This window comes from Amblyomma maculatum, chromosome 1 (assembly GCF_055883805.1).
Source record: "Amblyomma maculatum isolate TAMU_Amacu chromosome 1, ASM5588380v1, whole genome shotgun sequence".
Taxonomy (NCBI): domain Eukaryota; kingdom Metazoa; phylum Arthropoda; class Arachnida; order Ixodida; family Ixodidae; genus Amblyomma; species Amblyomma maculatum.
This window is the reverse complement of record NC_139344.1, coordinates 411725851-411870029: the sequence shown is the minus strand read 5'-3', so window position 1 is coordinate 411870029 and position 144179 is coordinate 411725851. Positions and strand designations below refer to the sequence as shown.

At 46.0% G+C, this 144179-nt stretch overlaps 1 protein-coding gene and 1 long non-coding RNA gene across 5 annotated transcripts; both read right to left on the bottom strand.

Annotated features, from left to right (window-relative positions):
• Positions 1 to 44124: 44124 nt before the first annotated feature.
• LOC146208944 (uncharacterized) lies at positions 44125 to 138755 on the bottom strand. 2 transcript variants are annotated; one of them, XM_084596634.1, is made up of 5 exons: positions 138609 to 138755; positions 133278 to 133429; positions 57490 to 57554; positions 45929 to 46018; positions 44125 to 44380 (listed from the first exon to the last, which is right to left on the bottom strand). In XM_084596634.1, exons 1-5 carry the CDS (start codon positions 138708 to 138710, stop codon positions 44184 to 44186), a joined length of 606 nt encoding a protein of 201 aa, XP_084452760.1. In that variant the 5' UTR covers positions 138711 to 138755; the 3' UTR covers positions 44125 to 44183. The 2 variants fall into 2 exon arrangements, with proteins under 2 accessions (XP_084452760.1, XP_084452763.1); XM_084596637.1 differs by lacking the exons at positions 44125 to 44380; positions 45929 to 46018; positions 57490 to 57554 and adding exons at positions 115165 to 115554; positions 117091 to 117180; positions 126938 to 127002.
• LOC146208945 (uncharacterized) lies at positions 79610 to 85500 on the bottom strand. 3 transcript variants are annotated; one of them, XR_014705691.1, is made up of 4 exons: positions 85397 to 85493; positions 84453 to 84572; positions 81633 to 81684; positions 79610 to 79867 (listed from the first exon to the last, which is right to left on the bottom strand). It is a non-coding gene; the product is annotated as an uncharacterized LOC146208945 (long non-coding RNA). The 3 variants fall into 3 exon arrangements; XR_014705692.1 differs by lacking the exon at positions 84453 to 84572 and having other exon boundaries at positions 85397 to 85500; XR_014705693.1 differs by lacking the exons at positions 84453 to 84572; positions 85397 to 85493 and adding an exon at positions 83722 to 83855.
• Positions 138756 to 144179: the final 5424 nt, after the last annotated feature.

Below are 144179 nucleotides of genomic sequence, written 5' to 3'. Positions count from 1 at the left end.
CTCCAAAAAACACGAACGCGCAAACACAATTCAGTACAAACGCTAATGGGCAACCGAATGAAGTGTAAGAACTAAAAGAAATCATTCAGACACTCAGAGTGGAAAGTACTGTACTTAGAAACTTAACCACTTTATAGAAGAGCTCAAGGCCCCGAGGAACAGGGCAGACCGACACCAACGTGCGAGCAGATGAAACTTAGCCAGCCACCATAGGGTGACGAGAATTCGCAACTGCCCTGGCAGCCATGAACAACTCACTAGCGAATCTTAGTAAACGCATTTCTAACATCCAAACACAGGCGCTTAGAGATATAAAACGCCTTAAAATTCACGAGTATGAAATCTAGAGGGAAGTTAGCCGACAGTTAGCCGAGCATCGGCAGTTAGCCGAGCATGGCGAGGAACCGTAAGAGCTCGGCCAAGTTAGAAATCTTTGAATTCTTGAATTATGGCTGTACAACTGCCGCAGGATCCTCAAAAAGCGGGGTTTTCTTAAACAACACATCACAAATTGCGCAGTACCACCAGACATAATCGCCTTACAGGAAACCGGCTCCTCACCCACTCTTCCGGGCTACTCAGCATATGAGGAGCAGGCGGATAGCAAGGTCGCCACGCAGGGTGCCAAACTTTCACCGCAATCAGACACGATATCGATGGAACGGACATTGACCACGTTCGTATCGAAGTCATTACCCAAAAGAGAAGCCAAGAAAGCAGCTTCCTGCTTAACGTGTAAAGCCCGCCCAGCCAAAAGAAAGCTAGCTTCAGCACCTCCTGGGCAAGGCAAAACAAGCAGCAGGCAAGAGGGGTCTTCTCAGTCAGGGGGACTTTAATGCCTGGCATAAAATAAATTTAGACAAGCAAGGATCTATCCAGAGAAGCTGATCGTAGAAGGCGCAGCCTAATCGCAGATCATACCCAGCTAACGCGATTGCGAAATAGCATCAATCACGATTCGTGCCCGTACTTAGTGTTCATCAAAGGCATAAGGCAGGCGAGATAGAAAAATGACGGGGAGACGCTAGGCAATGACCGCTGCATATTGCGCATCCAGATAGAAGCCCTCCCGATCAGGAAACAATATAGCCAGGCTAGACTCACACACTAGAAAGCCTATAGAAACACTATGGAGGAGTCCGAAGATATTGAGATCACGGACATTAAGGACTGGGTCGCGGGTATCAATTCGGACTGGGAAAAAGTGACTAGAACGGCCGCTCTCACCAACAACACGCCCAACGTGGATAAACATCTCTTACACCTCTGGGAGGCTAGACGGGGGTTGCAAGGAAACGGAAAAGGAAGGAGGACCATAGAACGCTTAAGCATAATATTGTCACTTAGTGGTGACGAGGTCGACGACACAAATGAAGGATCGATGATTGCACTAAAGAAACTCTTTATTTGGGCTGACTTGCGCCCGCAAAAGAACTAAGCAACTCGGCGGCGGCGATAGAAACAAACGTGCTCGTCGATCGTCGAACAAAGAATGCCCGTCACACTCGGCAACGCTCAATTTAAAGACTGCACAGAACAATCTAGATAACGTCGCAAACAGCTACCAGTACGGGCTGGAACATTGTCGAAAGACACCCAAGTGGCCGGAACCTTCGAGACAGATCTCTGTGCATCTTGCGCTACAACAAAACTGATAAAGGTGTGACTCGCGACATCGAGCATTAACAAACAAATATTACGAAACTGATACGCGGTCCAGAATCAGAGTGATAAGCCTGTATGCCGGCGGCTGTTAAAAAACAACAAATACTGTTTTGAAGGTTTCGCGGCATTACTCCCCCCTTAAAAAAACATCGCCTCGATGTGAACAGAGAAACTTAAACATAAACACTGCAAAGTTTAAACACCACAGATTCTTTAACGCGCGTAATATGGCTTCAGTCGCACAACATGTACAATTTCTGGGCGTGCGCGTCGCCGTTGTGATGCTGACGTTCCGTCGGGAATGACTTCATAGTCCAGTGGTCCGACGCGGCGAAGGATTTTGTATGGTCCAAAGTATCGACGCAACAACTTTTCACTTAATCCGCGGCGGCGAATTGGTGTCCAAACCCACACTTGGTCTCCTGTATTGTACTCTGCGTGGCGTCGTCGTAAATTGTATCGTCGGCTGTCGGTGCGCTGTTGGTCTTTAATACGCAGCCGTGCGAGTCGTCGAGCTTCCTCTACACGCTGCAGGTAGGCGGCGACGTCAAGGTTGTCCTCGTTGGTTACGTGCGGCAGCATTGCGTCGAGTGTCGTCGTGGGCTCCCTGCCGTACACAAGCTTAAACGGGATAGCTCTAGTCGTCTCCTGGACTGCCGTGTTATACGCGAAGATCACGTACGGCAAGATGGCGTCCCAGGTCTTGTTTTCAGCGTCGACGTACATAGCGATCATGTCCGCGATCGTTTTGTTCAGGCGCTCCGTAAGGCCATTGGTATGGGGATGGTACGCAGTTGTTCGTCGATGGCTTGTGTGACTGTATTCCAGGATGGTTTGCGTCAACTCTGCCGTAAACGCCGTTCCCCTGTCCGTGATGAGCACTTCTGGGGCGCCGTGTCGCAAGAGAATTTGTTCGACAAAAAATTTGGCGACTTCTGCCGCGGTACCATTTGGTAGTGCTCTTGCTTCGGCGTAACGGGTAAGGTAGTCAGTGGCCACGATGATCCACTTGTTACCCATAGACGAAGATGGAAAGGGGCCGAGGAGATCCATCCCAATTCGTTGAAAGGGTAGGATTGGGGGCGGAATCGGGTTTAGTAGTCCCGCTGGTCTGATCGGCGGCGTCTTGCGTCGTTGGCACTCACGACACGTCTTCACGTAGTGGGAAACTTCGGCAGGCATTCGCGGCCAGTAATACTTCTCCTGGATTCGACGCAACGTGTGCGCAAATCCGAGATGGCCTGCTGTGGGCTCATCGTGCAACGCCTGCAGAATTTCTTGCCGAAGGGTTTTAGGCACTACGAGAAGCTGCACGGTCTTGTTGGGTGCAAAGTTCTTCTTCACGAGGAGGCCATTGCTTAACGTGAAGGATGACAAATGTCGCCTGAACACACCAGGAGGGGAAGCGGTCTTTCCTTCCAAGTAATCGGCTAGCGCTTTCAGCTCAGGGTCTGATCGCTGTTGTTCTGCGAAACTGCTGGCGCTTACCGGTCCCAAAAAGGCGTCATCGTCATCGTCCTTCGGGGGAGAATCGACGGGAGCGCGGGATAAGCAGTCTGCGTCGGAATGCTTCGTGCCCGACTTATAGACTACAGTCATGTCAAATTCTTGAAGTCGTAGGCTCCATCTGGCAAGGCGGCCGGAAGCATCTTTCAAATTAGCCAGCCAGCAGAGCGCGTGATGGTCGCTTACCACCTTGAATGGTCGGCCGTACAGGTATGGACGAAACTTACAAGTAGCCCAGATGATCACAAGGCACTCCTTCTCGGTCGTCGAGTAATTGACTTCGGCTTTTGTGAGAGACCTGCTAGCGTAGGCGATTACTTTTTCCTGTCCGGCAGTCTTCTGGCCGAGAATGGCTCCTAGGCCTACACTGCTCGCGTAGGTGTGAATTTCGGTCTCGGCGTTTTCATCAAAGTGGCCAAGTACAGGAGGGCATTGCAGGCGGCGCTTAAGTTCGTCGAAGGCTTCTCCTTGCGGCGCTTCCCATTTAAAAGGTACGTCAGCCTTTGTAAGCTGCGTCAACGGTTCGGCGATCCGCGAAAAGTTTCTGACAAATCGTCGATAATAAGCGCACAGCCCAAAGGAATCGGCGCACAGCTTTCTTGTCGGCAGGCGGTGGGAATTGTGCGATTACAGCTGTTTTCTCCGGGTCTGGGCGAATACCGTCCTTGCTAACGATGTGACCTAGGAATTGGAGTTCTTCGTAGGCGAAGTGACACTTCTCTGCTTTTAGCGTTAGCCCCGATGACTTGATGGCTTCCAGCACTGTCTGTAGTCGTTTTAGGTGGTCTTCAAAGTTTGACGAGAAGACAACAACGTCGTCCAAATATACCAAACAAATTTGCCATTTCAAGCCTGCCAGGACTGTGTCCACTACTCGTTGAAACATGGCTGGTGCGGAGCAGAGGCCAAATGACATCACCTTAAATTCATAAAGGCCGTCCGGTGTGATGAATGCGGTCTTCTGGCGATCTCTTCCGTCGACCTCAATTTGCCAATATCCGCTCTATAGGTCCATCGATGAGAGGTACCTTGCATTGCAGAGCCGGTCGAGAGTGTCGTCGATGCGGGGAAGCGGGTAGACATCCTTCTTTGTTATGATATTCAAGCGGCGGTAAGCAACGCAGAAGCGAAGTGTGCTGTCTTTCTTCATGACCAAAACGACTGGTGCCGCCCAGGGGCTGTTCGATGGCTGGATTACGTCATCACGCAGCATTTCCTTAACTTGATCGCGAATTGCCTGGCGTTCCCGCGGCGATACACGATAAGGGCTTTGGCGCAGAGGTCGGGCGTGTTCGTCGTTATTATGCGATGCTTGGCCAGTGGTGTTTGTCGTACCTTCGATGACGATGAGAAGCACTCCCCGTAGCTTCGAAGCAGACTGAGAATCTGGTCTTTCCTGTCGTGGGTCAATGCCGGGTTGATGTCAAATGTGGGCTGACGGAATAAGTCCGGTGCGTCTTCCAGCGTTTGGTCGTGGAGGGAGAATACATCTTTGAAGTCCGCTAATTCGTCGAGAAAGGCGATCGTCGTGCCCTTGTTGAGATGCCGGTATTCTTCGGTGAAGTTTGTTACCAGAACCTGAGCTTGACCTCTCCGGAATTTCATGATGCCTCTTGCGATGCCGACACCTCGTTCTAAGAGCAATTGGATATTTCCCTCGACGATGCCTTCAGCGGTTTCGATGTTGGCGCTACCTACGCAGACTGCGATACTTGATCGGGACAGGATGTTCAATTCTTCGTCGAGGACGTTTAGAGGGATGTGTTGCATCGACGTCGTCGTAGCAGGAATGGCTTTGTCTGCAGAGAGCTTGATGAGCTTGGATCGCAGGTCGATGATAGCCCTATGTTCATTTAGGAAGTCCATGCCTAAAATCACGTCGCGGGAGCACTGCTGCAAGACCACAAAGCTGGTGGGGTAAGTACGCCCATTTACGGTTATTCGTGCAGTGCATCGTCCCGATGGAGTAATCAGGTTGCCACCTGCTGTGCGAATCAGCGGGCCATCCCAAGCGGTGGTAACTTTTCTTAGCTGAGAGGCTAACGGTCCACTAATGACTGAATAATCAGCTCCGGTGTCTACTAGGGCAGTGACTCTGCGACCGTCGACATCAACTTCAAGGTCACTTGTTCGCGTCCTCGCATTGCAAGTGGGCCTTAGTGTCCGATCTCGGCTCCGTCGTTTCTTCAGGTCATGGCCGGGGCATACCGCTGTTACTTCGCTGGGCGGCGGTGTCTGCTTGCACTTTGGTCGTGTTGTCGTCGATGACGTCGTGTGGAGCGGCGGTGAAACGGCTGCGTCGTCGTTAGTGGTCGTCGGCGGCGGAGGATCTTCGTCTTTTCGCCGCTGAGCAACCTCACCTCCAAAGGTTGCTGCCTTTAGTTTCCCCTACGGGGGCTTGGGGACCTTCCGCGCACACTACCATCTTAGTTACGTCCTGGCGACGCAAAGCGGGCCCTGTACGGCGATGGAGACCTGAATCGACGGCTTGGTGGCGCAATCTCACCGCTACGCAGATAGTTGTCGATTTCTTGCGGTCGTTCACCTGGGCGTGGTCGTGGAGCGTCGACTGTAAATCCGCGGAGACCAATTCGTCGGTACGGGCAGTGCCGCAGAATGTGGCTTGCCTCACCGCAGTGGAAGCATAATGGCCGGTTGTTCGCTGTCCTCCGTGCGTCGTACTTCCTGGGGCTTGTTGGTCGTTGGTAGGCTTGGCGGGCGGGAGCCAAGGGGCGGTTTTCAGGAACAGGCCGGTAGCGGCGAGGGCTCGGAAAGTCATCACGTCGGGGCGAAGGGCGACGTAATGCACCAGCGTAGTTCATCGCTGTTGCCTCTTGTGCTGGAACAGTCGCAGCCGTCGCTTCAGGAACGCCCAGCGCCTGCTGGACTTCTTCACGGGCGACGTCCGCGAGCATCGCCACCTGGGGTTGTTGCGATGATGGCTGCATTCAGCGGAGCTCCTCTCGCACGATCTCCCGGATTAGGTCACGAAGGTTCTCTTCACTTGCAGATGCGCTGGGGTAGTGGCTTGAGTAGTTTGGCTGAAGTGGCCGCTCGTAGTGGCGCATCCGGGTGTACAACGTCTTCTCGATGGCAGACGCTTCCGTTTCAAATTCCGCCACTCTTTTTGGCGGATTTCGGACAAGATTTCCAAAAAGCGATTCTTTGACGCCTCGCAATAAAAGTTTGACTCTCTCACCTTCAGTCATGTTAGGGTCGGCGCGGCGAAAGAGGCGCTTCATCTCCTCAACGTACGCGAGGACAGACTCGTTTGGTAGTTGAATTCTTGATTGGAGGAGGGCCTGAGCTCTTTCTTTTCGGACAGAACTTGTAAAGGCCATCAAAAACTGTGCTTTGAATGTCTCCCAACCCTTGAAAGAAGTCTCGTGATTTTCAAACCAAATTCGGGCATGTCCTTGAAGAACAAAGTAGACCTGCCTGAGTTTCGCAGCGTCGTTCCAGCCGTTGAAATCTGCCACACGGTCGAAAAGGTCCATCCAATCTCCCGCATCTTCATCCGGTAGTCCATAGAAGCAGGGGGGCTCACGGGGTTGGACGAAAACAACCGCTGCTGTAGGCTGGGCCATTGTCAGCGTCGATGCCTTCCGAGATCGAATGGGGTCAGGCAGCAGACCGTGTTCGGGTTGTATGCCTTGAAGTCGGCGGCTGGCTCGGGTACCTGTAGGCTGGTCTTCCAGGGCGACAGGAACACGGCTTGGGTCTTCACTTGAAGGATCAAAGGCAGCACCTCCACCAGATGTCACGTAGTGGTGACGAGGTCGACGACACAAATTAAGGGTCGATGATTGCACTAAAGAAACTCTTTATTTGGGCTGACTTGCGCCCGCAAAAGAACTAAGCAACTCGGCGGCGGCGATAGAAACAAACGTGCTCGTCGATCGTCGAACAAAGAATGCCCGTCACACTCGGCAACGCTCAATTTAAAGGCTGCACAGAACAATCTAGATAACGTCGCAAGCAGCTACCAGTACGGGCTGGAACATTTTGGAAAGACACCCAAGTGGCCGGAACCTTCGAGACAGATCTCGGTGCATCTTGCGCTACAACAAAACTGATAAAGGTGTGACTCGCGACATCGAGCATTAACAAACAAATATTACGAAACTGATACGCGGTCGAGAATCAGAGTGATAAGCGTGTATGCCGGCGGCTGTTAAAAAACAACAAATACTGTTTTGAAGGTTTCGCGGCAATATCGCCTAGGTCACAAAACAAGCCGAAGAGTACGCGACGGGGCTCTGAAAACGGGACTGGAACCAAAAATGCAACAACCTACATTTGATCCTAGGCTTGGACAAGATGTGGGCCTTGCTAAGGGTTCTCATAGACCCAATTAAGACCAAATGTGAAACCATAAGACGGTCTAAAGGATCGCGCACCAATTCAAACGTACAGACCGGGAACTGCTAGAGAACATCAAGCAGCGATACATCGGCGATGAAACGGACGCCGACTGCAACTCGCCATACACGGGCGAAGCAAATCCAGCTCCCGACAAACCCATTACCATAGAACAAGTCAGACAAGCTGTGCTGTCTGCCACAAAAAAACACCACCCCAGGCAAGGACGGCATTACCAACGCCATGATAAGCAACCTGGACGAGAATTCAATCAACAAATTTGCCGAATTCGTCACCACGCACTGAGAGCAGGGGACAATCCCGAAGGAGTAGTCTCATGCGAAAATATTAATGATTCCAAAATCCGGAAAAACTCGCAGCCCCTGAAAAATCTACGACCCATTTCGTTGACGCCATGTTTGGGAAAGGTATATGAAAGAAGTGTGCTTCAGAGGTAGCACATTCACCTGGAGGAAAAAGACCTCGTGCCGCACACCATGTTCGGATTCCGAAAACACCTCTCAGGACAGGACGTCCTCCAGCAGATCAAGGAGGAGGTTCTTAACACTGTCCCGAAATACGGAACAAACATTTTTCTCGTTTCGAAGAGCACCAGAAGTGGTGGCCGGTCGTTAAACGTTGCTCAGCGCTTTGAAGAAGTGTGTACCAAAGTATGCTGCATCATTGTAAAGGCAGTTTACTTCTACAACTCTCCGAATAATTTATGTTGCGAATGCGGACACTCCCAAAGGCTCATTTAGCGAATCAGGTAGTTTTGTTTACAGTCTGATATGCTGCCGCATGGGGTGAATTAGCTTGCTAATACTGTTGCACAAGTGACATGTCCTAGAAAGAATTATATTTAAAAAGCAGCTCTCAAACGCCATACGACATGTGGACCGAACGAGGGTCGCGCATTCCATGAGACGACAGCGTAGCAGGCGATACCCACCGCGGCCGCCTCCAGCTCCTGAATGACTACTAGAGACGGCGCCAGTGGTGCATGGGCGTCTGCAACTGTTCGTGGTCAGTTTTTCGTGCTGTGAATGCTCCCGTAAGTCGACAGACTTGCAGTACGTGAAGAGAATGCAGTCTATACCGCAGCAGTGTCGGACTATCAGAAAAGCTCCTCGGAATCGTGAATAGACACGTAAGTTGTCAGATCGGCAGTACTTGCAAGGGAATGTAGTCTATACTGCAGCAGTATCGGACTAGGAGAAAAGCTTATCGGAATCGGATACGCAGCGCTACAGTGAAAAGCTATACGTTGACGGCGGTGTGCACCCGGACCCATTTGCCATGCCTGAAACATATTGGGAAGTCCGGACTGACGAAAGCTCTAAGCCACCAGTGGGCAAGGCGAAAGTAGTAGTACATTTAATTATTTCTCCGAGTAGCTTCACTGCAGAGACCGTCCAAGCATAAGCGCCTGGAGGCATAGAATTATTTTGAATCAGGTGGGTGTGCGCAAGGTGATCAACGGGCATATATGCTAGTTAACAATTTTTTTATTTATTTTCGTTTCCCTAGTGGGATCCTCATATATCGTTCTGCGCTTTCGGTGTGGTTTACTCGCCTTTGGTTTCTTTCCGTACGGCGCAGACTATGCATCGCGTGCACGGATGTCGGAATTTAAAGGCTCTCAAGTTGTTTGCTTACGACTTGATCAGCACATAGAAGTATCGCGACGCAACTGCATATGCATACATTTTAATACCGCCTCTTCTTAGCCACGATCGATGTTTTCAGAATGGAATGATGTCGTGCCCGTTAGTTCGCGTTTTATTCCTCTTGATTTACAAAATGAGCGGTGTTTTGACGGCATCATTACACTGCCTTGCGCGGCTCATGCACGTCACCAGCACATAGGATGCTTTTTTTTTCTTACTTCCGCCATGCAACATGATGTTGGGACGTGGTACCAGACGTCCATAAAAAAAGCCACTTTGGCTGCTCGCCTCCTATACGGGGTTCATCTGGAAACGAGCCGCACATATCATTGATAAAGAGGCTTTACTTAGATGTCAGACGCGAAATGTTGTTGCATACATATATTTATGAACTGAAGATAATGCATCATGCTCTTAACAAACGAATGCTTTCGTAGGCGCAAAGTCAGCTTTTTTGCGAACCGTTCTTTATATATATGTTTTTATGGGCTGCTCTACTGCAGTCCATTTCTAACGCAGATTCTATGCAACGAGGGGTTTTTAAAGTAGATTGTGTCCGCGATGACGCAGCATACTTTGTCACACACTTTGCGCTGACCAACGTTTAACGAGAGGCCACCACTTTTGGCGCTCTGCTAAACGTTACAAAAATGTTGCGGTAAGTTGTGTTTACATGTGTTTATAGGGGTCGCCCCCCCGCTCTTACCCCCATACTTTTCGCGGTGTTTTAAAAATACTTAAAGTTGCAAGGAGATATTATACTTTCACGATCGGTTATAGATTATTATGGTTGCTCGGCGCCGACTAACGACATCCAAATTGCCCCTGAAATGAGAAACCTGCTTTGAAATATTTCCGTTCCATGCATTCTGATATGCGCTAACCCTACTTCTTATCCCCATCGGCAGGCTAGTGGTATAATTCGGCACAGCATTTTTCGTCACCCTTACTGATGACAACACTTTTTATCTTGTGTGCAAGCGCTTGGTATGTATACATTTTCAAGATCGAAAGAAAAGTTACCACGGAATCATGCTCTTCCAACAAAGTAGATTTATTATAACAGACACGGAAAAAGAAGTAATGATTCATTCAAATACACAAAACGTAGACAAATGTCTACCCCCTGCGCCGCTTATGAGGATTAGGAAGGGATAAAGTTGCTAGAACGAAGCCTCGTGGTATGGGTTTAGTGGGGTCTAAGCATGATCCTCTGTTGGGTTCGTGCACGTAAGCATAACACCTGCATCCTGGAGGGCATAGCGAAAAATGGCGGCGAGGATGGCACTGCAATGAAAGAACAAATGTAGGTCAAGTTATTATTGCTGAAGTTGTATATTTAAGAAGCTTCTGCTCTACGATATTGTATTAGCCTTTTGATGAAATTGCACTGAAAACACGTTCACCATGCTGGCTGCAATAAGTGAAATGTAAATGGGTATGAACTTATAAAATATGTTTCACATTCATCCGCGTAGTCCCATTTCATCCGGCCGAATTTCAAATCTAGAGGCAAAATACGCAAATCCATAATTTACGATTTAGAAAATACCACACATACCAAATCGAAGAATATATCGTTGCCCATGGCTTCGATCTCACCAAGAACTTCAAACAGGCAGAACAAAATTAGGTGTGATCTCTCGAACTCTTTTATTAAGGTTAACCAAGTACACATTGAAAGCTATTTATATAAATTGTGTTCATTCACAACTAACACTATTCGTACATCTCCATGTGGTGCGGAACAAGCCGGGAAGCTACAAAACGACTTAACGTGTAGCGGAAAATTTCTACCTTTTCTCAGTCTATAGAAGCTGTCAGTGCAACCCACAAAGGTTAGTGCAAAAGTATTGTAAAGTAAACAAGACCAAGTTCGACGAAGTATGGATATAAAGACCCCCCAATTAATTATTGAGCATTCTCAGCATCATCCCGCCCAATAACAAAAGATTGTTTAATAAGGCCAAACTAAAACTTTCTTGCGGCGCAAGATGAAGTGCATCTATTGCAAAGTAGAACCGTCAAAATCTATATCTCAATGCTACGTTTACAGCCATATGCTAGCAACCTCAACTGAAAAGCAGGGCAAAAGTCTGGACTCAGCCATCTGCTCAGTAAAGACTGTTGTATACATCGTATTTTTTTCTATGCATTGTCATAGCTGATCTTGGGAGTGCGGGAAGAATACTGCGAATCAGGGTATTAGACCCGCATCTGGTGCTGACCAACTTTTAAAACTGCCTTCTCCTACGAAGTTTATGCTAAGAACGTCTTGTTTCAAGGACAACGCAGACAGCATAAATATGAAACAGCGGCAGCCACCGCTCAGCTGCCCGCGCAAGTCTAGTTTTTTGCCTCCGTCGCTGGACCTTTACAACAGTGCGAAAGACAGAGCTAATCAGGACACCATGCGCTACTTTACTCTGTTACCTCGCCTTTGTTTCCCCCATCACCAGACAAATACGGTGGTGACTGGAGCATAATTAATAAATCATATAATTCGTGACATCGCAATTAGCCCCAGTCGCCTCTCCCTATCATGGTGCTGCAAACAACTTTAGACACGGAGCAAAACTAAACAGTCTCCTCGATTAGCTAATATTTTTGTCAATCCTTATCTTAGTATACCCCACAATATAACGCGTTTTCCACATAAAAAAACACGAAGCGCAGTTATTTTATTTGACCTCAACGAACAATTTAACTGCACTCACAGTGATATCACTCCCGAACTTTCTAGTCCAGACATAGCAACTACATTAGTGTAGCTATCCTCATAAAGCACCATTTAGCCCAACCCCAGATTCGCTCGCTTGTCTGACACAAACCTCCGTACCAATGATTCTTCCCTACCATCATGGCTATCATTTTTTGTGGCTCCCTCTGAAATGTACATTTTGCCGTTGCGCTTGCGCGCAGGCGATTTCTTGCCGTTGCATAGAAAATATTTCGTTTCATTTGCGTAGTTAAGCTTTTCTTTTGATTCGAAAGTTATTTCGGTAAGTGTGCGAGTAATAAATGTATAGCGTACATATTGCAGGCAAAGCACGTGAGGCGTGAATCCTTCGCCAGCATACATTGATCTGAAATGAATAGAAATACGAACCGTTATCGTGCTGATAGAAAGATGAAATAGCGAATAAATGCAATCAAGACAACAAATACACTGGCGTGTGCACAGCGCAAGCTCGGTAGTATTACAGAAGGAGCGAACAAAACATATTTATCATCCTATCTTCCTCTAAATCCTAAAACTTGGTCTCTAAACGACTGCTTTAATGCGATATTCTAAAGGCCCTGTTCTGCTACAAAATCAGCGTTGATGACGTTGTGGGCGCTGTGAACACGAAATTGTGAGCACATGCTAGTCGACCGGTGATGTGGCCAGGTACTTATTGGTCTGCATCCCGTATGATGGCATGGGATAATATGACGTTGCAAGCACAGCCAAATAAAGTTTCTCCTTTGAGATGGGAGGTTGAGGGGAGAAGACAGATTTCCAAAAATCCTGTGAGGGGTATGAAACTCTGCGCCTAAGCCGCGCCGTCACGGCTACAGAGCTTTTTTAAAGCGGGGATTTACATTTGTCCATCTCGGGCGGTCTTTGAATAAATGACTGATTATCTTACCACTGGATGCTAATCAGTATATACGAAATAATATAGGTGCAAATTGGAGCGTCATTGTTAAGAAAATGCAAACTGAGTGCACGCCACCGAGATACTACAAAACGAGAAAAGCGGGAGCGCTATCAACTCGTGCACATAAAGGCTTAGTTTAAACTTCCCATAGAATAGCTCGAGCCATTGGCGAAAGCTCCTGCAAGGCAGGTCTGAATGCCATAGCAGTTGTAGAGAGTTTAAAACTTTTACATTCAATGGAACATACACAAGGGTCGTTCACAATTACCAGGTTGTACACCCTAAGTAGAGTCTTTCAATGCCCATACTTTTCATGAAACTTCCGCCGAAGTTTGGCTCGCAGCAAACAGCGTCCCCGAAGGACACCTCCGCCGAATGTGGAGCCGCGAGCGGCCAGCCGTGCCGCCTCTGTATGGTGTGTTTTCACTTGAAATTCTTACTTTCCCGCTCAAGCTGCTTTATCTTGTTTCGAATACTTTGTACAATATAAATCTGATGTCTTGTATCCGCTGCACATGCGTAATCGTAATGCAGTTTAGGCTATATGAAGCAGGTGCAGAGGCAGAGCCACATGCAGATGGCTCCTTACCACTGATTGTCTAATTCCTGCCGGGAGGTTTGTCATTTGGCACATTGAAAGATTGCCAAAGGGTATGATGTGTTAATTAATCTAAAACATACCATTGACCGCCGAGTAGTGCATGGTAAGGAAAAGACTGTGTTAGCAGACTTAACTCAATGGATTGATATTGCGCGTATTACATGCCCTGCTTTCTCAAGTGGTCATCCGACGTCAACAGAGGTTTCACAGTACATCGCTTCATCTTGCTGCACACTGACGACTAGATGGTGTGAGATGCGGCTGGATGGTTCATTACTAAGCCTCTTAGACAGTAGCACGTCAACATGCAAAAATGCCACATTCATTACCGCTATGCACGGCATTCTTGCTCGCGATACTTGCAGAGCAGAGAACATTTTCCCTTGTTCTTTTTTTAGTCAATTATTGCACATCTTGGGTGCGTAGGTTTATAAGTGTGACAGCATGGCGCTATGATTTGTAAATTTAAAAGGCTACTACACGGTGTCGCTAACGCTACGATCATGATCAGATAACACCGCTTTGAATTTCGGTGCACTTAGATACATATTACAGCTTTGTACCGAGGAGTTTACTATAGCACTATAATTATTTTCTCTAGCTTAGCCACCTCTGTCATCGGCGGTGCACAGGCGCAAAAATAAAAAAGCAAGTTCATGATAGTGAATGAACAACGTATTCACATACTCTCACTCAGTTCGGACGAGAGAACGGCAGCGAATGCATGGTTTTCCAAAGAAACACTCTATTGGGTTGACAACCGCCAGCAAAGAAATTCACACTCAGCGGCGCCGATAGCAAGAAAGTACTTGGCGCTCTGGAAAGCGCGTGTAAACGATGGTAATAATTATGCTTTTCTCAATGGTATGTAGATGTGTCTTCGTCTAATTATCGACGCGCATGCGGTTTAACATCTTAAAGCGACTCAAGCTATATGAGTTGCCGTAGTGCTTTGCTCCGGGAATTTCTACTGCCTAGGCTTCTTTAACTTACACTGACATCGCACACAGCCCACGGCTGCCTTGCTTTTCGCTCCAACAAAAAGCAGCCGCCACTCCCCGCATCCGATAACGCATCGTTGCGGCACAGCAGACAAGTTGAAAAAATGGATAAGAAGAGTGGAGTTGTAAAGTGAGGAGGTAAAGGGAAAGGGAAGGAGGCTAAGCGTGCGGCGGAGATACTGGAGCAAAGAGCAACGCCTAAACAAGCGACGTTGTTGTGGCTTTAGGAAGAAGGAAAAGAAAATGCACAGGCCTGCTACTGGCTCTGTAGTTGAGCCACCTCAGCTGCCTCGTGCGGACACAAAAGAAATAAAAAAAAAGAGGAGGCGAAAGACGACAGCCGTCATTCACCACCAAAGCGGTGGCGGATGCAATGACGGCCTACAACAGATAAAAATTGGGTGGCAGGCTAGTCCCCGCAGCAAGCGGCGGTGACTTACCTATCCCAGCCCCATCAGGGCCAGGACCAGTCACCCTCCGACCTTCAGAGACGTTCTCAGAAAGCGGAGATGCGTGCCCTGGCCTCTCTGCAGGTCGAAGATGATACGAGCTATGACAAATTGAACACAAAGAGAAGAACGCTTTGCAAGCGGTGTCGCCAAGGTGCAGAGCGCAATATAATAAGAATAACAATTGGTATAGCAATAATAATAAATTGCTTTATAGAAAAGGAAAGGCGTAGTATCGGTCATACGCTCTGTTGACACCTGACCGCACTGTAATGGAAGGAAGGAAGTTTGGAGAGAAAGTGGAAAGAAAGAAAGAAAGAAAGAGGAGCCATAATAGAGGGTTAAAACCAACTGCGTTAAAACCACCTGGGGGGTTTTAACGTGCACTGACATCGCATAGCACACGGACGGCTCCCCATTTGGCGCCACGAAACGCAGCCACTGGCAGAGCGTAAAAAGCGGCGCATAGCAGCAGCAAAGCTAGAGAGTAAGAAGGCGAAACGAGCAGCGGAGAAGCCCGGGCAGGGAGAGGAACGGCTTGCCAAACAGTGTTGCCAGACTCTCGAGTATAATAGAGGGTGCATAGCCGCCGAGATGGGGACAGTCAACGGGAACCAACAAAAGACAATCTGCTGTCATTGCTGAGCATAGATGACCACAAAAAGCTCACCCAGAGAAACGCACCTCTCGCTCCGTATATCCTGGCATAACTGAGCTAAGCCACTGCCACTTTTTTCTGAACTCCGGCGATCCCACGGGCATCTAAGTTCAGGAGCTCCGGGTGCGTTGTGTCGCACATTAACAGAATTCCGGTTTTGCAACAATACCCGGAGGGTGGCTTCGACGATCCGACGCTCTACGTAAATGCGAAAAAATCGTTGCTATTAAACGACGTTTTAGCTTCTGTAAATTTATTGGTTTACTCACTCGGCACTGAAGTTGAAGCTCAACAAAAAGAGGATGAGCACCGGGCACTTCATGTGGAATTAACTTTGGAGTTCAGTCGCTAAATGAAACCTTTCGGCTTTTCTTTGACGGTATTTATAACACTCTAAATAAGGTACAGTAAAAAATAGAAACGTCGGTTGATGAGAGCGATTATCCGACACTATTGGCCTGCAGTGTTTATTGCATATGACATTTGCTAATGCTAAGCTTCCCCGGTACAGCTCTGGGGAATTGTAACGAATGACATAAATGTAGCAGATGCCTCAGGCACTGGTTACTCAACACAACATCTATCACGCAGTTTCCCGTTCAAACTACCACAATAAACTGTCAAAATATACTTTCCGACACTCCTCATCCTTGGCAAATCTATGGCTCAGAAATTCGTTCTCTATATGCCTTGATCACTAACTTTTATGCAGTAGTGTTGTCTTGATTGCATCTGGCCGCCAACTAGACCGCTCGCTGATGCTATCTGCAGAATGCGCGCCGGGGCTGGCAACCTTTTAATCAAAGAGTCTGTATGCATGCGCGTAATTTATAATAATATGATCAGCACCTTTGCAGTGATTCGTTTCAAATTCCCAACACATTCCTTTATTAATTTTAAACAGCACCGCAAAAACATCGCAAACAATTGATGGAGCTACGCTAGATGATAGCTCGGTGATAGAGCTTAACGTGAATAAACTTCCTTTGTAACAGCTGGCACAGCGTTTTATCTCAAGGTTGATTCTTGCAACCGCGCCGGAGGGATACGAATAACTGAAGAAAAAATACGACGCAAGGAAGCTGCTTCAGTGTATATCTATAGATAGTATTAAACGATCATGCTAACGCATTGTGGTGAATACTAGAAAATACATAGTAACATCATTATTATCATTGACTGCATTAAAAGTCTTGTAGACCCCCTTAGGAAATAGAGCTCATTGCTGTGGTCAATCGCATCACCTGCCTGCAATAACTGAAAAGCAGAAATATAACCGTTACTTTTGACTACATTATCCAAATTTGGTCACAACAGCAAACGTTACTCGAGCTCCTATTAACTAGTGCGCATTGGTTGTTATGCCGTACAAGTTCCCGTTCGAAGAATTGCAGGTATTGACGTTTCCAATAACTTTCTCACACTTCCTCGCGAATACATTATCAAGGCTCACAAACGAATTATATCAAAGCCCTGAAAAACTGCGCATCGTTTGTTGTTTTTCATCCTTTGCCTCTTTATATTATAATCTGTTATCCTGCAGATGGCCGGAGGGACATATATAACAAAAAGTATGTACGAAGACCAGATAGCTCTACCTTTCTATCAACAACCTCCCCCCCCCCCCCCCCTCTGAGTTTTTAAGCCCTATTCTCGAACGTCTTCATTTTTCTGAGAATCATTTGCAGCTTTGCACACGATAATTAAGCATTTCGTCTTAAATTATACATATATCTAATATTACTAGAGGGCACACGCTCTGTCTGCCACTTGTTTCTGTGCGCAACAATCAGAGAATATAATCTCTTTATTTCTCCTTGAAAATATTAACATAACAAAAAGGGCATCGATCACAGCACAGCCATAAGCCATGGCAAATGCGTAGGGGCTTATCTTCTGGGGAAGCATGCATATTTCAAAATAGAATCTGCCGACATTTTGGGGCGGTTTCCGGAGCGTACAGCTTCACGTGAATATAGCGCGGTAATAACCTCACTTTCGCTCGCCGACACTAACGCCTGGAAGCACTGCGCAATACGGCTCATAACGAACTCATATGTTTAAGCGGCCGCTCCTACGGAAGCGCCATCAGTGAACAACGCCAATAAAAAAAATGCATTACACAGCTACAGAAAGTGTTATCTGGGGCTGAAGCTTCGCAAAACAGATGTCATGAGGAAGAGGCAATCCTGCAGCCAAATCAGGCAGCACTTTTATGATAAAAACTTAATAGCCTTGGATCTCGAGACAGACAGGGGATTCCTAGGCGATGTAAACTTGTTTGCAGTTAAATTTGAAAAATACTGTTTTGGTGAATGTCCCTCGTGACACTGGCTTGCGACGCTTTTGGAATAGAGGCAGAAATCGTTTTGGGGTAGCTAGCCATATGTGGACAGTGAGTCACGCCACTGATATATGTGTTGGTGCATGACCATCAATTTACACGATTGTGCTTAGAGAGCTGACCACAAAAATATTTTAATGATTGGATAATTTTAATAATTGGATTGGAGTGTTTAAAGAAATTTCGCTGGTGAATCCTTTTGACACCATGGCCCTGAAATCCTTCGTTCACACGGAACCAAACATCCGTAGTTACCAGGCTTTGAAGCCATTTCCTACATCCTGAAGTACAGCTCATAGCATTGCTGAGAACATAACACAAAATCAGTATACGAGTGAGAGCTTCTGGTAAAACTCGTAGGAGAGGATTAGTAATTGAAGATTTGACTGTTCGTTTTCTGTCAGATTTTAAAAAGATATTTAGTGCATTACTATTGATGCAGATGCAATTCCCTGTAGATTAAATACTCATACAAATCAAATTGTCTCATCCTGATGAATCGAAATCAAACTGTTTGTTGTTTCGTACGTTGGGAACATTAGCTGAGATTCCTGAATACAAGACGCTACAAGAGTTCAATCAAAATATATGTGCAAAACCCTTGGCACTATATTTAATACACGTGTCCTGAAACCATGAAGTTTCTTTATTATTGGGTAGGTTAAGCAAAACTGTGGCCATAATAACTCGTCACCGGCATACTCTCCCGACAACGATTAAGATATTGCTGTATGATGCCCTTTACAACTCTTATTTTTCTTATTGTGAGCTGGTATGTTGTAGTACCACAGATGAAGAGTTGCACAAACTCACATTAGTAGAAAAAATGCGCCCTACGCAGTATCCAATGCCTCCTATTTAGAACACAGAGCATTTCTTTTTGAAAATCACAACACCTTTAGAGTTCAAAGCTTTTACACCCATTCGCTTATCTTACACGGAAGCTGTTCAGGGTAGATTAGACTTGTTTCTTAACCTTGCCCATTTCGAAGACATCACAATAGCATATTCGAGTTTCGCTCACACAATATGGCAAACATGATCCAGCACATATTGCCAATAGCTTTAAATTACTACAACACACTAAATATTTGCATTACTACGTTAACAAAGAATGGACCTGAGAAGCCTATTTGTATGAATCTTAACGAACATTTTTCTTCAAGCATGGAGCTTTTTCTAAGCTGCCACAATTCGGAGTCAGTGCACGTTAAAGAACCCCAGGTGGTCGAAATTTCCGGAGTCCTCCTCTACGGCGTCTCTCATAGCCTCAGTTGCTTTGGGACGTTAAACCCCACAAACCAACCAACCAACAATTCTTATGTGCACAATGTCCTACTAAACACTATATTGTCCTACCAAACACCTTGTCCCCTTCAACCCTTGGGAAATAAAGGAAAAAATGATTTATTGATTTATTGATTTATTGGTTTGTTTATTGATTGATTGATTGATTGATTGATTGATTGATTGATTGATTGATTGATTGATTGAATATTTATTCATAGATTGAGAAAAATACAAGCACTCGCAGATTATGACTAGCAGCTTACAGGTACCGCTCAAGAGTAAAGTATACAACAGTTGATTATTACCTGTACTCACCTATGGGGCTGAAACGTGGAGGCTAACCAAGAGAATTCTACCTGAGTTGCGGACAACCCAGAGGGCTATGGAACGAAAAATGGTAGGGGTAGCATTAAGAGATATCAAGCGTGCAGAGTGGGTCAGAGAAATAACACTAGTTACTGACATTCTAGTGGAAATAAAGAAGAAATGTGCATGGGCAGGACATGTAGTGCGAAGAGAGGATAACTGATGGTCGCTTAGGGTAACAAACTGGATTCCAAGGGAAGGAAAGCGTAGCAGTGTTCGGCAGAAAGTTAGGTGGGCGGATGAGGTTAAGAAGTTCGCAGGGGTCAAGTGGATGCAGCTAGCACAGAACCGGGTTAATTGGAGAAATATGAGAGAAGCCTTCGCCCTGCAGTGGGCATAGTCAGGCTGATGATGATGATGAAAAAATACGGAGCCATCTCTTTGGTGTTTATGTGATGAGAAAATTATTTTACCAAGCTATATTCTTTGTTGTTAAATTCCAGCTAATTGTTGAAGATATGATGCCATATTTCAGTACTGTCAGTAGAAACATGCGGTTAATTTAGTTGTATTGTCATTGTCAATGTCTCTATACTGCTGCTTAGTAACTCAGAAATTGCAAAGGATTGATAGAAAACTACATATAGCGGTGCTTGCGAAGAAAATGATAAATAAAAAAAATCACATCAAATTAACAGCGTGCAGCAGGGCTGGAGTTTAAACACGAACACAGAGTAAAGCTTGGCGACAATATACACATAACACCATTTTCTCCTCCATACCGGCTCAAATATTTTAAGAGATCGCCCATTCTATTCTTACGGGCCTCAATTTTACGACAAAACCTATTTTTTGGCGTACGTACTGGGTTTAAAAACCACTTTTGCAACCCGACATTTGTATTAGAATATTTTTGCGGGCGAGCTCGTTCATTGCAGATCAAAATGTAAACTGCGCGAAAAAACGGGACATTAGGCGAAGGAATGTTTCCTTAGCCTATTGTCCCGTTTTCTCGCGCAATTTACATTTTGATCTACATTTGTGACGTTGTTTTCCTTTTCTTCTGATTGGCTTTCCTCAAGTTTTCTCTTGGAAGTTTCCCATTTTCTTTTATCTTCGATTAGTTTTTGCCTGCGATAACCTCTGGTTGGGTGCAGGTTTTCTCTCACAATTATTTAATTTTTTTGTCATCTGGAGAGTTTACAATAAAGAGTTTACCATTCTAACGCAACTAGGCAATCAGGGGCGGTAAAAACTTCTTCAAACGCGCTATTGCAAAGCCGATAAATTTATTTCCATAAAAAGCGGCTTCAAGTTCCCACACATTTAGCATAAAGTTCTCCGCCTTCCAGCAGAGTCCAGATGCTCTCCTCCCCACAGGTATATTTGTCAAATTTTAAAACACACGGAATCTCATTTTTATTGAATACACCGAAACCGTTCGTATATGATTTCATGGTCAAACGTGACCTCGGCTGCAGTGTGTTTAGATAGAACTGAAAGGCTATATTTGGACCGCCAGAATCCGACGGATGCCACAAATGCAAAAAATATATTATAAGATATAATGATGCAGTTTAAAGAGCCCGCATTCGTCTCGAATCTGGAGTATTTTGTGCAAATTGTCATAACTGAAATATGTGTTAGAAATGTGCATTTTCTGGTGTTAATTAATCAGTGAGAATGCGTTCGTATGCGTTCATATTCCCAATATGCTGGTCCGTTTTATTTAAAGGGACACTAAAAATAAAAATGAAGTGGGATTGCATCGAAGAATGCCGAATCCTGCTTACAAAAAAAATCCACCCTTACGGAAAACAGAGCTGATACAAGGTAGTAAAGATGAAGAACAGAAATACAGGTATCACCGAAACAGCCGAAACGGCCGAGACTCGCAACTACAAATCACGTGACGCGCAAGGGATCCCGGAGGCTGATAAACGCGAATTGCGTTGTCCGTTAGACCACGGTGGTAGTTTTTGTCTCGAATATAATAACATGCTTTTATTATACGTAAACGATGGCAAAAAAAAGAACACAAACGTTGCAAGGCAAATACAAAAATATACTTGGAGGCGCCACAGCCGCCAACTTCAGTTTCGGTTATGTTCCGGCTTAGGCACTTCGTGCGTGCTTGGATAGTTTGGTTTTGGACCTGCAGCGCCTGAAATACGAGCTCGGAGCAGCAGATGCGCCTGGCTTGTTCACATGTGAGCATTCGGAGGCGCGAGTGAGCGAAATCCGCTGCCGCCGACACGCTCCTTCGTTCACCCATCTGAGCCAAGTGCCGAAGGAAAAACGCCTTATCATTCAATTGTTCACTAAATCATGGCACATCTGACCCGCATACTGTGGCAACAAGAGCTTCAACGTGCTATTAGCAGGCATCCTAAACAAAAGGGGCATACTTGCCCCTCATACCAAGGACAGCGTCGATCTGATTCCAAATGTCGTTGTTGCCCTATTACATACTTGACTATTGCGCTGGTCGCCCGGCGAAAAAAGGGCCTCGGATAAAAAGTAACAACTAAAAAATAACGAAGCACCACAAATACATTAAAAAAAACTAAATTAATTTGCAGAAGAAAAAAAGCGAGAGCCCGATTCGAACTCACTACTGCTTGCTCCGTATCCTTGCGCGCTAAACACTCGGCCACGCCGCTTTTTTTTTTTTTTTCATTTCCGTTAACAATGGTATTTAAAACGGGGCAAAGTCAAAGTCTAATGCCACAAAGCGCTCTAGCAAAAGTGAGGGCTCACAAAGTTTCAAAAACGCTTTATGTTGGCCAGTTCACTCAAAACTTAATTGAGATTTCTCACTTTGGGTATTACAGATGGCGGTCAGGTTGTTGATACTCTCAAGGTAATACTTCCTCGCTGAGCAAGCATCCATGTCCGCGTATCTCACAGCCATTCTCGATTTCTATACATTGTGGAGGCAAAGCAACATGAATAAGTCATATGGTACACCCCTTTGATTATGAACCGGCAGGAACCGTATACGATAGGGTGTAATTGGAAAGTCCTTGTTTAAAGTCCTCTACAAGATATCCTACAGAAAGACTGCATCCCAGCAGTCAAGAAAAATATGGTCTATGGTTTCCGGCATTTGACAAATCAAGCAGTCCACCGACTATAGAACAAAGACACTCTTTTCCTCGACCACGGTTTAACAAGTAATGTACCACTGTGTAACAGGAAGAAAAAACCTTTTTGCTGACCACCATGCAGGAATCGTTTTAACTATTTCTAGGACATCCTTATCTTCCCCTCCACAGTGAAATTATCGATACAACGGTACTGGCATCATTACATCGAGCAGGTGCTTATACAGTTGCTTTTGGGTTACAGCGCTTAGGTATTACATTGAGAATCTCACTTTTAAAATTTAGAGGAAGCACATCCTTATGTAAAAGAGAACAGCACATCAAGCTTGGAATTAAATGGAGAAGCATATATACAAACATTAACACAGCTAGAAGCATTTTGGAAGGTTGTGACACATTTAAAGATTACGTTGCAATGTTGCAACTAGACCTGGAGAAAGCTTTTGAATGGATTAGTCACGTAATTTTATTTTCATACTGAAATATGTAAATGTAGGTTCAGTCATATTCAGTTCAGATAAGTCGTTCAGTGGCGAAAGACTCTTAGTGACCCTGTGGACCATGTCGAGCCACGGTTTCCGGTCTCTCACTATCTTCCTATAACATCACATAACTTCATCTGCAGCGCCTCCAGGATGCCATCTAACAATCCCGTTCGCTCCCTACCCCTTCTCCGGCGACCCTCAACCTTTCCCAACATCAAATCTTTCTCCAGCGACTCCTCTCTTCTCATAGATGACCAAAGTAGCTGAGCTTTAACTTTAGAATTTGACCCTCCAATGAGCAGTCAAGGTTTATGGTCGACAATACTGACTGATTTGATCTTCTGGCATTCCAAGGAAGTCTCACGAGTCTTCGCCAGCACCACAATTCAAACGCGTCAATCCTTAGGCGGTCAGCCTTTTTCAAAGACCAACTCTGGCATCCATACATCACAACTAGAAAGACAATAAATAGCACGAGTTATACGGATCTTGGTGTGCAGACTAATGTCTCTGCTCTTTACTAGGCGGTCAAGGCTAATCATTGCTCTCTTTCAAATAAGCAGGCGTCTCCTAATTTCATGGCTGCAGTCTCCTTCCGATGTAAGCTTGGAGCCCAAGAAGAGAAAATCTGTCACAGCTTCCACTTCTTGCCCATTGATGCTCCAGGACTTGACAGGGCAAGACGCCATGATTTTGTCTTTTTAATGTTCAGTTTAAGCCCAAACTTCTCACTCTCTTCTTGTACGCGCATCAGAAGTCTCTTGAGTTCCACTTCACTTTCTGCTATTAAAGTAGTATCATCCGCATATCTAAGGTTGTTGATGCGTTTTCCAGCAATCTTCACCCCAGCTGAAGACTCGTCCAGACCGCCTTCCTCATGATGCACTCTGCATATAGGTTAAATAGGCAGGGCGACAGTATGCAGCCTTGTCTCACTCCTTTCACAATCGAAAACCAAGCAGTAAGACATGCCCAGTTTTGACTGTGGCCTCTTGCCCTACATACAGGTTGCTGAGGAGGCATATGAGGTGAATTGTAACTCCCATCTCTTGGAGAGCTTGCAACAATCTGCTGTGATCTGCGCAGTCAAACGCTTTAGCAGAATCAATAAAGCAGAAGTAGATGTGTTTCTGGAACTCTCTTGCTTTTCTCATGATCCAGCGAAGGTTGGAAATCTGGTCTCTAGTTCATCTGTCCTTGCGAGACCCAGCTTGCACGTCAGGAAGCTCCCGATCCACATACTGCTCCAGCCTACCTTGGAGGATTTTCAACATCACCTTGCTAGCATACGAAATAAGCGCGATCGTGCGGTAGTTGGAACAAACTTTGGCACTGCCTTTGGTTGGCATGGGGATGTCAACTGACCTCCTCCAATCTTGTGGCCTCTGCAGGGTTGTCCAAATCTTCTGACAAAATGTATGCAGAATGTTAACAGCGTCATGGTTGAGGTTTTGAAGCAACTCAGCTGGAATGCCATCAATTCTGCAAGCTTTGCTCTTAGCAAGGCTGGCTAAGGCCCATTCAACTTCACTCTTCAGGATGCCTGGCTCGAGATCAGTAATCACAACTGTCTTATGTTGAGTTTGCATATCCGGGTCCTTCTTGTACAGTTCTGTGTATTCGTGCCACCTCTTCTTTATCTCTGAGGCTTAAGTGAGGTCCTCGCCTCGTTTGTCCTTTATCACGCCCAGCTTAGCACAGAAGCTGCCTTTGATATCTTTGATTGTCTTATATAGAGCTCTTGTGTTCCTTAATTGGCTGTTGTCCTCAACTGCTTGGCACTTATGTTCAGGAAGGTATTCTTATCTCTTCTTGCTATTTTCTGAAAATCCGCATTGAGAACCTTGTATCTTTCTCTTTCCCCCATAACTTTTGCCATCCTCCTTTCCTCAGCTATTGCAAAGCCTCTTCAGATAACCAGTTTGCTTTCTTGCGTTTCTTTTGCTTTGGAACTACCTTAGTAGCAACTTCTTGTATTATATCACGGACATCAGTCCACATCTCTTCAGGCTCTCTGTCTTCTAGATCTAATTCATGAAATCAATTCCTGTCTTCCACAGCATAATCTGATGGAATTTGATCCAGGTCATACCTGAAAGGCCTTCTAGTTTTCAGCGTTTTCCTCAATCGAAGCCTAAATTTGACAACAAGAAGCTGATGATCGGTGCCACAATCGGCCCCAGGCCTTATCTTTACTGCTTGTATAGCGCTTCTCAATCTCTGCTGGGAAAGAATATAATCGATCTGATTCCTGTACAGACCGCCCGGTGAAGTCCATGGGTACAGGCGCCTCTTGTGCTGTTGAAAATGAGTATTCGCTACGGTCAGGTTGTTTTTTGACAAACCTCTACTAGCCTCTGCCCAGCTTCATTTGGCGCGCCAGGAGTGAACTTGCGTGTAATTCCAGATATTTCTTCACTCCCCACGTTACCATTCCAGTCTCCTATGAGAAAAAGGACGTCTGATGATGGAGTGTGGTTTAAAAGGCATTGCAGATCAGCATAAAATCTCTCAACGTCAGCTTCTTCAGAAGTAGTGGTTGGTGCATAGACTTGGATAACTGTTATGTTGAAAGGGTGGCCTTGGACCCGAGGTGAAATCATTAGGTCGTTTTTGGGGTTGTACCCTAGCACTGCTTGCCCATTATTCTGTTTACTATGATAGCGATCCCATTCCTTCTCTTGGATTCGTGCCCACAATAAAAGATATAATGGTCACCGGAATTAAATTCTCCCATTCCGGTCCACTTGAGCTCGCTGATACCCAATATATTAATGTTCAATCTGTCCATTTCTTGCTTGACGACATCCAGTTTACCTTGCGTCATAGATCTTACATTCGAAGGTGCTATGTGATATATCTCCTTGCAACATCGGACTTTCCGGTCGCTTCCCGACACATCCACAACTGAGCGTCTTTTTGGCTTTAGCCCAGCCGCTTCATTCGTCCTGGAGCTACTAGGAATCGCCCTTTGTTCATCCCCAGTAACATGTGGGACGCCTTCCAACCTGAGGGGCTTATTTTTCGGCGCCACATCATTAATGCAATTTTGACTGGCCATAGGGTTTTCTTGGTAGGAAATACTGGAGTGGGTTGCCTTTACCTTCTCCATTGAATCACATTTTGTCAGAACTCTGCCGTGACCTGTCTATACTAGGTGGCTCTACACAGAAGAGCTCAAGACTTCATCGAGTTTCGCAAGCCCCAAATTGTTTCACTAGCATTATTGTAAATAAGGAAGTCACAGAAAGCTTTCAGATAAGATCGTCCGTAAGACAAGGATGTCCACTTTCTCCTCTGTTATTTGCCAGATATATACATAACCGTTTTTCTTAAAGGTGATTGAAAATGAAAAGGTCCGAGGTTTTAGACTTACGGAAAGCGAAGTAAAGATATTGTCATATGCTGACGACATAGCTGTTCTGTGTCAAGATCAAGACAGCGTTTCAGAAGCAATCGAAGATGATAGTCGATTTCGTAGGCAACACCACAAGCATGCGAAATATTACTGGAATGCTGAACGTGAACGTGTCCAGTCAAAAACAACAAAGTGGGGTGGCCTTGACTTATCAATATTCTTGCGTTAAACTGTATGCAGTTTGTTCATTGTTGCGAAAGTCTGGTATGTTTTGCAAGCATTGTCAATGTCAGGGGTTCGCAGCCAGGCGCAGTGGCACCGGCTTGGCCGCACTACCATGAGCCATCGACAATTTCCGGCAAGAATGGCTAAGATGTGGTTGAGTGGCCCACCAGTTATCACCGGGAGAGCAAATACCATTGCTGAGATGCCACAGTCAAGTTGGCCAATCTTGTTTTCTTCTTAGGTTCTTCAGCACGGGCATGGTTTGAATACCATGAATTAGCCGTAACTAGCTGGGACCGTTTTGAAGAGGAGATTCGCAATTGTTTCGGGGATACCGCGGCTAAACGAAAATGCGCTGAGCAGACCTTTCTCCAGCGAGTGCAAGTGGTTGGGGAAAATTGTACAACATACATTCAAGAGGTCCTGGCACTCTGCAAAGCGGTGGATTCCCACATGCTTGAAGAAGACAGAGTGGAACACCTCTTAAAAGGCATTGAGGAGGAGGTATACAACTTTTACTAACTAAATTTACCTTGAATTCTACGGCGGCCGCTTTCAAGTTATGTCGCACGTTCGAGGCTCTAAATCCCCGATGTCCCGAAAGCACAACCGCAAAGTTCAGCCGTTTCCTAATTTAACCACTCTCGCAAGCTTGGATTCCCATGAGCTATCGAATTTACCGGATATTATTCTCCAAATTGACCGTAATGCTTCATTCACTCACTCCTACTACAGCCCGCCATCTCCTACGCAACGTCCCCAGCGACTATAATTTGCTGATCGCTTCGATCCTGTCTCCCAGGACTGTTATCCTGACTGTGCTCGGGAACCACTAGTTTGCTACCGGTGGGGTATACTCGGCTACATGTCTCGATTCTGCCGCCGCCGGAACCAGGTTCCACGCTACCAGCTTCAATGGTCCAATCGTCGATCGAATCTGAGGCTACAAGTCCGTGACCTGGCCTTTCCTCCCCCTTCTGGCTCATACCGCTACGCTCCACCGCGGGACGACTGTTCAGCGTCTGAGCGGAGCCTTATTTCCCCTGCTCGCCGCTCCCGAAGTTCGTCTTCTCCCCTCCGTCCCTCGCCGCAACAGGGTAACTAGCGTGTGTGGCCGATGGAGGTGCGGTCGCCACGTCATTGATGTTGCATATTCCTCTACATGTCGTTATGCTCAAGAACTGCCTGGAGCTGTTAACGAATTATGTTTGTGTTGTGGCCTTAGTGGATACTGATGCTACAGTGTCCGTGATGAGCTTAAATTTCAAGAGCCGCATCGGCCGTAAAATTATGCTTGGTTGGGATCGAACTGTCATATATCGTGGCGCACGGGGCGAATCGTTGGTTTCCATTGGTATTTGTTAATTAAATGAAGCGATGCTGGCCATGTGTTTAAACTGAGTTTACTGTGGTCCCTCGCTCTACTCACAATATTTTTCTAGGCACTGACGTTTTACAACCGTGTGGCGCAGCTCTCAACTTTAACAGTGGCGGGATATCAATGAGCCCTAGCCTTCCATCGGCCGTCATAAGAATCGCCACGGACTCCGCAAGCATTTTCTGTCTTTGAAGATACTGTCGTTACGGCGACGTCCCTCATCTTCGTCCCAGTAGTGTCCTCGTGAGTGGTTGCCAGTGCCTTCGACGCTCTGGTGGAACCCGCTTCCTTTTCCCGCACCAAAAACATTTGCTGGTGCCCCGCAATGCAGTTCGAGTGAACGAGGGCCATGCCACGCTTTGTGCTGTCAATCATTCCAACGCACCTGTCATATTTTCACGTGGTTTAAAACTCGCCGACTTTGAAGAACGCCCTTCTGTGCCAAGTGCCGCAATCAGTGACTTCGTTGTTCATCCAACTAGACGCCTGATCAGACTGATTCCCGATTCCAGTCCTAATAAACAAATCGCTACCCACCAACGACCACGGGATATTGATGGAAGTTCTTTTGAGACTTGTGAACGTGTTTGTCTTCTCTCGAGATCAGTCACCACCCCTTCCACCATCCTGCGCCCATCACATGATCACCATCTGGTCTGCACGCCCAATTAGAGGGATGCCATACTTTGTCTCACTTTTAGAACGAAGTTAATTCACGACCAGGTCCGCGGTATCCTGCAGGAAGGAATTATTCCAGATTCAGCGAGCCTGTGCGCCGCCCCTGTGATTCTTGTGAAAAAAAAAAGAAAAGATCATGGTGATATTGTTTTGGCTATTGCCGCCTCTGCACTGTTACAAAGAAGGATGTTTGCTCACTCCCGCACGTTGAGGATGCCATTGACTGCCTCCATTCAGCTACCTACGTTTCCTCTGTTGATTTACGGTACGGATACTGACAGATCCCGATGCATTCGAAAGAGAAAGTGAAGACTGCGTTTTCGACTCCAGATGAGTTATATGATGCCTCTAGGCTTATGGTACCCTACCAGCTACCTGGGAAATGTGTATGGACGCCCTTTTGCATTGACAGAAGTGGCAAATTTACATGTGTTATCAAGAACACGTGGTAATTTTCGGGAGGAGCTTCGCCGAGCATGACAACCGTTTAAATGTTGTGCTTACCTGCATGGATAAAGCCGATTTCTTGCTGAACTCTAAGAATCGTTGTGCTTGGGCATAGGTTGAAAAACGGTGTTAGGCCCGACCCACAGAAGACTGATGCTGTCAACTGCATTAAAGACTCCAAGACTTTAAAAGAACTCAGTAGCTTCTTGAGTCTTTGCTCTTACTTTCGGTACTTCATCCCCCGGTTTACTGATATAGCCTACCCGCTCACATACTTCTTGCAGAAAGGTATGGAGCCTTCAGGAGGTGTTTACTGTGTCGTATAAAATGTCCGCCAACACGCCGACGCTGAGTGCCACTAGCGGCGGCCCTTCGCGACTACTCTTGGCGATGACAACAATTTTGTCGTCAAAATTTCTGGATGTTCCTCGTGATCGAACATTTGCGAAAACTCTCTGCATTCGCGATGGTTTGCTTTACTGAAAACATTACTCGTATGTCGGTGCGCGCTTCTTGCTCGTCGTCTCGGCAAGCCTGTACTGCTCTGTTCTACACGCAATGCACGCTGACGTTACAGAGGGCACTTAGGGCTGGTCAGAACCGTTGCCCGCATTAGAGGCGTTTTACTGGCGAAATATACGCCAAACTGCTAAACCGTATGTGACCTGTGATCAGTGCCAGCGGTGCTTCCCACGCACCTTCTCTGCCGGGCCACCTACATCCGGGGGCGGCGCTGACCAGACCATTTGAGAAAATGGGTGTTGACCTCAAAGGCCCTTTCCCCGCTCTTCCAAATGCAATCAATGAGTCAACGTATACATCTCACGCGTTACTGTGAAATTGCCGTCATTCCTTCCGCTGCCGCAGCTGACGTCTCTTTCTTTCTTCTTCACGCTGTCGTCGTCCGTCTTGGGCTTCCTCGTGCAATTATTAGTCACTGTGGCCGCCAGTTTACGACATTACGGCAAATGTTGTGGAAAAGCTTCTGCGATTTTCTTATTGCCAATTCCGTAACTATACACTATAACATCCCCAAACAAACGTCTCGCTGAACGTACAAACTGGACGCTGACAAACATGCTTGCAATGTACGTCGACTCTCATCATAAGAACTGGAATGACGTGCCTCCCTTCATTACATGCGCCTATAAGGCCTCCAGGAATAAAAAAGTTGCTTATTTCCTACTTTTTCGTCTTTATTCCCGTCCGCCCCGAAGTGCTCTTAACACCATTTTACCGACCTCCCTCGACATCAAGCCTTCTGTTTCCAACCCCCTGTACCACGCTGAAGAGGCTCATCGGCTCGTCCGGTTTGGCCTCACAAGACCGCTCTAAGCAGCGCAACGAGCGTCGGCACCAAGATGTCTGCTACCTTCCCGGGGACCTAGTATGGCTCTGCATGCCTTTCCAAAAGCGTAGTTTGTCTCAGAAGCTGTTGTCGCACTACACAGGCCCATTTATTGAGCTCACTTGGATCATTGACTTGAATTACGTGGTGTCTTGCCGATCTTCCCAATGTCGCACCTCTCAGAAACACAAGCTGTGCATGTCGCAAAGATGAAGCTCTGCCACACTCAGGACTCTGACTAACAGCGCAGGGGGCTTTGTCTGGGAAGGAGGAAATATCAGGCAGTGCTGAAGAGAAAAAAAAAAGATTGAGTGAGGAAGAAGCTCGCCGTCGTTCCGTGGATGCGCCAGGTTAAGGCTGAGTTATACCATGTAAATAAACCTTATAATATATATATATATATATATATATATATATATATATATATATATATATATATATATATATATATATATATATATATATATATATATATATATATGCGGACACCAGGTCTGGTTGGTATGGTTCGATGCCACAAACTCATTTTGTGGAATTCACTGGAACAGGTAAGCTCCTCTTCCGCATTCCAGTGCGGTTCCACAGCTAAATGCTCCAATGGTAGCCGAATTTAGCTATCTACGAAAACAAAACGTTATAACAGGGACAGATTAGGAGACCCTCTGTTTTTGAGCGGTCTCGCCCACCGCCCAAAAACAGAGCCAAGGACCAAAGTTCGCAATTGCATCTAAAAGGTCGGCGCCTGAACTTATTTCTTTAGTGAGAAAGATCGCCTTGGTACACCCGGCAGGAGAGGGGGTCAGGTGCGTATCGGAATGTGTGAACGTGCTGAAATAGACTTTAGCTCGGGCTAATCACAAAGCATTTAATAAAGTCGGTAGTTTGCGGCGCTCGCATTGCAGACAAGCGATAATGTATTTTCCCACACTTGAGGCGAGGTCAGGCTAGAAGAAACGACTTTTCACACGGTGGGATGTTTTGTGAAAGCCTAAGTGACGAGATTTTTATTATTGTATAGAACCGCCAGAATATGGGTGCGAAGTACTCGTGGAATCGCTGCAACCGTACAGGTGCCTCCATTGTTAATTCTGAACTGCTTAGGTTTCCTACGCATCTTAGCGATCTTAGCGATAGGCAGGTGAGAGGCACCGGTATGACGGTCGAGTGGACGGCACTATGAATCCGATTGTTGAAGCCACAGAGAAGCATTATTCGGTGATTCTAGAAGGGGAAATGGGAATGGGCATCGACGTCCTGACGTTTACGTCGAGATTTATAGGTGGCATAGAAGATATATACCTGCAGACGCAAGATTCCTCAGCCCAGGTGTTCAGTCAACGTGTTATGGATAAATAACCAACACAAAGTACAGTGATCATTAAGGACCGTGAAATTGCGGCCATAGGGGTAGGGGTGGAATTTCTTAACTGCCCAAATGATGGCAAGTCACTCATGCTCAGGGTTGTGTAGTTGCTTTTCGTGGATGTAAGGATGCGACTGGAAAACGCATTTATTTTTGCCCGAGATGCGCTATCACGCTGCAATAGTAAGGCGCATATACAAAGCCCTCTGGCATCGGTGCGAAGAACGAAGGCATCAGTGTCGTCGAAGGGAGCGAGGACAGGGTCTGAAATTATAGCATATTTAGTGTTTTAAAAGCTTTCTCGCATTTTTTGGACCAATTGAAAACAGTACGGTCGGCAAGAAGGGGGTGCAGTGGTGCTGCAATAGTAGCAAAACGTTGGATGAAACGACAAGAGAATGAGGATAGGCCCAGAAACCTGAGCGTATCTGTAGTAAGCTGAAGACAAGCAAAGTTCAAAACTGCGGCAAGCTTGCCGGATCGGGTCGAATGCCATCGGGGCTGAGGAGGTGGCTGAGGAATTTTTTTTTATTTGATACTGTGAATCCCATCAGGGATTGTAGCAGGAAAGCCTGTGAGCATATTATACTACAGCATAAAAGCATACACAATAATACTTTTTGTAGAGTGTTACATGCAGCTTACAACAATCGAATAACACAGATAATATCACTGATATTAATTACATGATTACGGATGATACAGCGAGGGGATCAGTATTTGAAAATATCAGTATGAAATGAGAATTCGCCTAATGTATGCGTAAGGCTATCACGGGTTAATCTATTCGAGGACGTCGGGATGTACTTTGTAATAGGCAGTTTTAGTTGGTTCTGTATTATATGGTATATGATTTTAAGCCTTGCAAGATAGGCTCTGTTTTCTAAGGTTAGAAGTTCTGCACGTTTAAGTAATTCTGATGTGAGTCTGTAATGGAGTGTTTATTGTATATAAATCTTAGTGCCTTTCTTTGTACTGCCTCCAGTTTTTTAATGAGCTGTTTAGTAAACGGGAACCAAACAGTATTTGCGTAGCTCTAGTACCGGTCTGACAAGTGTTTTATATGCAAGTTGATTGATTTTTTTCTTGGCAAAGTTACATATTTTTGTGTTCACTTGAAGGCCAACGGATTCCAGGCCGCTTAGTACTTGATCAAAGCGGAATAACTGATAAAAACGTCACAGAGAACATGTTGTCCAGATGGCATAAGCATGCTTACCACTTAAACTATCCAACAACCATGCTATTCATGCGTCAGGAGGTAGCGGAACCGTTTAGATATTCTTCAGAGCATGTATATTTATCAAGCGTATTTTTCAAAATTTTCCCGCATGTGCACAAATTTGTTCGCAGCTCTAGAATACGGATGTTACCTTATCCACGTGCGATCGAGAAACTGTGTAATAAGTACAACGTTAGCCCTCCGCCAAAGCAAGCAGATAAGGGGTTTTTGCATTATATACCTCCAGAAACAAATTCTTTGATACCCCGCGAGAGGACGGCACCTCTTATGATACATTACATTCATATACAAAACTATTTTGAGTATAATGAAGGTTCCTTGAGGGGAACAGCGTCCAACTGCTCTGAATCGACCAAAACTTTGATGTATTCATAAAACAGTCTTTGCTTTCCGGACGCAAAGATGTGGCGCATATCTTCCCAGTTTTCAGCACTAAGGCGAGTGACGAATGAATTTCCTGAAAACGTCATTTCAGGGCTCGAAATAGCGGAGCTCCAGGTTATTGCTGGTGCAATGCGATAATAATACCATACACAGAAGAGTAATGCCATTATGTTATTAGAAACCAACAACTGAAGCCTTGTATATTCTCATCCGACAGACAATTCGCGGCCGTTGTTTTTGTGGTGGATCATTTACAGCTGGTAAAAAGCATTAGAAACCACTAGATGAGAAAACATTGCGATACATGTCCTCGTTACCGAGAGTTTAAAAGCATAGAATCAAAGGTTGAAATAAAAAAGATGCGTTTAAATGCTTCGGGCCCTGTATGCTTAGGAACGACACAACCTGTTATTAGCTGTCAATGGACTAACATGCAAAGTCCTCATCAAAAAAATATCGAGCGTAAAAATGTGAAACTTGTCTTTAAAGTAACCAACCCTTTTGTAGCCTAAGATTCATGACTCTTGGCACAAAACGTGGCTTTCCTTATGCCACTGACACTGCGGAGTTCATTGAAATAATAAACAAGTTGTGGTAATCGGAAACGCGGAAACACCATCAAAGGGTCGATATCTCAGAAATAATCAGAAACGCGAAAAAACCCTCAAAGGGTCGATACCTAAGTAATTCCTATCAAGAGCCTGTCAGAAGCGTGACTGGCATACAGCTGCAATTTCTTGGTGAATTTGTAGATAGGTTCGACGCATGGAATTAAATGAAGACGTGTGGCGGATGTTCTAGTTCATTGCCACCAGGCACTCCGGCTTGCATCATATGCATTGATAGCATTAAGCCGGTATTACGTCGAAGGGCTCAATTTCGAATATGTCTTGCTGACTAAATGTCAGACAGACTGTTTCGGGAACATGTTAGCATGCTATCACCGGCTTCCTGGATTCAAGCATAAAATTTCTGCTTCGCAAATATTTGAATTTGAAACCAAAATGTATCTTTAATGTTCACTGGTATTTCCGGACATAAAAAACTCTCGGACTCCAGCACCATAGCATATGCTACAGGCATACTGAAAGACCAATACAAAATCACAATTACCTGGTATCACAACAAAACAAAGCAACAATTCTCCTGCACTCAATTACATGGCTGGTTTCTGCACCCATGCCAACTAGAAGAAACTTCCTCACGAAGCGTGTGCAAGAAACCTTACAACAGTGGGCAGGAAAATTACATTCAATGAGAACTCTCTAATCCAGGAACTCACTGGAGGAGCGCTGAAATTCCGGTTGCCTGTCGTGAATGCTGTTCTGCATGCACAAATTGTGCATGAAAAATTGACAACGGAAGGAAACGCCGCGTAATTCCATACATAACGCCATCAAGGAGAGTTTCGCCTTTGCTTGCTGAAGCACTTCTTAAGCAATTATGAAGACTTGGATGTTTCCTACAACTGACATCACTCGGGCACAATGATTTTCAACATCTTGTCGGCTTCCACTATCACCTGCATGAGAATCTACGCCCGGACGAAGACAGACCTGGTAAAGGCAGCAGTTAAGGGAGAAAATTAGAAATGTTCAAATAAACCGCAACCGAGACATTACTAACGCGACTGATATGAAGGTATCTATAATGTAATATGCTTGATTTTCGTGCCTTTCTTTTCGTTTCAAGAAACGAAACCGAGCTGTCGTGCATTGGCCATATATCGCTTCTTATTGTGTCTAGCAGGTACTCAATTTGGTTGCCTGATGTTTAAAGCCAATGCGTGCCGTATGCACTGCACATGGCAAGACGGCTAAAGCTTTTCGGCACTACAAGTCAAGGTTCGTGACGTCACGGAGGTAGTGCGCAGGCCTGAAATGTAGGAGGCTTTGCCCTTAGCACGTCGGTGACGAGCCAATGGGAAAATTCACTCTTGAATCCAAGCCAACAATGGAAGTAAACCTTCGACACCTTTAATGGAGATGCCCAAGGATCCAGGCATTAAGAACAAGACGTCTACAGGATTTTGCAGTGTTGGCTATAAAGCAAGAAAACCTGCATTTGTGGCTAATGAATACCATTAAAAGCCGGAGCTTCCTCGGATTTCTTAAAGAAATTTCTTCTACGCAACCAGAAGGCCTTGGAATAACAACAATGGGTGTGTAGTCATGCTTAAGATACCTCACGCTCAGTTAACTGCCTTTAACCTCGATAACCCTGCGCAATTTTTGTTTTCGTGTCAGTCATTTGACTTCAGCCTCCTCGGCTTACACCTCCAGATCATCCACTAAATCTTAACGTGTGACTTGCCCTGGCCAGCAGTTTGGTGTCTTCGTTTGCCTTTAACGTTTCGCTTACATCTCTCCTATGTGGTACTCTCGGTGTTCAGCTCTCTTCTACCGCACTGCCTATTCCTTCCTCGCTCAGTACACAGCTTAGCCGATTTATGCCCGAATGCTCCCACCTGCCTTCCGCAATAGTCCGGATGTTTGGTCCACTTCTCGCACAGTGTGCAAACCCTCAGTGTTTTGCGCTACCTAATCCTCATCTTCTCTTCATCCGTAGCCTTTATCTCCACCTTGTCGGCTTTAGACTCGCTTGGGTGACCCCGTCGCCAAGTATCAGCAAACGTAGGTGGACTACCCGCACTCGCAGAAAACAACTCATATTATCGTCCCGCACTGCTTTACAGTACTTCATCTATTGCATGCATGTTCCTTAAGCGCGTCTCTCTCGCTTTACATACGATGATAGTGATGAGGAGTGATAGGAGGACGATAATGTGGTAGCTCCAAGCCTTTATGCAGCGCGACGTGCATTATACGGCGCAGCCCGAAGACAAATATTTATACTGCTCGTGCGCCGTCTGTTGCGGTAGTCGTAGTTTTTGAATTTTCCAATGACCATGGCACGCCGGCTCTTCCACTTTGCTATTTGCGGAACTATTATTTAGGTAATAATTTTATTTGTAATGACGTACCTAATTATTAACTGACAGTCTTAAAAGCTCTCCAAAAGATTAAACGTCGTTAGAAGACACTCAGAGCGCGTAACTGTCTCAAACTGGGTCTGGCACCGAGGTCTACTGGCATAGGGCTGGTTAGTAGAGAGCTCACACGGTTACATAAATAGCGGTGGCGAAGCTATATACTTTCGGATCATATCACGCCTCAGCAAAGAATCTATCTAGCCATTCAGCCTCCGTTATAATTTTTCACGGTAGCTTGAAGCGTAGCATGCAACATATTCAATTTTTGTTTAGAGGCAGTCTATGCATATATTCGAACTAGCATTGCAATTGGAAGAGCAGGAAGAAGGAACTCTTCATCTTCTAGTACACATGTCATATGTATTTCATTTTAATAATTAAGGCGGACTGAACACATTCCATAGAGCGACGGAAAGAACATTGTGAAGGAGCATAAAAATACCAGTTGAAGGAAGAAAATATCTATGCGAAAGGAAAAAAAACAACTAGGAAGAGCAGACTGATGGCCAGGGAGTATGATGAAGTGCTGCTTTAATCAGATGCAGATGATAAAGATTTTTTCGCTTCACTGAGGGATATTGGTTGCCTTTACCAGATACTGCAGACATATTTAGATGCTCTTGGAGTATGCCTTAACAGTTTACCCAGCGCTACAAAAAAAAGAGGACACTGTGGGTGCTTACTCCAACTGTTTAATCAGGTGAAAGCAGCTGACATATGAGCCTAACTAGCCCTTTGCGCACACGTGCAAGGTTCAAGAAAAGGCATCAATCTTATTATTGCAGGTGCCATGGAAATATACGCTCACCCGCATAAATTGAACTTGGGCTCCCCACACTGTCCACCATCTGAAGCTACGCTTTGCCTATTTTGAAGCTGTCTGCAGGAGATGCCATTGTGCCTGCAAAAGAATTTCGCCGCAGCTCCACGTGCACTTTAAATGCAGTGTCGACCCAGTCAGTATACCGGTGGTCTAACTCGCCATGAGCAGGTGGCGCTGAGAAGAGTTCGCAAGGGTGCCGCGTTGACACCTGCGGTGAAATCATCCTTGACCTCGAAGACTGCCCTGCGGATCTGCCCCCTTCAGTGCCGCTCCCGCTGCGGAGGCGACGCTTGATCGTTTTTAACATTTTGGCCTGGACTTTGGGCCGCACAAGGTACACCTTCGATGCCACTCTTGTCATCTTACCCTTCCACTTGATACATGAGTATGGACACATAGGCCTCAACACGGAGAGCTGTTGGCATTTGTAGGTTCCTAGAATCTTATATCTAGATTCCTTATACCGAATGAAATGTTTGCGCAAAAAAAAAGGCTGATAGTCAGTGCCACGTAGTGATTGAAAGATGACTCGTTATTCAGATACTTTCGCGAACTTTACATGAAGCAGTACCGTCCGATAAAGCATGACATGGGTATAATGTCTCTGGGACAAAAAGAATTATTGATTGCTGAAGTGCAGAAAAAACCCACCGCTATTGGTGACTGTGGTTAAGGTGACAGGAAAGTTTTGAGAAAGTTTATTGGAGAGGGTGTGCGTTATCAGGGGGTTAAAAAGAATGGAGGAGGCAGATACGTTGTACGATACGGTGGGATTGAAGGCTCAGGAGCACAAGTGTAGGTTTTAGTTCCCTGAACGGTTTTCAGGTGAGTATTGTAACCTGATAATTCATGCGGCACGATTTTGGAAACCTATATCATTTTCGAGATATTCTTAAAACTACCTCCCCTTTCTCTGCAATTGCAGTAACCATATAACAAGAGCTCTAAATTACTGCTACTACTACTACAGAGTACTTTGATGTTTTCTTGAGGAGAGGATACCGGACGCGGGTTATGCCGGCTTAAGTCGTGGCGCCACTCTATGCGTCCAGGGGAGGGAGAGATGGGATGTGGGTAGTGGCGGTGGGGGGGGGGGGGTAGTTCATATGGCCAACACCAAGTAAACAACTCGTAGAACATCGGCGGTCCGGCGTGGAGGCTCCTGTGCAGCAGGGTAGGTCCAGGCGAAGCCTGGTACTGCGCCTCTGCGATGTACAGCGAAGACTGCTGATGTTGTCAGCAGGACGCCACGATTGTTGAGACAACCGCAGCAGCAGGGGAGGACTGCAATTGACTGCTGCCTAGGCAGCAGCGCGGAGGGTGGCACTGAGAGAACCGTACACGAGCAGGGAGCCCGCGGGAAGCGGTCTCGTCGTAAAATCCAGGCGGCAGCAGGAGCGACAGGTGAGATACATCTGCCGTGACAGAGAGGCGGCGGGTAACGCTGGAGGAGCCGCCGGTAAGGCCGCGCATCGATGACCGCGAGCGCAAGGCCCACGGAAGAGCTGGCGAAGCAGCGGAGAGGACCGCAGGAGCGGCAGGGGACGCGGCTGACTGGCTGTGGCCAATAGGACGGCAGTGGGCCGTCGCAGTAGCCTCGAGCCCGGTCCAAAACTGAGGCGCCCTGCAAACGTGGAGGCGACGAGGGGTGTGCCGCGGGGAAAACCAGGTCACCGGAAGAGCACCGGATCGACGTCTCGAAGGCGGAAGGGGCGTACTGTGGGAGTCCGGAGATCCTGGAGTCTGTTCAATCACTGGGGCGCGTCTCGCAGGCTGCCGCTACGAGGGGCGTGAAGGAAGACACTGGTCCGGGCACCGCAGCGGCAGCAGTGCTGTCTGAAGCCCGCGAGATGGGGCCGATGGCTAGGGGACTGCTCACCAGGAGACTGGAGCAGGAAGGGCTGTGCCCCCCAAGGGGGCGAGCAGGACGCGCGAACACAGGATGGAGGATTCAGGCCGACGACTGCGCGGCAGGAGCGGGAGCGCACGAGCTCGCCGGAGCGAGCGCCGCACACACCCGCTCCCGCCGAGCTCTGAGGCGACTGCGCCCCTTAATTAGGCTGACCTTTTCCTGGTTATAAGTTATTGAAAGGTGCATGAAGAGCACTTATGCACGGTTACGCTATACGGCCTGGAGAAAGAAAGAGCGCTTTAACGAAAAGCAAAAAAGTTTGCCGGCGTTTAGGACTCACTACCATGCTAATCTGCCTAGGAAAGGGCATTGAGGAGAGAAAGGAGGAATAAGAAATGTATTGCAACAATAGAAATAAAAGTAGCGTGAGATAAATAGCGACCATAAAGTTCGTCGTCGAGTAAGGGTAAACAATGAAGAGATGAGATGGCATAGTCGTACAAATGAGCTTTCAAAATTCCCAACGTGAAAACTTCGTGACAGGGACAAACAAACGCACAAAGTTCGCAGCTTAGAAAATGCGTGAAATTATATCTTATTTAGAAGCCCAATTTATTGAAGATATTCAAAGAGAAAGTTCTTTGCTTATCTCTTGTCTTGAGCAGGCTAAGGGACCTAAAATACTGTCCAGTAATAGAGGCTCTGGTGAGAACTTCTCCATGCAATGTTAATAGGAAGCACGCTCGTCAACACACGCAGGGCACTCAAGCAAGACATCTACAGTTTCGATCACGCCACAGTTATCACAATGCGAACTGGTCGTCTGATGAAAACGGTATCGGAGGTGATTTGTAAATGCAGGGTTCAAGCAACGTCGGTGGTAGAGCGTCTTCAGAGAGCGAGGAATTCTGGAAGGGAATCATGATCTTTCATGTGAACTATTCAGAGAAGGAATTGGTAGTGATGTTTTGACATGCTCTGGAGCCGATACGTTTCTTTAAAATCATGTCTTTTAGTCAGCTGGGATGCATCAGATATTGTGAAGAAGGTCTGATTATATCGCTGATATTGGTGTCCTTTACGAGCCGCTTCATCTACTTTCCCATTGGTTAGAATGCCACAGTGTGCTGGGATCCACTGAAATGTTATGCAGTGGCCTGCTGTAATAGCTAAATGATGTAGATAGGTTATGTCAAGAAAAACGGGTCGCTGATTAGTTTTCTTGAGAAGGCTGAAGGTGGCAAAGGTGCTTTAGAGTCACTAACGATAATCCATCGATCGGGGTTTGGTCGTAGGATATAGCAAACAGCATCTTTAACACAATCCGAAACGCGCTTGCTTAATGAGTAACCAATAGAACTGTTTATGTAAACCAAAGCGTCAAATTAATCTTCAAGACAAATGCGCTAGCCGCAGTAGCTAAAAACTTCATTATCCTAATTAAATTATTTATGTTCTTTATTGTAACGACTATTATCTCATATTTTCACCCCGGGCCTAGCTAAACCGTTAAGCAGATAGGTTTCATGTACCTACCCCAAAACGTTTCTTTTAAATTTGCAAATGTTAATGGTTATCTCCCACTATATTTCCAAAGGATACTGGTTTCTAGGGCACGTTTAACTGTAAATTTGGAATAATGAACATGAGTATCTTGTGCGTGGTTTTGTTCCCTGTGGCATACGAGAGTTGTGTCTGTACAGTCAGGGACAAACGGTTGCGGGATATTTGCTCGTGGAAAAATTTTTACTTGTGTTTGACTTTGCAAACATGGTTAATGCTCGGAACTTATGGAAGCGCTGAGGCCCACAAGGACTAGAGAAAAGCACGGACAAACGCTACTTGCAACTGTGTTTATTTGAACCTTCCAGTCAGGTGACCAGTCTGTCTGCGCAGACGCAACATCAACAACTAGCGAAACGTAATAAAAAACAAACACCCGATGCATCTCATAAAGGGTAGATGCCACGTGTGCTTGCTGCTAAATACATAATGGGGTTCGTGTCCGAACAACTAACTTCCTTCGCACATAAACTGCAACTCTTTCTGCAGCAATGTCACTGACGTATCGCTGACGCGCTTTTCACCCAAGCAGTGAATACGCTAGACTTCAAATATTTTTTTTTTTCAAGCAGCAGCCTGAGAACGTTTTACAGTGGAGTCCCAAGTTCGAACCATTGCCTGTTTCCAAGGAACATTCCCACTCCCTGAGGTGATCACTGATGCAGCGGCCGTTCTAGCCAACGTACACTCTCCCGCAGCTGCGAGAGAGTGTGCGTCGTGTACAACTAGCCTAGCAAATAACCTTGTTGAGCCATATTGAATGAACTGTGGATTCCGTACTGGACGTACGCGCCCAATTCGGAGAAATAATCACACAAAACCTATGAAGGCAACGGAGAGATATATAGATGATTTTTTTTTTTCACAAATTCGAATTTTGCGACATTTTGTCCATCACTTCTTGTGGTAGGTACTGTTGGACAAGTTGTTTTGATAAAACAATATTGGGGGGGGGGGGGGGGGAGGGCACAACATATGTGAGGTATCCTGCTTGTGTTTTGGCCAATATTTGTTTCTGTCTCTGCGCCTCAGTCTTCACGCGAATATTTAAACCAAAGAAAGACCTGAACGAAGAAAAATGCTCTACTGTCACGAGCGTTTTGTTGATATGAAAATTCATATGTAAATATACTGCACTGTCTTTATCTTTAACGTTCTACAGATTTGTCTTTAAAACATGGGCAACTCAGAGCGTATAAAGGTTAATTTGCGCAAGTTGGTACATATTCGTTTCACTCACAGCACACCAAGATAGGACTGAAAAAGAAGAACGCTTGTTCGTGTTTCTTTGTTTTTAGCCCTGTCTTGGTGCACTGTGAGTAAAAATCAACTGAGTGCATATTCCCTGATGCGCACTGTGCTATACTTACTTCTGAGCTTCTGTTTTCATGCGGTTCAGGCGATCTTTTCCTAAAGCGTTGTAGTTAGGCTTCTTCCACTGCGATTTATAGGCATTAGATTTGAAGACCTAGCACTTCAATACCTTAACAGCAGACCAAGATTTCTTCTGCACTTTTGATGGAATGGATGCGATATAAAAATGAGCGCAAGTCCCTTGCGAAGGCTGCACCAAAGGATTTACCTTAATCCTAGGATTTTAGAGTCATTCGGAAAGGTGAGGCATTGACATGAAGCGAGGTTTTTCTCACGTATCATGGAGACCGTTACTCTCGGTTGAGACACCACTGATCATGCAGGGAACAGAATGTCCTTATGGGTATCGGCATGCCTTGAGCTATGTGTAGTGACAATATGCACATCAGGAAAGCGAAGCACACAAAGTCGCCAGTGAGATTGGCGCCCTAACTTCTATCCAACCCCCTCGCACCTCCCCCCCCCCCCCCCCCCCACCCCTTTGGCTACAAGGAACGGCGGAGAACCCGACGTGTCGTCACCTTTCCTGTCTTGTGGCTTTTTCACTTCATATCACCAACCGGACTATACCCACTTCAAGCCCGCCGTGGTGGCGTCGTGTATGCTGCTCAGTTGCTGTTCCAAAGGATGCGTGATTGAATCCAGGCAGCGGCGGTTTCCTTGCGATGGAGGGGAAAAGCAAGGCGCGCATGTGCTCTAAAATTACGGGGCACGTTAATAACCCAGGTGGTCGAAATATCCGGAGTCCTCCACTACGGCGTCTCTCATAATCTGAGTCGCTTTGAGACGGTAAAATCCACTAATTAATCCAAATTTATAACCACCGCAGGGCAAGTCTTTCTTCTACAATAATGCATTTAGTGCAGTTCTGCACCAGCTTCGCACACTTGAACTCCAAAAACATTTATATTTCATTCTCCCGCCTTTCTACCACGCCCCGGTGAGTTGTTTTCGCTTGTAATCTAATTTATTAGCCTTTAGAACCATTGGTTATCTTCCCATTGCATTACATGTACTGCCCATACCTATTTCCGCGTTATTTCGTATTAACACGAGTTTTTTCTTGGGCCCACTCTGGACTTTTTTCGGTCTGTTAATGTGAGGCCTACCATTTTTCGGCCCATGTAGCTCTATGTGCGGTCCTCGGTTTAAGCTGTAACTTTTTCGTTAGCTGCCATGTTTCTGCCTCACTAGTGAGTGCCGGTAAGGTACAACTATTGTTACCATCATCTTGATGGATAGTTGGTAATTTGCTATTCACAATCTGACAGTACCTGTCCTATGCGCTCCCTCTTAATCTACTATTTCGAAGTACTCTTAGCCCTTCCAGCAAGGTTACAAAGACGGAAGGGTCTTTTTTTAAAGAATCTCCGTTTTTAAAGAATGAAGCATTGTCATGAGGTAGAAAAAATGTTGCAAACCCATAGGCAGAACGATCTTCCTACCATGCTGATTCTCCGTATTGGAGTTCGTGACCGCAGAGATGACCCTGGATGACTCTAGGTCATCCAATGTGGACGTCATGCTCTTAACGTAATTTTTTTTCTTTTTTAGCATGAATTGTATATGTTCTACAGATAGGAAGACCTATTGTGTTTTCTATTCGGATCACCGTAACGAAAATTGCCAGCCTCGTTCACGCACGCGCATTCTGCTACCCACATTTTAGATATCTGATACTTCGTTCGTCTAATATACTACATATACTAATTAACACTCAGTCATAAGATACCCCATCAGCTCAAGAACACTTTACATAGATCTAAAACTCCGCTTTATTCAAGCCGCACGAGCGTTTCATCTTGGTCCATGGGCAGCTTGTCAAAATAAAGTTGCAAAGCTGGCTCCAAGCCCACATTTTCATATCACGCTCCTAAGTCTGTGTCAGTAGTGCCTGCCAAGTTTTTCATGTCGTGTGGTCTTGTTACATGGCTTCATATTACTGGAATGCTACCAGCTGGAGCATTCCTGTATAACCAATAATTTTAGGCTTAACACCCATGACGCCGAAAGCGGTGACCCACACCACAGGAAATATTTATTTGGCGAAGGATTCTCACAATATATTCACAGTGCTTTTTGCGCTTTTACACGAAAGGTGGTTTCAGGCTTCTCCACTTCCGCCTCCTCGTATTCATCGTCATCATCTTGGCACAGGTCGTGGTTATACAGTGAAACGTCCTTGTCGCAGATGTCTTCGAATTGGTCAATGCAAGTTTGAGGAACGTAATCTTCTACTTCTTTTCTCACCCACATCATGCATTCTGCAAGCAGCCGTCAGAAATACTTGTTATAAACTTAAAAAAGGAATTTGTTCTGTTTGATTGCCGAAAACGTTTAACACGTAACTTTCCGTTTTCGACAAGCAGTAGCCAATAGTCTTGATTATCATGCTCGAGTATTTAAAATTAAAGTAGGGCCTATTAGCATAAAAGCACATTTACCATCTTTCCCAAAAGACATGCTCAATAGATCTGCGTCAGTTACCTAGTACTGTGCAATTTCTAGGAAAAACACGTTTTCTTATCTATAAACTGGCTCTGCCACCACCTATTACGGGTACCTTTTCTTGAAGTCTACTTCACTTCAGTGAGATACTACCAAGTTCGTGCTTAATACACGGGTGTTATGCGCTTTGGACATGCATGATTAACTTACTCCATCGCATCTACGATTTAATATCTTCTCCTTATTTAACAAATTCTTTCTTTATCATCATTAAGAAAACCCTGCCAGGTTACTAGCCATAGAAAACTGGCATCTATAAAGTTGCGCAGATCTATTGGCGATCACACGCTGGGAAGTCCTCTGCTGTTTAAAAGGATCATTTAGAACGGAAAAGAGTGAAGCCGAAAAAGACACCGTAAAACTTTTTATGGAGAGTAAAGAAACTAGTTTAGCAAGAAGCTGTATCAAGGGACCCTACTGCTGTTACATAAATGTTGCTGAGCTTTGCGACAGCGTAGCGCAAGGCAGAAGGCATATCTAATCGCATTATAGCCACTTGTTAAAGCTTGCACTGCTCAAACTGTGCTCTGCACCCAAAAATTGCTCCCGTGATGTATCTTGAATAACTCACATATACCACCTCGATGAGTGCAATCCATATCGTAAACTCCCTAATGACAAAGTCATGCTTAAGATTTTTCGCACGCAATGGCGGCCACTAAAATTAAGACGCATTTTTGCATATAAAATGAGCCTCCACTCAATGACTTCAATGCTATGCAGGAACCGCCAGAAGCTTAATAGGATCCTTCTACCAAACGCCATCGGTCCTCTTTTTTTTTTCGGCCTACGCTTCTACATTTCCCTTTATCGCCGCTGCATTCCTCACTCTTCAGGAGGTTCTCATTTTTACGCCTTTCATTCTAACCCTTCTGAGGGCTGCATTGTTGCATCCCCCCTTCATGTTGCGCACTCTTCATCCTTTGACATCATAACCTCCTTCCATGGTCCTCAGGCTACGATTTTTTTCTGGGGCAGCCCCATTGCGTCAGCACATTTCTTGCCTCTCGCTGCGAAACCCAAGCAGCTAAGCCGTCGCCCGCTCCATGTTCCCACTCCACAAAACATGAGAAGTTGATTCCCACCTACCCCCTCTGCAACTCTGATATAATTATGTGCCGCATGTGACAGGTGGCTGGGTACGCCGACTGCGCCGAAGCGCAGTTTGCGAATGGACGCCTTAGATAAGTACTCCAAAACAGCAAACTCTGCTTCAAATAATATTCCGCTCAATATCCCTCTTTGTCGATCACATTATTTTTAAACCATCAACACCGTGGAAAAGTACTTGAAATACGACTCACGTCCTCCATAGAAAGAGCCTCCAAAGTTCACAACGAAGCAGTCCTTGTAATCTGTATAGGCGATAGTGGCGGTGTACACCTCTGGCGATCCTGTCGGAACGGAAAAAGTGCGATTACAGTTTACGTTTAAGTCGGGAGTGCAAATAGCAGTACATTTGGGAAGCTGCACGCGAATTCATAGGTCACTACATACCTGTTGCATACCTGCTTGGTGTAAAACTGCGGCCCTTCGATTGCAGCGATATTGCGACTCAGCTGCGCCTGTCAACAGCACTCTTCCCGCCATAAACCACTAGCCATTGGTTGCCCACTCCATTCACTACCATCGAAGATACACCGCCTCAACTGTCTTGCTCATTTTCACCTCCTAAACAGCCATCCTGAACCTTACTCCTATCCACTTGCCGCATCCAGCACAAAATCACCAATATTCGCCCTCCACAAGAAATCCATTCAATGGAGGTACACGAATCAGCAAAAGGGAATAAACAATGTTACGGCATGCATTCAAGGAGACACCAACCGCTGCTTTTTTAGCCTGTAAACTTTCCTGTTATTTTTTCTCCTCACAACCAGTCCTAAAAAGTTCTGTGTCTTTTCTAATGCATCCTCTCTTTTTCTTCCCCTCTTGTTTCGGTTTTCTTTGGTTTGACTTGCCGCCGATTCAACGCAAACGCAAACCGCCCAAGGACACAAACATGTCCAAATTTAATGTGAAACCGAGCAGCTGCTGCGGACAGACTCCTCTGCTACGCTGCTGTAGTGTATGCGCGGCACTGTGACTTGTACAATAGCCCTGCTGCTTTTGACACAGAGCCCCAGGAGTGTGGGAATGCATCCCCCGCGGCTTTTGTACACTTCTGCTGCTTTCCAAAACGTTGATGCTTCTAGGAACCCTTGCCAGCGTTAATATCACGTGTTGCGGTGAAACTCCCCTCTGGTGACACCAGAGCATGTCAGATGTCTGTCACTGAAAACAAGAAAACCTTCGCGGGTCGTATAATTATACAACGTGATTTCCGTTGGTGTTAGAATTTGAGTTTTAGCAGAATTGCGGCTGTCAATAGTCACGTAATGTGAGGCTCCCGCGGTCGTCCGAGGGCTCCGAGTATTTACGGGCAGTCGCGCATGGTCGGCATGGTTATAACGGCTTGAAGCCTTCAATGTGTTGTGAGCGGCATGACCTATACGTTGCGGCATCTTGAAACAACGAGAAGAAAATATACGTCTTCTTATCTGTGTCTGCATCGTCTTCAATGAGCCTCCTCAAAAGCCGCTATCATATCGTATGGGATATCAGCCATAGGAACATTTGCCCTCCTAGCATTAACGAGGGCCCCGGTGGCAGTTATGAATGAGCTTCCTTAGACGAAAAAGCTCTCGGCGGTCTCTGCATGCATGCGTGGGTGTATTTCCTGACGGACAGCGGCTGATTGTAGTACCCCTGGGCTGCCTCTGTCCTTTCAAGGTGCTTCCTCTTAAGCCCGCTCTGGTGACAGCACTTCCAGTCACCTTCCAAATAGGCCAACTTCTTAAGCTTGAAAGCAGAATGTCGGCTCCTTACAACAGTTCTCGCCGTAAAAGCGAAGCAAGAAGTAAATAAACGCAGTTAGAGAGATAGCAGCATAGCAACCCTCCATAAGCAGCACCTCCTAGCCAACTCCCCGCCTCATACTTCTGTATTCAAAGAATAGCCTAGCCACAACAACCATACCTCTTTTTGACACTCGCCCAACAAAAGAGCCACCCATACTTTCCTTTGACGAGAATTTTGTAATGAATGTTAAACCTTTATTTCTGGTAGAAACACCAGGCAACGTATTAACCATCGAGAACATTTTAATTGTTATTGAAGTTATCACGCATAAGGATCTGTGACCTTCCTGCCATTTTTCACTTTCACGCAATTGTAGTCCGTCTTAGGGGTAAGAACAGGTATTATGTCCTCGATGCCCCCGGAGGCATAAAGAGAAAAAAGATTACAGAATTGCATTTAGCTTCCCTAAAGAGCTTAATATTGAGAGCACTTCCTCCTTTTTTTTTTTTGGTCCTCTTCTGTATACCGGTTCTCTTCCTCTAACTTGCGGCCTTGTGTACTCATTTTAATATATATAGGCTGGTCTTAGCACTTTTAACCCCCGAGCCAAAAATACACTATACTGAAATTTATTTATCTTCTTCTAATTTTTTCCCTTAAATTTTACCGGGATACATTTCTTGTCACCACATACAAACAAAAGAACGCAATATTAAAAGCATTTACTCGAGTATCGAGCAAACAGCTACACGTTCATGTTGTCTATTTTCCCCTGGCGGTCCTCGAATGGAATGATTTAACCGATGCAGTGGTTACTTGCTCATCACTACATAGTTTGAGGTCACGGCTGGCAAACGTTTCGTGAGTACCCTAAATATATGTAGTCTGACCTTTTGCAAATATTGTGAGACATGTGTCTTCACAGGGATTTATTGCATAATATCATTCGCCTCTTTTATATTTCTTGTTCGACACTGCCATATGCTTATATAAAAATTAGACAATGTGTATTGTTAATATTCCTGTTCTTTTCTGTTTTAATTTTGTGCCCAGATCTTCAACAGTCGCCGCATGTAGGCTAGCAGTATGTATCAAATTAATACATTTTATTACCTTCTTTTCTTTGGCTTCATCATCAGAAGCTATTGCGATATCGCTACCGGGGAAATTATGTGGACATCAGTGCCTATTCGAACTCTTGCTGACGCATCTCGCGAAAGCTCGCAGAATCTTTATGACACATCTCGCTGGCGTGATATATACACCACGAGCCTAAAATCGTTCCTTCTTGCAAACAGTACAGCAGCACTGGGAATGTATGTTACGAGCACACTGGCGGTTACATTACAATGAAACTACTGCAAATGTGTGAGTAAACGGCTAACTTCTGCGCAGTTTTAACAAAACTTTTTGGTATCCAGATCGCAAACTTGGGTCACTGACCTCTGGCATAACATTCTTCAGGGAAGGAAGGGGGGGGGGGGGGGCGTAATTCAAACTTTCGCTTCATATATGAGGAAGTGACCTAGAGACAGGCAAATGGCGAAAATAGTTTGTTGCATGGACAGAAACACTAAAACAGTTAAATGTACAAAGGAGAAATGACATGGTCGGTTAAAGCTCTCCATCAACTGCATGAAAATCCCAAATAATTTCTTCTGTGAAAGATCTTGCACCATCGTCATTTATATACTGTCAGCATATTTTACTGAAAGATTTCAAGCGGTGAACATCTGTCTAGAGAAGGGGGGGGGGGGGAGGGCATGCCTTTTTCGGTTTAATTTCCATGCCAAATGCCTGTGAAAAGCACACGAGCTTATCTGACACAACCAATACCTTTTTACATATTGATACTCTATTAACGCCGTCAAGCAAGCGAACTGTATATTAGTTAGCTGTCCTTTTGAGCATCTTGTTGAGGGTAATGAGCTTCTAATCGCACCAGCGAAGTATATCGGGCGCGGTACAATAAGAAAAGTAAAGGCTTTCATCCAGTATGACAATGTGTTTTTCAATATCCTAAGGTAGAAAATCCCGCAAGTAGAACAAAATAGAGAGAACAGCAGCAACTCCGACGCAAAGCCGGAGGAGTGGCCCCGGAGGGACACCATAACCTTAACTACGAATTAGCTGGAGTTGTTCAAATATTCAAATATAAGTATTTATTTGGAGTCTTAGGAAGGAGTTATGGCCGGAACTGGGAAGGATGTGACAGCATGGAACTGGGAAGGATGTGACAGCTACTCAAATTAAGTCAAGCTCTCGTTTGCTCTTCCGTAGAGGGCGAGTACTCGCCTTAGGCGAATGTGTGACCCTGGCTCGGCCTCTGAGCTCTTTCTCGTGACGACATCCAAATCTCATTGAAGTAGTTACCATTTCTAATGATCATCGGCGTTTCAGCACCTTCGCTTGCGCTTTCTAGTTGCTAGGCCTGTTCACAGTAGTACTTAGTGCTTTAGCACTGTTCCGTACTAGAGGTCGAGGCACCGTTCCCGCACTGTTACTCGTTGCTAGCACCTTTCAGACGTGCTATTAAGTGGTTTTGCACCGTTCCGTACTAGGCGTCTGCATACGTTTATTTTCATCAACCTGTTTCCAAGATTCAGCTTTACTTACCACAATTTGGCTCCTTCGCCTCCAAAGTTCTCTCTTTATCGAGCATAAGGGCTAATTCATCGACACCCTAACTTGGTGCACCCCAGCCGCCAGGAATACCCTAGGACCCATTCACTTCGGCAACGGAAACCGACCCCTTTGTGGCTAGGTGAGGCGCCCTTTCCAAAGAGGGTAATTTAAATTTGGTACCTTTTCAAACCGGATTTCGCACGCCCAGCCCAGACCCCTCCGGCACTGCCTGTGTAACAGCCAACGGGCTGCGCGCGAAGCGGCACGCTACGCTCACATTGCTGCTGCAGTGCACTGTGAGCTCCCAGGGAATTGAACTTGCCGTTACTGGCTCCTGCGGCGCTCAGGTCAGAAGCTAAAGTAAGCAAGCGTCGTAGACACTGCTACCCTGATCAATACACCAGTATTCACATACCAACCTCTGGTTGCTGCAACTGAGCGAAGCGAGGCAGCGAATGCACTCTGGCCCACTCAAGCGTCGGGGAGAAGGGGAGCGGGTAGTCAGATGCGATTTATTCTTGTCCCTATCTTTTTAAACAGTTTGGGTGGCACTAATATATGCAGTGTTGACAGAAATGCAGTATTTCTGATATTATCATGGACCACCACTTAGCCCTCTAAACCACACATCAAGCAAAGTACCTGATTAAAGTGGACGGTATTTTTGGCACTAGCTTAAATAACCAATGCCTCTGTGACGTTCTTAAGTGCAGGGAGCTTGCGCCTCTGCTAAATGGTAATTAACCACCGCTTTTACTACTGATTCCGAGTATCATACTTGTAATAATATGTAATAAATATTGATCTCTGGTATAGTATTTAATGTGTATGAAAAATTCTATTATTTTGCACGCTGCCACGGCTCCATAGGTTTCACACGTGATTCTAAACACGAGGTGCTGGTGCCCAAACCCTACCAAGGCGACCTTCTTTCCTTGAACAGAAACTGTAATGAATTACGGGCAGTTTTCAGTGGTCACGACAGTAAGAAATTTTCACTGGCACGGGGTAAACCTGGAGGCTCCAATAAGGTCAACCTTCAGTGAGTGCGTGTCCTCTGCGATATATACACACCGTATCAAGGCGAAAGCCTTGAAGTTCTCATCGATGTCAGCAGGAGCTTTCGGCAGAAACTGTTGGCCGAGGGTGTGACGCTTTCGAGAATGAGAGTTAAAAATAAATTAATAAGCCTTGTCTTTACCGGGAATCGAAAGTCCATCCCTTGGATCCCCAGCCGAGCGCTTTACCAACTGAGCCACGGCCCCGATTTTTTTTCTTTATTGTCTGGCTGGCACACGACCTAACACAAAAAGAAAATCCCATCAAAAATTAAAAAAAAACACAGAAGGTCATGATCAGCAAGTGGCTTTGGCACACGATGTAACAACCGGCTGGTGAAACGCTCTTCATAATTCCCCTCGTCTACCGTGAGGATGACAGCCGGATTTTGCGAGTGACAGATACTGCGCAATTCCTCTCCTGTAAATACGTTATAGAATGCCGGTCACTTTGATGCGTTCAATGTCATGCTAGTTGTGTTCGACAAGGGGTCCGAAATATACCGTCAATGCAAGTCATGACGTCCCCATGCATGCGTGCATGGATGAATGCGATGCGTGCATATACGCTGACCCCGCCCCTAAAGAAACACGCGGAGAAAGCATCAGTCATACTAGAAGACAAAGATGCACCGCCCAGTAACGATAGCAAACTCCAAAACATGTGTAACAAGAAACAAGACCTAGAAAAAAGCCTAAAAAAACAAAGATGGAACCAGAATATTAGCAGATAACTAGCACGGCTAAATAAAGAGATAGATACATACGCCAGCGAAGTAAATGAACAGAACTGGTGTAGCAAATGTGATGAAATTTAAAGGCATGAGCCTGTCCAAAATATGGAACATTCTAAGACGCATGCTCGATCCAGAAAAATCTAAAATACAAAACCAACCTAAATCAAACTTTAGTTAAGCATTCCTTCGAAGGCTCGAATTAACAATCGATGAGTAAATCAGTCTAAATCTACATCGGACAAACGGAAACCGAACCGCTACCAGCATATGAGGAGAACCTAACCTAGACTTAGACACCCCCATCACTAGGGTTAAATGAAGTCCGGGCTGAGATTATTAGATTAAAAACAAGATCGGCCCCAAAACCTGACGAGATCACGAAGACGATTCTCAGAAATCTAGACGACGAGTCAGTCACAGCCCTGACAGAATACATGAATGCAATATGGGAGACTGGATAACTACCGCCTACATTAAAAAATGCCAGTGTAGTCCTCATACCCTTACCGGGGAAGCCACCAAGACTAGAAAATCTACGACCCTTATCACTGACCTCATGCGTAGACAAGCTAATGGAGCACGTTATTCAAGCGAGACTTACCATATACATTGAGCAAAAGAACTTCTGTCCACACAAAATGTTGGGCTTCAGACCGGGACTGAGCACACAGGATGTGATACTCAGACTTAGATACGATATCATAACACATGATTCTTAGGATACAAAGACTATTCTTCGACAATGTCAAGCATAAGGCAGTGCTCGAAGGTCTCCAAAATATTGTAGTTGGAATCAGAACCTATAACTCTATCAAAGACTTCCTCACAAACAAAGAAGTCACCATAAACTTTCAAAGCGTCAAATCACCCACAGTCACCTTGGATAACAAGCAAACGCCAGAAGGCTCTGTCTTGTCTCCCTTTCTATTTAATATTGCTATGAGGGGGCCACCACCAGAACTAAAGCGAATACCGAATTTAAAGTTTAACATTTACGCAGATGGCATCAATCTCTGGATAAATAAAGGTAGCGACGCAGAGATAGAGAACAACCTCCAGGCTGCCGCAAATAAAGTGATTGAGTACGTTGCAGACCGCAGTCTATCCTGCTCCCCGAACAAGTCAGAACTATTCATCTACAAACCCAAAAATAAGGAAAATAAAGCAGATATAAAGAAAAACGAAAATTACATGATCCCTCAAGTAGGAGACATTAGAAATAGTCCTCCAAGCAAGCAAGCAGAACACAAACACCATCAAAAAGTTAGAGAACTACGCAGCTCAAGTTACGGACATATTCAAATGAAAGAGCTTAGAGGACACGGTGCAAAGGAGCGCAGTGTACTCAGAATTACACAAGCCTACGTCATCATTCGCATATGTTAAGCCACACATTTTCTCAATATCAAAAAGACATAACGTGAAAGAATCGACGTCATAATTCGAAAATGCGCCAAACGCGCACTAGGCCTTCCTATCTTCATGTTAACCGAGAAGCTGGAGAAAACGGGAATTCATAATACATGGCAAAAGCTCACTGAAGCAGTCGGAATTGCTCAACTGGAAAGACTAAGTGAGACGGAGACAGGCAAAACCATTCTAGATTGGGTCGGACTGCAATGAGATCTAGGCCCAAAGACAAAACGTCTAACCCACCCAACATAAAGAAACACATATTGGTACCACCCTTACCTCGGAAGATGCACCCAGACTATAACAAAGAACGCACAGAACACAGACCAAAGTCATCGATAAAATAATGGAACACAAAGAAGTCGAGGAAGTTGATTATGCAGACGCATAGCCGTTTTGGCAGTAGTAAATGGAGAAGATGCACCTAAAATGGCGGCCTCAGCACGCACCCGTGACATTAGCACAGCCGAAGAGATTGCATTAGCGCTCGCATGCACCGGCACACAGGCCAAAACTATAATCAGCGACAGCAACAAGGCTGTATGGAATTTTGCAAAAGGACAGATCTCAGAGGAGGCCAAAAAGATTCTTCTCACAAATCCCATTATACTAGAACCATATCCATTATGTGGATAGCACACGGGTCTGCCCCTGGCAACGAAGCTGCGCACCTGCTGTCTCGAGATCTATACCACCGGGAAGTGGTAGAAAAGCTCGAATACAAGAGAATCAAAGATTGCTCCACCACATACAATGAGATCCCTGAATCTTACAAACTAGATCGAAAGAACTACCGACAACCCCCCCCCTCCACCCCCCCCCTCCAGTTCGGTCTCTCACTAACAATGAACCTCGCATCTGGAAGCGATTACAAGCCGGCAACTTCATATGCCCGGTCTGGGTTTTCTTAAGACAGACCGAGGAGGAAGAAGATTCAAAATGTAAAATTTGCAACCAAAAAGGGACACTAGATCATATAATATGGGAATGCGCCGACTCCCCAGGCGTCGGCATTTACATTGACAGTAGAGAAGCATGGGAGGTTTGGCTGCGGAGCGGAGATCCCACCGTTCAGCGGCACGCGACCCGCCTGGCGGCTGAGGCCGTGAAGAGGAGGAGGGGGAAGAACATTTATTTCCGCCGAATATGGTGCAGCAGCCACCTACGTGTCCGCACGCAGGCGTCCGGGGAGGCAGTCTGTCACACCGCTGCCAGAGGACACCCGGCCTCGTCTAGGAGAAGAGGTCTTCAGCCTCGGCCGCCAGGCGGACGGCGAATCGCTGTGTTTTTTCGTCGGAGCTTCTTAGCGTGGTCTCCCATTCATCGCTAGTTTTAATCGCGTTGCGCCCTGGGGCACGAACGCATCTCCATATTATATGATCTAATGTTGCCACGTGGCCGCAAAATTTACAAATTTCGGTTTCTGCACCGTCCCTCTTCCGCCCTCTGGCACCCGTCCAACTCCTGCACAGGGGCGAAAAAAAATTTCGAGCTTGGAGTCTTCTCCAGTCGTACGATTCCTTTTTACTCAAGGATCTAACCGGTGGCGGATATATCCTCCGGTCTTTCTTCAAGTTGTCGGTTACATCCCTAAAGGTACCTATACATTATTTGGTTTTAGATGTTGTGGAGGCGTCCGCAGCACCCCGAGGTAGCGAGGAGCGGGCGAGCATGTGGGCAGCCTCGTTGCCGGCGAGACCGGCGTGTGCTGGGGTCCAGATTATGGTCACGCTTTCGGCGAGAGACGACTCGTTCAGAAGTTTTGCAGCACGATTGCTGACTCTACCCTTGCTAAAATTTCTAACCGCCGCTTTGCTATCGCTGATGACGTGTTTCACGCCTGGTCGTGCAATGGCAATGGCTATTGTAATCTCCTCCGCCTCTACCGGCGGTAGATCTCGATTTCTTTCTATTCCTATGGCGATCCCAGTGTCCAATAGGGCGACCGAGGTTACGTCGCCTTCTTTCCCGATCGCTGCATCGGTGTAGGCGACCGATCCCGGCGGGGGTTTGTCCAATTTGTTAGCGAGGTACTTAGCTCTGCTTTTCCTCCTCCCCTCGTCGTGTACGGGGTGCATGTTCTTCGGTATGGGCGAGACGTATAGATGCTTTCTGATTTCTCGATCTATGCTTTCTCTGACACTTTCGCCTTCCCCGGACGCTAGTAGGTTTACCCAATCGAGGATTTGCCTACCCGCCGCCGTTCCTGCGAGTCGCTCTCTCTGGGACAGCCTGACCGCCGCAGCCAGCTCTTTCCACTCATTATGCAACCCCATTTTCTCTAGAATGTCGTTAGAAGTAGTTATGGGGAGTCCTAGAGCGCACTTCGTGCATCTCCTAATAATGGTGTTTAATTTGTGTTCTTCGGTCTTGTTGATATTTAGGAATGGAGTCGCGTAGCACATTCTGCTCGTGACAAAAGCTTGTACGAGTCTGAGTCTACTAGCCTCCGTGAGACTACTCCTTCTTTTGGACGTCTTCTTAAATAGTCTGACTACGAGCTCCGCCTGATCTTTTAATTTCTTAATCAGGCTTTTGTTACTACCCCTGCGGTTGATAATCATACCTAATATTCTAATTTCATCTACTTTCCGGACTTCGTTTCCGTTGACTTTAATTTTGATATCTGGAGTTATCTTCCCACTACTGTTGGTCATTACCAGGAGCTCCGATTTTTCTGGCGAACAGCATAGACCTACGTCCTCTGCGTGATAGCTGATTATATTTGCTGCCTCTTGGAGCCTGGATGTGATGTACGAGTCGTTCCCTTCGCACATCCAGACGGTCACATCGTCCGCGTAGATGCTTAGTTTTAAGTCATCGAGATGGCCAAGCTTACTGGGGAGCTTCCTCATTACGATGTTAAAAAGGAAAGGTGAGAGCACAGCCCCCTGCGGAGTGCCTCTGTTACCTAGCGGGAACTCCTCCGAACATAAGCCCTGAAAGCTGATGATCGCCGTCCTGTCTCGCAGGAATTGTCTAATGTAGTTGTAGGTTCTTTCGCCTACTCTAAGCTCAACGAGCCCGTCGAGAATGGCGTCGTGACTGACGTTATCAAAAGCTTTCTTAAGGTCTAAGCCTAGAATAGCTTTCGTATTTTTTTCCTGAAGTCTCTGACAACATCGTTATGTAGTCTGAGCATGGTATCTTGCGTACAAAGGCCGGGCCTGAATCCGACCAATTCAGCCAGCCACGCATCATTCTCTTCGGTGTATTTGGTTAGCCTCCTCTGAATAACTTTCTCAAGTAGTTTGCCTACGCAGGATGTTAGTGATATTGGGCGGAGATTCTCCAAGCCCGGTGGTTTTCCCTGCTTGTGGATTAGGGTGATCTTAGCCCTCTTCCACTCTTGGGGTACTTGACCACTCTCCCACACCTGATTTAAATATTTGGTTAGGGCATTGATCGATTCGTCGCCCAGATTTGCGAGCATCTTGTTATTAACGAGGTCCGGCCCGGGGGCCGAGCGTCTTTTTAGACCGTGCAGCTCCGCTCTGACTTCTGCCACTGTTATGGACGCGTCAAGCTCGCTGTTAGCCGGTCCGTTGTAATCTCTGTAATGCGCTGTGGCGGGGGGAGCTACGTACATGGACTTGAGCTTGTCAATGAGCTGTTTGTCCGTACCCTTAAAGTTATACCTCGCCTTGACCTGTTCTATATTGGCGAACGTTTTGGACTTAGTTGGGTCTATCAGGAACCTGAGCAGTGAGTTTTTGTAACCTCACCAGACCTCATGTGGGGCCTTCCTGACCCGCCCCCAGGCCTGCGTGTTGGGGGAGAGAGATGAAGGGCTTCTTTTCGGTGGAAATCAAAGTTTTCATTCATTCACGCATATACGAAGCTGACCCTGCCGAGCGTTCGATACAGGCGTCCGTGCGGCACCTTTTATTTGCCTCCTCCTCGAATGCCGTAACACACAGCAAACAAAAGCAGACCCAGATGTCTAGGCGGCGTTAGTACAGCCGGCATCAGCGGTGTTTGAAGTTGATTTACAAGATAGAAAAGGCGCACTATCTGTCACAATTCTCCGCGGACACATGTACCACGCCGTAAAGGAAGGGAGGAAGGTGGGAGTGTAAGAAGAGAGGGATATAGAGGTGTCGTAGTGAAGGGCTACGATCCACCGCGCTATAAAGGCTTTCGCATCTCGCACTTTAGTAGTCCAAAGTGCCCTCTAGAAGTTTTTCATACCTTTTTGGGTGAAGTGGACTTGATTGGGCTCGTTTCCTGTACTGATGTCGTAGCGTACGGGTTTCCTAAGTAAAAAGACAAATTATCGTGAGCTTCTAGGGCTATTAAAAAACACGCTTATAGCACCCTGCACACAACGTTAACCTTTTAAACGAAACAAGAACACAATTCAATACTTCTACGAGCGCCCAGGCACAAAACGTTTCTACCGTTCGCTGCTTCGCGCCTGAAAGCCTTCTACAGCAAGGCTATGATTTTCATAACCAGAGCATCTTCAGCAGCACAGTCGCAAGACAGAAAGTGGCAACAAAGAAAGAAAGGTGGGTGTTATCAGGCTAGTACAAGCGCCTAATAAACTGACACCATGTCTGACACTCTATTGATTTTGTTCCAAGTACCAATAAAACTTTTCGGAGGCTACTGATCAATATGCACGCTAGGCAATTGAAGTGCAAAACACTTCACCTAAGCTCTAAGGGGTTTAAGAAGGCAAACTCGAATAGTGCGAGCGCAAATGAAACTATTCCTTTTATCAATGCAGTTATTTCAATAGCCAGCTGCTTTTGATCTTGGTGTCAACCAATTCAACCAACATGCTGAAAATGAACATTATCATCATTTCAAAATAAATGAAACGAAGGAAAAAACTTAGCGAATTGAGGATAGCAGAGGGTTCCGTACTCATTATCAGATATCAGTGAAATAAACTGTCTTTTATGCAAATGCAACTACTTGTCTCTGCATATAACATGTCATCTCTTAATGTTTTCAACGTAATGCTACATAAATCTTAGAAATGCTCGTGCCAGACGACAAAAAAAGCGAATAGCACGTTTACCACCACCGTTGCACATTTCCGGATGTTCGTCTGCATATGTAGAGTAGCAGAGTTATGGTGCTTGCTTGTAAATGAGGAACAGTTGTTACTGCTTGTCTTTTTCTTCTTTTTTCATGTAATATCTATTATCCCACTTGTGTTTGCTCCATTGAAGGCTTCGGGCAGTTCTTTAGGCATCATAATTGAATACCGAAAACGGGGACCGCCGTCCAAGCCTCAAAATGTGCCATTAAAATACCAGTCATCTAACACCGAGGGGAGGGGGAGGAGACTAAATACGAAATGTGTCTAGGCATGGAGGATTTGTGCCAAAATAGCAAACACGCTAAGTATCGAAATAGAGAGTCAGGTCAATTGCAGCGACCGATAGAAAGGCGTTCAAGAATGTTGGTCATGAGGTTGTATCAGCCATCAAAAATACTCGCGACAAGAACCCTGCATACGCACAGAAACAGGTAAAACAGGCATTGGAAGAATTGCTGTAATTGGCAATTCGCGAAAGTAGCATTGATCGCCTACTGAACGCACACGACTGCCCTGAAAGGCTGGTAGACGGCAAGGCAGTTTATGAGAAAAGCAGCCGCAAAGCAAACGCGCAATGTGTGCTGTCCGAAGGAGCACTCCTGTGCAGGTGTTACATCTATGGGACGAACTGCAACATGTGATGCTCAAAGAACATCATCCCCGCCGTTAAGGCGCAGCCGGATGGAGACGACGGCTGCGCCTGGCACGTCTCAGAGTTGACAAGGTTGAATGGGTCGTTTTCAATGAAATTTGGGCCGAAACGTCTGGCTCTGTGAAAAGTCAGGAACTTGGTGCTGAAGCGGTTTTAAAGCGAAATCTTTACTAATCTTGTCGAACCGAGGTCATCGGCGCGGAAAATTTGACTTCCAACTGGATGTGTGTGCGGAACCTACGTGACCTACCGCGCAGTTCGCCACCGCAGCTACTGTGCGCGGAACGGCGGCGCTCGCACGCCTCTCATTTACGCGGAACCAGGTGTTTGGTCATTCGTCGAAACAGTGAAAGGAGTTTGCGTCACGTTTCCAGGCAGCCAGAGTGTACTTGTCTCAGAACCACTGCTCTGGCTGTTTATCAAAGTCTCCGGGCTGAATCTGTTGATTTCTAGGATTCATAAGGCAATATGCACTCATCCATCCACTCCATCCATGCACTCAGTCGCCTTGCAAGTTCCTGCTATCGATGAAGCGAGTCGTCGGGTGCCGGCTGCGCCGTCTGAATGGTCTGGCAGACGACAGGCTGCGTCTGAGTACCCGGCTGACGCTGTCAATCATGCTTGCAGCCTACCAACACGCCATGACCAGGCATAGCGAAGCTTTCGCTTAAACAAATGGGCTTAGCCTAGCTTAGCCACAGACATTGTTTTTTTTTTTCAAAAATGGTCCTGCTCACAGTCGTGCAGAACAGCCAACCCTCCTCAGTGATATACTCTCTCTCAAGCAGCTGCTTTTTTACGGGTCGTTTATGACCCACTTGAGGACGTTTTTCAAAACTGAAATTGAATACATTTCTCCACGAGTGGAGAGATCCAGTGCTAGCCACTTCCTAGGAAAGGCAAAAAGAGAGCACTGGCGCTGTTTGTTGCTCGACGCTGCTCGACATTCTATGCAGCAATTACAACGACTGCATTTCGCTGCCTTCGACCGCTATGACTTTCATTCATAGTTGCAGCTCTTCGAGAATATATATAGAATCTGTGAAGTGGCGCTCTTAGCTACACTAATTTCTCTACGTCATTTCATCGCATTCAAATGGCTGGCTGTCTACAGAATGGCTACAATGACTGGCTACAGAATGTATTCTTTACAGCTAAAATTTTAGCCAAAGTAAATTAACCGCTGCCGCTAAGATTAAATACTGCATATGACTGCACCGGCGTAGCTCCGCCTCAGTCTACTATGTACACGCTATTGAAGCGTTAAAGCGACGAAAGTTTTTTTCTGGCTATTTGAGTCTTGTCGCTCTTTCACGAGCGCATCACACAACTGCAACTTTAAACGTCTTGCGTTTGCTAGGGATGTCGAGTTATGATAGGTTAGGTTAAAGCAACTATCTATTCTAGAAGTGCCGTAATTGGCATCATCATAGAAATTAGAAGCGTCAAACTGAAGCAGTAGCAGCAGTGCTTAAGCAGATAACCGCAACACAGGATCGTTGTTTATTTTCACAGTAAGCTGCAAGCTGCAAATGTGCTGCCTAATGCGAAATTTTTGCATTTTCCACGGCTGCTTTTTAATACAGGAGACTGTAAATAATTTGAAAAACGTACAACAATGCATGCGATCATGTCGCTCAGGCAGCGCATACTTTCAAAAGATATCGATCTCGATTTATTTCCACCATTCGTGCTCTGAAATATATACCATGTTCATTATCACTACGTATATGAAATACTTTGGCCCTAGACTAAAGAAGCTGGCGCTTAAAATAAATGCGTTGGCATACGAATTGGATTAGGTTGAGCTCGTATGATTTTGGTTTATTTTTGTAATGAAGACGCTGGTTAGAATAAATTGCAAGACATGCACATTAATACGTTGTCACCTATTATTTTTGTTCGCGAATGGTCTGGTTTTGGTTTTGTGGGGTTTAACGTCCCAAAGCGACTCAGGCTATGAGAGACGCCATAGGGGAGAACTCCGGAAATTTCGACCATCTGGGGTTCTTTAACGTGCACTGACATTGCACAGCACAAGGGCGCCTTGCTTTACGCCTCCATCGAAAAGCGGCAGCCGAGGCCGCGGGATTTGATCCTGCGACCTTGGTAACAGTAGTTGAGCGTCGTAGATAGATAGATGGATTTATTGAAAGGAAGAGGCAGAGAGGTTGGCCCGAATAATTCAGATCTGGCCTGCTGCTCTGCACTGGTGAAGGGGAAGGAGAGAAGAAAGAAGGTCATGATGGTTGACGATGGGGGAGAAGGCGTATGAAATATATATATATACAGACACAGCAGCTTGCTTTACAAACGTGAATCAAGTCCGCTGGCGCTCAAATAACGGCAAAGAGCACGCACTGCATGGATGCCCTTGCCCTTGTCCTGCCAAGCGCCCAGCAGCAGTTCCTCCGACAGAGGCCTCTTGTCCAAACGCTTCAAGGAAGCAGCTAGCACATTTCTTTCGTTCGCATACGCTGGGCACACCAATAATACATGGTCCACAGTCTCTGCGATGCCACAAGTTGAACATTCCGGTGAGTCCATCTGTCCAATTAAATGTAAGTACTTGCGCGTGAAAGCCACGTTTAAATGAAGTCTGTGTATCAAGCATGCCTGATGACGCGGAATATCACGCCGAACATTAAATTTAAATGTTCGATCAAGCCTTCTTAGACGGATATGTTGGGCGTCTGGTTGAGCTAAGTAAGCTGCCGTAGCAATATTCATACAACTCTTTAGAAGACACGCCGTATCCGCTCTTGAAAAAGGCACAGCTGTTTGGAAGCCATTGATGAGTGCGCCTTTCGCTTCAACATCGGCCTGCTCATTCCCATGGAGGTCGCAGTGGGCAGGAATCCATTGAAACATTATCATGTGGCATTGCAGCTGGGCAGATGTGATGAGCTTCATAATGTTTAGTGCCAGGGACTGGTAGGCAGTGTGGTGTAAGACGTTTTCCAAAATTTGTACTGCAGTCTTCGAGTTCGTGAATATACACCATTTTTGAGGTGGTTCCCCACATATGTAGCGAATAGATTCTCGAATGGCTAAGAGTTCGGCAGCCGTTGATGTAGAGGTATGTCCCAAAAGGAAATGCAGAGTCGTTTTCTGAGCTGGTACTACTACAGCTGCAGCGGATGCCTGTGCTGACACAGAACCACTGCGCCATCCAGGCGGGGGATGGATTAAACCACTGTTCTCGTGCCTAAGAAGCTTGGACTAAACCCACTAAAACGTGTAGACGTCTTGGGTTTCGAAGCAGGGCCGCCCCGCCTCTTTGGAGTATCTTTCGAGTCTTTGGAGTTACGATGGAGTGTCAAGACTTTCTGGTTAGGACAGTTGAAGGACTCGGCTGAAAACTAGTAATTCAAATGCCGATAAAAAGCGCGCGCGTGGTCAGAATGGAAAACTTAGGAGTGTATTACAGGCTAAAACGAAGCCAACTTGTTTGCAGACGGCATGCATTACGCTTTTTTGTGCATACACTGCCGTTTGCGACCACAGCGGTAAAACCCTTCGGCCTAGGTATAATTGAAATGTTAAGTGTGCATGGCATGCATACACTCGGAAATCGCGTTAGGATGCGCTGTAAGGCTTTATGTCTTATTCAAATACTCCAGTCGCAGAGTGCTCACCACCTTAATTGCCTCCGAAGCATCCGACTCGCATTCCAGAGGTATTAGGTCGGTTCCTGATTCCGGCGGGAACCCAGCGGTTTTAATTCCTTTAAATAACAGCTTGAGAAAGAGTAATTCATTTATAGGAAGGGAAAGGCTTAGTAACTGCCTCACTTGCTTTCTGTGGACACCTCAACCGCGCCGTAATGGAAGGGAGAAAGGTGGGAGTGAAAGTGGAAAGAGTGAAAGAGGAGCTGTAGTGGAAGGCTACCGAGTAATTTCGACCACCTGGGGATCTTTTACGTGCTCTGACATCGCACAGCACACGACGCCTCTTCGTTTCGCCTCCATCGAAACGCAGCCGCCGAGATCGGGTTCGAACCCGGGTGCCCCGCCGGGGTGGTGCAGTGGTAAAACGCCCGTCTACTGTGCCGGAGTTACCGGGAGTTCCTTAACCCGTCTGTCATGGTGGTTGGAAAATCACAAAAAATACCGCGCTCGACAAAATGGGATTGCGAACAAGAATTGGCACAGAATTTGGATTGGCTATACTAGCCGAAGAGGTCGTACATGTGTCGCCCCATAGCCACCTTGTATGCACCGTGGTGGCTACCGATGTGGCAAAGGCGTGCAATAACATTTACATGCCAAGATATTCAGCAACATGGAAAGTATGGGAATTCCACTACAGGTCACAAAAGCTGTGCATAACGTGTTTAAGCACAGGGCGTTTTCTCTCCGGATAAATGGACACCAAATCGACAATTGCACTTCAAATAGAGGCAAGGGTCAGTCTTAGCACCTTTGTTATTAGTTATGGCACTCATCCTCTTGACATGAAAATTGGCTGAAATACCAGAGGTGCAATTCATTATTTACGCAGAAGATGTCAAAATTTGGTCTACGTATAAATCCCTTGAAACACAAGATCTTTTTCTGCAAGGGGCCCTAAAAACACTAGATGAGTTCGTCCGCAATGCACGTCTGGAGCTGTCACCCCAGAAGTAGAGCTACATTCACGTTGCAAACAAAAATGGAAGAAAAGACTTGGAAACGAAAAGAGTAACGCGAAAGATAGGAAATCAGGCACTACAAGAGGTGGACGAGTTGAGAATTCTTGGCCTAGATATTCATAAATCTTGCAAAGGAACACAATGGCTTCATAGATGAAAAACGTAACTGCAACTCTGTTGCATTTGATAAAACGTATTTCTTCAAGGGCAGGAGGAGCCCGAACGGAGATGGCAAGACGTCTTCTACAATTGGTGTATGAGCCCAGGTTATTAGTCACAGGTTTAATTTGTTTTGACCCTGTTCTGGCCGCTTACTACTGCAAAGTGTGTGATCACTTTCGCTCTCCCTGTAGTCCTATCCAACGCTCACATTCGTAAGCGTACTGAACACGTAGTCCAGAAACACCAGTGCGGAATGACCGGTAAATATCACGACTGATGTTCGTTCACACTTTCGAAGAGCTGTCAGCCAAAAGCAGCAGCACGAGTGTCGGCATCGTGTTCGTTATTTCCGCCGCTCCACATGGCCACCATGATATCAAGACTGGCTAGAGATAGTTTAATTTTGTTTTGACCCTGTTCTGGCTGCTTACTTCTGTAAATTGCATGATCACTTCCGCTGTTGCTGTAGGCGCCAATAAGACATCAAGCGGTCACATTTGAAGACCTACTCAACAAACAATTAGTTCGGAAACCCATAAGGAGTCTCCGAAACAACCAAAATTGACCTTTCGCCCGTACGGAAGACAATTAGGATCTCGCTATGGACAAAGGTGATGCCTCCTCAGTGCTAGAAAATAGGAACTGTAACCTATATCAAGGAACACGCAAGCCTGAGACGACCACTGCTGCGGACTGAGTAACGCACCAATGTATCATATGCATCATAGGATGTAATACAATTATCGTGCTCAAACCGGCTTCCTTCACCAGCGGCGAAAACTGTCATGCTATTTATCCTCGAAAAGTCGACGCACATGATCACAGGATACGTGACCAGGCGTACAAGCTCCTGCAGTGGAGTTATGCATGGACTCAAAGCAGGAACTCGTCACACCAGCTTATAAGCAACTTCGAAATTGTTGGCTCAGCCATACTGGTAGGTGGGAGGACGGGGCGCTTATAACCAGCCATCATCATATTTTTAGGAAACGTAGCCGCGAAGAATTCGCTCAAATTTAGGACATTCTTGCGGTGCTGCCTTCCCCTCCCCCAACTAAGTGCACAGTTTGCTTACCTTGTCAGAGCTGCAATAACTGCATGGAGCCTACACAGAGCAAAAGAACTACTATTCCAGGACAGCCTCTGAGGTGTCGAATCAAACGTTACCAAGAGCTCCGCCTACCCCCACTCGCCGTACCAACTCCCAAGTCACAGGTCACCCCAACTGTGATGCTGGTTTATAACACGCATTGCCGTAAGCAAGAGGGGCGGTACTTCATGCAATGAGAATGTTGCCGCTTTAACCCACCAACAACCAGTCTGCACGTTGAGAACCGGAATGACGAGTTCGGCTAAACAAATCGTGGTCTCGTTGTTGCTACGCCTAGACTATAGGGGGTATTCACATGACGTCACAGCTGACGTCAGTATGCAGCCGACGCCATCTTTGCGTCCTGTTTTGACTAGTACTAGTACGGGGCGGCGGTTAGGTTAGCTGTTCGTGCGCGTCCGTTTGCTCTGTCACTCTGCCTCATGCCAGCACCGTTGTTATGAAAACTCAATCGGTATCATGAGTGAAAGTTCGATTATCTGCAAAGTGGGCGCGATGCGGACAGAGACCTGTACGAAACAAAACTTTGGTACCAACCCGTGTGCAGTCGATATGCGCCACTGCACAACTGCATGGTAAGCGTCGGCCTGTGCCCACGCATAAGTATGTGCGACATTCATGAATTTCTTGTCCTACAGACGAGCTTCATCACAAGAAACCAACCGCAAGCCTACTGACCACTCGAAGAACGCAACTACGTTACAAGCGGCTCGGTTAAGAGCCGCGGTTGAAGCAGACGAATTCGCTTTTCGTGCAATTACGTGCGTGCCGTCCCAAGTTTATACCAACTAAACCGCTGAGTTTTTGTAGCTGATATTCTGCATATAAATGGAGTTTAGTAGCCAGTATCTTTTATACAAAACTTGTTTGGTGTACTTGCCTCAATCGATCAGAAGAAGTCGGATGTTTGCATCGTCTGTGGCGGTAAGGAAGCAAAAGAAACCGCTGCCACATGCCACAGCGATGACACCGGTAGCGCCACCTCGTTGCCTTGCGGGCTCGAAATAACTTTTTGCAACAAAACTCTTGAAATAAAGCGCAGTTTTGGCCAAGCTAAACATAATTTGTTACTAGAGATAAATTTGTTTATAAAGTTCTTCAAACCTTCTGCAAAACAACTCTGCCCGCCTACGTTCCTTCGCCGAATCTGCATGCGGTCTGCTTTGATTAGCAGCCGACATAGACGATGCGAACATCCGACTTCTTCTGATTGAATGAGGCAAGCACGGCAACACAAAGTTTAGCGAGTCCTCTTTGAAGGATTTTATTGCAACAAAACACTGCACCTTGTGCACTACGCTACTGCCCTGTCGGGTGGTACTCGAAAAGTGCACAAAATCGCCGTCTGACGGCACTCTATGCGCAGTTTATGTGTTGCTTTTGAGACGTCTTTCAATGTATACAGCGTGCACGTTGCTCAAGCGAACCAGATCATGCGGACTTTGTACTGGGTGCCCATATGCTCCTGAACCCTGCCCACAGGGGCCACGCTATTGCCAAGGTTAAAGGTACTAACAGAGATTGAAAAGCAGTTTGTGCTAACCGCGGTTATCAACATACATGCTTGCTGTTTAATAGCCGCATTTGACGCTGCTTATGCACGGGACATGTAGCATATGACGCGGCATCAGTTGTCGTTTACGGCTACGCCGATGGCCATTGGTGTCATGGCCTCTTTCACGTCCCAGTGTCGCTCAGACTATCAAAGACCGGTAGAGAAGGACTCCGGAATTGTGACCATCTGGGGTTTTCTAACGTGCACTGACATCGCACAGCATTCGGGCGCCTTTGGTTTTGCCTCCATTGAAATTCGACCGCCATGGCCAGGAGCATCAGAAATTGTGAGAGTTTAAACATTCCTTGGAACTAGTGATAGAGCAAAAGCCGTGAGCGTTGCAGTGATAACCGCTTAAAAACCCACTTTTTAATCCGCAGCTTTTGTAACGAGAGCCACATTGAACAGTCTCGCTATTTTGCCGTGCCTGACCGGTGCCTGTCCGAAGAGCCAAGAAAGAAGTGTGGAAGGCGGTAGCGGGCAGCTGACTAGCGGAGCACTAGCTGGACGTACAACTTCATGACATTACGTTTGGCAGGAGCTGCCAGCTCGGGCTTCTCCTTTCACATAGGAAGGTGATATCACAATGCGACTGCGAAAACCCATGCATTCACGTTATCCCTATGCCACACAATAACGTACATAAGGGTCTGTTATAGCGGGGATTTATATTGTCACGACCCCAGACCTCCACCAGTGTCACTACCCGAAGAGCCTCAATGTGCGAGTAGGCGCTACGCGGAAATAGAGCAACGGTCTGGTAGACCCACGAAGCGTTTCGCAAGTCTTCAAACAAGGTCCAGCCCGAGCGCTCTCTACGCGCCAGCAACCACTTCGTCGTAGTTGAGACTCTCCGCTAGGGGGCCAGATGGAGCGGACGCGCTACGCATGAGCTCCTGCTTCGACGCCAGGTTTTAACCGGAAAACCTCAACGCTACAGAAAGTGGGATACTCCAATGACTTCCACTAATCCACCTTAATCCTCTGATAACAGATTTGCATCCGTTAGTCCAGATTTCACCATCTTCTAGCCGTTCGCAGATCCGAAGCGAAGAACTCCGCGCTAAGCCTAGCGGCGAAACGCTGCTCAAGCTCACGCGGGAGCCGCCAAGGATGGCTGCTGACAACGCGGCGGCGTCGACCGGAGCCGCTACACCGACTCAAGACAATGCAACACGCGAAGAGAACGCCACCAACCACTCAGAGAAGACACTCGACACTGGAGGATGGTTCATTGCAAAATACAACTCGAGGCTAGCTGCCGTTCCGGAGACCGCGACCGAAGCGGCGGACAAGTCACCACCGATCCAGCCCAAACAAAATGAGAAGCCTATTCGTAGAGAAAAGCTACCTCCACTGCCGTAGGCCTATTTAAGAGTCATTATTAGACCGAAGAATGGACTCAACATCAGCCAGCTGAGCACGCATCAGATGGCTCGGGTTATAACGAAGCATATGGAAACCCAGACATCTGCAACAAAGGCTGCACAACGAATCTAACAATACCATAATCAGCCCGACAAGCAAGGAGACTGCCAGCTTTCTACTGAGCATTCCGAGTATACGCTTCGGTGCAAAAGACTATGCTGTGACTGCTTATGTTGCCGCGCCGGACAATTCATGCAAAGGAGTGATCCACGGAGTGGACGTCGGGACAACGCCTACCGAATTGCTACCCCAGTTTAGCGTACGTACCCAAGGAGTGAAAATTCTTTATGAGCGAATGCTTAGAAAATCTCAAAGCACCGTCATAACATTCGAAAGCGAGATCGTCCCCAGTTACGTTTATTACTACGGCGGCGAGGCGCGCTGCTTCCTCTACCGATCATCGCGGCAAGTTTGCTATACATGCTTCATGCCTGGGCATAGGGCGGACGTATATGCCCGACATCTGACGCCGTTGTATTCTTAAATCGGAAAGCCAATCATCGAGGACGGCCATTTGTGTGAGCCCAGGTGTGCGCTGTGCAAGGAAGCACATTCCACCGGGGTAAAGGAGTGCAAACAACGCCTAAGAAATTGGAGGCTTATCAAGGTTAAGCCCAGTAGATGCGAAGCATGTTAAGCAGCTGCCTCAGTGTGGATGGGGCTAGGTAACGGAGACGTGGTTTTAGGTTATTCGTCGTTTCCGTATCACACTGCAGCCTTCGTTTTGCATTCCTATTACTAACGTCCTTAGCGTTTGGAGGCATCTTGACCGCATACACGCCCGGCGCAAAGAGGCTGGCGCGGTTGCGGGCACAAAAACTGACGCGACGGTGGGAGTGCGCCGCTTCATCCCTGGCGTGACGTCACATATCACGTGATGCAGCGATGGTGGCGCCGCCGCCGCGTCGCGCGTGACGGCGCGAACCGAAGCGTGGAGGCCTCCGCCGGGCGACGTCCGACGGCGCGATATGAGGCCCCATCTGCAGCAGGTGTGACGTCATCACGTGACGTCACATCATGTGATCTCACTTCAAGGTCAATGGTGGCCACCTCCGGGAGGCGACCGACGGCGCGATATGAGGCCCCATCTTCAGCCGGTGTGACGTCATCACGTGACGTCATGTCACGTGACCCCACTTCAGGGTCAATGGTGGCCACCGCTGGGCGTCGCGCGAAGGCCCGAAACCTACGTTAATATGCTTCGCATAAAAACCGATCAGTCCACGGACCAGAACGAAAGAGGAGATCGACAGCAACGCAAAGTCTGATGGCGGCACGGACGGACGCGGCCGAGCTCAGAAGCGCTGGTTCAGCTCAAATTCTACTTCGCCATCCGGTCCATGATCTGCGTCGCGCTCAGAATCAAGGACCAGGGAGCCCCCAGAAACAAAAAAGAAGTAGCAGCAATAGAAAGAAAAGGAGGAACAGATTAAGTTGAGCCGGGCAGCGCAGCATTTCTCCACTTCTCCCATTGCTCCAAAAAACACGAACGCGCAAACACAATTCAGTACAAACGCTAATGGGCAACCGAATGAAGTGTAAGAACTAAAAGAAATCATTCAGACACTCAGGGTGGAAAATACTGAACTTAGAAACTTAACCACTTTATAGAAGAGCTCAAGGCCCCGAGGAACAGGGCAGACCGACACCAACGTGCGAGCAGATGAAACTTAGCCAGCCACCATAGGGTCACGAGAATTCGGAACTGCCCTGGCAGCCATGAACAACTCACTAGCGAATCTTAGTAAACGCATTTCTAACATCTAAACACAGGCGCTTAGAGATATAAAACGCCTTAAAATTCACGAGTATGAAATCTAGAGGGAAGTTAGCCGACAGTTAGCCGAGCATCGGCAGTTAGCCGAGCATCGGCAGTTAGCCGAGCATGGCGAGGAACCGTAAGAGCTCGGCCAAGTTAGAAATCTTTGAATTCTTGAATTATGGCTGTACAACTGCCGCAGGATCCTCAAAAAGCGGGGTTTTCTTAAACAACACATCACAAATTGCGCAGTACCACCAGACATAATCGCCTTACAGGAAACCGGCTCCTCACCCACTCTTCCGGGCTACTCAGCATATGAGGAGCAGGCGGATAGCAAGGTCGCCACGCAGGGTGCCAAACTTTCACCGCAATCAGACACGATATCGATGGAACGGACATTGACCACGTTCGTATCGAAGTCATTACCCAAAAGAGAAGCCAAGAAAGCAGCTTCCTGCTTAACGTATAAAGCCCGCCCAGCCAAAAGAAAGCTAGCTTCAGCTACCTCCTGGGCAAGGCAAAACAAGCAGCAGGCAAGAGGGGTCTTCTCAGTCAGGGGGACTTCAATGCCTGGCATAAAAGAAATTCAGACAAGCAAGGATCTATCCAGAGAAGCTGATCGTAGAATACGCAGCCTAATCGCAGATCATACCCAGCTAACGCGATTGCAAAATAGCATCAATCACGATTCGTGCCCGTATTTAGTGTTCATCAAAGGCATAAGGCAGGCGAGATAGAAAAATGACGGGGAGACTCTAGGCAATGACCGCTGCATATTGCGCATCCAGATAGAAGCCCTCCCGATCAGGAAACAATATAGCCAGGCTAGGCTCACACACTAGAAAGCCTATAGAAACACTAGGGAGGAGTCCGAAGATATTGAGATCACGAACATTAAGGACTGGGTCGCGGGTATCAATTCGGACTGGGAAAAAGTGACTAGAACGGCCGCTCTCACCAACATCATGCCCAACGTGGATAAACATCTCTTACACCTCTGGGAGGCTAGACGGGGGTTGCAAGGAAACGGAAAAGAAGGAGGACCATAGAACGCTTAAGCATAATATTGTCACGTAGTGGTGACGAGGTCGACGACACAAATGAAGGGTCGATGATTGCACTAAAGAAACTCTTTATTTGGGCTGACTTGCGCCCGCAAAAGAACTAAGCAACTCGGCGGCGGCGATAGAAACAAACGTGCTCGTCGATCGTCGAACAAAGAATGCCCGTCACACTCGGACACGCTCAATTTAAAGGCTGCACAGAACAATCTAGATAACGTCGCAAACAGCTACCAGTACGGGCTGGAACATTGTGGAAAGACACCCAAGTGGCCGGAACCTTCGAGACAGATCTCGGTGCATCTTGCGCTACGACAAAACTGATAAAGGTTTGACTCGCGACATCGAGCATTAACAAACAAATATTACGAAACTGATACGCGGTCCAGAATCAGAGTGATAAGCCTGTATGCCGGCGGCTGTTAAAAAACAACAAATACTGTTTTGAAGGTTTCGCGGCATTACTCCCCCCTTAAAAAAACATCGCCTCGATGTGAACAGAGAAACTTAAACATAAACACTGCAAAGTTTAAACACCACAGATTCTTTAACGCGCGTAATATGGCTTCAGTCGCACAACATGTACAATTTCTGGGCGTGCGCGTCGCCGTTGTGATGCTGATGTTCCGTCGGGAATGACTTCATAGTCCAGTGGTCCGACGCGGCGAAGGATTTTGTATGGTCCAAAGTATCGACGCAACAACTTTTCACTTAATCCGCGACGGCGAATTGGTGTCCAAACCCACACTTGGTCTCCTGTATTGTACTCTGCGTGGCGTAGTCGTAAATTGTATCGTCGGCTGTCGGTGCGCTGTTGGTCTTTAATACGCAGCCGTGCGAGTCGTCGAGCTTCCTCTACACGCTGCAGGTAGGCGGCGACGTCAAGGTTGTCCTCGTTGGTTACGTGCGGCAGCATTGCGTCGAGCGTCGTCGTGGGCTCCCTGCCGTACACAAGCTTAAACGGGGTAGCTCTAGTCGCCTCCTGGACTGCCGTGTAATACGCGAAGATCACGTACGGCAAGATGGCGTCCCAGGTCTTGTGTTCAGCGTCGACGTACATAGCGATCATGTCCGCGATCGTTTTGTTCAGGCGCTCCGTAAGGCCATTGGTCTGGGGATGGTACGCAGTTGTTCGTCGATGGCTTGTGTGACTGTATTCCAAAATGGCTTGTGTCAACTCTGCCGTAAACGCCGTTCCCCTGTCCGTGATGAGCACTTCTGGGGCGCCGTGTCGCAAGAGAATTTGTTCGACAAAAAATTTGGCGACTTCTGCCGCGGTACCATTTGGTAGTGCTCTTGCTTCGGCGTAACGGGTAAGGTAGTCAGTGGCCACGACGATCCACTTGTTACCCATAGACGAAGATGGAAAGGGGCCGAGGATATCCATCCCAATTTGTTGAAAGGGTAGGATTGGGGGCGGAATCGGGTTTAGTAGTCCCGCTGGTCTGATCGGCGGCGTCTTGCGTCGTTGGCACTCACGACACGTCTTTATGTAGTGGGAAACTTCGGCAGGCATCCGCGGCAAGTAATACTTCTCCTGGATTCGACGCAACGTGCGCGCAAATCCGAGGTGGCCTGCTGTGGGCTCATCGTGCAACGCCTGCAGAATTTCTTGCCGAAGGGTTTTAGGCACTACGAGAAGCTGCGCGGTCTTGTTGGGTGCAAAGTTCTTCTTCACGAGGAGGCCATTGCTTAACGTGAAGGATGATAAATGTCGCCTGAACACACCAGGAGGGGAAGCGGTCTTTCCTTCAAAGTAATAGGCTAGCGATTTCAGCTCAGGGTCTGATCGCTGTTGTTCTGCGAAACTGCTGGCGCTTACCGGTACCAAAAAGGCGTCATCGTCATCGTCCTTCGGGGGACAATCGACGGGAGCGCGGGATAAGCAGTCTGCGTCGGAATGCTTCGTGCCCGACTTATAGACTACAGTCATGTCAAATTCTTGAAGTCGTAGGCTCCATCTGGCAAGGCGGCCGGAAGCATCTTTCAAATTAGCCAGCCAGCAGAGCGCGTGATGGTCGCTTACCACCTTGAATGGTCGGCCGTATAGGTATGGACGAAACTTAGAAGTGGCCCAGATGATTGCAAGGCACTCCTTCTCGGTCGTCGAGTAAATGGCTTCCGCTTTTGGTAGTGACCTGCTAGCGTAGGCGATTACTTTCTCCAGTCCGGCAGTCTTCTGGCCGAGAATGGCTCCTAGGCCTACACTGCTCGCGTCGGTGTGAATTTCGGTCTCGGCGTTTTCATCAAAGTGGCCAAGTACAGGAGGGCATTGCAGGCGGCGCTTAAGTTCGTCGAAGGCTTCTCCTTGCGGCGCTTCCCATTTAAAAGGTACGTCAGCCTCTGTAAGCTGCGTCAACGGTTCGGCGATCCGCGAAAAGTTTCTGACAAATCGTCGATAATAAGCGCACAGCCCAAGGAATCGGCGCACAGCTTTCTTGTCCGCAGGTGGTGGGAATTGTGCGATTGCAGCTGTTTTCTCCGGGTCTGGGCGAATACCGTCCTTGCTAACGATGTGACCTAGGAATTGGAGTTCTTCGTAGGCGAAGTGACACTTCTCTGCTTTTAGCGTTAGCCCCGATGACTTGATGGCTTCCAGCACTGTCTTTGTCGTTTTAGGTGGTCTTCAAAGTTTGACGAGAAGACAACAACGTCGTCCAAATATACCAAACAAATTTGCCATTTCAAGCCTGCCAGGACTGTGTCCATTACTCGTTGAAACGTGGCTGGTGTGGAGCAGAGGCCAAATGGCATAACCTTAAATTCATAAAGGCCGTCCGGTGTGATGAATGCGGTCTTCTGGCGATCTCTTCCGTCGACCTCAATTTGCCAATATCCGCTCTATAGGTCCATCGATGAGAGGTACCTTGCATTGCAGAGCCGGTCGAGAGTGTCGTCGATGCGGGGAAGCGGGTAGACATCCTTCTTTGTTATGCTATTCAAGCGGCGGTAAGCAACGCAGAAGCGAAGTGTGCTGTCTTTCTTCTTGACCAAAACGACTGGTGCCGCCCAGTGGCTGTTCGATGGCTGGATTACGTCATCACGCAGCATTTCCTTAACTTGATCGCGAATTGCCTGGCGTTCTCGCGGCGATACACGATAAGGGCTTTGGCGCAGAGGTCGGGCGTGTTCGTCTGTTATTATGCGATGCTTGTCCAGTGGTGTTTGTCGTACCTTCGATGACGATGAGAAGCACTCCCCGTAGCTTCGAAGCAGACTGAGAATCTGGTCTTTCCTGTTGTGGGTCAATGCTGGGTTGATGTCAAATGTGGGCTGACGGAATAGGTCCGGTGCGTCTTCCAGCGTTTGGTCGTGGAGGGAGAATACATCTTTGAGGTCCGCTAATTCGTCGAGAAAGGCGATCGTCGTGCCCTTGTTGAGATGCCGGTATTCTTCGGTGAAGTTTGTTACCAGAACCTGAGTTTGACCTCTCCGGAATTTCGTGATGAATCTTGCGATGCCGACACCTCGTTCTAAGAGCAATTGGATATTTCCCTCGACGATGCCTTCAGCGGTTTCGATGTTGGCGCTAGCTACGCAGACTGCGATACTTGATCGGGACGGGACGTTCAGTTCTTCGTCGAGGACGTTTAGAGGGATGTGTTGCATCGACGTCGTCGTAGCAGGAATGGCTTTGTCTGCAGAGAGCTTGATGAGCTTGGATCGCAGGTCGATGATAGCCCTATGTTCATTTAGGAAGTCCATGCCTAAAATCACGTCGCGGGAGCACTGCTGCAAGACCACAAAGCTGGTGGGGTAAGTACGCCCATTTACGGTTATTCGTGCAGTGCATCGGCCCGATGGAGTAATCAGGTTGCCACCTGCTGTGCGAATCAGCGGGCCATCCCAAGCGGTGGTAACTTTTCTTAGCTGAGAGGCTAACGGTCCACTAATGACTGAATAGTCAGCTCCGGTGTCTACTAGGGCAGTGACTCTGCGACCGTCGACATCATCTTCAAGGTCACTTGTTCGCGTCCTTGCATTGCACGTGGGCCTTAGTGTCCGATCTCGGCTCCGTCGTTTCTTCAGGTCATGGCCAGGGCATACCGCTGTTACTTCGCTGGGCGGCGGTGTCTGCTTGCACTTTGGTCGTGTTGCCGTCGATGACGTCGTGTGGAGCGGCGGTGAAACGGCTGCGTCGTCGTTAGTGGTCGTCGACGGCGGAGGATCTTCGTCTTTTCGCCGTTGAGCAACCTCACCTCCAAAGGTTGCTGCCTTTAGTTTCCCCTACGGGGGCTTGGGGACCTTCCGCGCACACTACCATCTTAGTTACGTCCTGGCGACGCAAAGCAGGCCCTGTACGGCGATGGAGACCTGAATCGACGGCTTGGTGGCGCAATCTCACCGCTACGCAGATAGTTGTCGATTTCTTGCGGTCGTTCACCTGGGCGTGGTCGTGGAGCGTCGACTGCAAATCCGCGGAGACCGATTCGTCGGTACGGGCAGTGCCGCAGAATGTGGCCGGCATCACCGCAGTGGAAGCATAATGGCCGGTTGTTCGCTGTCCTCCATGCGTCGCACTTCCTGGGGCTTGTTGGTCGTTGGTAGGCTTGGCGGGCGGGAGCCAAGGGGCGGTTTTCAACAACAGGCCGGTAGCGGCGAGGGCTCGGAAAGTCATCACGTCGGGGCGAAGGGCGACGTAATGCACCAGCGTAGTTCATCGCTGTTGCCTCTTGTGCTGGAACAGTCGCAGCCGTCGCTTCAGGAACGCCCAGCGCCTGCTGGACTTCTTCACGGACGACGTCCGCGAGCATCGCCACCTGGGGTTGTTGCGATGATGGCTGCATTCGGCGGAGCTCCTCTCGCACGATCTCCCGGATTAGGTCACGAAGGTTCTCTTCACTTGCAGATGCGCTGGGGTAGTGGCTTGAGTAGTCTGGCTGAAGTGGCCGCTCGTAGTGGCGCATCCGGGTGTACAACGTCTTCTCGATGGCAGACGCTTCCCTTTCAAAATCCGCTACTGTTTTTGGCGGATTTCGGACAAGATTTCCAAAAAGCGATTCTTTGACGCCTCGCATTAAAAGTTTGACTCTCTCACCTTCAGTCATGTTAGGGTCGGCGCGGCGAAAGAGGCGCTTCATCTCCTCAACGTACGCCAGGAAGGACTCGTTTGGTAGTTGAATTCTTGATTGGAGGAGGGCCTGAGCTCTTTCTTTTCGGACAGAACTTGTAAAGGCCATCAAAAACTGTGCTTTGAATGTCTCCCAACCCTTGAAAGAAGTCTCGTGATTTTCAAACCAAATTCGGGCATGTGCTTGAAGAACAAAGTAGACCTGCCTGAGTTTCGCAGCGTCGTTCCAGCCGTTGAAATCTGCCACACGGTTGAAAAGGTCCATCCAATCTCCCGCATCTTCATCCGGTAGTCCATAGAAGCAGGGGGGCTCACGGGGTTGGACGAAAACAGGCTGGGCCATTGTCAGCGTCGATGCCTTCCGAGATCGAATGGGGTCAGGCAGCAGACCGTGTTCGGGTTGTAGGCCTTGAGGTCGGCGGCTGGCTCGGTGACCTGTAGGCTGGTCTTCCAGGGCGACAGGAACACGGCTTGGGTCTTCACTTGAAGGATCAAAGGCAGCACCTCCACCAGATGTCACGTAGTGGTGACGAGGTCGACGACACAAATGAAGGGTCGATGATTGCACTAAAGAAACTCTTTATTTGGGCTGACTTGCGCCCGCAAAAGAACTAAGCAACTCGGCGGCGGCGATAGAAACAAACGTGCTCCTCGATCGTCGAACAAAGAATGCCCGTCACACTCGGCAACGCTCAATTTAAAGGCTGCACAGAACAATCTAGATAACGTTGCAAACATATACCAGTACGGGCTGGAACATTGTGGAAAGACACCCAAGTGGCCGGAACCTTCGAGACAGATCCCGGTGCATCTTGAGCTACAACAAAACTGATAAAGGTGTGACTCGCGACATCGAGCATTCACAAACAAAGATTACGAAACTGATACGCGGTCCAGAATCAGAGTGATAAGCCTGTATGCCGGCGGCTGTTAAAAAACAACAAATACTGCTTTGAAGGTTTCGCGGCAATATCGCCTAGGTAACAAAACAAGCCGAAGAGTACGCGACGGGGCTCTGAAAATGGGACTGGAACCAAAAATTCAACAACCTATATTAGATCCTAGGCTTGGACAAGATGAGGGCCTTGCTAGGAGTTCCCATAGACCCAATTAAGACCAAATGTGAAACCATAAGACGGTCTAAAGGATCGCGCACCGATTCAAACGTACAGACCGGCACTGCTAGAGAACATCAAGCAGCGATACATCGGCGATGAAACGGACGCTGACTGCAGCTCGCCATACACGGGCGAAGCAAATCCAGCTCGCGACGAACCCATTACCATAGAACAAGTCAGACAAGCTGTGCTGTCTGCCACAAAAAAACACCACCCCAGGCAAGGACGGCATTACCAACGCCATGATAAGCAACCTGGACGAGAATTCAATCAACAGATTTGCCGAATTCGTCACCACGCACTTAGAGCAGGGGACCATCCCGAAGGAGTAGTCTCATGCGAAAATATTAATGATTCCAAAATCCGGAAAAACTCTCAGCCCCTGAAAAATCTACGACCCATTTCGTTGACGCCATGTTTGGGAAAGGTATATGAAAGAAGTGTGCTTCAGAGGTAGCAGATTCACCTGGAGGAAAAAGACCTCGTGCCGCACACCATGTTCGGATTCCGAAAACACCTCTCAGGACAGGACGTCCTCCAGCAGATCAAGGAGGAGGTTCTTAACACTGTCCCGAAATACGGAACAAACATTTTTCTCGTTTCGAAGAGCACCAGAAGTGGTGGCCGGTCGTTAAACGTTGCTCAGCGCTTTGAAGACGTGTGTATTAAAGTATACTGCATCATTGTAAAGGCAGTCTACTTCTACAACTCTCCAAATAATTTATGTTGCGAATGCGGACACTCCCAAAGGCTCATTTAGCGAATCAGGTAGTTTCGTTTACAGTCTGATATGCTGCCGCATGGGGTGAATTAGCTTGCTAATACTGTTGCACAAGTGACATGTCCTAGAAAGAATTATATTTAAAAAGCAGCTGTCAAACGCCATACGACATGTGGACCGAACGAGGGTCGCGCATTCCATGAGACGACCACTCAGCAGCCGATACCCACCGCGGCCGCCTCCACCTCCTGACAAACTGCTAGAGACGGCGCCGATGGTGCGTGGGCGTCTGCAACTGTGCGCGGTCAGTTTATCGTGCTATGAATACTCCCGTAAGTCGTCAGACTTGCAGTACTTGAAGAGAATGCAGTCTATACCGCAGCAGTGTCGGACTATCAGAAAAGCTCCTCGGAATCGTGAATAGTCCCTAAAGTCGTCAGATTGGCAGTATTTGCAAGGGAATGTAGTCTATAATGCAGTAATATCGGACTAGGAGAAGAGCTTATCGGAATCGGATAAGCAGCGCTACAGTGAAAAGCTATACATTGACGGCGGTGTGCACCCGGACCCATTTGCCATGCCTGAAACATATTGGTAAGTCCGGACTGACGAAAGCTCTAAGTCACCAGTGGGCAAGGCGAAAGTAGTAGTACATTTAATTATTTCTCCGAGTAGCTTCACTGCAGAGACCGTCAAAGCATAAGCGCCTGGAGGCATAGAATTATTTTGAATCAGGTGGGTGTGCGCAAGGTGATCAACGGGCATATATGCTAGTTAACAATTTTTTTATTTATTGTCGTTTCCCTAGTGGGATCCTCATATATCGTCCTGCGCTTTCGGTGTGGTTTACTCGCCTTTGGTTTCTTTCCGTACGGCGCAGACTATACATCGCGTGCACGGATGTAGAAATTTAAAGGCTCTCAAGTTGTTTGCTTACGACTTGGTCCCCACACAGAAGTATCGCGACGCAACTGCATATGCATACATTTAAATACCGCCTCTTCTTAGCCACGATCGATGTTTTCAGAATGGAATGACATCGTGCCCGTTAATTCGCGTTTTATTCCTCTTGATTTACAAAATGAGCGGTGTTATGACGGCATCATTACACTGCCTTGCGCGGCTCATGCACGTCACCAGCACATAGGATGCTTTTTTTTTTCTTACTTCCGCCATGCAACATGATGTTGGGACGTGGTACAAGACGTCCATAAAAAAAAGCCCCTTTGGCTGCTCGCCTCCTATATGTGGTTCGTCTGAAAAGGAGCCGAACATATCATTGATAAATATGCTTTACTTAGATGTCAGACGCGAAATGTTGTTGCATACATATATTTATGAACTGAAAATAATGCACCATGCTCTTAACAAACGAATGCTTTCGTAGGCGCAAAGTCAGCTTTTTTGCGAACCGTTCTTTGCATATATGTTTTTATGGGCCGCTCTACTGCTGTCCATTTCTAACGCAGATTCTATGCAACGAGGGGTTTTTAAAGTAGATTGTGTCCGCGATGACGCAGCATACTTTGTCACACACTTCTTCAAAGCACTGACCAACGTTTAACGAGAGGCCACCACTTTTGGCACTCTGCGAAACCACAAAAATGTTGCGGTAAGTTGTGTTTACATGTGTTTATAGGGGTCGGCCCCCAGCTCTTACCCCCATACTTTTCGCGGTGTTTTAAAAATACTTAGACTTGTAAGGAGATGTTATACTTTCATGATCGGTTATAGGATTATCATGTTTGCTCGGCGCAGACAAACGACATCAGAAATGCCCCTGGAATGAAAAAACTGCTTTGAAATATTTTCGTTTCATCTATTCTGATATGCGCTAATCCTACTTTTCATACCCATGGGCAGGCTAGTGGTATAATTTGGCTCAGAATTATTCGTCACCTTTACCCATGACATCGCTTTTTATCTTGTGTGCAAGCGCTTGGTATGTATACATTTTCAAGATTAAAAGAAAACTTACCACGGAATCATGCTCTTCCAACAAAGCAGATTTATTAATGCAGACTCGGAAAAAGAAGTAATGCTTCATTTAAATGCACAAAACTTAGGCAAATGTCTATACCCTGCGCCGCTTATAAGGATTAGGAAGGGATAAAGCTGCTAAAACGAAGCCTCGTGGTATGGGTTGAGTGGGGTCGAAGCATGACCCTCTGTAGGATTCGTGCATGTAAGCGTAACACCTGCATCCTTCAGGACATAGCGACAATTGGCGGCGAGGGTTGCACTGCAATGAAAGAACAAATATAGGTGAAGTTATTATTGCTGAAGTTGTATATTGTAAGAAGCTTCTCCTCTACGACATTGTATTAGTATTTCGATAAAATTGCACGGGAAACACATTCACCATGTTGTCTGCAATAGGTGAAATGTAAATGGGTATGCACTGATAAAATATGTCTTAGATTGATCCACGTAGTCCCATTTCATCAGGCCAAATTTAAAATCAAGAAGCAAAATATGCGAATCCATCGTTTACGGTTTAGAAAATACCACACCTACTCAATCGCAGAATATATATTTGCCCTTGGCTTCGATCTTACCAAGAAGTTCAAACAGGCAGAACAAAATTAGGTGTGGTCTCTTGAACTCCTTTTATTAAGGTTAACCAATTACACATTGAAAGCTATTGATATAAAGTGAGTTCATTCACGACTAACACTATTCATACGTCTCCATGTGGTGCAGAAAAAGCCGGGAAGCTACAAAAAGACCTAACGTGCCGCAAAAAAATTTGTACCTTTTCTCAGTCTAAAGAAGCTGTTAGCGCAGCCTAAAAAGGTTAATGCAAAAATATTGTAAAGTAAACAAGATCAAGTTCGACGAAGTATGGATATAAAGACCCCCCATCTAAGGATTGAGCTCTCTGAGCATCATCCCGCCCAATAACAAGAACTGTTTAATAAAGCCGAACTAAAACTTTCTTGCGGCGCAAGATGAAGTGCATCCATTGCAAAGTACAACCGTCAAAATCTATCTCAATGCCACGTTTGCAGCCCTATGCTAGGAACCTCAACTGAAAAACAGGGCAAAAGTCTGGACTCAGCCATCTGCTCAGTAAAGACTTTGTTGTATACATCGTATTTTTTTCTATACATTGTCAGCGCTGATCTTGGGAGGGGTGGGAAGGATACTGCGCATCAAGGTATTACAACCGCATCTGGTGCTGACCAAACTTTTAAAAGAAGTGCCTTCTCCTTCGAAGTTCATGCTAAAAACGTCTTGTTTCAAGGAAAGCGCAGACAGCATAAATATGAAACAGCGGCAGCCGCCGCCCGGCTGCCGGCGCAAGCCCAGTATGTTGCCTCCGTCGCAGAAACATTACAACAGTGCGAAAGGCAGGGCTAATCAGGACAACATGTGCTACTTTACTGTGTTACCTCGCCTTTGTATCCCCCATCACCAAACGAATACTGTGGTGACTGGCGCCTAATTAATAGATCATATGGTTTGTGTCATTGCAATTAGCCCCAGTCGCCTCTCCTTATCATGGTAATGCAAATAACTTTAGACACGGAGCACAATTAAACAGTCCCCTCGGTTAGCCAATAATTATGTCAATCATTATCTAAGCATACACCACAAGATAACGCGTTGGTCACATAAAAAATACGAAGCGCCGTTAGTTTATCTCACCTCAACGAACAATTTAACTGCACTCTCAGAGATATCACTCCCGACCTTTCTAGTCCGGACATAGCAACTGCATTCGTGTAGCTATCCTCACAAAGAACCATTTAGCCCAACCCCAGATTGGCTCGCTTGTCTCCAACGGACGCAAACCTCCGTACCACTGTTTTGCAATTCTTCCCGACCATCATGGCTATCATTTTTTACGGCTCCCTCCGAAATGTATATTTTGCCGTTGCGCTGGTGCGCAGGCGATTTCTTGCCGTTGCATGGAAATATTTTGTTTCATTTGCGTAGTTAAGCTTTTCTTTTGCTTAGAAAGTTATTTCGGTAAGTGTGCGAGTAATAAATGTATAGCGTACATATTGCAGGCAATACATGTGAGGCCTGAATCCTTCGCCAGCATACATTGATCTGAAATGAATAGAAATACGAACCATTATCGTGCTGATAGAAAGATGAAATAGCGAATAAATGCAATCAAGACAACAAATGCACGGGCGTGTACACAGCGCTAGCTCGGTAGTATTGCAGAGGGAGCAAGCAAAAAATATTTGTCAACATATCTTGCTTTGAATCCTAAAACTTTGTCTCTGAACGATTGCTTTAATGCGATATTCTAAAGGCCCTGTTCTGCTACAGAATCAGCGTTGATGACGTTGTGGGCGCTGTGAACACGAAATCCTGAGCACATGGTAGTTGACCGGTGATGTGGCCGGGTACTTATTCATGGGGGTCATGGGATACTATGATGTTGCAAGCACAGCCAATTAAAGTTTCTCCTTTGAGATGGGAGGATGAGGTGAGAAGGCAAATTTCCAAAGATCCTGTGAGGGGTATGAAACACTGCGCCTAAGCCGTCACGGCTACAGAGCTCCTTTAAAGCGGTGATTTACATTTGTCCATCACGGGCGGTATTTGATTAAATGACTGATTATCTTACCACTGGATGCTAATCAATATATACGAAATAATAGAGGTGCAAATTAGAGCGTCATTGTTAAGAAAATGCAAAGTGCGTGCACGCCAGCGAGATACTACAAAACGAGAAAAATCGGAGCGCTATCAACTCATGCACATAAAGGCTTAGTTTAAACGTCCCTTAGAATAGCTCAAGCCATGGGCGAAAGCTTCTGCAAGGCAGGTCTAAATGACATGACAGTTGTAGACAGTTTAAAAACTTTCCCATTTAATGGAACATGCACAAGCGTCGTTCACAATTAACAGGTTGTAAACCCTAAGCCGAGTCTTTCAATGCCCATAATGGTCATGAAACTTCCGACGAAGTTTGGCTCGCAACAAAAAGCGGCCCCGAGGAGCGCCACCACCGATTGTGGGGCTGCGAGCGGCCAGCCGTCCCGGCGCTGTAAGGTATGTTTTCACTCGAAAATCTTGCTTTCCCTCTCATACTGTTTTGTCTTGTTTTAATTACTTTTTACGAAATTGAGTCTGAAGCCTTGTATGCGCTGCATATGCGTAATCGTAGTGCAGTTTAAGCTATATGAAGCAGACGCAGAGGCAGAGCCACATGCAGATGGCTCCTTACCATTGATTGTCTAATTCCTGCAGGGGGGTTTGTCATTTGGCATAATGAAAGATTGCGAAAGGGTATGGTGTGTTAATTAAACTAAAACATATCATTGACCGCCGTATGGTAAGGAAAAGTAAAGGAAAGTGTATGGTAAGGAAGGAAAGTGTATGGTAAGGAAAAGACTGTGTTAGCACAATGGATTGGTATTGCGCGTATTACTTGCCCTGCTTTCTCAAGAAGCTTGAGACAAGCTAAGGTCCAGCGATGACCCTGGCATTCAGTTCAAGGCCGTCGAACGGGCCGGCGTTACCAAAAGTCTCCACGGCCTGCGGCACGCTAGCTGACTTCCCCTATTCCTCCCACTTATTTTGAATAAAGTTTTATCAGCCTCAGCCTCAAGTGGTCATCCTACATCAACAGAGGTTTCACAGTACATCGCTTCATCTTGCTGCACGCTGACGACTAGACGGTGTGAGATGCGGCTGGATGGTTCATTATTAAGCCTCTTAGACAATAGCACGTCAAAGTGCGAAAATGCCGCATTCGTTACTGCTGTGCGCGGCATGCAGGTGCTGATCAGTGCATTCTTGCTAGCGATACTTGCGTAACAGAGAACATTGTCATTTTTTCTTGTTTTAGTCAATTATTGTACATTTTGGGTGCATAGGTTTATAGCATGGTGCTATGATTTGTAAATTTAAAATGCTACTATACAGTGTCGCTAACGTCTGCGATCATAATCAGATAACATCGCTTTCAATTTCGGTGCACTTAGATACACATTACAGCTTTGTACCGAAGAGTTTACTATAGCAATATAAATTATTTCTCCAGCTTAGCCACCTCTGTCATCGGCGGTGCACATGCGCAAAAATAAACAATCGAGTTCATGATACTGAATGAACAACGTATTCACGTACTCTCACTCAGTTCGAACGGGAAGACGGCAGCGAATGGATGGTTTTCCAAAGAAACACTGTATTGGGTTGACAAGCGCCAGCAAAGAAATTCACACTCAGCGGCGCCGATAGCAAGAAAGTACTTGGCGCTCTGGAAAGTGCGTGTAAACGATGGTAATAACTATGCTTTTCTCAATGGTATGTAAATGTGCCCTCGTCTAATTATCGACGCGCATGCGGTTTAACATATTAAAGCGACTCAAGCTATATGAGTTGCCGTAGTGATTTGCTCCGGGAATTTCTACTGCCTATGCTTCTTCAGCTTACACTGACATCGCACACAGCCCATGGCTGCCTTGCTTTTTGCTCCAACAAAAAGCAGCCGCCACTCCCGGCATCCGATAACGCATCGTTGCGGCACAGCGGACAAGTTCAAAAAACGGATAAGAAGAGTGGAGTTGTAATGTGAGGAGGAGATACTGTAGCAAAGAGCAACGTCTAAACAAGCGACGTTGTTTGTGCCTGTAGGAAGAAGAAAAAGAAAATGCACGGGCCTGCTACTGGCTCTGTAGTTGAGCCACCTCAGCTGCCTCGTGCGGACACAAAGGAAAGTAGAGAAGAAATAAAAAGAAGAGGGAGCGAAAGACGACAGCCGTCCTTCACCACCAAAGCGGTGGCGGATGCAATGACCGCCTACAACCGATAAAAATTGGGTGGCAGGCTAGCCCCCGCCGCAAGCGGCGGTGACTTACCTATCCCAGCCCCATCAGGGCCAGGACCAGTCACCTTCCGAACTCCAGAGACGTTGTCAGGAAGCGGAGCTGCGTGCCCTGGCCTCTCTTTCAGGTCGAAGATGATACGAGCCATGAAAACTTGAACACAAACAGAAAAACGCTTTGCAAGCGGTAACGCCAAGATGCAGAGAGCAATATAATAATAATAATAATACCAATTGGTATAGCAATAATAATAGATTGCTTTATAGAAAAAGAAAGGAGGAGTATCGGTCATAAGCTCTGTGGACACCTGACCGCGCTGTAATGAAAGGAAGGAAGGTGGGAGAGAAAGTGGAAAGAAAGGAAGAAAGAAAGAGGAGCCATAGTAGAGAGTTAAAACCAACCGCGTTAAACCCATCTGGCGGGGTTTAACGTGCACTGACATCGCATAGCACACTGACGGCTCCCCATTTGGCTCCACGAAACGCAGCCACTGGCAGAGCGTAAAAAGCGGCGCATAGCAGCAGCAAAGCTAAAGAGTAAGAAGGCGAAACGATCAGCGGGGAAGTCCGGGCAGAGAGAGGAACGGCTTGCCAAACAGTGTTGCCAGACTCTGGAGTGTAATAGAGGGTGCATAGCCGCCGAGATGGGGCCAGTCAACGGAAACCAACAGAAGACAATCTGCTGTCATTGTTAGGCAAAGATGACCACAAAAAGCTCACCCAGAGAAACGCACCTCTCGCTCCGTATATCCTAGCATAACTGAGCTAAGCCACTGCCACTTTTTTTTGAACTCCGGCGATCCCACGGGCATCTAAGTTCAGAAGCTCCGGGTGCGTTGTGTCGCACATTAACAAAATTCCGGTTTCGCAACAACACCCGGAGGGTGGCTTCTACGATCCGACGCTCTACGTAAATGCGAAAAAAATCGTTGCTATTAAACGACGTTTCAGTTTCTGTAAATTTATTGGTTTACTCACTCCGCAACGAAGTTGAAGCTCAACAAAAGGAGGATGAGCACCGGGCACTTCATATGGAATTAACTCTGGTGTTCAGTCGCTAAATGAAACCTTTCGCTTTTTCTTTGACGGTATTTATAACACTCTAAATAAGGTACAGTAAAAAATAGAAACATCGGTCGATGAGAGCGATTATCCGACATTATTGGCCTGCAATGTTTATTGCATATGACATTTGCTAATGCTAAGCTTTCCCGGTACAGCTCTGTGGAATTGTAATGAATGACATAAATGTAGCAGATGCCTCAGGCACTGGTTACTCAACATAACATCTATCACGCAGTTTCCGGTTCAAACTATCACAATAAATTGTCAAAAGATGCTTTCCGACACTCCTCATCCTTAGCAAATATATGGCTAAGAAATTCGTTCTCTATATGCCTTGATCGACATTAGGAACTTTTATGCAGTAGTGTGGTCTTGATTGCATCTGGCCGCCAACTAGACAGCTTGCTGCGACGATGGTATCTGCAGAATGCGCGCCGGGGCTGGCAACCTTTTCACCAAAGAGTCTGTATGCATGCGCGTAATTTGTAATAATATGATCAGCGCCTTTGCAGTGAATCGTTTCAAATTCCCAACACATTCCTTTATTATTTTTAAACAGCACCGCAAAAACATCGCAAACAATTGATGGAGCTACGCTAGATGATAGCTCGGTGATAGAGCTTTACGTGAATAAACTTCCTTTGTAACAGCTGGCACAGCGTTTTATCGCAAGGTTGATTCTTGAGACCGCGTCGGAGGGATACGAATAATTGAAGAAAAAATACGACGCAAGGAAGCTGCTTCAGTGTATATCTATAGATAGTATTAAACGATCATGCTAACGCATTGTGGTGAATAGTAGAAAATGCATAGTAACATCATTATTATCATTGACTGCATTAAAAGTCTTGTAGACCCCCTTAGGAAATAGAGCTGATTACTGTGGTCAATCGCATCACCTGCAATAACTGAAAAGCAGAAATATAACCGTTACTTTAGACTACATTATCCAAATTTGGTCACAACAGCAAACGTTACTCGAGCTCCTATTAACTAGTGCGCATTGGTTGTTATGGCGTACAAGTTCACGTTCGAAAATTTTCAGGTATTAACGTTTACAATAATTTTCTCACACTTCCTCGCGTACATTATCAAGGCACACGGACGAATTATATCAAAGCCCTTAAAAACTGCGCATCGCTTGTTTTGTTTTTCATCTTTTGCCTCTTCATATTATAATCTGTTATCCTGCCGATGGCCGGAGGGACATATATAGCAAAAAGTATGTACGCAGACCAGATAGCTATACCTTTCTTTCAACAACCTCCCCCCCCCCCCTCCCCCGAGTCTTTAAGCCCTACTCTCGAATGTCTTCATTTTTCTCAGAATCATTAGCAGCTTTGCACACGATAATTAAGCATTTCGTCTCAAATTATACATTTATTTAATATTGCTAAAAGGCACACGCTCTGTCTGCCACTTGTTTCTGTGCGCAAAAATCAGAAAATATAATCTCCTTATTTCTCCTTGAAAATATTATCATAAGAAAAAGGGCATAGATCACAGCACAGCCATAAGCCATGGCAAATGCATAGGGGCTCATCTTGTGGGGAAGCATACATATTGCAAAATACAATCTGCCGACATTTTGGGGTGGTTTCTGGAACGTACAGCTTCACGTGAATATAGCGCGGTAATAACCTCACTTTCGTTCGCCGACACGAACGCCTGGACGCACTGCGCAATACGGATCATAGCGAACTCATATGTTTAAGCGGCCGTTCCTACGGAAGCGCCATCAGTGAACAACGCCAATAAAAAAAAAAAATGCATTACACAGCTAGAGAAAACGGCGTGTTATCTGGGGCTGAAGCTTCGCAAAACAGACGTCATGAGGAAGAGGCAATCCTGCAGCCAAATCAGGCAGCACTTTTATGAGAAAAACTTAATAGCCTTGGACTCGAGACATACAAGGGATTCCTAGGCGATGTAAACGTGTTTTCAGTTAAATTTGAAAAATACTGTTTTGGTGAATGTCCCTCGTGATACTGGCTTGCGACGCTTTTGGAATAGAGGCAGAAATCGTTTTGGGGTAGCTAGCCATATGTGGACAGTGAGTCACGCCTCTGAAATATGTGGTGGTGCATGACCATCAATTTACACGATTGTGCTCAGAAAGCTGATCCCAAAAATATTTTAATGATTGGATTTTAGTGTTTAAAGAAATTTCGCTGATGAATCCTTTGACACCATGGCCCTGAAATCCTTCGTTCACACGGAACCAAACATCCGTAGTTACCAGGCTTTGAAGCCATTTTTTAGATCCTGATGTACAGCTCATAACATTCTGAGAACATAACACAAAATCAGTATACGAGCGAGAGCTTCTGGTAAAACTCGTAGGAGAGGATTAGTAATTGAAGATTTGACTGTTCGTTTTCTCTCAGATTTTAAAAAGATATTTACTGCATTACTATTGATGCAGATGCAATTTCCTGTAGATTAAATACTCATACAGATCAAATTGTCTCATCCTGATAAACCGACCTCAAACTGTGTTTTGTTTCGTACGTTGGGAGCATTAGCTGAGATTCCTGAGTACAAGACGCTACAAGAGTTCAATCAAAATATATGTGCAAAACCCTTGGCGCTATATTTAATACACGTGTCTTGAAATCATGCAGTTTGTTTATTATTGGGTAGGTTAAGCAAAACTGTGGCCATAATAACTCGTCACCGGCATACTTTCCCGACAACGGTTAAGATATTGATGCCCTTTACAACTCTTATTTTTCTTATTCTGAGCTGGTATGTTCTAATACCACAGGTGAATAATTGCACACACTCACATTAGTAGAAATAATGCGCCCTGCGCAGTATCCAATGCCTCCTATTTAGAACACAGAGCATTTCTTTTTGAAGATCACAAAACCGTTAGAGTTCAGAGCTTTTACACCCATTCGCTTATCTTACACGGAAGCTGTTCAGGGCAGATTAGACTTGTTTCTTAACCTTGCCCATTTCGAACACATCACAACAGCATATTCGAGTTTAGCTCACACAACATGGCTAACATGATCCACCACATATTGCCAAAAGCTTTAAATTACTACGACACACTAAATATTGGCATTACTACGTTAACAAAGATTGGACCTGAGAAGCCTATTTGCCTGAATCTTAAGGAACATTTTTCTTCAAGCATAGAAGAAAACACCTTGTCCCCTTCAACTGTTGGGAAATAAAGGCAAAATTGATTGATTGATTGATTCATCGATTGATTGATTTATTTATTGATTGATTGACTATTAATTCATTGATTGACAAAAATACAAGCACTCGTAGATTATGACTAGCAGCTTACAGGTATCGCTCAAGAGGAAAGTATACAACAGTTGCATCTTACCTGTACTCACCTATATGGGGCTGAAGCGTGGAGGCCTACCAAAAGGGTTCTACCTGAGTTGCGGACAACCCAGAGGGCTATGGAACGAAAAATGGCAGGGGTAGCATTAGGAGATAGGAACCGTGCAGAGTGAGTCAGAGAAATAACACAAGTTACCGACATTCTAGTGGAAATTCAGAAGAAATGGGCATGGGCAGGACATGTAGTGCGAAGAGAGGATAACTGATGGTCGCTTAGGGTAACAAACTGGATTCCAAGGGAAGGAAAGCGTAGCAGGGTTTCGCAGAAAGTTAGGTGGGCGGATGTGGTTAAGAAGGTCGCAGGGGTCAAGTGGATGCAGCTAGCACAGAACCGGGTTGATTGGAGAAATATGAGACAGGCCTTCGCCCTGCAGTGGGTATAGTCAGGCTGATGATGATGATGACAAAAATACAGAGCCATCTCTTGGTGTTTATGTGATGAGAAAATTATTTTACCAAGCTATATTCTTTGTTGTTAAATTCCAGCTAATTGTTGAGGATAGGATGCCATATTTCAGTACGGTCAGCAGAAACATGCGGTTAATTTAGTTGTATTGTCATTGTCAATGTCTGTATACTGCTGCTTAGTAACTTAGAAATTGCAAAGGATTGATAGAAAACTACATATAGCGGTGCTTGCGAAGAAAATGATAAATAAAAAAAATCACATCAAAGGAAAAGCGTGCAGCAGGGTTGGAGTTTAGAAACGAACACAAAGCTTGGCGACAATATGCACATAACACCATTTTCTCCTCCATACCGGCTCAAATATTTTAAGAGATCGCCCATTCTATTCTTACGGGCCTCCATTTCACGACAAAACCTATTTTTTGGCGTACGTACTGGGTTTAAAAACCACTTTTGCAACCCGACATTTGTGCCGTAGTTTTCCTCTTCTTCTGATTTACTTTCCTTGCGTTTTCTCTTGCTAGTTTCCCATTTTCTTTTATCTTCAATTAGTTTTTGCCTGCAGTAACCTCTGGTTCGGTGCAGGTTTTCTCTCACAATTATTTAATTTTTTTGTCATCTGGAGAGTTTGCAATAAAGGGTTTACCGTTCTAACGCAACTAGGCAATCAGGGGCGGTAAAAACTAGTTCTTCAAACGCGCTATTGCAAAGCCGATAAATATTTTCATAAAAAGCGGCTTCACGTTCCAACATTTAGCATAAACTTCTCCGCCTTCCAGCAGAGTCCAGATGCTCCCCTTCCCACAGGTATATTCGTCAAATGTTAAAACACACGGAATGTCATTTTTATTGAATACACCGAAACCGTTGGTATATTATTTCATGGTCAAACATGATCTCGGCCGCAGTGTGTTTAGATAGAACTGAAAGGCTACATTTGGACCGCCAGAATCCGACGGATGCCACAAATGCAAAAACTACATTATAAGATATAATGATGCAGTTTAAAGAGCCCATGTTCGTCTCGAATCTGGAGTATTTTGCGCTAATTGTCATAACTGAATTATGTGTTAGAAATGTGCATTTTCTTGTGTTAATAATTCAGTGAGAATGCGTTCGTATGTGTTCATATTCCCAATGTGCTGGTCCGTTTTATTTAAAGGGACACTAAAAATAAAAATGAAGTGGGCTTGCATCGAAGAATGCCGATTTCTGATTACAAAACATCCACTCTTACTCAAAACAGAGCTACTACAAAGTAGTAAAGATGAATAACAGAAATACAGGTATCGCCGCAACAGCCGAAACGGCCGAGACTCGCAACTACAAATCACGTGACGTGCAAGAGATCCCGGAGGCTGATAAACGCGAATTACGTTGTCCGTTTGCCACGGTGGTAGTTTTTGTCTCGAATATGATAACATGCTTTTATCATAAGTAAACGATGTCGAAAAGACAACACAAACGTTGCAAGGCAAACACAAAATTATACTTGGAGGCGCCACAGCCACCCACTTCAGTTTCGGTTATGTTCCGGCTTAGGCACTTCGTGCGTACTCAGATAGTTTCGTTTTGGACCTGCGGCGCCTGAAATACGAGCTCGGAGCAGCAGATGCGCCTGGCTCGTTCACATGTGAGCATTACGAGGCGCGAGTGAGCGAAATCCTCTGCCGCCTATACGCTCCTTCGTTCACACATCTGAGCCAAGTGCCGAAGGAAAAACGCCTTATCATTCAATTTTGGCAACAAGAGCTTCAACATGCTATTTGCAGGCATTCTAAACAAAAGGAGCATACGTGCCGTTCATACCACGGAAAGCGTCGATCTGATTCCAAATGTCGTTGTTGCCCTATTATATCCTTGCCTATTGCGCTGGTCGCCCGGCGAAAAAAGGGCCTCGGATAAAAAGTAAGAGCTAAAAAATAACGAAGCACCACAAATACAATAAAAAGCTAAATTAATCTGTAGAAGAAAAAAAGCGACAGCGCGATTCGAACTCACTACTTCTTGCTCCGTACCGTTGCGCGCTAAACACTTGGCCACGCCGTTTTCTTTTTTTTTTTTTTTTTTTGTTCACTTCCAGTTAACAATGGTATTTAAAATGGGGCAAAGTCAAAGTGTAATGCCACAAAGCGCTCTAGCAAATGTAAGGGCTCACAAAGTTTCAAAAACGCTTTATGTTGGCCAGTTCACTCAAAACTGGCATCCATTCAGATTTCTCACTTTGGGTATTACAGATGGCGGTCAGGTTGTTGATACTCTGAATGAAATACTTCCTCGCTGAGCAAGCATCCATGTCCGCGTGTCTCACAACCATTCTCGTTTTCTATACACTGTGGAGGCAAAGCAACATGAATAAGTCATATGGCACACCCCTTTGACTATGAACCGGCAAGAACCGTATACGATAGGGTGTAATTGGAAAGTCCTTGTTTAAAGTCCTCTATAAGATATCCCACAGAAAGACTGCTTCCCAGCAGTCAGGAAAACTGTAGTCTATGATTTCCGGCTTTTGACAAATCAAGCAGTCCACCGACCATAGAACAAAGACACCTTTTTTCCTCGACTACGGTTTAACAAGTAATGTACCACTGTGTAACAGGAAGAAAAAACCATTTTGCTGACCACCCTGCAGGAATCTTTTTAACTATTTCTAGGACATCCTTACCTTCCCCTCCAAAGTGAAATGATCGATACAACGGTACTGGCATCATTACATCAAGCAGGTGCTTATACAGTTGCTTTTGGGTTACAGCGCTTAGGTATTACATCGAGAATCTCACTTTTAATATTTTAAAGGAAGCACAACCTCACGTAAAAGAGAACACCACATCAAGCGTGGAATTAAGCGGTGAAGCATATATACAAATATTAACACAGCTAGAAGCATTTTGGAAGGTTGTGACGCGTTTAAAGATCAAGTTGCAATGTTGCAACTAGACCTGGAGAAAGCTTTTTGTTTTTATCACGTAATTTTATTTTCATACTGAAAAATGTAAATATAGCTTCAGTCATATTCAGTTCAGTTCAGTCGTTCAGTGGCGAAAGACTCTTCGTGACCCAGTGGACCATGTCACGCCACGCTTTCCGGTCTCTCACTATCTTCCTAACATCACACATAACTTCATCTGCAGCGAATCCAGGATGCCATCTAACAATCGCGTTCGCTGCCTACCCCTTCTCAGGCGACACTACACCTTTCCCAACATCAAATCTTTCTCCAGCGACTCCTCTCTTCTCATCATATGACCAAAGTAGCTGAGCTTTAACTTTAGAGTTTGACCCTGCAATGAGCGGTCAGGGTTTAGGGTCGACAATATCGACTGATTTGATCTGCTGGCAGTCCAAGGAACTCCCAAGAGTCTCCGCCAGCACCACAATTCAAACGCGTCAATTTTTCGGTGGTCAGCCTTCTTCACAGTCCAACTCTCGCATCCATACATCACAACTGGAAAGACCATAGCAAGAGTTATGCGGATCTTGGCTGGCAGACTAATGTCTCTGCTCTTTACTAGGCGGTCGTGGGTAACCATGGCTCTCTTTCCCTGATGCAGGCGTCTCCTAATTTAATGACTGCAGTCTCCTTCCGGGGGTAATCTTGGAGCCCAAGAAGAAAAAATCTGTCACAGCTTCCACTTCTTGTATCTCGATGCTCCAGGACTTCATAAGGCAAGCCGCCATGATCTTTGTCTTTTTAATGTTCCGTTTAAGCCCAAACTTCTCACTCTCTTCTTGTACGCGCATCAGACGTCTCTTGAGTTCCACTTCACTTTCTGCCATTAAAGTGGTATCATCCGCATATCTAAGGTTGTTGATACGTTTTCCAGCAATATTCACTCCAGCTGAAGACTCGCCCAGACCGGCCTTCCTCATGATGCACTCTGCATACAGGTTAAATAGGCAGGGCGACAGTATGCAGCCTTGTCTCACTCCATTCACAATCGGAAACCAAGCAGTAAGATATGCCCAGTTCTGACTGTGGCCTCTTGCCCTTCATACAGGTTGCTGAGGAGACATATGAGGTGAATTGGAACTCCCATCTCTTGGAGAGCTTGCCACAATCTGCTGTGATCTACGCAGTCAAACGCTTTAGCAGAATCAATAAAGCAGAAGTGGATGGATTTCTGGAACTCTCTTGCTTTTTCCATGATCCAGCGAAGGTTGGCAATCTGGTTTCTAGTTCCTCTGTCCTTGCGAAATTCAGCTTGCACGTCCGGAAGCTCCCGATCCACATACTGCTGCAGCCTACCTTGGAGGATTATCAACATCACCTTGCGGGCATGCTAAATAAGCGCGATCGTGCGGTAGTTGGAACAATCTTTGGCACTGCCTTTCGTTGGAATGGGGATGTCAACTGACCTCCTCCAATCTTGTGGCCTCTGCAGGGTTGTCCAAATCTTCTGACATTATGTATGCAGAATGTTAACAGCGTCATGGTTGAGGTTTTGAAGCAACTCAGCTGGAATGCCATCAATTCCGCAAGCTTTGTTCTTAGCAAGGCTGGCTAAGGCCCATTCAACTTCACTCTTCAGGATGCCCGGCTCGAGATCAGTAATCAAAACCGTCCTATGCTGGGTTTGCATATCCGGGTCCTTCTTATACAGCTCTTCTGTGTATTCGTGCCACCTCTTCTTTATCTCTGAGGCCTAAGTGAGGTCCTCGCCTCGTTTGTCCTTCATCTCGCCCAGCTTAGCACAGAAGCTTCCTTTGATATCTTTCATTGTCTTATACAGAACTCTTGCGTTCCTTAATTGGCTGTTGTCCTCAACTGCTTGGCACTCTATGTTCAGGAAGACATTCTCATCTCTTCTTGCTATTTTCTGAAAGTCCGCATTGAGAACTTTGTATCTTTCTCTTCCCCCATAACTTTTGCCATCCTCCTTTCCTCAGCTATTGCAAAGCCTCTTCAGATAACTAGTTTGCTTTCTTGCGTTTCTTCTGCTTTGGAACTACCTTAGTAGCAACTTCTTGTATTATATCACGAACATCAGTCCACATCTCTTCAGGCTCTCTGTCTTCTAGATCTAACTCATGAAATCAATTCCTCACTTCCACAACATATTCTGATGGAACTTGAACCAGGTCATACCTAAAAGGCCTTCTAGTCTTCAGCGTTTTGTTGAATCGAAGCTTATATTTGGCAACAAGAAGGTGATGATCGGTGCCACAATCAGCCCCAGGCCTTATTTTTACTGCTTGTATAGCGCTTCTCCATCTCTGCTGGCAAAGAATATATTCGATAGGATTCCTGTACAGACCGTCCGGTGAAGTCAATGTGTACAGGCGCCTCTTGTGCTATTGAAAATGAGTATTCGCTTCATTTGGTTCACCAGGACTGAACTTCCCTGTAATTCCGGTTATTTATTCACTCCCCAACTTAGCATTCCAATCTCCTATGAGAAAAAGGACGTCCTATGATGGAGTGCGGTTTAAAAGGCATTGCAGGTCAGCATAAAATCTCTCAACGTCAGCTTCTTCAGCAGTAGTGGTTGGTGCATATACTTGGATAACTGTTATGTTGAAAGGATTGCCTTGAAACCCAAGTGAAATCATTCGGTCGTTTTTGGGGTTGTACCCTAGCACTGCTTTGCCCATTATTCCGTTTACTACTAGAGCGACCCCACTCCTTCTCTCGGATTCGTGCCCACAATAAAAGATATAATGGTCGCCGGAAATAAATTCTCCCATTCCGGTCCACTTGAGCTCGCTGATACCCAATATAATAATGTTCAATCTGTCCATTTCTCGCTTGACGACATCCAGTTTACCTTGCGTCATAGATCTTACATTTCATGTTGCTATGTGATATACCACCTTGCAACATCGGACTTTCCGGTCGCTTTCCGACACATCCACAACTGAGCGTCCTTTTGGTTTTAGCCCAGCCGCTTCATTCGTCCTGGAGCTACTAGGAATCGCCCTTTGTTCATCCCCAGTAACATGTGGGACGCCTTCCAACCTGGGGGGCGTATCTTTCGGCTTCATATCATTACTGCAATTGTGACTGGCCATAGGGTTTTCTTGGCAGGAAATACTGGAGTGGGTTGCCATTACCTTCTCCAGTGAATCACATTTTGTCAGAACTCTCTGCCGTGACCTGTCTATCTTGGGTGGCCCTACACAGCAGAGCTCACGACTTCATCGAGTTTCGCAAGCCCCAAATTGTTTCACTAGCACTATTGTAAATACGGAAGTCACAGAACGCTTTCAGATAAGATCGTCCGTAAGACAAGGATGTCTACTTTCTCCTCTGTTATTTGCCATATATATAGAACCGTTTTGCTTAGAAGTGATTGAAAAGGAAAAGGTCCGAGGTTTTAGACTTATGGAAAGCGAAGTAAATTATTGTCATATGCTGACGACATAGCCGTTTTCTGTCAAGATCAAGACAGCGTTTCAGAAGCAATCAAAGATGATAGTCGATTTTGTAGGCAACACTACAAGGATACGAAAGATTACTGGAATGCTGAACGTGAACGTGTCCAGTCAAAAACAACAAAGTGGGGTGGCCTTGATTTATCAATGTTCTCGCGTTAAACTGTATGCAGTTTGTTCATTGTTGCGAAAGTCTGGTATGTTTTGCAAGCATTGTCAATGTCAGGGGTTAGCGTCCAGAACGGCAGCCAGGCGCAGTGGCACCGGCTTGGCCGCACTACCATGAGCCATCGACAATTTCTGGCAAGAATGGCTAAGACGTTGTTGAGTGGCTCACCAGTTATTACCGGGCTAGCAAATACAATTGCTGGGATGCCACAGTGAAGTTGGCCAATCTTGTTTTTTTCTTAAGCTCTTCAGCACGGGCATGATTTGAGTGCCATGAAGTATCCGTAACTAGCTGGGACCGTTTTGAAGAGGAGATTCGCAATTATTTCAGGGATACCGCGGCTAAACGAAAATGCGCTGAGCAGACCTTTCTCCAGCGAGTGCAAGTGGTTGGGGAAACTTGCACAACATACATTCAAGAGGTCCTGGCACATGCATTCCCACATGCTTGAAGAAGACAGAGTAGGACACCTCTTAAAAGGCATTGAGGAGGAGGTATACAACTTTTACTAACTAAATTTACCTTGAGTTCTACTGCGGCCGCTTTCAAGTTATGTCGCACGTTCGAGGCTCTCAATCCCCGATGTCCCGAAAGCATAACCGCAAAGTTCCGCCGTTTCCTAATGTAACCACTATCGCAAGCTTGGATTCCCATGAGCTGTCGAATTTACCGGACAATATTCTCCAAATTGACTGTGATGCTTCATTCACTCGCTCCTACTACAGCCCGCCATATCCTACGCAACGTCCCCAGCGACTATAATTTGCTGATCGCTTCGATCCTGTCTCCCGGCTCTGTTATCCTGACTGTGCTCGGGAATCACTAGTTTGCTATCGGTGTGGTATACTCGGCTACATGTCTTGATTTTGCCGCCGCCGGAACCAGGTTCCACGCTACCAGCGCCAATGGTCCAATCGTCGATCTAATCTGAGGCTACAAGTCCGTGACCCGGCCTTTCCTCCCACTTCTGGCTGACAACGCTACGCACCACCGCGTAACGACTGTTCAGCGTCTGACCGGAGCCTTATTTCCCCTGCTCGCCGCTCCCGAAGTTTGTCTTCTCCCCTCCGTCCCTCGCCGCAACAGAGAAACTAGCGTGTGTGGCCGATGGAGGTGCGATCACCACGTCATCGATGTTACATATTGTTCTACATGTCGTTATGCTCAAGAACCGCCTGGAAGTATTAGCGGATTATGTTTGTGTTGTGGCCTTACTGAATGCTGATGCTACAGTGTTCCTGATGAGCTTAAATTTCAAGTTGCCTCGGCCGTAAAATTATGCTTGGTTGGGATCGAACTGTCATATTTCGTGGCGTACGGGGGAATTGTTGCTTCCCGTTGGTATTTGTTAATTAATTGAAGCGATGCTGGTCCCGTGTTTAGAACTGAGTTTACGATGGTCCCTCGCTCTACTCACAATACTATTCTAGGCACTGACGTTTTACAACCGTGTGGCGCAACTCTACATTTAACAGTGGCGGGATATCAATCAGCCCTAGCCTTCCATCGGCCGTCATAGAAGAATCGCCGCGGACTTCGCAAGCATTTTCTGTCTTTGAAGATACTGTCGCTACGGCGATGTCCCTCATCTTCGTCCCAGTTGTGTCCCCGGGAATGGTTGCCAGTGCCTTCGACGTTCTGGTGGAATGCGCTTCCTTTTCCCGCACCAAAAACATTTGCTGGTGCCCGGCAGTGTTGTTCGAGTGAACGAGGGCCATGTCACGCTCTGTGCTGTCAATCAATCCAATGCACCTGTCATATTTTCGGTGGTTTGAAACTCGTTGACTTTGAAGAACGCCCTTCTGTGCCAATTGCCACAATCAGTGACTTCGTTGTGCATCCAACTAGACGGCCCGATCAGACTTATTCCCGATTCCAGTCCTAATAAACAAATCGCTACCCACCAACGACCACGGAATATTGATGGAAGTTCTTTTGAGACTTGTGGACGTGTTGGCTTCTCTCGAGATCAGTCACCATCCCTTCCGCCATTCTGCGCCCATCACATGATCACCATCTGGTCTGCAGGCCCAATTAGAGGGATGCCATACCTTGTCTCACTTTTAAAACGAAGATAATTCACGACCAGGTCCGCGATATGCTGCAACAAGGAATTACTCAAGATTCATGGAGCCTGTGGGCCGCCCCTGTGATTCTTGTGAAAAAGAAAGAAAAGATCATGGTGATATTGTTTTCGCTATTGCCGCCTCTGCACTGTTACAAAGAAGGATGTTTGCTCACTCCCGCGCGTTAAGGATGCCATTGACTGCCTCCATTCAGCTACCTACGTTTCCTCTGTTTTTTTACGGTACGGATACTGGCAGATCCCGATGTATTCAAAAGAGAAAGTGAAGACTGCATTTTCGACTCCAGATGAGTTATATGATGCCTCTAGGCTTATGGTACTCTCCAGCTACCTGGGAAAGGTGTATGGACGCTCTTTTGCGTTGACAGAAGTGGCAAATTTACATGTGTTACCAAAGACACGTGGTAATTTTCGGGAGGAGTTTCGCCGAGCATGACAACCGTTTAAATGTTGTGCTTACCTGCATGGATGAAGCCGATTTCGTGCTGAACTCTAAGAATCGTTGTGCTCGGGCATAGGTTGACAAAACGGTGTTAGGCCCGACCCACAGAAGGCTGATGCTGTCAACTGCGTTAAAGACCCCAAGAGTTTGAAAGAACTCAGGAGCTTCTCGAGACTTTGCTCTTACTTTCGGTACTTCATACCCCACTTTACAGATGTAGCCTACCCGCTCACATACTTCTTGCAGAAAGGTATGGAGCTCTTCAAGTATGGAGCCTTCAGGAGCTGTTTACTGTGTCGTATAAAATGTCCTTCAACAAGCCGACGCTGAGTGCCGCTAGCGGCGGCCCTTCGCGACTACTCTTGGCGATGACAACAATTTTTGCCGTCAAAATTTTTGGATGTTCCTCGTGATCGAACATTTCCGAATCCTCTCTGCATTCGTGCTAGTTTGCTTTACGGAAAACATCACTCGTATACAGGTGCGCGCTTCTTGCTCGCCGTCCCGGCAAGCCTCTACTGCTCTGTTCTACACGCAATGCACGCTGACGTTACAGCTGGGCACTTGGGGCTTGTCAGGACCGTTGCCCGCATTAGAGGCGTTTTACTGGCGAAATATACGCCAAACTGCTCAACCGTATGTGACCTGTGATCAGTGCCTGCGGTGCTTCCCACGCACCTTCTCTGCCGGGCCGCTTACATCCGGGGGCGGCGCTGACCAAACCATTTGAGAAAATGGGTGTTAACCTCACAGGCCCTTTCCCCGCTCTTCCAAATGCAATCAATGGGTCAACGTATACATCTCACGCGTTACTGTGAAATTGCCGTCATTCCTTCCGCTGCCGCAGCTGACGTCTCTTTCTTTCTTCTTCACACTGTCGTCGTCCGTCTTGGACTTCCTCGTGCAATTATTAGTCACTGTGGCCGCCAGTTTACGACATTACAGCAATTGTTGTGGAGCAGCTTCTGCGATTTTGTTATTGCGATTTCCGTAACTCTACACTATAACATCCCCAAACAAATGTCTCGTTGAACGTACAACCTGCACGCTGACAAACATACTTGCAATGTACGTCGACTCTCATCATAAGAACTGGGAGGATGTGCTGCCCTTCATTACATGTGCCTATAAGACCTCCAGGCATAAAAAAGCTGCTTATTTCCCATTTTTCCGTCTTTATTCCCGTCCGCCCCGAAGTGCTGTCAACACCATTTTACCGATCTCCCTCGACATAAGCCTTTTGTTTCCAGCCCCTGTACCGCGCTGAAGAGGCTCATCGGCTCGTCCGGTTTGGCCTCACAAGACCGCTCTAAGCAGCGCAACGAGCGTCGGCACCAGGATGTCTGCTACTTTTCCGGGGACCTAGTATGGCTCTGCATGCCTTTCCAAAAGCGTTGTTTGTCTCAGAAGCTGTTGTTGCACTACACAGGCCCATTTATTGAGCTCACATGGATCAATGACTTGAATTATGTGGTGTCTTGCCGATCTTCCCAATGTCGCACCTTTCAGAAACACGAGTTGTGCATGTCCCAAAGATGAAGCTCTGCCACACTCGGGACTCTGACTACCAGCGCAGGGGGCTTTGTCTGGGAAGGAGGAAATGTCAGGCAGTGCTAAAGAGAAAAAAAAGATTGGGTGAGGAGGAAGAAGCTCGCCGTCGTTCCGTGGATGCGCCATATATATATATATATATATATATATATATATATATATATATATATATATATATATATATTGTTACGATGAAATAGCAAAGGGGTGTTTATTTACAGTGATATGGCAGTGGGATAAGGTGAAGCCTACTAGCCCCAAGCACCAACGCTTTTTCCTCTTCTTCTCCCAGACCATCACAACCCTTCGTCGTCGTCAGAGGCGTGACATTTCCCCCCTACTCAGCCTAAGCCCTCTGGGCGTGTTCGTGAGTCGTGCGAGGCTTACACGGCTTCAAGCGGGCAACATGACAGTTAGGTTTTGGCAGACCGACGACCCGAATCTGTCAGGTGGGCTATTGCATAAGTTAAGTCACTGATGCGTTTGACAACCACACATGGTCCGTCATAGCGGGCCAAGAGTTTTTGATGTTGGCCACGGCGCCGAATTGGGCGCCACAGCCAGACTAGATCACCTAGAGTACGTGACCTGCCGGTGACTGGAATCGTATCGCACTTTAGAACGTTCTTGTGAAGTACCAGATCGTAATCGGGTGATTCTCCGAGCTTCTTCGCAGAGACAGAGGGTCTCAGCCAGGCAGGGGTCTTCACGGCTTGTGAAGGGCAGGATAGTATCCAGGGGGTAGCGCGGCGGTCTGGCATAGAGAAGGAAAAATGGACTGTACCCAGTTGTCTCATGTGTGGCGGTATTAAACGCATACGTGATGAAAGGTAGTATGGTGTCCCAGTTCTTATGCCCTGCGTCCACATACATGGCTAGCATGTTGATAAGCGTTTTGTTGACGCGCTCATTCAAGCCATTTGTCTGGGGATGGTATGGCGTCGAGTGTCGGAAAGTTACGGAGCATAAACGCATGAGCTCTTCAATAAAATCAGCAGTGAATTGTCGGCCCCGATCAGTGATGACAATTCGTGGCGGCCCGTGTCGTAAGATGACTGAGTGCAGCAAGAAAAGCGACACCTGATGCGCCGTAGCAGATGTAAGAGCGGCGGTTTCACAGTAACGTGTGAGATAGTCCACGCAGATTACAATCCAGCGATTTCCATCCACGGACTTCGGAAACGGACCTACGAGGTCAATGCCTACTTGATCAAACGGAGCTGTAGGGCTCTTCACAGGGTGCAGCAAGCCAGATGGAGTGCAGTTGGACGTTTGTGGCGTTGGCATTGCTTGCAACTGGCAACGTATTGTTCAATCGTCGAGCGCATTCTGAGCCAGTAAAATCTTTCTTGAGCACGGTGGAGTGTTCGAACCGATCCCAAATGCCCAGAAGTTGGATCATCATGCATAAAACGCAATACGTCCGTGCTCAGCGTCTTGGGAACTACGAGTAGGTATCGGTGGCCGACAGGCGAATAACTCTTTTTCCATAGGAGGCCATCACGCACGCAAAAACGGCTTGTAGGTACGCTGGCTTCGGCGGCGGCAAAGAGAGGCTGCAGACTGCTATCATTTTGCTGCTCTGTTTTGAAAACATTCGTGTCGGGGAACGCTGGCTCGAGGGTCGATATATAATTGTCGAAATCGTCACTGTCAGGTCCAGTCATGGCCATTGGCATCCTAGAAAGACAATCTGCGTCTGCATGACGCCTCCCGTTTTTGTACACCACGGCAAAGTCATATTCCTGTAACCGGAGGGCCCAGCGTGCGAGGCGACCACATCGGTCTCGAAGGTTCCGCAGCCAACAGAGTCAATGACGGTCAGTTACGATAGTAAATGACCGTCCGTACAAAATATGAACGGAAACGCTGCACAGCGAAAACTACAGCCAGGCATTCCTGTTCGGTGACTGTGTAGTTTTGCTCCGGCTTGCTCAGGGTACGACTTGCGTACGCGATAACATGCTCTCGTTCATCGTGCCGTTGGACAAGGACTGCCCCGAGACCGATTTCACTAGCGTCCGTGTGAACTTCTTTCACTGCAGCAGGATCAAAGTGACGTAGGATGGGTTTCAATAATAAAAGAAACTTCAGCTGACGAAATGACGCGTCGCAGTCTGGTGTCCAGTCAAAAGTGGAGTTTTTGTTGAGAAGGCCCGTCAATGGGTAAGCAACGTCAGCAAAGCGATGTATAAAGCGTCTAAAATACGAACACAACCCTAGAAAACTGCGCAACTCCTTCACTGTCTGCGGGGGTTTAAAAGACTCAACAGTGGCAGTTTTCGGGGGTCCGGCATTACACCATCACCATTGACAAGGTGTCCTAGCACGAGCGCTTGGCGCTCTCCAAAGCGGCACTTTTTCGAGTTTAGAATTAGGGCGGCGTTGTGCAGACAATTCAAGACGCGTACTAGACGGTCATTGTGTTCTTGGAAGGATATACCAAATATGACGACATCGTCCAGATAGCAAAGACAAATGTCCCATTTTAAGCCGCGCAGAACTGTGTCCGCGGCTTAAAATGGGACATCTGCGGAATGCGGAAGAGGAGCTTACCTGTTCCAATCAATTCCACAAAATGAGTTCGTGGTATCGAACCAAACCAACCAGGCCTGGTGTCCACATATATATATATATATATATATATATATATATATATATATATATATATATATATATATATATATATATATATGTATACATATATATATATATATATATATATATATATATATATATATATATATATATATATATATATATATATATATATATATATATATATATATATATATATATATATATATATATATATATATATATATATATATCTGGCTTCTGGCATCGGTGCGGAGAATGAAGGCTTCAGTGTCGTCGAAGGGAGCGAGGACAGGGTCAGAAATCAGAGCATTATTGAGGGTTTTAAAAGCTGTCTCGCATTCTTTGGACCAATTGAAAACGGTATGGTCGGCAAGAAGGTGGTGCAGTGGTGCTGCAATCGTAGCAAAATTTTGGATGAAACGATGAAAGAATGAGGACAGGCCCAGAAACCTGAACGTATCTGTAGTAAGCTGAAGGCAAGCAAAGTTCAAAACTGCGGCAAGCTTGTCAGGATCGGGTCGAATGCCATCGGGCTTGAGGAGGTGGCGGAGGAAATTGATTTCTTTCTTGGCAAACTTACATGTTTTTGTGTTCACCTGAAGACCGCGGCGGATGCCAGGCCGGTTAGTACTTGGTCAAAGCGGCATAACTGATAAAAAAGCCGCAGAGAACATGTTGCCTAGATAGCATAGGCATGTTGGCTACTTAAACTCTCTAATAACCATACTATTTATACATCAAAAGGTAACGGAACCGTTTAGATATTTTTCAGAGCTTGTATATTTAGCAAGCGTATTTTTCAAAATTTCCCCGCGTATGCACAAATTTGTTCGCAGCTCTAGAATATTGATGTTACCTACCTCATCCACGTATGATCGAGAAGCTGTGTAATAAGCACAACGTTAGCCCTCGTCCAAAGCAAGCAGATAAGGGGTTTTTACATTATATACCTCTAGAAACAAATTCTTTGATACCCCGCGAGAGGACGTTAACGCTTACAATAGATTAGATTCATATACAAAAATGTTTTAAGTATAATGAAGGTTTCTTGAGGGGAACAGCATCTAACTGCTCTAAATCGGCCAAAACTTGGATGTAATTATAAAACAGTCTTTGTTTCTAGACACAAAGAAGTGGCACATATCTTCCCAGTTTTCAGCACAAAGGCAAGAGACTTGAACAAAGTTCCTAAAAAGGTTATTTTAGGGCTCGAAATAGCGGAGCGCCAGGTTATTGCTGCTGCAAAGCGATAATAACTCCATACACAGAAGAGTAATGCCATTACTTTACAAGAAACCAACAACTGAAACCTTGCATATTCTAATTCGGCAGACAATTCACGGTCGTTGATTCCGTGGTGGATCATTCAGTTCAGTTCAGTTCAGTCGTTCAGTCTTGTCGGACTCTTCGTGACCCTATGGACCATGCCACGCCACGCTTTCCGGTCTCTCACTATCTTCCTAACATCACATAACTTCATCTGCAGTGCCTCGAGGATGCCATATAACCATCGCGTTCGCTGCCTACCCCTTCTCCGGCGACCCTCAACCTTTCCAAACATGAAATCTTTCTCCAGCGACTCCTCTCTTCTCATCAGATGACCAAAGTAGCTGAGCTTTAACTTTAGAATTTGGCCCCCCAGTGAGCACTCAGGGTTTGTGGTCGACAATATTGACTGATTTGATCTTCTGGCAGTCCAAGGAACTCTCAAGAGTCTCCGCCAGCACCACAATTCAAACGCGTCAATTCCTCGGCGGTCAGCCTTCTTGACAGTCCAACTCTCGCATCCGTACATCACAACTGGAAAGCCCATAACACGAGTATTACGGATCTTGGTTGGCAGACTAATGTCTCTGCTATTTACTAGGTGGTCAAGACTCACCATGGCTCTCTTTCCCAGAAGCAAGCGTCTCCTAATTTTATGGCTGCAGTCTCCTTTCGGGGTAATCATGGCGCCCAAGGAAAATCAGTCACAGCTTCCACTTCCTGTCCCTTGATGCTGCAGGACTTGATAGGACAAGACGCCATGCCCTTTGTCTTTGTAATGTTCAGTGTAAGCCAAAACTTCTCACTCTCTTCTTGTATGCGCATCAGAAGTCTCTTAAGTTCCACTTCACTTTCTGCCCATAAAGTGGTAGCATCCGCATATCTAAGGTTGTTGATACGTTTTCCAGCAATCTTCACTCCAGCTGAAGACCCGTCCAGACCGGCCTTGCTCATGATGCACTCTGCATATAGGCTACATAGGCAGGGCGACGGTATGCAGCCTTGTCTCACTCCTTTCTCAATCGGAAACCAATCAGTAAGACCATGCCCAGTTCTGACTGTGGCCTCTTGCCCTTCGTACAGGTTCCTGAGGAGACCGATGAGGTGAATTGGAACCCCCACCTGTTGTAGAGCTTGCCACAATCTGCTGTGATCTACGCAATCAAACGCTTTCGCATAATCAATAAAGGAGAAGTAGATGGGATTCTGGAACTCGCTTGCTTTTTCCATGATCCAGCGAACGTTGGCAATTTGGTCTCTTGTTCCTCTGTCCTTGCGAGACCCAGCTTGCACGTCAGGAAGCTCCCGATCCACATACTGCTCCAGCCTACCTTGGAGGATTTTCAACATCACCTTGCTAGCATACGAAATAAGCGCGATCGTGCGGTAGTTGGAACAAACTTTGGCACTGCCTTTGGTTGGCATGGGGATGTCAACTGACCTCCTCCAATCTTGTGGCCTCTGCAGGGTTGTCCAAATCTTCTGACAAAATGAGAAATAAGCGCGATCGTGCGGTAGTTGGATCATTAGCAGCTGGTAAAGTGCATTAGAAACCACTAGGTGAGAAAACATTCCGATACATGTTCTCGTTACCGAGAGTTTAAAAGCAAAGAATCAAAGGTTGAAATAAAAAAGATGCGTTTAGATGCTTCGGGGCCTGTATGCTTAGGAACGACACAACTTGTTCTTAGCTGTTAATGGACTAACATGTAAAGTCCTCATCAGAAAACTATCGAGCGTAAAAATGTAAAACCTGTCCTCAAAGTAACCAACCCTTTTGTAGCCCAAGATTCATGACTCTTGAAACAAATTGTGGCTTTCCTTATATGCCACTGGCACTGCGGAGTTCTGAAATAATAAACAAGTTGTGGTAATCGGAAACGCGGAAACACTACCAAAGCATCGATACCTCGGAAATCCCTTCAAGCGCCTGTCAGAAGCGTGACTGGAATACAGGTGCCGTTTCTTGGTGAATTTGCAGATGGGCTGGACACATGGAATTACCTGACGACGTGTGGCGGCTGTCTGGTTCATTGCCACCAAGCACTACGGCTTGCATCATATGCATCGATAGCATTCAGCCGATATTACTTCGAAGGCCTCAATTTTGAATATGTCTTGCTGACTAAATGTTAGACAGACTGTTTCGGGAGCATTTCTGGATGCTATCACCGGCTTTCTGGATCCAAGTATAAAATTTCTGCTTCGCAAATATTTGAATCTGAAAGTAAACTGTATCTCTCTCGGACTCCAGCACCATCACATATGCTAGAGGCGTACTGAAAGACCAATACAAAGTCACGATTACCTGATATCACAACAAAACAAAGCATACATTTGCCTGCAATCATATACATAGCTGGTTTCTGCGCCCGTGTCATCTACAAGAAACTTCTTTGCGGAGCTTGTGCACGAAACTTCACACAGTGGGCTGGGAAATTCCATTGAATAAGAACTGTCTAATCCAGGAACTCACTGGAGGAGCGCTCAAATTCCCGTTGCCCTTCGTGAATGCTGTTCTGCACGCACAAATTGTGCTGAAAAAATTGACAACGGAAGGAAACGCCGCGTTATTCCATACATAACGCAATCAATGAGAATTTCTCCTTTGCTTGCTGAAGCACTTCTTAAGCAATTATGAAGATTTGGATGTTTCCAGCAACTGACATCACTCTGACACAATGATTTTCAACATCTTGTCAGCTTCCACTAACACCTGCATGAAAACCTACGTCCGGACGAAGGCAGACCTGCTAAAGGCAGCAGTTAAGGGAGAAAATTAGAAGCGTTCAAATAAACCGCAACTCAGACATTAGTGACGCGACTGATATGAAGGTATCTATAATGTAATATGCTCCTTTATCGTGCCTTCCTTTTCATTTCAAGAAACGAAACCGAGCTCTCGTGCATTGGCCATATATCGCTTCTTATTGTGTCTTGCAGGTGCTCAGTTTTGATCGCGTAATGTTTAGAGCTCATGCGTGCCATGCACAGCACATGCAAAGACGGCGAATGCTTTTCCGCACTACAAGCCAAGGTTCGTGATGTCACGGAGGGAGTGCGCAGGCCTGAAATGTTCTAGGAAGCTTTGCCCTTACCACGTCGGTGACGAGCCGATGGGGAAATTCACTCGAGCCCAAGCCAACAATCGAAGTGAACCTTCGCCACCTTTAATAAAGATGTCCAAGGATGCAGGCATTAAGAACAAGACGTCTATAGAATTTTGCACTGTTTGGTATAAAGCAAGAAAACCTGCATTTGTGGCTAATGGATACAATTAAAAGCCGGAGCTTCCTCGGACTTCTTAAAGAAATTTCTTCTACGCAACCAGAAGGCCTTGGCATAACAACAATGGGTGTGTAGCCATGCTTAAGATACCTCACGCTCAGTTAACTGCTTAACCTCGATAACCCTGCGCAATTTTTGTTTTCGTCTCAGTCATTTGACTTCAGCCTCTTCGGCTTACACCTCCAGATTATCCACTAAATCTTAACGTGTGACTTGCCCTGACCGGCAGTTTGGCGTCGTCGTTTGCCTTTAACGTTTCGCTTACATCTCTCCTATGTGGTACTCTCGATTTTCAGCTCTCTTCTACCGCACTGCATATTCCTTCCTCGCTCGGTACACAGCGTCTTTGGCCGATTTATGCCCGAATGCTCCCGCCTGCCTTGCGCAGTACTCCGGGTGTTTGGCCCCCTTCTCGCACACCGTGCAAGCCAGCAGTGTTTTGCGCTATCTAATCCTCATCTTCTCTTCATCCGTAGCCTTTATCTCCCCCTTCTCGGCTTTAGACTAACTTGGTTGACCCCGTCGCCAAGTAGCAGCAAACGTAGATGGACTACCCTCACTCGCAGAAAACAACTCCTATTAGCGTCCCGCACTGGTTTACGGTACATCTATTGCACACATGTTCCTGAAGCGCCTCTTTCTCGCTTTACATACAATGATAGTGATGAGGAGTGGTAGGAGGACGATAATAACGTAGGGCCAAGCCTTTGGGCAGCGCGATGTGCGTTATACGGCGCAGCCCGAAGACAACGCTCTTCTCAACAGTTAAATAATTATACTGCTCGTGCGCCGTCTGTTGCGGTAGTCGTATTTTTTAAATTTTCCAGTGACCATGGCACGCCGGCTCTTCCACTTTGCTATTTGCGAAACTATTACTTAGGTAATCACTTTATTTTAATGATGTACCTAATTATTAGCTGACAGTCTTAAAAGCTCTCCAAAAATAAACTTCGTTAGAGGACACTCAGAGCGCGTAACTGCCTCAAACTGGATCTGGCACGGAGGTCTACTGGCATAGGGCTGTTTAGAAGAGAGCTCACACGGTTACATAAATAGCGGTGACGAAGCTATATACTTTCGGATCACATCACGCCTCAGCAAAGAATCAATCTAGCCATTCAGCCTGCGTTATAATTTTTCACGGTAGCTTGAAGCGTTGCATGCAACATATTCAATTTTTGTTTAGAGGCAGTTTATGCATATATTTGAACTAGCATTGCGATTGGAAGAGGAGGAAAGAGGAACTCTTCATCTTCTAGTACACATTTCATATATATTTCATTTTATTAATTTAGGCGGACTGAAGACATTACATAGAGCGACGGAAAGGAGAATGTGAAGGAGCATAAAAATACCAGTTGAAGGAAGAAAATATGTATGCGAAAGGGAAAAAAATTAAACAACTAGGGAGAGCAGACTGATATGGCCAGGGAGGTTGATGAAGTGCTGCTTTAATTAGATGCAGATGATACAGATTTTTTCGCCTCGCTTAGGGATATTCATTCCCTTTACCAGATACTGCAGACATACTTAGAATTTTGCCGCAGCTCCACGCATACGTTAATTACAGTGTCGACCCAGTAAACCGGTGGTCTAACCCGCCATGAGCAGGTGGCGCTGAGAAGAGTTCCCATGGGTGCCGCGTTGACACCTGCGGTGAAATCATCCTGGACCTCGAAGACTGCCCTACGGACCTGCCCTCTTCAGTGCCGTTCCCGCTGCGGAGGCGACGCTTGATCGTTTTTAACAACTTGGCCTCGACTTTGGGCCGCACAAGCTACACCTTCGATGTCACTCTTGTCATCTTACCCTTCCACTTGATACATGAGTATGGACACATAGGCCCCAACACGGAGAGCTGTTGGCATTTATGGGTTCCTACAATATTATATCTAGATTCCTTATACCGAATGAAATGTTTGCGCAAAAAAAGGCTGATTGTCAGTGCCACTTAGTGATTGAAAGATGACTCGTTATTCAGATAATTCCGCGAACTGTACAAGCAGCAGTACCATTCGATAAAAACATTCCATGGGTATAATGTCTGAGGGACAAAAAGAATTATTGTTTGCTAAAGTGCAGAAAAAAAACCACCGCTATTGGTGACTGTGGTTAAGGTGACGGGAAAGTCTTGAGAAAGTTTGTTGGAGAGAGTGTTCGTTATGAGGGGGTTAAAAAAGAATGTAGGAGGCAGAGACATTATACGATACGGTGTGATTGAAGGCTTGGGAGCACAAGCGTAGGTTTTAGTTCTCTGAACGATTTTCAGGTGAGTATTGTAACATAATAATTCGTGCGGCACTAATTTGGAAACCTATATTATTTTCGAGATATCCTTAAAACTACTTCCCCCTTCTCTGCAACTGCAGTAACCATATAACGAGACCTCTAATTACTACTACTACTACTACTACTGAGTACTTTGATGTTTTCTTCAGGAGGGGATACCGGACACGGGTTATGCCGGCTTAAGTCGTGGCGGCACTCTTTGCGTCCAGGGGAGGGAGAGATGAGATGTGGGGAGCGGTGGTGTTGGGGAGGGGGGGTAGTTCATATGGCCAAGCAAACAACTCGGAGAACATCGGCAGGGCGGTGGTCTGCCGTGGAGGCTCCTGTGCAGCAGCGCTCGAGAGGGTAGGTCCGGGCGAAGCTTGGTACAGCGCCTCTGCGAAGTACAGCGAAGACTGCTGGTGTCAGCAGGGCGCCACGATTGTTGAAATAACCGCAGCAGCAGGGGAGGACTGCAATTGACTGCTGCCTAGGCAGCAGCGCGGTGGGTGACGCTGAGGGGAATATACTCTAGCAGGGATTCCGCGAGAAGCGGTCTCGTCGGAAAATCCAGGCGGTAGCAGGAGCGACAGGTGTGATACATCTGCCGTGACAGAGGCGGAGGGTAACGTTGGAGGAGCCGCCGGTAAGGCGGCGCATCGATGACCGCGAGCTCAAGGCCCACGGGAGAGCTGGCGAAGCAGCGGAGAGGACAGCAGGAATGGCAGGAGAAGCGGGTGACTGGCTGTGTCCAGTAGGACATCGCCCACGGAGGAGTTGCAGTGGGCCGTCGCAGTAGGCTCGAGCCCGGTCCAAAACTGAGTCGCCCCGCAAACATGGAGGCGACGAGGGGTGTGCCGCGGAAAAAGCCAGGTCACCGGAACAGCACCGGATCGACGTCTCGAAGGCGGAAGGGGTGTACTGTGGGAGTCCGGAGATCTTGGAGTCTGTTCAATCACTGGGGCGCGTCTCGCAGGCTGCAGCTACGAGGGGCGTGAAGGAAGACACTGGTCCGGGCACCGCAGCGGCAGCAGTGTTGTCTGAAGCCAGCGAGATGGGGCCGATGGCTAGGGGACTGCAAACCAGGAGACTGGAGCAGGAAGGGCTGTGCCCCCAAGGGGGCGAGCAGGACGCGCGAACGCAGGAAGGAGGATTCAGGCCGACGAGTGCCCGGCGAGAGCGGGAGTGCACGAGTTCGCCGGATCGAGCGCCGCACACACCCACTCCCGCCGAGCTCTGAGGCGACTGCGCCTCTAAATTAGGCTGACCTTTTCCTGATTATAAGTTGTTGAAAGGTGCACGAAGATCACTTATTCACGGTTACGCTATACGGCTTGGAGAAAGAAAGAGCTCTTTACCGAAAAGTAGAAAATTTAGCCGGCGTTTAGGACTCACTGACATGCTAATCTGCTTAGGAAAGGGCATTGAGGAGAGAAAGGAGGAATAAGAAAGGTATTGCAACAATAGAAATAAAAGTAGCGTGAGATAAAATGCGACCATAAAATTCGTCGTCGAGTAAGGGTAAATAATGAAGAGATGAGATGGCATAGTCGTACAAATGAGCTTTCAAAATTCACAGCGTGAAAACTGCGTGACAGGGACAAACAAACGCACAAACTTCGCAGCTTAGAAAGTGCGTGAAATTATATCTTATTTAAAAGCCCAGTTTATCGTAAATATTAAAGACAAGTGTCTCTGTTGCCTTGAGCAGTCTAAGGGACCTACAATACTGTCCAGTAATAGAGGCACTGGTGAGACCTTCTCCATGCAATGTTAATAGGAAGCACGCTCGTCAACACACGCAGGGCACTCAAGCAAGACTACAGTTTCGATCACGCAACAGTTATCACAATGCGAACTGGTCGTCTGATTAAAACTGTATCGGAAATTATTTGTAAATGCAGGGTTCAAGCAGTGTCAGTGGTACAGCGTCTCCAGAGAGCGAGGAAATCTGAAAGGGAATCATGATCCAACATGTGAACCATTCAGAGAAGGAATTGGTAGTGATGTTTTGACATGCTCCGGAGCCGATACGTTTCTTCAAAATCATGTATTTTAGTCAGCTGGAATGCATCAGATATTGTGAAGAAGGTCTGAATATATCGCTGATGTTGGTGACCTTTACGGGCCACTTCATCTGCTTTCCCATTGGTTAGAATGCCACAGTGTGCTGGGATCCACTGAAATGTTATGCAGTGGCCTGCTGTAATAGGTAAATGATGTAGATAGGTGATGTCAAGGAAAACGTGTCACTGATTAGTTTTCTTGAGAAGGCTGAAGATGATTGGCAAAGGTGCTTTAGAGTCACTAACGATAACCCATCGATCGGGGTTTGGTCGTAGGATATAGGAAACAGCATCTTTAACACCATCCGAAACGCGCTTGCTTAATGACAAACGAATGGAATTGTTTATGTAAACCAAAGTGTCAAATTAATCTTCAAGACAAATGCGCTAGCCGTAGAAGCTAAAAACTTCATTATCCTAAATAAATTATTTATGTTCTTCATTGTAACGACTATTATCTCATATTTTCACCCCGGGGCTAGCTAAACCGTTAAGCAAATAGGTTTCATGTACCTACCCCAAAACGTTTCTTTTAAATTTGCAAATGTTAATGGTTATCTCCCACTATATTTCCAAACGATACTGGTTTCTAGGGTAAGTTTAACTGTAAATTTTGAATAATGAACATGAGTATCTTGTGCGTGGTTTTGTTCCCTGTGGCATACGAGAGTTGTGCCTGTACAGTCAGGGACAAACGGTTGCGGGATATTTGCTCGTGGAAAAATGTTTACTTGTGTTTGACTTTGCAAACATGGTTATTGCTCGGAACTTATGGAAGCGCTGAGGCCCACAAGGACTAGAGAAAAGCACGGACAAACGCTACTTGCAACTGTGCTTATTTGAACCTTCCTGTCAGGTGACCAGTCTTTCTGCGCAGACGCAACATCAACAACTAGCGAAACGTAATAAAAAACAAACACCCGATGCATCTCATCAAGGGTAGAGGCCACGTGTGCTTGCTGCTAAATACATAATGGGGTTCGTGTCCGAACAACTAACTTCCTTCGCACATAAACTGCAACTCTTTCTGCAGCAATGTCACTGACGTATCGCTGACGCGCTTTTCACCCAAGCAGTGAATACGCTAGACTTCCAAGATTTATTTTTTGTTTCAAGGAGCAGCCTGAGAACTTTTTAGTGTAGTTCCAAGTTCGAACCATTGCCTGTTTCCAAGGAACTTTCCTACTCCCTGAGGTGATCATTGATGCAGCGGCCGTTCTGTCCAACGTACACTCTCCCGCAGCTGCGAGAGAGTGTGCGTCATGTACAACTAGCCTAGCAAATAACCTTGTTTAGCCATAGTGAATGAAATGTGGATTCCGTACTGTTCGTACGCGCCCAATTCGGAGAAATAATCGCACAAATCCTATGAAGGCAACGGAAAGATACATAGATGATTTATTGTTTTTCACAAATTCGAATTTTGCTAAATTTTGTCCATCACTTCTTGTGGTAGGTACTCTTGGACAAGTTGTTTCGATAAAACTGAGGCAACCGACGCTGGGATAGGCACAAATATTGGCACAACATATGTGAGGCATCCTGCTTGTGTTTTGGCCAATATTTGTCGCTGTCTCGGTGCCTTAGTCTTCACGCGAATATTTGAACCAAAGAAATACCTGAACGAAGAAAAATGCTCTCCAGTCACTAGCGTTTTGGTGATATGAAAATTCATATGTAGATATACCGCACTGTCTTTATCTTTAACATTCTACAGATTTGTCTTTAAAACATGGTCAACTCTGTGCGTATAAAGGGTAATTTGCGCAAGTTGATACATATTCATTTCACTTACAGCACATCAAGATAGGACTGAAGAAGAAGAACGCTTGTTTGTGTTTCTTTGTTTTTGGTCCTGTCTCGGTGCGCTGTGAGTAAAAATCAACTGAGTGCATATTCCCTGATACGCACTGTACTAAACTTACCTCTGAGCTTCTGATTTCATGCGGTTCAGGCGGCCTTTTCCTAAAGCGTTGTAGTTAGGCTTCTTCCACTGTGATTTATAGGGCATATGAGGGGTAGAGCATTAGAATTAAGGACCTGGCACTTCAATACCTTAACAGCAGAGCAAGATTTCTTCTGCACTTTTGATGGAATGGGCGCGATATAAAAATGAGGGCAAGTCTCTTGCGAAGGCTGCACCAAAGGATTTACCTTAATCCTAGGATCTTAGAGTCATACGCAAAGGTGAGGAATTGACATGAAGCGAGGTTTTTCTCACGTATCATGGAGACCGTTACTCTCGGTTGAGACACCACTGATCATGCATGGAACAGAATGTCCTTATGGGTCTCGGCATGTATTGAGCTATATGTAGTGACAATAATGCACATCAGGAAAGCGAAGCACACAAAGTCGCCAGTGAGATTGGCGCCCTAACTTCTATCCAACCCCCTCGCACTTCCCCCTCCCCCTTTGGCTACAAGCACCGGCGGAGAATTCGACGCGTCGTCACCTTTCCTGTCTTGTGGCTTTTTCAATTCATATCACCAGCCGGACTATACCCACTTCAAGCCCGCCGTAGTGGCGTCGTGTATGCTGCTCAGTTGCTGTTCCAAAGGATGCGTGATTGCATCCAGGCAGCGGCGGTCACCTTACGATGGAGGGGAAAAGCAAGGCGCCCGTGTGCTCTACAATGACGGGGCACGTTAATAACCCAGGTGGTCGAAATATCCGGAGTCCTCCACTACGGCGTCTCTCATAGTCTCAGTCGGTTTGAGACGGTAAACTCCACTAATTTAACCAAACTTATAACCACCGCAGGGCAAGTGTCTCTCCGACAATAATGCATTTAGTGCAGTTCTGCACCAGCATCGCACACTTTAACCCCGAAAACATTTATATTTCATTCTCCCGCTTTTCTACCACGCCCCGGTGAATTGTTTTCGCTTGTAATCTAATTTATTAGCCTTTAGAACCATTGGTTATCTTCCCACTGCATTACATATACTGCCCATGCCTATTTCCGCGTTATTTCGTATTAACACGAGTTTGTTCTTTGACCCACTCTGGACTTTTTCGGTTTCTTAATGTCAGGCCTACCATTTTTAGTCGCATATAGCTCTGTGTGCGGTCCTCGGTTTGAGCTGTATCTTTTTCGTTAGCTGCCATGTTTCTGCCTCACTAGTGAGTGCCGGTAAGGTACAACTATTGTTACTATCGTCTTAATGGATAGTTGGTAATTTTCTATTCACAATCTGACAGCACCTGTCCTTTGCGGTCCCTCTTAATCTACTATTTCGAAGTACTGTTAGCCCTTCCAGCAAGGTTACAAAGTCAGAAGGGTCTTTTTTTAAAGAATCTCCGTTTTTAAAGAATTAAGCATTGTCATGAGCAAGAAAAAATGTTGCAAACCCATAGGGAGAACTATCGTCCTACCATAATTATTCTCCGTATTGGAGTTCGTGACCGCAGAGATGACCCTGGATGACTCTAGTTTCTCCAGTGTGGACGTAATGCTCTTAACGTAATTTTTTTTTCTTTTTTAGCATGAATTGTATATGTCCTACAGATAGGAAGACCTATTGTGTTTTCTATTCGGATCACCGTAACGAAAATTGCCAGCCTGCTTCACGCACCCGCATTCTGCTACCCACTTGTTAGATATCCGATACTTCGTTCCTCTAATATATTACATATACTAATTAACACTCAGTCTTAAGATACCCCATCAGCTCAAGAACACTTTACATAGATCTAAAACTCCACTTTATTCAAACCGCATGAGCGTGTCATCTTGGTCCATGGGCAGCTTGTCAAAATAAAGTTGCAAAGCTGACTCCAAGCCCACATTTTCATATCACGCTCCTATGTCTGTGTCGGTAGTGCCTGCCAAGTTGTTCATCTCGTGTGATCTTGTAACATGGCTTCATATTACTGGAATGCTACCAGCTGGCAGCGGTCTTAACCAACAATTTTAGGCTTAACACCCGTGACGCCGAGAGCGGTGACCCACACCACAGGAAATATTTATTTGGCGAAAGATTGTCACAATATATTTACACTGCTTTTTGCGCTTTTACACGAAAGGCTTCTCCACATCCGCCTCCTCGTATTCATCGTCATCATCTTGGCACAGGTCGTGGTTATACAGTGAAACGTCCTTGTCGCAGATGTCTTCGAACTGGTCAATGCAAGTCTGAGGAACGTAATCTTCCACTTCTTTTCTCACCCACATCATGCATTCTGCAAGCAGCCGTAAAAAATACTTGTTAGGAAATTAAAAAAGGAATTTGTTCTGTTTGATTGCCGAAAGCGTTTAACACGCAACTTTCCGTTTTCGACAAGCAGTAGCCTCGATTATCATTCCTGAGTATTTAAAATTAAAGTAGGGCCTATTAGCATAAAAGCACATTTACCATCTTTCCCAAAAAGCATGCTCAATAGATCTGCGTCAGTTACCTAGTACTATGCAATTTCTAGGAAAAACACGTTTTCTTATCTAAACTGTCTCTGCCACCATCTATTACGGGTACCTTTTCTTGAAGTCTACATCACTTCAGTGAGATACCACCAAATTCGTGCTTAATACACGGGTGTTATGCACTTTGGACATGCATGATTAACTTACTTCATCGCATCTACGATATAATATCTTCTCCCTGTTTAACAAATTCTTTCTTTAACTTTATTAAGAAAACCCTGGCAGGTTACTAGCCATAGAAAACTGGCATCTGTAAAATTGCGCAGATCTATTGGCGATCACACGCTGGGAAGTCCTCTGCTGTTTAAAAAGATCATTTAAAACGGAAAAGAGTGAAGCCGAAAAAGACACCGTAAAGCTTTTTATGGAGACTAAAGAAACTAGTTCAGCAAGAAGCTGTATCAAGGGACCCTACTGCTGTTACATAAATGTTGCTGAGCTTTGCGACAGCGTAGCGCAAGACAGAAGGCATATCTAATCGCATTATAGCCACTTCTTAAAGCATGCACTGCTCAAACTGTGCTCTGCACCCAAAAATTCCTCCCGTGATGTATCTTGAATAACTCACATATGCCACCTCGATGAGTGCAATCCATATCGTGAACTCCCTAATGACAAAGCCATGCTTTCGATTTTTCACACGCAATGGCGGCCACTAAAATTAAGAAGCATTTTTGCATATAAAATGAGCCTCAACTCAATAACTTCAATGCTATGCAGGAACCGCCAGAAGCTTAAAACGATCCTTCTACCAAACGCCATCTGTCCTCTTTTTTTCGGCCTACGTTTCTACATTTCCCTTTATCGCCGTTGCATTCCTCACTCTTCAGCAGGTTCTCATTCTTACGCCTTTCATTCTCACCATTTTGAGGGCTGCATTGTTGCATTCCCCCTTCATGTTGCGCACTCTTCATCCTTTGACATCATAACCTTCTTCCGTGGTCCTCAGCCTACGATTTTTTTCTGGGGCAGCCCCATTCTGTCAGCACATTTCTTGCCTCTCGCTGCGAAACCCAAGCAGCTAAGCCGTCGCCCGCTCCATGTTCCCACTCCACAAAACATGAGAAGTTGATTCCCACCTACCCCCTCTGCAACTCTGATATAATTATGTGCCGCATGTGACAGGTGGCTGGGTACGCTGACTGCGCCGAAGCGCAGTTTGGGAATGGAAGCCTTAGATGAGTACTCCAAAACAGCAAACTCTGTTTCAAATAATATGCCGCTCAAGATCCCTCTTTGTCGATCACATTATTTTTATACCATCACCACCGTGGAAAAGTACTTGAAATACGACTCACGTCCTCCGTAGAAAGAGCCTCCAAACTCCACAACGAAGCAGTCCTTGTAATCTGTATAGGCGACAGTGGCGGTGTACACTTCTGGCGATCCTGTCGGAACGAAACAAGTGCGATTACAGTTTACATTTAAGTCGGGAGTGCAAATAGCGATAAATTTGGGAAGCTGCACGCGAATTCACTGATCACAAATCAAATAGGTCGCTACATACCTGTTGCAAACCTGTTTGGTGTTAAAACTGCGGCCCTTCAATTGCGGCGATATTGCGACTCAGCTACGCCTGTCAACAGCACTCTTCCCGCCGTAAACCACTAGCCATTGGTTGCTCACTCCATTCTCTACCATCGTAGATACACCGCCTCAACTGTCTTGCTCATTTTCACCTCCTAAACAGCCATCCTGAACTTTACTCCTATCCACTCGTCGCATCCAGCACAAAATCACCAATCTTCGCCCTCCACACGGAATCCATCCAATGGAGGTACACGAATCAGCAAAAGGGAGTAAACGATGCTACGGCATGCATTCAGCGAGGCGCCAATCGCTGCTTTTTTAGCCTGTAAACTTTCCTGTTATTTTTTCTCACAACCAATCCTAAAAACCTAGTGTCTTTTCTAATGCTTCCTCTCTTTTTCTTCCCCTCTTGTTTCGGTCCTATTTGGTTTGACTTGCTGCAAATGCAAACCATCCAAGAACACAAAAATGTCCAAATTTAATGTGAAACCGAGTAGCTGCTGCGGACAGACTCCTCTGCTACGCTGCTGTAGTGTTTGCGCGGCACTGTGACTTGTACAATAGCCCTGCTGCTTTTGACACAGAGCCTCAGGAGTGTGGGAATGCATTCCCGCGGATTTTGTACATTTCTGCTGCTTTCCAAAACGTTGATGCTTCTAGGAACCCTTGCCAGCGTTAATATCACGTGTTGCGGTGCAACTCCCCTCTGGTGACACCAGAGCGTGTCAGATGTCTGTCACTGAAAACAAGAAAACCTTCGCGGGTCGTATAATTATACAACGTGATTTCCGTTGATGTTAGAATTTGAGTTTGAGCAGAATTGCGGCTGTCAACAGCCACGTAGTTTGAGGCTCCCGCGGTTGTCCGAGGGCTCCGAGTATTTACGGGCAGTCGCGCACGGTCGGCCTGGTTATAACTGCTTGAAGCCTTGAATGTGCTGTGAGCGGCATGACCTATACGCTGCGGCATCTTGTAACAACGAGAAGAAAATATACGTCTTCTTATCTGCGTCTGCATCGTCTTCAATGAGCCTCCTCAAAAGCCGCTATCATCTCGTATCGGATATCACCGAAAGGAACATTTGCCCTCCTAGCATTAACGAGGGCCACGGTGGCAGTTATGAATGAGCCCCCTTAGACGAAAAAGCTCTCGGCGATCTCTGCATGCGTGCGTGGGTGTATTCCCTGACGGACAGCGGCTGACTGTACTACCCCTGGGCTGCCTCTGGCCTTTCAAAGTGCTTCCTCTTAAGCCCGCGCTGGTGACAGCACCTCCAGTCACCTTCCAAATATGCCAACTTCTTAAGCTTGAAAGCAGAATGTCGGCTCCTTACAACAGTTCTCGCCGTAAATGTGAAGCAAGGAGTAAATAAACGCAGTGGCAGAGATAGCAGCATAGCAACCCTCCTTTAGCAGCACCTCCTAGCCACCCCCTGCCTCATACCTCGATATTCGAAGAATAGCCTAGCCACAACCACCAACCTCCTTTTGACACTCGCCCAACAAAAGAGCCACCCATACATTCCTTTGACAAGAATTTTGTCATGAATGTTAAACCTTAATTTCTAGTAGAAACACCAGGCGACGTATTAACCATCGAGAACATTTTAATTGTTATTGAAGTTATCACGCATAAGGATCTGTGACCTTCCTGCCATCTTTCACTTTCACGTAATTGTAGGACATCTTAGGGGTAACAAGAGGCACTGTGCCCTTGATACCCCTGGAGCCTGAATTGAAAACTGTTACAGGATTGCACTTAGCGTCACTAAAGAGCTTATAATATTGAGAGCATTTCCTCCTTTTTTTTTTTTGTTCTCTTCTGTATACCTGTTCTCATTCTCTAACTTGCGTGCTTGTGTACTCATTATAATATAGATAGGCTGGTCGTAGCACTTTTAACCCCCGAGCAAAACATACACTATACTGAAATTAATTTATCTTCTAATTTTTGCCCTTAAATTTTACCGTGATACATTTCTTGTCACCACATACAAACGAAAGAACGCAATATTAAAAGCATTTAGTCGAGTATCGAGCAAACAGCTACACGTTTATGTTGTCTATTTTCCCCTGGCGGTCCTCGAATGGAATGATTTAACCGATGAAGTGCTTACTTGCTCATGATTACATAGTTTGAGGTCACGGCTGGCAAACGTTTCTTGAGTACCCTAAATATATGTAGTCTGACCTTTTGCAAATATTGTGAGACATGTGTCTTCACAGGGATCTATTGCATAATATCATTCGCCTCTTTTATATTTCTTGTTCCACACTGCCATATACACTTATATAAAAATTAGACAATGTGTATTGTTAATATTCCTGTTCTTTTCTGTTTTAAGTTTGTGCCCAGATCTTCAGCAGTCTCCGCATGGAGGCTAGGAGTATGTATCAAATTAATAATTTTTATTACCTTCCTTTCTTTGGCTTCATCATCAGAAGCTATTGCGATATCGCTACCGGGGAAATTATGTAGACATCAGTGCCTATCCGAACTCTTGCTGACGCACCTCGCGAAATCTCTCAGAATCTTTCTGACACATCTCGCTTGCGTGATATATACACCATGAGCCTAAAATGGTTTCTTCTTAAAAACAGTACAGCAGCACTGGGAATGCACGTTACGAGCACACTGGCGGTGACGTTACAATGAAACTACTGCAAATGTGTGAGTACACGGCTAGCTTCTGCGCAGTTTTAACAAAACTTCTTGGTATCCAGGTCGCAAACTTGGGTCACAGACCTGTGGCATAAAATTCTTAAGGGGGGTGTAATTCAAACTTTCGCTCAATATATGAGGAAGTGACCTAGAAACAGGCAAATGGCGAAAGTAGTTTGTTGCATGGACAGGAACACTAACACAGTTAAACATGCAAAGGAGAAATAACATGGTCGGTTAAAGCTCTCCATCAACTGCATGAAAATCCCGAATGATTTCTTCTGTGAAAGATCTTGCACCATCGTCATTTATATACTGCCGGCATATTTTACTAAAAGATTCCAAGCGGTGAACATCTGTCTAGAGAAGATGGCGGCATGCCATTTTCGGTTTAATTTTCATGTCAAATGCCTGTGAAAAGCACGCGAGCTTATCTGACACAACCAATACCTTTTTACATATTGATACTCTATTAACGCCGTCAAGCAAGCGAACTGTATATTAGTTAGCTGTCCTTTTGAGCATATTGTTGAGGGTAATGAGCTTCTAATCGCACCAGCGAAGTATATCGGGCGCGGTACAATAAGAAAATTAAAGGCTTTTATCCCGTATGACAATGTGTTTTTCAATATCCTAAGGTAGAAAATCCCGCAAGTAGAACAAAATAGAGAGAAAAGCAGCAACACCGACGCAAAGCCGCAGGAGTGGCCCCGGAGGGACACCATAATCTTGACTACGAATTAGCTGGAAGGGTTCAAATATTCAAATATAAGTATTTGTTTGGAGTCTTGGGAAGGAGTTATGGCCGGAACTGGGAAGGATGGGGCAGCATGGAATCTGTTCAGCTACTCAAATTGAGTCAAGCTCTCGTTTGCTCTTCCGTAGAGGGCGAGCACTCGCCTTAGGCGAATGTGCGACCTTGGCTGGGCCTCTGAGCTCTTTCTCGTGACGACATCCAATTTTCACTGAAGTATTTACCATTTCTAATGATCATCGGCGTTTCAGAACCTTCGCGTGCGCTTTCTAGTTGCTAGGCCTGTTCACAGTAGTACTAAAAGCTTTAGCACTGTTCCGTACTAGCGGTCGAGGCACCGTTCCCGCACTGTTACAAGTTGCTAGCACCTTTCAGACGTGCTATTAAGTGGTTTTGCACCGTTCCGTACTAGCCGTCTGCATACCTTTAATTTTCATCAACCTGTTTCCAAGATTCAGGTTTACTTACCACAGTTTGGCTCCTTTGCCTCCAAAGTTCACTCTTTATCGAGTGTAAGGGCTAATTCATCGACACCCTAGATAGGTGCACCCAAGCCGCCAGGAATACCCTAGGACCCATTCACTTCGGCAACGGAAACCGACCCCTTTGTGGCTAGGTGAGGCGCCCTTTCCAAAGAGGGTAATTTAAATTTGGTAGCTTTTTCAAACCGGATTTCGCACGCCCAGCCCAGACCCCTCCGGCGCTGCCTGTGTAACAGCCAACGGGCTGCGCGCGAAGCGGTACGCTACGCTCACATTGCTGCTGCAGTGCACTGTGAAGTCCCAGGAAATTCAACTTGCCATTACTGGCTCCTGCGGCGCTCAGGTTAAAATCCAAAGTAAGCAAGCGTCGTAGACACTCCTACCCTGATCAATTCGCCAGTATTCACACACCAACCTCTGGTTGCTGCAACTGAGCGAAGCGAGGCAGCCGAATGCACTCTGGCCCACTCAAGCGTCGGGAGGAGGGGAGCGGGCAGTTTTACACGTATTCAGATAGGATTTATTCTTGTCCCTATCTTTTTAAACAGTTTGGTTGGTACTAATATATGCGGTGTTAACAGACATGCAATATTTGTGATATTGTCATGAACCTTCACTTAGCCCTCTAAATCCCATATCGAGCAAATTAGCTGTTTAAAGGGGATGGTATTTTTTACATTAGCTTAAATAACCAATGCCTCTGTGACGTTCTTAAGTGCCAGGAGCTTGCGCCTATGTCAATAGTCATTGACCGCCGCTTTTACTATTGTTCCTGAGTATCTTACATAATATGTAATAAATATTCGTCTCTGTTATAGGATTCAATTTATAGGAAAAATCATATTACTATGCACGCCGCCATGCCTCCATAGGTTTCACACATGATTCTAAACACGAGGTGCTTGTGTCCAAACCCTACCAAGGCGACCTTCTTACCTTGAACACAAACTGCAATGCTTTACGTGCTGTTTTCAGATGTCACACAATAAGAAATTTTCACTGGCACAGGGTAAACCTCAAGGCTCGAATAAGGTCAACTTCAGTGAGTGCGTGTCTACTGCGATTTATACACACCGTATCAAGGCGGAAGCCTTTAAGCTCTCATCGATGTCAGCTGGAGCTGCCGGCAGAAGCTGTCGGCAGGGCTGTTGGCAGAGAGTGTGACGCTTTCGAGAGCGAGAATTAAAAAAAAGTTAATAAACCTTGTCTCCACCGGGAATCGAACCTCCGTCCCTTGGATCCCCAGCCAAGCGCTTTACCAACTGAGCCACAGCCCGGATTTTTTTTTATTCCCTGGCTTTGGCAAACGACATGACGCAAAAAGAAAATCCCATCAAAGCATAAAAAAAAGACGCACAAGGCAATGTACAAGAATTAATGTCATCATCAGTTAGTGGCTTTGGAACACGATGTAACACCCGGCTCGTGAAACGCTCTTCATAATTCCCCTCGTCTACCGTGAGGATGACAGCGGCATTCTGCGAGGGACAGATACTGCGTGATTCCTTTCCTCTAAATAAATTATAGAACGCCGGTCGCTTTGATGCGTTCAATATAATACTGGTTGCGTTCGACAAGGGGCGCGAGATTTACCGTCAAGGCAGGTCATGACGTCCCCATGCATGCGTGGATGCATGAATGCGATGCATGCGATGCATGCATATACGAAGCTGATCCAGCCCCTAAAGAAACACGCGGAGAAAGCATGTCACATTAGAAGGCGAAGATGTGCCGGCCAGTATCGATAACAAATTCCTAAACATGTGGAGGCAGAAACAGGATCTAGGCTAAGTAAACAAATAGAGATATACGCGAGCGAACTAAACGAACAGAACTGGTGTAGCAAATGTGATGAAATTTAAAGGCATGACCCTGTACAAAGTATGGAACATTCTAAGACACATGCTCGATCCGGACAAATCTAAACTACAAGCCAACCTAAATCAAACGTTTGTTAAGCGTGCCTTCGAAGGCTCGGATTAACAGTGGATGAGTAAATTACTCGAAATCTACATCGGACAAACGGAAATCGAAACGCTACCAGCATATAAGGGGAGCCTAACCTGGACTTATACACACCCATAACTAGGGCTAAATGAAGTGCGGGCTGAGATTATTGAATTAAAAACAAGATCGGCCCCAGGACCTGACGGGATCACGAACAAGATTCTCAGAAATCTAGACGACGAGTCAATCACAGCCCTGACAGAATACATGAATGCAATATGGGAGACTGGACAACTACTGCAGGCATTAAAAAATGCCAGTGTAGTCATCATACCCTAACCGGGGAAGCCACCAAAATTAGAAAACCTACGACCCTTATCACTGACATCGTGCGTGGGCATGTTAATGGAGCGTTATTCAGACAAGGCTTACCAAATACTTAGAGCAAGGGCATCTGTCCACACAAAATGGTGGGCTTCAGGCCGGGACTAAGCGCAGAGGACGTGAATCTCAGACTTAGATACGATGTTGTAACACATGAATCTTCGGATACAAAGACTTTTCTCGGACTGGACCTAACCAAAGCCTTCGACAATGTCAAGCATAATGCAGTGCTCGAAGGTCTCCAAGAGATTGGAGTTGGAATCAGAACCTATAACTCTATCAAGGACTTCCTCACAAACAAAGAAGTCCCGATGATTTTTCAAAGTGCCAGATCACCCACAGTCACCTTGGGTAACACGGGAACGCCAAAGGGATCTGTCTCGTCTCGCTTTCTATTTAATATTGCTATGAGGGGGCTACCACCACTACTAAAGCAAATGCGGACTTAAAATTTAACGTTAACGCAGATTACATCAATCACTGAATAAATAAAGGTAGCGACGCAGAGATAGAGAACGAACTCCAGGCTGCCGCACATAAAATGACTGACTACGTTGCGGAACGCGGTCTATCCTGCTCCTCGCACAAGTCAAATCCAAAAATAAGGAAAATAAAGCAGATATAAAACAAATGTCGAAAACGCCACGGTCGTACAAATAGGGTAAATTAGAATCTTAGGAATGATCCTCCAAGCAAGAGGGCAGAACACAAACACCATCAAAAAGAGAACTACGCAGCTCAAGTAACGCGCTATATTGAGAAGAAAGCGCTTAGAGGACACGGTTTTAAGGAGCGCAGTCTACTAAGAATGATACAGGCCTACGTCATCAGTCGCGTATGTTATGCCACACATTTTCTCAGTATTAAAAAGACAGAACGTGAAATAATCGATGTCATAATTCAAAAACGCGCAAAACGCGCACTGGGCCTCCCAAACTAAAATCAAAAGAGGAGCTGGAAAAGACAGGAATTCATAATACATGGCAAGAGCTCAATGAAGCAGCCATATTCGCTCAACTGGAAAGATTAAGTGAGACGGAGACAGGCAGAATCATCCTAGATTTGATTGGACTACACTGAGACCAAGGCCTAAAGACAAAATGATTGATTTATAGGAAGGGAAAGGCGCGGTAACTGTCTCACTTGTTTTCTGTGGACACCTCAAACGCGCCGTAAGGGGAGGGAGGAAGGTGGGAATGAAAGTGGAAAGAGAGAAAAAGGAGCCGTAGTGGAGGGCTACGGAGTAATTTCGACCACCTGGGGATCTTTATCGTGCGCTGACATCGCAGAGCACACGACGCCTCTTCATTTCGCCTCCATCGAAACGCAGTCGCCGAGGTCGGGTGCTAACCCGGGTACTCCGGCACAGTAGTCGGGCGTCTTACCACTGCATAACCCCCCCCCCCCCCCCCCCCACGCAAAACGTCCCTCCCGCCCAACATAAGGGAACACATATTTGTACCACGCTTACCTCGAAAAAAAACTGATTTATTTATAGGAAGAGAAAGGCACGATAACTGTCTCACTTGTTTTCTGCTGACACCGCAACCGTGCCGTAAGGGAAGAGAGGAAGGTGGGAGTGAAAGTGGAAAGAGAGAAAGAGGAGTCGTAGTGGAGGGCTACGGAGTAATTTAGACCACCTGGGGATCTTTAACGTGCGCTGACATCGCACAGCACACGGACGCCTCTTCGTTTCGCCTCCATCGAAACGCAGCCGCCGAGGTCGGGTTCGAACTCGGGTACTCCGACACAGTAGTCGGGCGTCTTACCACTGCACCACCCCGGCGGGGCGCTTATTTCGAAACATGCACCCAGACTACAACGAAAACTCCCACATTCCTCCCTTCCCTTAGGTGCGGTTTAGGTGTGCACAGACAAGTGTGTGACAGATCCTGCGCCTTTCCCTTCCTGTGAACCAATTATTAATTATTATTAAAGAACGCAAAGAACACAGACCAAAACCATCATTAAAGAATGGAACACAAAGCAGTCGAGGAAGTTGATTATGCAGACGCATCATGCGGACGATACGGAGCAACCGTCTTAGCAGTAGTAAATGGAGAAGATGCACCTAAAATTGCGGCCCCAACCCGCACCCGTGACTTTAGCACAGCTGAAGAGATTGCAATAGCGCTCGCATGCACCGGCAGACTGGCCAAAACTATAATCAGCGACAGCAAAAAGGCTGTTTGGAATTTTGCAAAAGAAAGTGTCTCAAAGGAGGCCAAAAAGATTCGTCTCAGAAATCTCTACTAGAACCATATCTATTATGCGGATAGCACACCGGTCTGCCTCTGGCGACGAAGCTGCGTACCTGCTGGCCCGAGATCTCTACCACCGGGAATCACAAACTATATCGAAATGTCTACCCCCCCCCCCTGTTTGGTTTCTCACTAACCATGAAGCTCGCGTCTGGAGGCGATTAGAAGCCGCAACTACATATGCCCGGTATGGGTTTTCTTAACACAGACCGAGGAGGAAGAAGATTCAAAATGTAAAAATTGCGGTCAAAAAAAGACACTAGATCATATAATATGGGAACGCGCCGGCATTTATATTGACAGTAGAGAAAGCATGGGAGGTTTGGCTGCGGAGCGGAGATCCCACCGTTCAGCGGCATGCGACCCGCCTGGCGGCTGAGGCCGTGAAGAGCTAGTTTTTGTAACCTCACCTGACAGACTGCGGGGCCTTCTCCTGATCCACCCTCCGGCCTGCGTGTTCGGAGAGGGAGATGAAGGGCTCCTTTTCGATGGAAATAAAGTTTTCATTCATTCACGCATGTACGAAGTTGACCCCGCCCAGCGTTTGATCCAGGCGTCCGTGCGGTGCCTTTTATTTGCCGCCTCCTCGAACGCCATAACACACCGCAAACAGAAGCAGACCGAGTTTTCTAGGAGGCGTTAGTACAGCAGGCATCAGCGCTGTTTGGTTGGTTGGTTCGTGGGGTTTAACGTCCCAAAGCAACTCAGGCTATGAGAGACGCCGTAGTGGAGGACTCCGGAAATTTCGACCACCTGGGGTTCCTTAACGTGCACTGACATCGCACAGCACACGGACGCCTTGCTTTTCGCCTCCACCGAAAAGCTGCCGCCGAGGCCGGGATTCGATCCCGCGTCCTTGGGAACAGTAGTCGAGCGTCGTAACCACTGCGCCACCCCGGCGGGGTAGCGCTGTTTGAAATTGATTTACAAGATAGAAAAGGCGCACTATCTGTCACAATTCCCCGCAGACACATGTACCACGCCCTAAAGGAAGGGAGGAAGGTAGGAGTGTAAGAAGAGAGAGATATAGAGGTGTCGTAGTGGAGGGCTGCGATCCACCGCGCTGTAAAGGCTTTCGCCTCTCGCACTTTAGTTGTCCAAAGTGCCCTCTAGAATGTTTTCATACCTTTTTGGGTGAAGTGGACTTGATTGGACTTGTTTCCTGTACTGATGTCGTAGCGTACGGGTTTCCTAAGTAAAAAGACAAATTATTGTGAGCTTCTAGGGTTGTAAAAAACACGCTTGTAGCAACCTGCACACAACGTTAACCTTTTAAACGAAACAAGAACAAAATTCAATACTTCTACGAGCGCCCAGGCACAAAACTTTTCTACCGTTCGCTGCTTCGCGCCTGAAAGCCTTCTACAGCAAGGCTATGATTTCCATAACCAGAGCATCTTCAGCAGCACAGTCGCAAGACAGAAAGTGGCAACAAAGAAAGAAAGGTGGGTGTGATCAGGCTAGTACGAGCGCCTAATAAACTGACACCATGTCTGACACTCTATTGATTTTGTTCCAATTACCAATAAAACTTTTCGGAGGCAACTGATCAATATGCACGCTAGGAAATTGAAGTGCAGAACAATTCACCTAAGCTTCAGGGGGTTTAAGAAGGCAAACTGGAACAGTGCGAGCGCAAATGAAACTATTCCTTTTATCAATGCAATTAATTCAATAGCCAGCTGCTTTTGATCTTGGTGTCAACCAATTCAACCAACATGCTGAAAATGAACATTATAATCATTTCAAAATAAATGAAACGAAGGAAAAAACTTAGCGAATGGAGGATAGCAGAGGGTTCCGTACTCATTATCAGATATCAGTGAAATAAACTGTCTTTTATGCAAATGCAACTACTTGTCTCTGCATATGACATGTCATCTCTTAATGTTTTCAACGTAATGCTACATAAATCTTATAAATGCTCGTGCCAGACTACAAAAAAGCGAATGGCGCATTTACCACCACCGTTGCATATTTCCGGATGTTCGTCTGCATATGCAGAGTAGCAGAGTTGTAGTGCTTGATTGTAGATGAGGAACAGTTGTTACTGCTTGTCTTTTTCTTCTTTTTTTATGTAATATCTATTATCCCACTTGTGTTTGCTCCATTGAAGGCTGCGGGCAGTTTTTTAGGCATTCTAATTGAATACCGAAAGCGGGGACCGCCGTCCAAGCCTCAAAATGTGCCATGAAAAAACCAGTCACCTAACACCGAGGGGACAGGGAGGAGGCTAAATTCGAAATGTGTCTATGCATGAAGGATGCGTGCCGAAAATAGCAAACACGCTAAGTATTGATATATAGAGTCAGGTCAGTTGCAGCGAACGATAGAAAGGCGTTCAAGAAAGTTGGTCATGAGGTTGTATCAGCTATCAAAAATACTCGCGACAAGAACCCTCCATACGCATAGACACAGGTAAAACAGGCATTGGAAGAATTGCTGTAATTGGCAATTCGCGAAAGTAGCATTGATCGCCTACTGAACGCACACGACTGCCCTGTGAAGTTAGCGCCTGAAAGGCTGGTAGACGGCAAGACAGTTTATGAGAAAAGCAGCCGCAAAGCAAACGCGCAATGTGTGCTGTCCGAAGGAGCACTCCTGTGCAAGTGTTACATCTATGGGACGAACTGCAACATGTGATGCTCAAAGAACATCAGCCCCGCCGTTAAGGCGCAGCCGGATGGAGACGACGGCTGCTTTGAAAAAAGCTATCTCTGGCACGTCTCAGAGTTGACAAGGTTGAATGAGTCGTTTTCAAAGAAATTTGGGCCGAAGCGTCTGGCTGTGTGAAAAGTCAGGAACTTGGTGCTGAAGGGTTTTATAGCGAAATCTTTACTATTCTTGTCGAACCAAGGTCATCGGCGCAGAAAATTTGACTTTCAACTGGATGTGTGTCCGGAACCTACGTGACCTACCGCACAGCTCGCCACCGCAGCTACTGTGCGGGGAACGGCGGCGCTCGCACGCCTTTCATTTACGCGGAACCAGGTGTTTTGTCATTCGCCGAAACAGTGCAAGGAGTTTGCTTCACGTTTCCAGGCAGCCAGAGGGTCCATGTCCCAGACCAGTGCTGCGGCTGTTTATCAACATCGCACAATAAAGATCCCCAGGTGGTCGAAATTACTCCGTAGCCCTGCACTACGGCTCCCTTTTCTCTCTTTCCACTTTCACTCCCACCTTTCTCCCTTCCCTTACGGCGCGGTTGAGGTGTCCACACAGCAACTGTGACAGAGACTGCGCCTTTCCCTTCCTATGAACCAACCAACCAACCTAGGCTGAAGGTTTTACAGCTGTGGTCGAAAACGGCAGTGTATGCACAAAAAAGCGTAATGCATGCCGTCATGCATACACTGAGAAATCGCGTTAAGATGCCCTGTAAGGCTCTGTCTTATTGAAATACTCCAGTCACAGAGTGCTCACAACCTAAATTGCCACCGAAGCCTCCGACTCGCATTCCAGAGGTATTAGGCTCGGTTCCTGATACCGGTGGGAACCCAGCGGTTTTAATTCCTTTAAATAACAGCTTGAGGGGCAGATTGGTGCGGCATAATACCCAGAAATGTGGCGCAACAAACACAACCACATGCGAAGAGACAGTGCGCGTGCGTTGTCTCTTCGCATGTGATTGTGTTCGTTGCGCCACATTTCTGGGTATTAATGCCTTTAACGGCTACATTTCCAACTCCCATTAGTCGTCATGGTGCCGTCCGCAAAAATGCCACGGAAAAAACCACAAGGCCTCATCATGGTGGCGCAGTGGTTATTATGTCCGACCATCGGCGGCTGGGTTTGAATGGGAGCGGTCAAGAGGCGTCCGTGCGCTGTGCGATATAAAAAAAACATTGATTTATAGGAAGGAAAAGGCGCGGTAACTGCCTCACTTGTTTCCTGTGGACAACTAAACCGCGCCATAAGAAACGTGGAAAGAGAGAAAGAGGAGCCCTTGTAGAGAGCTACGGAGTAACTTCGACCACCTGGGGACCTTTAACGTGCGCTGAAATCGCACAGCACACGGACGCCTCTTCTTTTCGCCTCCATCGAAACGCAGACGCCGAGGTCGGGAACGAACCCGGGTGCCCCGCCGGGGTGGTGCAGTGGTAAAACGCCCGTCTACTGTGCCGGAGTTTCCGGGAGTTCCTTAACCCGTCTGTCATGGTGGTTGGAAAATCGCAACAAATACCACGCTCGACAATTGGGATTGCGAACAAGCCTTGGCACAGAATTTGGATTGGCTATACTAGCCGAAGAGGTCGTACATGTGTCGCCTCATAGCCACCTTGTATGCACCGCGGTGGCTACCGATGTGGCAAAAGCGTAAAATAACATTTACATGCCAAGATATTCAGCAACATGGAAAGTATTGGAATTCCTCTACAGGTCATAAAAGCTGTGCATAACGTGTTTAAGGACAGGGCGTTTTCTGTCCGGATATATGGACAGCAGATCGACAATTACACATCAAACAGAGGCATGCCGCAAGGGTCAGCCTTAGCACCTTTGGTATTAATTATCGCACTCATCGCTTTGACATAATTGGCTGAAATACCAGAGGTGCAGTTCATTATTTACGCAGATGATGTCACAGTTTGGTCTACTTATAAATGCCTTGAAACAAAAAATTGTTTTCTGCAAGGGGCCCTAAATACTCTAGATGAGTTCGTCCGCAATGCAGGTCTGGAGCTGTCACCCCAAAAGTTCAGCTGCATTTACGTTGCAAACAAAAATGAAAGAAAAGAATTGGAAACGAAAAGAGTTACGCGAAAGATAGCAAATCAGGCATTACAAGAAGTGGAAGAGTTGAGAGTTCTTGGCCTAGATATTCATAAATGTTGCAAAGCAACACAATGGCTTCATGGATGAAAAACGTAACTGCGACTCCGTTGCATTTGATAAAACGTATTTCGTCAAAAGGAGGAGAAACTCGAACGGAGATGGCAAGACGTCTTCTACGATCGGTGTATCAGCCCAGGATACTATACCAAGCTCAGTTCCAGAGACTCGCGAAACGACAGTGGGCAGAATTGGAAAAAATAAATAGAATCGAAATGCATACAATCCCTGCTTTACCAAAATATACCCCAATCCCTATTGTTCAGGAATATGCGCAGCTCAACACACTGACAGAACTCATTGAACAACGAGAGGCAACAAGGAATATAAATCGAAAATATGTTATACCCATGGCAGCCTTGACCAATGCGGTGACGAGGCAAACATCGACAATGGATCACCCCTCTCTATAGGAGTTCACAACTATTACGACGAAAAAAAACAACTAAGCTAGGTCGTAAAGATAAACCGGCGTCTCAACTTCTAGTTGATGTACTCCCAGGAACCTGTATTACATATACAGACGCGTAGACTATAGGAAATGGCAGCAGAACAGCAGGTGCCAGCCCGACTCACGACGAGTTAAACGTACTTGAAGGGAAGATGCACCGATTTTAGATTTCGATGCGTTTCGAGCGGTTGAATGAATATAGCTTGTACTTAAAGCATGCGAAATATCTTGGCGCTAGCATTTGAAAAAATGGCGCAATTAGCGATTAAAATTGCATGGCTATCGGGCTTCACCGCACTGCAGAGTGAGGCATGATTACGTCATTGATGATGCCGGTACGTTTTCTGTATAGACGCACTTGGTTTGAAGAAATGAAAACAAGGCTGCCGAAAACAAAGCTCTCGAAATGTTGATTGGTACCATCAGAAAGTGTGCAGCAGGACGTGGGCGAAGGCAACAAACATTAGAAACAGTACCGTCCGTTACGTCATCACTGAACTTCTCCGCAGACCTTTATTGCGGTGAGGAGAAGCTCGAGGTTTATTCGTCGATAAGGCCATCAGTTTGAATGCTAGCGCAAAAAAAACTTTGCATGCATTACCTAGAGCATATGTAGATTTGAAAGCTTGAATATCGCGATATTCCCGAAAAGTGATGCAGCTGCTCTTTAATAAATACGAAACAGAACATCCGAACCTGCTTGTGATGGAGCTTTATGCAATCCGCTATGCGATGAAAGCCATAAATAAAATAGAGTCCATAACAGACGCCCACATCTATACCGACTCCTTAGCTGTCATAAAACAACTGAAAAGGGTGACCAAGGCACTACGTGTAACAAAGGAGATCTATTCACTTAATAAACAAACAAAGATACGCTTCCAGACACAATAGACACGAGATAATGTTCAGAACGCTGAGCAAAGGAAAGTTGATAACCTTATACATCAAATTTTAAACACTAATACACCACCCGCCAAGCTACCTTTCTACATCTCTACATCTCTGTAGCTACATCTCTGTAGTCTCCACCCTAGTATCTCTCTGCGGAAAAGTACACGTGCCTACATCCCGCCGTGCACTTACCCCCTCCCTATTGACTTAAATAGACTGGAGGAGGTATCCCTTGAAAGTTAAGGGCTGGGGCGGCCCTTATCCCGTCGGTTAAGTGTCGATGGGACTCCCAAGACACATGACCGACCAGTTGCCTGAAATGTTCTACAACGGCTGCAGGGGTGGATGTTTGCCACCTGCTGTGAACTTCTGCAGGGGCGAGGGCGTCAAGGACACGTATTCTTCAGAAAGTTGGACTGTCGGCGATGAGGAAGGAGGATTTCTCCAAGTGGCTAATGGACAACTCTAAAATCAAAAGTCTGCTCCAGTTTCTGGCAGAAAATGGTTTGCATGACTTTATATAGTATGCCTTATGGCAAGTTAGCGAAATAAGAAAAAAAACCTATCGTTTCGTCTCATCGTTTCGTCTCATGAAATAACATGGTTCACAAAAGAAGGCGGCGCTGGATGGATCGCTTGTATTAATTTTTACGGTACTGCCTCGGATGAAAAGCAAATATCAAAAGCCGTGCGGCTGGTGCATATGATGGAGACATGCATTAGTGGAAAACTATGGTGCATATAAAACATCCATTGCGTTACCAACACGCTTCTTACCTGCGGTCTTCATAAAAGTTCGCCCATTATATGCAGAAATAAAGCTGTCTTCAAAACAATTAGGCCAATTTAATATTGGCACAAAAAGCATGATTATTTCCTCCTTGTTTGTTTTCGTTACGTATTTCTGACGACCACCATGTTTTGATTTAGCGTCGGGCAACAGAAGCGAAGAGAAGGGCTGCCACTTATCTAATTGCCTGTCTAGAATTAGTTATTTAGCCGTCACGACAATAGGTGAAGTGTAGTTTTGCTTGCTCAAAAAGGCAGTATCAGCTGCTCCCTAGGGACTGATTACAATGTTCTCGTTCGCAAAGCTTGAGTGCCGAAGGTGTTGGGAATAAAGCTGAGCTCTTTTCGTTTCTTCTTCCTGTTTCCATGTTGACATGGACTAGCGGGTGTCCCTTTTGTTTCGGGTTCTTTGTGTCCGTGTTTTTACTGCTATAAAATGATTCCAACAAGAAATTACCAACTAGCCCAACTTGAAGTTTTAATGGACTCAAACACTGACCTTTCGCTGCCTCGTTCACCCTTCAGCATCCAGACATAGGTGGCAGTGCGCGCTTCTTCGTTGATGCTGGTGAGCCTTGCGCGGAGACACTCAAGCTCCTGATTCTCGCTCGAAGCAAATATGGCCACAGGGTTACGGAAGCTTCTGGCCATCTGCAGTTGGAAATTAAAGGAGCACATGAATTTAGCATCTGCTGCTGCCACGCGGGTGGAAAACCGGTTAGTAAGATAGCTAACTGAGAAGGAGAGCAGAAGTAAAATAATTAGGCACATCTAAGCTTCGCCTATAAGGTTATGAGGAAAAGCCCGAATGGCTCCCGTTACGGGTCAAATTGCCCACGCAGACACTGTTCCCACTTGCTAAGCCACAATCATTACGCTAACAAACACAGGGTATGCACGTATATGCGACACTATAGCGCCACCGTGATACCGGTGTTGAGAAGCCTATATTCACAAAGTGCGACAGCTCTGCATCTGGGTTCAATATCACCATCTGCAGCACCAAGTCAATACATGATGGATGTATTATAAGAGCATGTCCTTTGAAACGGGGTTGTGGCAGCTTCCTCCAAGCTCGGCTTTTTTCTTCTTTTTATCATCGAAAGCTCTTAAAGCCGCTAACCTATTTCATGCTTTCAGTTATTAAATTTTTTTATCCACACTTATGTCATCTTTCTACTTTTCAGCCGCCAATCCTCTAGTCGGTTTTTGCTAACTTGCATCGCAGATTCATTTATCCGGCCACTGGCCTCTCTAAATCCCAGGGCCTCAGAGACAGTGACAGCGCAAGCATCGAGATCCGGTCGGATAACATCGCATTTGAGTAAGATGTCAAGTTGCGTCTACGAATTTACCAAAGTGTCATCTACTTGATTATATTTCTTTGTGCAGTTCCGTGTTGTAAGGCACACAGATGTAGATCCAAAAAGTGGGAAGCTGCCTTCTGACTTACCGAACAAAGATTCCTTCTTGATCTGTCTATTCCAGCTTTGATATAGTTCTACATTCTGCTTCTTTTCCAAAGAAAGCATCCAATTTTCCCTTCTACGTTTTTTACCTCCTTTTTAACTCTATTTCTCCGACCTTGTGCCCTTCGCAATTACTGGCTAGTTCTCTTTATTTGTTCTTTTCTTCCATTTCGAGTCAGCTGGTCAGCATTTAGAGTCAGCATTTGCAGGTATTTATATACTCTAGATGCCCACTTGTTACTGTCCATTTTCCTCAGGCGTTTCTGATATAGTATTTAAGCTTGAGTTTCCCGAGATTAGACAAAAATTACCAGCCCATACCACTCGGCACTGCCTCGTTTATGGCTTTCTTGGGTTCCAAGTGCTAATCTTCCAACACCTCTCTGATTTTTTATAATCTCGACTGTACCTCTGCCCAAAACAATTCCAAATACCGCTCAGCACCTCATACCTGCTTTATCTCTATAATGCCCTATGTTTCCGAATCCCGGGACATCTCCGCCATTTCGTGATAAAATATTGCTCGCTCATTACCATGTCTGTTCGTTCTTTGTTCATTCGTACTCGCATTTATACTGTGCACTCTGGGTATTTCATGGTTTTGAATTATAAGCACTTGATCGGGTGAACAATTCAATATCACCAGATCCGGCATAATTACGCCTAGTGCTCCTCCTCTTCTCCAGAAGAATTACCTTGATTTGACTGTCTTCTTCGCTGTCTACTAGCCGCACAATATCGTCCGAAAACACTAACTTGGGGAGGCACTGCTCTACTACCTTTCTGCCTAATCTATGCTGCAGATTAAAATCAAATTACTCTCTGGCAGCCTTCTTGCCATAATTATCATATTAAACATGAACAATATTGCTGATAGAGGACATCTTTGTCTTAATCATTTACGTATCTCTATAGATTACGTTGTTATACTGTCCCTTTCAATGTATACCTTATTATCTCGGTATATTTATTACAGGAGGTCTGTTCAATATTTATTATTTTCCAAAAGTATTCCCTGTTTACGTTGTCGTTTACACCCGGGAAGAATTCATAAATTTTTGTTTCAGCCCTAGCTATTTCTATGCACCTGGTTAGCACCAGCAGACTATCATTCAATTATGTACCACTTCTAAGCCGTTATCATCCCAGTTCAAACCTCCGCGAATGGATACAGAAAATAACAAAGCAATAAAACATGTTTTGAAATTTCTCAACACTGTTTTGTCATGTGTTTGTGCTGTTATTTAAACGTGCTAGTCACGTGCGTGCACACGTCTGCCAACAGCAGCAGTAAACACTGCGGTTGCACAGCCAGCTATGTGCCCGTGCAGTCTATAATGGCAGAAGACTCAAGTCCAAAACGGCGTGTGACCCGAAATACATGAGACTAGCTCCTTCAGAGCTAGCTTCTCAGTCTAGCTTCTATAGCCTAGCCTAGCTTCCAAGGCTTTAATGTTCCGCTGCTTCCCGAACAATTCAGTGAGGGATTTTGTAGTGGATGACGGGCACGTGTCGCTTAACGTTCAGGGCTGTTCAGTGGGTATCTGTCACATCCATAGCGCAATATTTCGCTCCCGTAATTTGTTTATTTATACAATACTGCAGGCCTCGTTGCGGCCCACGCAGGAGGGGCATACAAAGTACAGAATAATTACATTAAAGACGTAAGAACAAAAGGACCAAATTAATAGTGTGCTCAATAACAATTCAGCCTACCAGCTGCGACAACAAATGTGTAAAAAGATCACTTGGTCTTGTAACAAACAAGTAAGTCTCATTGCTGAGAGAACACGACTACTTGTACATTGCTTAACATGCGCCTTTGAGCAAAACGTCACCAATCTTTGTATGCTCCAAGACCGCGAACAACAAATCGTGCCGAACTTTATCAAACGCCTTCGCCAGGTCAATTTGAATCTGAGCTACTTGGCGCATCTAATCTGACACTGTCTCGGTTACTGAACGTGCAGTGTAGACGTGTGTTTGAATACTGCGCCTTCTGATACCACATACTTGATGCAAACCTATCAAGTATATAATTACCAGCTGCAGACAGCAACAAGGAACCTTGGCAGAAATTTTGTAATCAACAATACAGAGGGAAACTGCGCGATATCCTTCAACAGTTGTCAACCACTTAGTATCTTTGCTTTTGGGAATTAATATTGTGTGGCCTGAATAGAAAGTGGGAGGCAAGAAACCCATATCATAAGATGCTTAGAAAACTTCCTTCAAAACGGGCGTTAAGCAAGATGAAAATGTTTTATAGAATCGTTAGTAATACCAACTGGGGTAGGAGATTTTTTGTTCTGAAGGCCTGAACTGGCTGATTTAATTTCGTCCAGAGTGAGGGGTCTCTCTACTACAGCCCACTTCTCATCGTCTAGTAGAGGAAAGTTCTCAAGTTAGGAATTATAATCACAACCCTGATTTGGATTTTCACAACTGCCGAACAGCTTTCGATAATATTCATAGAAAGCAGCAAGAACACTACGAGCATCACTGTATGTGCAATCACCATACTGACCTTCCAATATTTTCTTCGTAAGAGCATTCTCTCTTTCATCACTCAGGGCCCAATGTGTAGGTTGCTCGTCAAGAAACCTTCGAGTCCTAGATCTTATCAGGTCCCCTTTGATCGCAAATTGTTGAAGCTCTGCTTTTACGTTATTAAGTTCTTCAACAAAGGCACCCGGGCTAGCCCTCTGTAGATTATGTAGCTCAGTTAGAGTGCGCCCGAGCTCACGAAAGATCTCTTCCGGAACGCGATTCTTACTATTCTTCAGAGGCTTCTATTGTCAATTTTTTGGTCTTCTGTTTAAAAAGTTTCATTTTTTTGAAAAACTGACAGATCATGGCGTGACCATATGCCTTTCAAACAAGTAGGTATAGCACGCTTAAAGATTTCATCTCAGAGTAGACAGATATTTATCTTCCACAGCTCCTACAGAGGGTGAAGTATGTGCCGACTGTACCTCCCTACCTGAAGCGACACCATACCATTTTCACTGAAGATGGGCCACACCCAGTAGCCAAACACATTTGCTAACGTGTCTGCAGAAACAAATTCTGTCAAGGCAAGCATTAGAGGAAAGCTGAAAATGAGTGAAATGAATACTGCAGCCTTTTTCCTGCCCCACATTCACAAGATTATATTCACAAGCCAAATCGTCAAGTAATGCAGCACTGGGGTCATATCTCTTACATAACACTTATTGGTCCTCATCCCTACAAACACGATTAAAATCTCCCAATAATATAATTTTGCGATCTGTGCGCACATGGTTAACTAATGACAGGAAGAAAAACCTTGTATCTCGCTTTACGGGGGCGTAAAGACAAAAAATTCGTCACTGCTACCGTGGACGCCATTTTTGCTGAACACGGAGCTGCGGCACAAACTTCCAAAGAAAATAAGTGCGACGAAGCTGCAAAACTGACAAGCGCCGACACTATTTTGCTGGTAAATAAATCTTATTTGTATGTAAACATTTTGGGAAGAGTTGCGATGACCGAGGGCTCGCAGTGCAAGAAGGAGCGCAAAAGCTTGAAAAACATGTACAGTAGTAAGTAGTATGCATTACAAGTGCCATGTGATTTTTTTTTTTTCATGGGCTCATCTCTGGGTAAATTACTCTATTCATCGTTTTATTTATTTCGGCTGTGGCCGTCACTTATTGTGAACCGATGCTCGATTGCGAGTGCGCTGTTGCCATGTTGGTCCCTGAAGGATGGTACACCGCTCGGCGCCGTGGACCGCGCCGGCAATCACGGAGTCATAGTGTGCGTCATTCTACCCTACTACGTAGTAGGAGAAAACAGTTTGAATTCGACCGGCGGGAAAAAGAAACTCAACTTCTTATCACAATATCTCTGCAGTAATTCTATTTTGTGCTGCTGGATATGCAACGACAATGTCACGAAATGCTGTTTATTAGATTTTGGTAGCATAACTGGGTGTCTTTAGTATCCCTTTAACAAAAACGTGCTGCTGCACAAAGGAGAAGAAAAACGAATACGCGCGGTTATTTAGAATTTCTCACCCAAATACAGTTATTCATTACTCTTGAAGAGGCCGGCACTTTCCATAGCTTCTCCGCCCAACTCTGCAGTCCTAGTAGTCTCCAAAAAACTGCTGAGCATTTTTTTCTACTCTATGTTTTCTGGAGTTGACGGGTTTGGCAAGCTTTGAATGCACGTCATGGTGCCTGCTTCGGCTTCGTGTAAACCATTCCATCCACTTTTGAGAGTAATGCACGAGCTCCATACGCTTATGCATTTTGTCACCAAGGCGACCAGCTTCATAATGTCGTATCTTTGCAGTTGTAAGAATCGCAGTAGGTGAGGGAGCGGCACCGTACCTCAATGAAGTCAGGGACATCACGATGAAGCTTCCCCTGCGCCTTGGACTCTGCGAAAGAAAGTAACGAAAGGACGATGGTCGGCAGAACAGCAGCGTGCATGATGCGGCTTGGGCGATTCGTTCTCTCTGGCGAGCGGCTACCAAGATATTGTGCGCCTTTAATCGCCCCCAAACCCATCCCAACCCTTTTTTTGAGCTTGCGCGTTTACTGTCAGTCCACTTGAGTGACATTTAATCAAGGTTCATGACAACTCTAGCACATCCAAGCGGACAGTTCACTTGCAAAGATATCTTGTTAGGATGTTGACCGCCCTACTTTATTTTTCACGTGCTTCTCGGAGAGTGTTCTCGCCGATATATAATTAGATTTTTCTTTTAGAACAAAATCCAATACTGGGTAGGACACAAACTGTCAAAAAAAAAAACCTTTATAATTTTTTGCAACTCTGAACACAGAAATAGAGATATTATTTTGCTTGCTGTTCCTTTTTTCAGTGTCTCAATGTGCTAGAATACAGGCTGTTTTAAAAAAAGCAAAATACTACGTTTGAGATCGAGACTCCACAACATTTGTAGCGGGACGAGAGGGCAGTGCTATTATATACACAGCTGTTCAGAGGGGTGCCGACCTATATCTTCTATAAACATATATATATATATATATATATATATATATATATATATATATATATATATATATATATATATATATATATATATATATATATATATATATATATTGACGTAAGCGTATGGGGATATTATTTCCATAAAACGGCAAGTTGACCGAGTTGATACATAATTTACCAAAAATGAGCTTAACAATGGGGACCAGCGCTGGCTAGCAACTGAAGATTTTATTGGAAAGAGCACAAATGTATACCCCATTTACAACCATGAGCACGCATGAGCAGTACTGACAGCCCCACTACTTGATAACTTGAATCTTAACGATTAAGGTACCGCAGTTTATAGACGTGATCAAAAAGAGATTGGGTGCTCACGCATGGGTCGCGGTTTTTATGAAGGGAGGCTTTCACGCTCATTCATAAAAACTGCGACCCCACCACTGAACCACCACGCGGTGCCATATTTAGTTAATAGATCATTTTTTATGCGTTTTAGTTCTGTTATATTCAGGAGACTATTTGCAGTAACAACATATAGTAGTTCTTTTCAAAAATTAGTATAAGCATAGTCCTTGAGTACCGTATAAGCATTGGTCATGAAACTTCTCTGTGACTGTACTGGAGAGCTTGGTACGCTCTCCAGAGTGGCGGCACGGCATGCTGGCCTCGACTGAGGGGCGTTTTTATTTTTTTGTTTTTTTTAGCGAATAGCGGAGCGGGCGGCTCTCTGCGTGGAAAGGGATGTGTTGCGTGGTGCTTGTAGGCTTTTCGCTTCGCGGTGGCTTTATTAGAGCTTTGTCCAAATATGTGAATGCGCTTGTTTTCGTAAAGCCATTACGTTCTGCGAATGATGCTGTTAGCCTGTTGCGTGATGGGTTGGCGCAGTGGCTCTTGAAGAAAAGACGAAAAGGTGCCGACCCCGTCAGGATAGCGCACTGGTTATGGCGCTCAACTACTGTTTCCAGGGATGTGGGATCGAATCCCGGCCTCGGCGGCCGAATTTTCCAGGCGGCGGAACACAAAGCGCCAGAGGGCTGTTCGATGTCAGTGCACGGTAAAGATCCTCATGTGGTCGATATTTCCGAAGCACTCCACTACAGTGACTCTCATAGCCTGAGTCGCTTTGGGACGTCAAATATTACAAACCAAACCAAACCAAACCTAGAAGGTGTCGCTTCCTTGTTTGATTTATGATATCGAACTATGGCGGACCTGGATTTGTGCCATCCATCGAAAAGAAGATTGTGATATCTGATTCGATTCCCCAAACTTGTGTGTTACTGGGAAATATGTAAGCCTGTAGCAGTTCCGAAAATGTTGGAAGGCCTCACACGGTATTTCACGATGACAAAATCGCGTTTTCGTCCATCTTTAAATGGCACCATATACATTGTATCTGGAATGCCGCGTATAATTTTTTCACTAGGGTAAACATCAACGCCTTGAAAGCGAATGCGCTGGGTGGACATTTTCAACGCCTTGAAAAAGCCCACCCAGCGGAGGCAGAGCACCGACAGCGTATCTTTATTTATTTATCTAAATAAGCTCCGAGCCCAAAGGATGTTTTTGTTTAAAACAGGACCTTATAACAGGAATTAACACAGACAAAAACATAAGCAATGCAAGAAAGGCGCTAACTTCATCTAACTTCATTTGCCGACTAGTCGGCAAATATACAGCTTCCAAGGCATACGCAGAAACAGGGTGAATGTAGTGGGAACCAAAACATGCAAGATGAGACACCTCGGTCTTCGAAATATTCCCCGGCGTATAGCTCACACAATTCCCCCGCCCCTCTTTTTTATATAATATGCTTCCAAAATTTCTCGCGCATTAGTATTTCTTCCCGTTCCCTTAATCATTATCTCTCTCATTCGTGGGGCACACTTCTTGCACAGCAGGCAACGCTTTTCACCTGGCGAACGTTCTACCCCTCTGCCACACACCATACATTCTGCACAATGTTGCGCTAGATGTGTACCTCCTGTTTCCTTTATTGACCGCACGTGTTTTGCGGCATGGTCATTCACAAATCGTCCTATTTGGCCCACATAGGCCTTCCCACAGGCCGATGGTATTTAATATGCAGCCCTAGTGCAGCACTTCAGAAACTGGTTTTCTTGCTTCCGTTTGCAGCAGCTCCTATCTCATATCGCTGTACACACAGAGGGCTGTGCAAGTTTTCATGAAGCTCAAGCGACGTCAAGCGACCTCCTAGGTGCTCTGCGCCGTATCCGCGCAGACATGAATCGCCGCCATCAGCCTCGCTCCATGCTGCACTGATTGTTGCAGAGCCATCGGCAAGTCAAGCGGCCCCTATAGTGGCAACAACAGAGTACGGCCCTGCGAACAAGATACAACGCGAAAAACAAGCCAGCGATGCCTCTTTGTGTGACCACGCAGAGGATGTGGACCAGGCATCTTGCACGGTTGTGTCCTACAAAAAAAAAAAAGAGCTACTGGTGTTCCAGTTTTCTTGAGGCCCATCGAGGTAGGAGGAAATCTAAAGAAAGCCAATCCTAACATCGTGGCTTCGGCAGTTGTAGCGCCGGCTCATAAGCCCATAAGCATCTCTGCTGGAGACAGGAGGCCATTTATCTCAGCTGCTCTGTGGTTCAGTAGTACCACTTCCAGTTCCTTGCCTTCGGACGGCGCTTTTGTTACTGTTTCCTTTATGGTGTGGCTGGTTCTCTCAACTTGTCTATTTCAACGAGGAAATAGCGGTGATATGGGTTAGTGGACAATGTCCCATTCCTTGTTGAAGTTTCTAAACTTGGTAGAGTTGAATAGAGGGCCTTGATAACTCACAACTATCCGAAGATATGGTAAAGCGTGCCTACGTACTCTTGAGAACTGTAATTACTGAAGAGGCTCCGGTTGTTGACATTTTCTAACCTCCGCAAGCTTAGAATAGCAGTAGAGCAAATAAGTAGCACCACTGTGGTGGAAGAAGACCACTGCCAATTTCTCTCACGGACATGCTGGTAGTCTTTTATCAAGGAATTGCTCGCGCTGGTTAACGCGTTTATGGCTTTGGTAGATCTCAAAAGTAGATATCACCTTCTTAATGTCCTGGTTTATTCCGGGCGAGAAAACTCTCTGGCAAGCTGAGTTCTTGCATGAGACGATTCCTCGATAGGTCATGTGGAGTTCAGAGACGAGTTCCTTCTGGCATATCTGGGGCACACGTCGCTCACTATGACACAGAAAACCATGTGTTGTGTGCAGTTCACTCTTAGTGGACTATTGAGTTTCAATTATGAGGCAACATTTGAGATCTTGTCAGGCCAGCCCTTCTGAATGTACGTGGCTACACGTTGGATTTTGTTATCAGTAGCTGTGCAGTATCTTATCTCAGCTAGATTGGCGGCTGAATCTTGCATCAGTGTACCTGCCATAACCTGATAGCTTGGTTCAAGGCCTTAATTGCGACTGCTGCATTAGGAGCTCGAGACAGCGTGTCCGCAGCTGTCAAGCGCTCACCAGGTACGAACACCAACTTTACAGAGTAGCGCTGGAGCCGAAGTAGTAGGCGTTGTAGTCTGGGGGAGATTTCGTGGAAGTCCTTACATTGAAGACCAATTAGAGGTTTCATATCAGCTGCAACCACAATTCTGCGGCCATAGATATAATAGTGAAACTGTTCATAGGGAAACACAACAGCTAACAGTTCTTTGTCAATTCGCGCATAGCGCTTCTGTGCTTGTTTAAGTGCTATAGATGCATAGGCTACTGAGTGTCCATCCTGAAGAAAGACGCTGCCGATTCAATAGGAGCTTGCATCTGTGAATATGATAATAGGCTGGGCTGGGTAAAAGTATTGCAACCCTGGTGCTGTTGCCAGATTGCTCTTGATATCATTGAAAGCATCGGCTACTTTGGGCGTCCAGTGCCACGAAGTATCAGGCTTAAGTAGTTCTCGAAGATGTTGTGGTTTTGTTCAGAAGACTGGGATGAACTTCATGATATTTGTTGCCATTCCCAGAAAGCGAAGAAGTTCAGCTTTGGTGATTGGAGCTGGTATAGCGCTGATGGCCTTGACCTTGCTGGGATCAGGGGTCCTGCCTTCTCTGTGCCAGCTGATGTTCTAGATAGATAACCGAGGGCAAGCTCAGTTTGAGTTTGCCGTAGTTCAGTTTGAAATTATTAGCTCTCACTATGTCGGGTACATTATGCAAATCAACCAAATGTTCATCAAGTGTTCTTGATACGATTAAAGTGTCACCGACGTATGACGTTACAAGGCCTTGACATTCAAAGATACTGTCAATTGCTTGCTGAAAAGGTTCAGTGGCTGTGTTTAGGCCAAATGGTACCCGGAAAATTTTGTAGCTTCTCCAAGGAGAGGACATATGCTTAAATACGTGCTGCTTTCGTCAAATGCTAGCTGCTAAAATGGACTCTTGGCATCCAAAACTGAGAATACTATGCACACACTTAGTGGTGCGAACAGTTCCTCTGAAACTAGAATAAAATAGTGATGCCGCTTTACTGCTGTATTTAAGTTTCTTGGGTCAAGACAGATTCGCACATTTTCATCTTTTTATTTTTGTAGTTATGACAATGAAATGCACAAATTCTGTTCGTTCTATCATACACTTTATGTCATTCTGTTCCATTCGATGGAGTTCAGCTTTGAGTCTTTTCTAGTGCACGTTGTAAGCGGCGAGTTGTGGCAACTGTAGGCTTTGCATCTGGCATGGAGATGTACTCTGTACTCTCCTGGTAATGCCTTTGAACACATCAGGAAATCATTGGAGCAAAGCTCCAAGCTCCTGGGAAACCACAGAATATGGCTCTTCCTCTGCTGTGATGTTCCTGCCTCTGTGCACCACGTTTAGTGCTGTGCATGCAGCTGCCCTCAGTATAAGCTTGCGGCTTTATTTGACTAGCAAAGCTTTCATAAAGCTTTTATAAAGCTTTGCTTTTTTTTCACTGAG

Excerpts from the sequence above, each read along its gene's own strand:
- LOC146208944 (XM_084596634.1), bottom strand. The coding sequence starts at position 138,710 with ATGCACGCTGCTGTTCTGCCGACCATCGTCCTTTCGTTACTTTCTTTC. Across the intron at positions 133,430-138,608 it reads ATGTCCCTGACTTCATTGAG|ATGGCCAGAAGCTTCCGTAA; the intron begins GTACGGTGCCGC and ends TTCCAACTGCAG. Across the intron at positions 44,381-45,928 it reads AGGCTCTTTCTATGGAGGAC|AATGCATGATGTGGGTGAGA; the intron begins GTGAGTCGTATT and ends GGCTGCTTGCAG.